Source organism: Podarcis vaucheri, assembly GCF_965113315.1.
Source record: "Podarcis vaucheri genome assembly, chromosome: 7".
Classification (NCBI taxonomy): Eukaryota; Metazoa; Chordata; class Lepidosauria; order Squamata; family Lacertidae; genus Podarcis; species Podarcis vaucheri.
In genome coordinates this window covers 18485937-18604850 of record NC_138765.1, presented here as the reverse complement: position 1 = coordinate 18604850, position 118914 = coordinate 18485937, and the positions used below count along the sequence as shown (strand labels likewise).

Here is a 118914-nt window from a genome sequence, read left to right as displayed (position 1 = left end):
ATGCAAAAGAACAACTTTCATACATAATGGAGGTCCCTTTCTTAGCACCTGAAAGCTGCTGCATGCAGACCATTACTCAGAATGTGAGGCCATTATTCAATCTTGTGTATGGAAACAGAATCTCAAAACCCCCTTCTCCAATGTTGATAATCACCCCAGATTTGAATGGATGAGATTGACTCTCTATGCAATTTTGCAAGGGCGTCCATTCCGCAACGTCCTGCTCTTTCACACCTTAATCTGCTTTGCAGTTTTACTTCCTGTTTGATCAAACCATATGTGATCTTAACTTCATAGTTCTGCCCTTGAGGGCAAGGGTTTCCTCCTTAAGAAATATCTGGGAGGGGAGGACAGCAATCTAGATTAGGACTCTGGTGTGACACTACGTTCACAATTCAAAGTGTTGGTGTGGACCTTTAAAGCCCTAAACGGCCTCGGTCCAGTATACCTGAAGGAGCGTCTCCAACCCCATTGTTCTGCCCAGACACTGAGATTCAGCACCGAGGGCCTTCTGGCTGTTCCCTCACTGCGAGAAGCCAAGTTACAGGGAACCAGGCAGAGGGCCTTCTCGGTAGTGGCACCCACCCTGTGGAACAGCCTCCCATCAGATGTCAAACAGATAAACAACTATCTGACATTTAGAAGACATCCGAAGGCAGCCTTGTTTTAGGGAAGTTTTTAATGACTGATGTTTTAATGTATTTTTAATCTTTGTTGGAAGCCACCCAGAGTGGCTGGGGAAACCCAGTCAGATGGGCAGGGTATAAATAAAGTATTATTATTATTATTATTATTATTATTATTATTATTATTATTAATCATCTAGAGCAGCCTTCCTCAATCTTGGGCCCCCAGATGTTGTTGGACTATGATGCTCATCACCCCCAGCTAGCAGGACAAGTGGTCAGGGATGATGGGAGTTTTAGTCCAAGAACACCCAACAGTCTGTACCTGGGTGAGGAACAGAGAGAAAGGGAGTGGTTATGTTGCTGTATGATATTCTATTGCTCTAGATGTGAGCACAGGTGCCGTTATGCAGGGCCCTGTGTGCCCGGGCACACGAAATATTTAAATGAAGGGGCTTCCCCCCACCCTCCAATTCCACTTGGTAGCGTGTGCATGCCATGGGGCGTACATTTGTCATGTCGGCACGCCCCCCATGGCATGCACACAGGGCAATCCAAATCAACATATAAGAAATACAAATATCCAAATTAGCACATAACATTTAAAAACAATTTGAAGCAACCCCCCCCCACACCCCAAATAAAACAACACCCACCCACCCAAGTATTTCAATGCAATTCCTCGCATTGGTTCACCCAATGCAAATTGCGGGGAGTTTGTAGGGAAGGGCTGTGCTTGAGGGCAGAATTATGCCATGTGCGTCACACGTGGTTTGGTTCTCAGTTCAATAAAAATGAAATGTGTTGTGGCTGTTGAGGTCTTGCAACTCGCTGTAGACATGACTGCATGACCACCACCCTGCTTCCAGTACTTGGAACTCAATAACAGATAACTGCCTGTGCTCTCTCTGATCGTTGCTCCATGCTTTCCCTGCAGGAGGGAAAGGCCATAGCTCAGTGGCAGAGCCTCTGACTTGCATGTATTCAATCCCCAGAATCTGCCTGGAACCCTGCAGAGCCTCTGCCAGTCAGTGTAAACCACGCTGGCCTGGACGAGCCAATGGTCTGGCATGGTATAAGGCACATTCCTTTGTTCCTAAGAGTCTCCTGGGAACTGAGCACTCAGATGTCACAGCTACTGATTTCTCTGCCCCATTTGTTGCATCACTGTCCGGGTTGTGCAAAGGGAGGAACAAACTGTTGTGTACTTCAGTCTTTGTTGCAACCGAGCTTTTGCTGTCTCCCTCCTTGTATTGATATAACTCGCTGGAGAGGCGGCGGCCATTGAATACATCCCTGGCTAAGAACCAGCTTGTCCTGAAGGCATTTGGAATCTGCACATAGAGAGCCAAGGTATGTGCAGGACCTGTGGCCTGTCGTGGGCTTTCTTTTCCTTTTTTTTCAACTTGAAGGCGGGAGGAGAGAGCTGTTGTTGCCCCCGTAATTCATTTCTCCTCCCCTGTGGCTCCTGATCAAGGAGGTGCGGAAGGCTTTTGCAGTCTTTCAGATACCTGAAAAACCTATTTTGCAACCACAGAGGGACCAGGATGGGAGGAATCAATATAAGAAATACAAATATCCAAATTAGCACATAACATTTAAAAACAATTTGAAGCAACCCCCCCCCACACCCCAAATAAAACAACACCCACCCACCCAAGTATTTCAATGCAATTCCTCGCATTGGTTCACCCAATGCAAATTGCGGGGAGTTTGTAGGGAAGGGCTGTGCTTGAGGGCAGAATTATGCCATGTGCGTCACACGTGGTTTGGTTCTCAGTTCAATAAAAATGAAATGTGTTGTGGCTGTTGAGGTCTTGCAACTCGCTGTAGACATGACTGCATGACCACCACCCTGCTTCCAGTACTTGGAACTCAATAACAGATAACTGCCTGTGCTCTCTCTGATCGTTGCTCCATGCTTTCCCTGCAGGAGGGAAAGGCCATAGCTCAGTGGCAGAGCCTCTGACTTGCATGTATTCAATCCCCAGAATCTGCCTGGAACCCTGCAGAGCCTCTGCCAGTCAGTGTAAACCACGCTGGCCTGGACGAGCCAATGGTCTGGCATGGTATAAGGCACATTCCTTTGTTCCTAAGAGTCTCCTGGGAACTGAGCACTCAGATGTCACAGCTACTGATTTCTCTGCCCCATTTGTTGCATCACTGTCCGGGTTGTGCAAAGGGAGGAACAAACTGTTGTGTACTTCAGTCTTTGTTGCAACCGAGCTTTTGCTGTCTCCCTCCTTGTATTGATATAACTCGCTGGAGAGGCGGCGGCCATTGAATACATCCCTGGCTAAGAACCAGCTTGTCCTGAAGGCATTTGGAATCTGCACATAGAGAGCCAAGGTATGTGCAGGACCTGTGGCCTGTCGTGGGCTTTCTTTTCCTTTTTTTTCAACTTGAAGGCGGGAGGAGAGAGCTGTTGTTGCCCCCGTAATTCATTTCTCCTCCCCTGTGGCTCCTGATCAAGGAGGTGCGGAAGGCTTTTGCAGTCTTTCAGATACCTGAAAAACCTATTTTGCAACCACAGAGGGACCAGGATGGGAGGAATCAATATGCTTAAAGTGAGCAACTCTTTTTAAACTGCCTCTTTGTTGGCAGTTGAGCTCCATCGTGGGTTATTTCCCCAAAGGCCTGGCACACTGATAATTAATTATGTGGATCACAGATCCTGATCCTCATTACCTGCTTGTGGGCTTCCCAGAGGCATCTCATCAGCCATTGAGAGACACTGTGTGCTTGACTTGTTAACCCATTTCATCGGTCCAGTTCAGTTCCTCTTAGAGTCTCATTTTCCCAACTGCAGGGGGTTGGACCAGATGACTCGCAGGTGTCCCAGTCACCTGTACAATTCTATGGTTCTGTGAAAACAAGGGTGTGTGGCACCACGCAGGATTGGATCCTCTTGCTTAACAGCTGCTAGACAGGAGGCTCTGGTTCTGTGTAGCGCGGCATCACAAGTGGCTTTTGGGGGGGGGCTGTTTATCAAGCAGCACCCACACCCCACAGAATTGGTGCCTCAACAATTGTTAAGCAGAGGCTTCGAACCTGTCGAGAAGGAAAGAGAGGTCTCTTCTCCTGAGAAGATACAGCCTTTCCGGTCAAGTAGGTCGCAGACTTTCCCACTCAGTTTGCCTGCCCTGTCTGCTTCTCCATCTTGCCTGGTAGCCTGTGCCCTGATAATCACCCTGGGCATAGTTTTAACTTTGGAAAGGTGGTGTGCAAATAAAATGGTTGATTTGCTGACTGAATTTCATCAGAATAATAATAATTAATAATAATAATTTTTTATTCATACCCTCCCAAGGCCAGGCTCAGGACGGCTAACAAGCAATAATAAAAACAAGTTGAATGAATACAACTTAAAAACAAGATTAAAATACAACATTAAAATATTGAAACAGTAAAATATTAAAATGTCAAAATACAGCCTAATCACAGGAGGAGAAAGGAAAAAGAAAGAGGGGGAGGGAATCAAATTGGCTCCAAGCCAAAGGCCAGGCAGAACAACTCTGTCTTACAGGCCCTGCGGAAAGAAATCATATCCCGCAGGGCCCTGGTCTCATGAGTCAGAGCGTTCCACCAGGCCAGAGCCAGTGTTGAAAAGGCCCTGGCTCTGGTTGAAGCCAATCTAACTTCCTTAGGGCCCGGGACCACTAGGGTGTTGCTATTTATGGACCTTAAGGTCCTCCATGGGGCATACCGGGAGAATCTACCTCTCTTTTCAATAATTTTCAAGTGAAATTCCTCCCCGCCCACCCCCATTAATGTATACCTGAAGGAGCATCTCCACCCCATCGCTCCACCTGGACACTGAGGTCCAGCTCTGAGGGCCTTCTGGGGGTTCCATCACCGTGAGAAGTGAGGTTACAGGAAACCAGGCAGAGGGACTCCTCGGTAGTGGCACCCACCCTGTGGAACGCCCTCCCATCAGATGTCAAGGAAATAAACAACTAACCAGTCACAGCATGTAAAATTGTTGTTGTTGTTTAAAAAGAGGGAATGGTCGCAAAACTGCACAAGGCATTTTTGGTTCTGCGCCAACATTGGATGTGTCACCACAAACTTTTACTCAAGGACTCGTTTTGGACCAGCTCCTCTGGCTTTTCAGACGATGGGGGAAGCTGCTGTCTCAGCCCACAAAGGGGAAGTTGTGGTCTCTTCTGAGCTCAGTGTTGTCGCTGTTTTCACAACTTCCAGAATGTGTGATGCTCCAGGCATGGGGTGAAGGAGGGCCTCGGGGGAGCAAGACACAGTCAAGCTTGGCAGCCCAAAGAGAAAATCACATCAAGAAGTTGTTGCAGACGCAGATTGTGATATTGGAAGCGTATAGATAGTTCTGCTTGCATTGTGATTTCATATGAGTAGCCCAGGCATGGTGAGTCCTCACAGATGCTCAGCCTAGAGATTAAACCAGGTTATCACTGCCATATCGAGAGTTATTCCTTAGGCCAGTTGTTAGAAGCTGCGGGATTGGAGAACGCTCTTGTTTTCAGTTCCTGTTTGCTGGTTCCCACAGGCACCTAGTTGACCATTGTGAGAGCAGAATGCTGGACTTCATGGACAATGACAGGCTCATCCAGCAAGCTCATCTTATGTTCTTATACGCGAATGTTCTGACATTCCTCACCCAACATACCTCATTGAATTCAGGAGGACTTACTTATAAGCAGTAGTTCTAAGAAGCAATTAGTATTGTTTCAGCGGTTTGCTTCATTACAGGGTGTGCGCCTTGCATTGTAGAAGTGGGATTGAATGTAGGCCTACAGTTCTCAGGCAAATTCTCCTAACACATTTTCCTACCCCCCCCCCAAAAAAAAAGTGTACGTCAGTCAAAATGACATTAAAAAAATGTGTTTATTAAGAGAAAATTGCACTACAATGCTCGGAAATTGTCATTTTTATAATTGCTGCAGAAATGTGGAGAACCAAATTTAAAACCGGAAAAATAAGAAACAAAAAATGCCAAATTTTGTATATCCTTCCATCCCTAGTCATGCCTAACTTGGGGCTATTCATTTCAATGGGTCTGCTCTGAATAAAACTTAGTTGGATACAACTCTCAGTTGGCACACGTAAAATACAGTGGTACCTCGGTTTTCAAGCATCTCGGAAGTAAACGTTAGGGTTTTCAAGCACCCAAAACCCGGAAGAAATTGATTCTGTTTTCGAATGCGCCTCAGAAGTCGAACGGCTTCCGCTATTTATTTATTTATTTATTCATTCATTCATTCATTCCAATGACTTTGCAGACTGCCCTTTGCGCCTCAATTGTAGAACGTTTCAGAAGTTAAATGGTCTTCTGGAACGGATTACGTTGGACAACCAAGGTACCACTGTGATAGATACTAGATAGATAGATAGATAGATAGATAGATAGATAGATAGATAGATAGATGAGAAAAGCCTAAGAAAGAAATCAAAATCCAAGACCAGCCAATAAAGACTGAAGATGCTCAGTGATCACAGAATGCTGAATGTCTATTGTAGGGAGAGGGGAGCTGGAAGGAGAGGAATGGAATATCTTGAGAGAAGGAATGGCCGGCTGGCTGGAACACTGAACAAGGGCACACACTCCACACAACAACTATTCTTAGAGGTCCCACTCATTCCCACTGATAGCATATTTAAGGGCTCTGCACTAACTGGTACCACAGCAATATGGCGGCCCCCGACAGGTGTTAAGTCAGTATTTTTTAGCGTACTGCCAATAATCCAAGGCGTGAGATTTAGGGCGGGAAGAAAGACACTAAATATGGCCTGTTTCCTTTCTGCAGACATCATGAACTCCTCCTCAGCTGACCAGGTTGACACCACACCGGTGGAAGCCGCCATGCGCCACATCGCCATAGTAACCAACATCATCATTCTGATCCTGGGCGTTAGCGGCAACGGGCTGGTGGTGTGGGCCGTAGCGAAGCGGGAGAAACGCAAAACCTTCACCTCCACCTGCTACCTCAACCTGGCTGTGGCAGACCTCCTCTTCTCGGCCAGCCGTATCCCTGCCCTTGTGCAGGAGATCATGTACTCCAGCTGGCCCTTTGGCCTTGCCTTGTGCAAGCTCCACACTTTTGCCCGCTACCTCACGGTCTTCACCAGCGTCTTCGTCCTCACCGTCATCAGCGTACACCGCTGCCTGTTGATCGCGAGGCCCGTCTGGGCCCGCAACCACCAGGGCCCTCGCTTTCAAGTCCTGGCATGCGCTGGGGCATGGATGCTAGCTCTCGCCTTCAGCATCCCTTATCTGGTGGTGCGCCATGTTGAAATAAAAAATGGATTGCCCTACTGTGTCTATCGGGGAGATCTCAAGAGAGCCACAGACCTGCCCCTAAGGCTGAGCAGGTTCTTTGGAGCGTTCCTGGTGCCCTTCATCATCATCGCTGTGGCCTACTTGGTTCTGATTTGCAAGCTCCGAGGACGGCGCTGGGAGGGCTCCCACCGCACCTTCGCTTTGGTGGCCACCATCGTGGTGCTCTTCTTCGTCTGCTGGCTCCCCCACCACATCTTCGTACTTCTCAGCACCGTGTCAGTAGAAAAGCACATGTGGGGGATTGGGCTCAAGCTGTCGAATGCTCTGGCGTACCTCCACAGTTGTGTCAACCCCATGCTGTATGGCTTCGTGGGGTATGTCCGAAGCAGAGGCCTCCATCGGCGGGCTTCTTTCTTGGGGTTCTTCCGCAAAGCACTGACTGAAGAGGATGAAGTTTCCGCTGGGGCAGAAGCATCACGGAGCCTTAGTCAGAAGGTCTGAGAAGCAGTGAAATGTTGGGACATTCTCACAGGGAAGGCATTGCCATGAAGTCCCCTGGCTACTTTACTTTCAGAAAAGATGGGAGGTTGCAGTGCCTGTAACAAGAGATCTGGTGATCAGGAGAGCTGACATTGATTCTATACCTGTGGATCTAGGCTTTAAGTGTGCTCTTGAGAAGCTCTCTGTGGGCTTCTTGCCTCCACCTAAACACTGCCCATTTTCCTCTGTATCTGGACCTAATTTCAACCACTACCTAGAGCAGTAGGCAAACTAAGGCAGCTGCCTCCAGAGGCAGAATTTGGGTGTTATGAAAACTCTGTTATTTAGTTTAATCACATTGCATTTTTCTGTCAGAGAGGGGTGAGATGATTTTTTATTTTTTGCCTCTGGAGCCAAAGCAACTTGACTAGCCTTGGAAACTTTGCACCTTGATTTAGAACTGAGGAGTGGGGAGCGTCTGCCTTGGGCCACCAAGTGTCCTGGGTCTCCTCTGCTCCAGAAAATAATGGCAAAGATATTTGAAGATGACTATCATATTTCCACCCAGTCTCATCCAGGCTAAACATACCCAACTCCCTCAACCATTCCTCATAAGGCTTGGTTTCCAGACCCTTGATCATCTTGGTCACTCTCCTCTGCACACCTTGCAGCTTGTCAATATCCATCTTAAATTGTGTTGCCCAGACCTGGTCACAGGACTCCAGGTATGGTCTGACCAAAGCAGAATAGAGTGGTGCTATTACTTCCCTTGAATTGGACACTATACTTGATGCAGCCTAGAAGAACATTAGCCTCTTTTCTTTTCTTTTCTTTTTTGCTGATGCATCATGCTGTTGACTCACGTCAAGCTTGTAGTCTACTAAGACCCCTAGATCCTTTTCACATGTACTACTAGCAGGCCAGGTGACCCCATTTTATATTGGTGCAACTGATTATTTCTTTCTAAGTGTAGAACCTTACATTTGTATCTATTAAAATTTGTTTCATTGCTTTTGGCCCAGTTCTCCAATCTGTTAAGGTCGTCTGGCATCCCAATTCTGTCTTCTGTAGCATTAGCTACTGCTTCCAGTTTGGTATCATCTGCAAATTGGTCATAGGACTTCAGTAAATTTTGAAATTGGATTTGAATTAACTCTTGGCTTTAATAGGATGCATTTGATGTGAATTTAACTTTGGCTTGTTTTCTATTTTGATATTTGCTGCATTCTGTTATATTGACTTCCATTCCGATCTGCTAATTGAGTTGTTGTTTTCTGTTTTGCTGTCCTGTGCTATGGGCTTCCCTGGGGAAAGCAAAAATGCAGGATATAAGCAGCGAATAAAATGGAAGAGAAAGGACGTTCTAGAAATTTCAGCTTAGTGTGAACACGTGCAAAATTGCCTTTGAAGAAGTTGTCTGTCCCCATCGCCGCCGCCACCTGGTTTCATTATCCCTCGGCCATCTGTACTCAGGGAGGTGTGTGTTACAGCTTTCTATCCTCTAAAGGTCACTCTCCTATCCTTTCAGGACTACCTCATAAACAATACACAGTCTAGACAGTCTCTTTCCAAAGAACAGATATATTATATTATCCATCAACCTAATTTGTCCTCCTTTTTCTCTGTCTTTCTTAGAAGGTTCAATTATTGCACACATAAAGTTCCTACTCAGCTGCATTCTGTCTCATGGGGCAGTTCCATTCCTTTTGATAAGGCTTGATCCTGACCTGCATTTTCCTGCTGCCTAAGCCCTGGGTCACTGCAGGGCCCATCATGGATGCAAGGATATATCTTTGGAAATGGCAAGGCAATGTGTTTAGCAAGAAATGCTTGCTCAACTGCATTTCTGTCATCTCACCAAATCATCTGGGGCTATACTCTGGAACTTTGGCTGGAGGTTGAGAGTAGATTTAAAAAAAAAAATATCACAGAATTTTAGACTGGGAAGGGACTTTGGGTGGAGGAATCTACCCATTTCAGTTTCTCTCAGTTTCTCATCCCCCCCCCAGTCTTAAATTAAGATCTTCACATTTCCACTTTATCTTGCAATTTTTTAAACACAAGAATGCCCCTGTCAAGGTGGCCAATATTCAGGGGTCATGTAGGGCTGCCATATTTCAAAAAGTAAAAACCAGGAAACCCCAAAAGTTGTTGAGTTGAGCTTTTTTTTTTTAGGAAACCCAAAAAGGTGTTCTACCTTTGAAATCTTGGTAATGACTGGGGAAACCCAGGTGTATGGACAGGGGTGGGCAGGACACTGCACAGTCCAGATGCCCTTCCCTATACCCCAGACTTCCCTAATTCCTCCAGCCCCTTTTGTAAATGTCAAGGTAATCATAACACATCCTCTGAAAATGCCAGCTCAGCAAACGCCCTAATCTCCTCATAATTGCTATTATACAACCTCACCGGCTAGGTACAGAGTGCCTGCTTTCAGACCTGGGTTTATATTGCCACCTAGAGGCAAGAAGAAACATCAAGGAGATATCCCTTCTGCCGGTTCCGTGTCGTTCGTTCAGGTAGAGAAGTCTTTCTGTACAACCACATCGTGAAGTAGAATACACCATATAAACAGTGCGGGAAATCGTTCAAATGACTGGCTAATTAAGCAGTTGCAAAGGTCTGTTGATTAAAGGTATTCAAGATGTGCCCACAAGTCAGTAGTCTGCCAAATCTCTGCTGGAAGAGTCTTCCACAGCAGTGGCGTAGCGTGGGTTGTCAGCACCCGGGGCAAGGCAAGTAATTTGCGCCCCCTAACCTGTGGATTTGCGCCCCCTAACCCGTGGATTTGCGCCCCCTAACCCTAACCCCCAGATGTTGCGCCCAGTGCGGCTGGTCCCCCTGCACCCAGCATTGTGGCCAGTGACACTAAACGCTCACCATCTAGTTAAAGCCAGCCAGGCCTTTGTGACATGGGGAGGGGGGCAACACACACAAACCCTCCAACATTCCTCAAATCAACTTCATGAGTGTAACAGTGTCGATGGTGGGCAATTTACCATTCCTTCTGGTCAACGGTGTAGCCTTACTAATAAAAATGTGCGGAATTCGACTCTTGCAAATCTGGGATCATGACAAAATATCAAATTTCAGTTTTCGCAAATTAAACTGTGCAAGGCCCCTGAATCAGTTTGGGGCCCAGATCCAGGTTAGGCTGCCCTGGACCATGCCATGTCACATCAAGGCCACTCCAAAGCACTGGATCATGCCCTGAATGGACTTGTGGGAGCCAGGCATAGGACATATTGATATTCACTGCCCAATAGGAAAGCTTCTCAGCAGCTGTCTTCCTGTTCTGCTAGTGACAAAGAATTCTGTGTAACTCAAAACCTAGACCAATATAAATTTAATTTCAAGGTCCCTTAGAACTCTTATTTTCCAGCGTCTTTGTTCCAGGTTAGCAAAATCATTCCAAGTGAAGGAAATTGGCACTGCATAATGTAGAACTTCATAACTTTGATAGTGATTTCTACTCCCTGTGCCAGATGCTACCGTGTTTCCTTTGCCAAGGTAGCTCTGACACTTCGATCTCTTCCAGAGCCAATGCCCCACACTTCTTCACCATCAACTCTCTGGGCTCCAACGTTGCCCTTGGCAACTCAGGAGAGGAAGAGAGCTTAACCTGTGAAAAAGAAGGCCCCTACAGGACTCAGATACAAGCTGCTTACAGGTGGAAACTGCTTACAGGTGGCCTTGCAGGAGAAGCAGCAGCTCTTCGGAACATTTGCACAAGCGTTGCCAGAAAAGACGCTTTCTCGCCTGGAATGCATCGCTTATAAACCGTAGGGACTGAGCTGTCCAAAGAACCTAAGAGCATCAAAGGGCTTCTGTTGCTGATCTCCCTGCAGTCAGAGGCTGGCGCGGGCGGGGCAAGGAATCCGCATCCAAAGCCTGCGCCGCTTTGGGATGCTGGAATCAGGACGCAACAGGGCAGGTGTGCGCCCCGCAAACCAACCCAATCGGACTGTTTGGAAGGGCACATAACTACCCTGTTGCATCCTCCTCGCACGACTCTCCCCGAGCGGAAGAGAGGTGCTTAATGGGGCTGCAGTAGCGGAGGAAAGGGCGGCACTGGGGCTGTAGGGCGTCCCAGCTGCCGCCTCCCTCCCAGCCACCCTCCAGCAGGACCAGAGCTGCCCAAAAAATAAATGATAAATAGAAGAGGGGAGAAAGCATGGGTGTAGCCCGCATTTATGTTTGGGCGGGGGACAGAACCTCACTTATTTTTCTTGATTTACTTGATTGAGGGGCAGCCCCCCACCCCGAATCCAGTTCTGCTTGGGACACTGCCTTCCTTCGCTTGTCCTCCCCTTCGAGGAGGATTCAGTGCGGATCAACCTATCAGAGGGACTTCCAGGAAGAGCCCCTGCCTCCGTGGTGCGCGGTGGCCGGGCGGTGCCTGTTCCTCTCGCCTTGCCTCAGCTCCTGCGTTTTGCCCTTGTTGTGGCTGCCTCCCTCCTTCCTTCCTGCTAGCCGCCAGGCCCCAGCTCCGTGCCTCCTCCTCGTGTCGTCGGAGGCTACAGCAGGGGTAGGCAACCTAAGGCCCGTGGGCCAGAATGCGGCCCTATCGCCTTCTCAATCCGGCCCACGGACAGTCCGGGAATCAGTGTGTTTTTACATGAGTAGAATGCGCCCTTTTATTTAAAATGCATTTCTAGGTTATTTGTGGGGCATAGGAATTGGTTCATTCCCCCCAAAAAAATATAGTCCGGCCCACCACATGGTCTGAGGGACGGTGGACCGGCCCATGGCTGACCGGCCCGTGGGCGTGCAGTAACCATCCCGTCACGAGGTCTGTTCCATATGATATAGGAATTGGGCCTTTAGTATGGTGACACCTACCCTGTGGAACTCCCTCCCACTACATATATAACAGACAGGCACCATCTCTGTTGTCTTTCCTGCATCTATTCCAAACTTCCTCTTCCAGGAAGCCTTTTAAGTGGAGACTTTTTATCCCAGTCTGCATCTGCATTGGCACTATTTTAACTTCTTAAAATATATATATGGAACTATATTCAAAGAGTGCCTGTGTGTGTGTGTGTGTGTGTGTGTGTGTGTGTAAAACTGTTTTTTAAAAAATATAGTTTATTTCAGTGTTTTTCAACCACTGTTCCGCGGCACACTAGTGTGCCACGAAATGTTGCCTGGTGTGCCATGGGAAAATTTGAAAAATTCGAAAGATTTAAAAAAAAGTCAAATTTTCGCCCACTAGGCGGGTGCCGGACTGTGTCCACCCTATTTTCCATCCGTCCTGGGTGGGGATCAGATCGGATGGGATCGGATGAGAGCGGACAGACGGTCCGTTCTCATCCGATTCCCCATAGAGAGCAGCAGGGCTCTGACATCTCCCTCTCCGCAGACAGTGGTGATGTGCCTCGTGATTTTTTTCATGAAACAAGTGTGCCTTTGCCCAAAAAAGGTTGAAAAACACTGGTTTATTTTACCCTTTTCTTGTTTCATGGTTATAACTGTTTCATTTGGTTTCTATAATACAGTTTCTATAAACTTTCGGGTTTGGTGGATGTGCATCAGTAAACAAGGGGAATTAAGACTAAGAGAGCTGACTGGGAGGGTGGCCATGTAATCTCACTGTATACAAGTTGTACAAGTGACAATAAAGTATTTCAATTTCAATTACAGTGGTACCTCGGGTTACATACACTTCAGGTTACATATGCTTCAGGTTACAGACTCCGCTAACCCAGAAATAGTACCTTGGGTTAAGAACTTTGCTACAGGATGAGAACAGAAATTGTGCTCCAGCGGTGCGGCAGCAGCAGGAGGACCCATTAACTAAAGTGGTGCTTCAGGTTAAGAACAGTTTCAGGTTAAGTACGGACCTCCAGAATGAATTAAGTACTTAACCCGAGGTACCACTGTATAATTGTATGTTTTATTGTTGTAACCCTCCCTGGGGCCCAAACGGTAAAGGATGGGTAAGGAACCTAATGAAACACAGAAATAATACATACTGCCAGACTCTGCCTGCTTATCACAGAGCTATACTGACAAAAATTGGAAGGAGGAGGGGAGACCACATGCGTTACACATCGTTAAACCGGATGTCACAAGGTGACAATAAATGCACACAGTGCAGTTAGGAACTATCTCAAGCCCAATGCACTGAAAAATATATTTTAAGTTTTGATGAGAGTAATTGGGATAGGATGAAGAGAACACTGTGTTCATTGTCCCTTGGAATTTGAATCCGAGAGGAAGCTGATCTTTTGCTCATTACAGCTGCTTGAAAAGATCTCAGATAGGAGGGTTGAAAAAGAGCAGTCAGAGTAAATGACATGAAGCTACATCAGGGCTGAGGAAACATTGGCCCTCCATATGTTGCTGGACTATCAGTGGCTGCTGGCCAAGTTGACTATGTTCCACCTCCACTGTCAGAGACTGAATAGCAGGTCCTAGGCTGTCACTCTAACCACTACACTTCCGCTGCCTCCGAGGGTACCTGGTCCTTCCCTAAAACATGTGGTGATGGCAAAGGGCAGCTTTCCCCAGAATGCTTATGGGCTTTTTGTACAGAAAAAGGAGGCAAGGGTTCATTTGGAAACTCTGCTTGCAAATCAACAAGGCCAAATTGATTTTTCCAGGGGTGAGAAGGAGTAGCCACTTCAGGTCAACATGGTCACTGGTGGAAAACCAGGCAGCAAACCAAAGAGGTCCACACAGTTTGTACGCCAGGGTGTTCCAGGCCTACGCAGTAGCCTCAGGGCCCAGAGACCTTTTGATCTGTCGGCTTTCGAACCCAGCGGCGCCGTGAATTCAAGCAGCTACGTGCTCCCACTGTTAATCTAAGCAAGGGCAGGTCCATCATTTCACATGAGCTCACCACCTCCTCGGCATGCCAGCATCTTCGCCAAGCCCTCGCAGGCAGCACTCAGAACGCCTGGCTTCCTTTTGTCATCGTCGTCGTTTTTCTGGGAACAATGGCTCGAGAGCGTTTGCTCCCTCTCAGTTGCAGAGACTATTGTGCTCACATTGGCAATCATCTCCTGCCGCTTTTAGCCCTTCTGGAAGCTGAACGCAAATGATGCAGGCGATGGCTCATAGCTAACCCCCTCCTCATCCTCCTCGCCCCCCGCATCCAAGCACCTTTCAGATGGATTTGCAGGGAAATTAAGACTTGCAGAAGCAAAAGGATGGATGTTATACACTGGGATAAGTATGAATGTTATCCAATGGGTACTCTCCATTTCAGCAGCTAATAAAAGGAAGGCAAGAGAAAAACCGGGGGCCGTTTGTCTGAATGCTGAGTCTTGGCCTTCTGTTGTGGGTGCTTTCCTTGTGATTCCTGCATTGCACCTAGTCATACAGTTCTATTGTTCTGTGAGATGTGCAGCGACTGTCTCTGAACAGTTTTGCCCAGAGTGACGAGGAATGCATGTCACCATTGTTTTGAAATCGGTGTGGCAAGTGTAAATGATTAAATCATTAGTGGTAAAGGTGAGTGTTAGAGCAACTGTTCAGCATGCAGAATGTCCCGGGTTCAGTCCCCAGTATCTCCAGGTACAGCTGGCAGGGACCCTAGTCAGTGGCAAAGCTGCATGCTCCGGAGAGCAGGCGGGGGCATAGCTGGCACGCATCCCGGGGGTGTGGCTTGTGTCCTGGGGGCATGGCACGCTGCACGCGGGGGCGTGGTTTGCATCCTGGGGGCGCCGCCCACGAGGCGGGATGCCTGGCACGGGGGTTGTGTGTTTGGCGTGTATCCGGGGAGCAGCTGTGATGGTACCCCCCCTCCCCGATGGTGCCAAGGGCAGTGCACTCACCCCACCTCCCCGTTCCTCCACCAGTGACCCTGGTCTGAAACCCTGGAATGCCCCTGCCAGTATCTGTACCAGTGTAAGGTAAAGGTAAAGGGACCCCTGACCATTAGGTCCAGTCGTGACCGACTCTGGGGTTGCGGTGCTCACCTCACTTTATTGGCCGAGGGAGCCGTCGTACAGCTTCCGGGTCATGTGGCCAGCATGACTAAGCCGCTTCTGGCAAACCATAGCAGCGCATGGAAACGCCGTTTACCTTCCCGCTGGAGCAGTACCTATTTATCTGCTTGCATTTTGACGTGCTTTCGAACTGCTAGGTTGGCAGGAGCAGGGACTGAGCAACTGAAGCTCACCCCATCGCGGGGATTTGAACCACCGACCTTCTGATTGGCAAGTCCTAGGTTCTGTAGTTTAGACAGTACTAAAGCAGATGTGTCAATGGTCTTATTTTGCCTCTCTGTGAAGCAGACAGGGTAGAGCCTCCAGCCATAAGCAATGGGCCAGAGGGTCTGCAAACAAGTGTGCAAACAAGGAAGGTTTGTTATTTAAGCGTGCCTATTTTCATCTGTGAGTTGCTGGGGGTTGGGATGCGAGAGCTACAGGAAACCAAAATAAATTGCAATGGTCTCGTCTCATGGTGTGCCGTTTCAACAGCTGGAGAGAACGAAGGCGCTGATGAGATGGTGAGATGGATAGGCACCAAGCTGTGTCCCAAAATGCTGCTGCTGGCAGAAAGAAGATGCGCCACTCTCAGGGTCCACAGGAGAAGAGATGTGACAAAACCATCATTCAGTACCAAGGAATCTCTTCCAGCTGTGCAGGCATGCAGCCACATCCCTCACCCCCAGCAAACTTCCACAGCCTTCATTTTTTAAAAGAAAAAATTATTTACGATTTTCATTTTCATACATTTCAATCATTTTACAATCTTTTTAACATTTCAAAACTTGACTTCTTCCCCCCTCTTTCTGCGGATCCTTAAGTTTATTTTTACATATTTTCTACATATTCAAATTAACTTAATATGCCTATTTATTCATCTGCTTTCAATATATACGCTTATGAAACTGCAGGTTATTACAATAATCCTGCCAATGTTCTAATCTGTTTACGGTTTGTTTGTAAATATTCAATAAACCATTTCCATTCTTTTATAAAAAGTTTGTTGTCTTGATTTCTCATTTTTCCGGTAAGTTTTGCCATTTCTACATATTCAATAAGTTTTTGTATCCATTCTTCTTTTGCTGGGACTTCTTCTTTACATTTTTGGGCAAGTAACATTCTTGCTGCTGTAGTCGCATACATGAATAAATTTCTATACAGTTTGGGTAGTTATGTCCCTATAATTCCCAAAAGGAAAGCTTCTGGGTTTTGTTTTGTTTTACAAACATTATTTTAAACCTCTTTTTCCATTTGTTATATATCATTTCCCAGCCTTCAAAATGGGGTAGAAGTGTTGGTTGATGGATATCAACATAAATTTGGAAGTTCCGTTATTATTTTCTTATTGCATTTCTTGGTCACTTCTTACACAGCAAAGTTTCCAATCGACGTACAGCATATTTAAAAGCAGGAAAAATCAACAGGAGCAAAAATGCACTGTAATGTGAACACCCTTACACAAAACATATTTACATTTAAAAAATAACAACAACACAAAGCAGTCACCAGCACCATCCAATAACAGCAGCAGAAAGGTTTGGCAGCAAAACTAATAACAAACAACTTCATCATAATCCATCAAAAGCTGGGTGGGCGGGGCAGTGTTTACCTGGCACTGAAAAGATGTCAAGGAGGGCACCAGGCAGACCTGACTGGGAAGAGGGTTTCACAAATCCACTCAACTTCCCAGTGGGGAGGAGTTGCGATAGACCACGTGGCCACCCACTCCCCTCTGGGGCAGGTATCCCCCGGAGGTTCCCAGCCACATCATTCACCTGCCAGCCAATCCGCTGGCTGGGGGACGCGTGGCTGGGCCCCATTTAAACTGAGACGCGAGCCGGAGAGCTTCCTCTTGGCTCACTTCCTCAATCTCCCTCCCTATTTTCAGGTTTTGAATTTGGACTTCCTATGGACCTCGGCTGGTCGCCATTGAAGGGCCTGGTAGGAATTTTTCCACTTGGCAAATTGGCATGTGGCATTTGGTTTTTGCCTACCTCGTAGCAATCATCACAACTGTGTAAGGTTTGGTGGTTAGGCATGGTTTGATCTTATGATGGGGGAGGGGAGGTGTGGCCATCACCTGCCCCTCCAAGCTTAAGGGTATTCCGTTAAAGGAATCCGGGGGTGTGGATCTTGCCCGAAGTCCGGGGTTGGGCTAGGGCCATGACACGACCCTGTCAGGAACCCAGGGGGAGCTTGAGTTGGTTTGCATTGACGGGGCTCCCCCTACTGGTGGTTGACCCTTACTGGACTCCCTGCATGATGGGGAGGAGTCAGATATAGTCGGGTCAATTCCAGTGCCTAAGCCAATACCACTCACATTCTGTAACCAATAAAGTTGTGGCCTAAATTTGCCCAATAACATTAACCTAATATCTGTGTCCTTGTGTCTTATTCATCAACGAGGGGGTGGTCTCGGGGTCTCAACACGCAAACGGAGAGCCACAATGAAAAAGGCCCTCTGTTTATTTTTGTTCTTGTTTTCTCTTGCCCTCTTTTGCCACTCAACAGTTTGCCGGTTATTTGCAATCACACAGAAGAATAGGAAGCTCCCTTATATTGGGTTATATCATTGGTTCATTTAGCTCCCTGCTGACAGAGAAAGCACTTGTTAGCTCAGTTGGTTAGAGTGTGGTGCTGATAATGCCAAGGTTTGATCCCAATATGGGCCATCTGCATATTCCTGCATTTCAGGGGGTTGGACTAGATGACCCTTGAGGTCCCTTCCAACTATGATTCTATGACAGGCAATCAAAATGTGGTATCTGAGTGAGTATGGGTTTCTCATTTTTCCAATCTTTAAGTTCAAGTCCTCCACATTTCCATATCAGTTTGTGATTTTTTTAAAAAAGTACTTATGAAAATGCAGTTTTGTCGATATGTGCGTTTATATGCACACTGTGATGTTTTTTATTTTAAAAAACCTTGTGAAAATTCATCAGCATTTTAGTGTGAATTTCTTCTAAAATGCACTTTTATACCCCCCACCAAAAAAAAATAATTTTTTCATGTTATTTTCACTGGCATGTGCTATCTATATTTGCTTTAACCTAGTAAATGTGTTTTGCGGTAAATTACTTGACTGGAGCCCTGCGTTGCAAAATTTGGAGGCATGTGAATTTCAAAAGATGGCTGTGTTTTGGTTCTTTCAGAAAGTGCAAATTAGGGAGGCTTGCTTAGAAATGCAAACTGAATCAAACTTCTCCCCCACCCCTATGTGGTCACTTGCCTCCAAAGTCCTACCCTGACACCGTCACTCCAGAGAAAACATTTTCCTCAGGGAATGTGCAGGTGACCTTGGAACGGACAGCTCACAGAAGAACCCCGACCAAACCTAAGAGGAGGCGTGTAGTGGTGATAGGGGATTCCCTACTGAGGGGAACAGAAGCAGTGATCTGTGGGCCTGACAAGATGTCTCGGGAAGTGTGCTGTCTCCCCGGGGCTAAGATCCAAGATGTAACTGAACGACTGCAAGGAATCATAAAACCCACTGACAAATACCCCTTCCTCTTGGTTCATGTGGGAACCAATGACACTGCAAGCAATAGCCTCCAGAAGATCAAAAGAGACTACGAGGCTCTCGGCAGGAAATTGAAGCAACTAAATGCACAAATTGTCATCTCGTCTGTCCTCCCAGTTGAACGACGTGGCCCAGGGAGAGAGGGGAAAATAGTGGAAGTGAACAGCTGGCTTCGCAAATGGTGTAAACAGGAACGGTTTGGATTCTTAGATCACGGACTGCAGTTTCTTGAAGATGGACTTCTGGCAAGTGATGGGCTGCACCTCACAACGGTTGGGAGAAATGTTTTTGCCAAAAATCTCAGAAACCTCATCAGGAGGGCTTTAAACTGACTAATGTGGGGGAGGGAGACAGTGCTCCTGAAGGTAGGAGTCTATCAATTGATGAAGATGATCATCCAAATGTCATAGACCAAATGGAGCAAACAGCACGCAGACCTAGTGGTGGGAGGAAAAAATCCTTAAAAAAGGACACGGGGGAATGATTAATGGACTTCAATGTCTGTACACTAATGCACAAAGCATGGGAAATAAACAAGATGAGCTTGAGCTCTTGGTACAGCAAACTAAATATGACATAATAGGCACCACTGAAACCTGGTGGGATAAGTCCCACGACTGGAATGTAATAATGGGGGGATACAATCTATTTCAGAGAAACAGACCAGACAAGAAAGGAGGAGGAGTGGTGTTATATGTCAGGGATGTGTATACCTGTGAAGAGATCCAAGATTTAGAACCTCAAAGCCAAAGTGAGAGCATTTGGGTCAAAATTAAGGGAGAGAAGAATAACAGTGACCTCATTGTGGAAGTTTACTATAGATCCCCAAGCCAAACGGAGGACATAGATGATGCCTTCCTGGAACAGATGGCCAAGCATGCAAAAAGAAGGGAGATAGTAGTAATGGGGGACTTCAATTACCCGTATATTTGTTGGATGTCAAACTCAGCCAAGAGCATAAGGTCAAACAGATTCCTCACTGGCCTTGCAGACAACTTCATTGTCCAGAAAGTGGGAGAAGCAACAAGAGGAACAGCCATTTTAGATCTGGTCCTAACCAATGTTGATGACCTGGTTAGTGGGGTAGAAGTGGAAGGATCATTAGGCGTGAGTGATCATGCTCTTCTGAAGTTTACTATACAGTGGAAAGGAGCAGCCAAGCATACTAGGACTCAATTTCTTGACTTTAAGAAAGCCGACTTCATAAAACTTAGGGAAGTGCTGGGTGAGATCCCGTGGACAGTAATACTAAAAGGAAAGGGAGTTCATGATGGCTGGGAATTTGTTAAGAGGGAGATAGTAAAAGCACAACGTCAGGCAATACCAATGAGACGGAAACATGGAAGGTGCTTAAAGAAGCCAGGGTGGCTATCTAAAGAACTTTTAACTGAGTTAAGATTAAAAAAGGATGTGTACAAAAAATGGAAAAGGGGGGAAACCACCAAAGAGGAATTCAAACAAATAGCCAGCACGTGTAGACACAAAGTCAGAAAAGCTAAAGCACAGAATGAACTCAGGCTTGCTAGAGAGGTTAAAAGCAACAAAAAAGGCTTTTATGGGTATGTTCGTAGCAAAAGGAAGAACAAAAAACAGTGGGGTTACTCAGAGGAGAAGATGGTGAAATGCAAACAGGGGACACAGAAGGGGCTGAACTCCTCAATGCCTTTTTTGCCTCAGTCTTCTCCGATAAAGAAAACAATGCCCGACCTGAAGAATTTGGAGCAAATGATTCAGCAAAGGAAACACAGCCCAGAATAACTAAGGAGATAGTACAAGAATACTTGGCTAGTTTAGATGTATTCAAGTCTCCAGGGCCAGATGAACTGCATCCAAGAGTACTAAAAGAACTGGCAGATGTGATCTCAGAACCACTGGCAGTCATCTTTGAGAATTCCTGGAGAACAGGTGAAGTCCCGGCAGACTGGAGGAGGGCAAATGTTGTCCCTATTTTCAAAAAGGGGAAAAGAGAGGACCCAAATAATTTCCGCCCAGTCAGTCTGACATCAATACCAGGGAAGATTCTGGAGCAGATCATTAAGCAAACAGTCTGGGAGCACCTAGAAAGGAATGCTGTGATCACCAATAGTCAGCATGGATTTCTGAAAAATAAGTCATGTCAGACTAACCTAATTTCATTTTTTGACAGAATTACAAGCCTGGTAGATGAAGGGAACGCAGTGGATGTAGCCTACCTTGATTTCAGCAAGGCATTTGACAAGGTGCCCCATGATATTCTTGTAAAGAAGCTGGTAAAATGCGGTCTTGACTATGCTACCACTCAGTGGATTTGTAACTGGCTGACTGACCGAACCCAAAGGGTGCTCATCAATGGTTCCTCTTCATCCTGGAGAAAAGTGACTAGTTTGGTGCCACAGGGTTCTGTCTTGGGCCCGGTCTTATTCAACATCTTTATCAACGACTTGGATGATGGACTCAAGGGCATCCTGATCAAATTTGCAGATGACACCAAACTGGGAGGGGTGGCTAACACCCCAGAGGACAGAATCACACTTCAAAACGACCTTGACAGATTAGAGAACTGGGCAAAAACAAACAAGATGAATTTTAACAGGGAGAAATGTAAAGTATTGCACTTGGGCAAAAAAAATGAGAGGCACAAATACAAGATGGGTGACACCTGGCTTGAGAGCAGTACATGTGAAAAGGATCTAGGAGTCTTGGTTGACCACAAACTTGATATGAGTCAACAGTGTGACGCGGCAGCTAAAAAAGCCAATGCAATTCTGGGCTCCATCAATAGGAGTATAGCATCTAGATCAAGGGAAGTAATAGTGCCACTGTATTCTGCTTTGGTCAGACCTCACCTGGAGTACTGTGTCCAGTTCTGGGCACCACAGTTCAAGAACGACACTGACAAACTGGAACGTGTCCAGAGGAGGGCAACCAAAATGGTCAAAGGCCTGGAAACGATGCCTTATGAGGAACGGCTAAGGGAGCTGGGCATGTTTAGCCTGGAGAAGAGGAGGTTAAGGGGTGATATGATAGCCATGTTCAAATATATAAAAGGATGTCACATAGAGGAGGGAGAAAGGTTGTTTTCTGCTGCTCCAGAGTAGTGGACACGGAGCAATGGATCCAAACTACAAGAAAGAAGATTCCACCTAAACATTAGGAAGAACTTCCTGACAGTAAGAGCTGTACGACAGTGGAATTTGCTGCCAAGGAGTGTGGTGGAGTCTCCTTCTTTGGGGTCTTTAAGCAGACGCTTGACAACCATATGTCAGGAGTGCTCTGATGGTGTTTCCTGCTTGGCAGGGGGTTGGACTCGATGGCCCTTGTGGTCTCTTCCAACTCTATGATTCTATGATTCTATGTCTGCGTGCCTCTGAGGCCTCCTCTCTACACTGATGGCCCTGATTGTGGTGTCAGATGTTTCAGAAAGATGGCAGAGAAGGAGACAGCTGGTGATGAGCGTGATAAGAAAGACAGTTGGGGACTTGGTGCATTTTGCACGGAGGGGAGAGCAAAAGAGAAGAGGGCTGCTGAAGAAGACTTCAGAAAGCTGGAGAGAACAGCCAACAGTTCAGTAACAAAGACCACCCAATGTCTAAGGTACGAGATCCAAGGTTATGGGAAAGGATGGAAAGGGAGGGAAAGGCCAATGGGAGGTGTCTCAGTACTCCAAATGTGGATGCATAACAGAGGGTAGTAGCTGGATCTAAGCCCAAGCCTGGTTTCCCAGGCCAGATTTAACATAAGAATCTAGTAAATGGGTCAGATAGTGCAGCAATTTGTCACAAGAACAAACCAGATGCCCATGGGAAGCCGGGATGCAGGGCCTGAGTGCAATTCCCAGTGACTGGCATTCAGAAATATGCTGCCTTCATCATGCAGAAGGTTCCAGCTTCAATCCCTGGCTTCTCCAGGTAGTACTGGAAAAGATTCCTTGTCTGAATCCCAGAAAGCTGTTGCCAGTCAGTGTATACTAGTCTGGATGGGACCTCTATAAGTCCCTGTAGAAATGACATGGAATTGTTCCAGGCCATCTGGGCCTCTGTGAATCTCCCTTTTGATTTATAAGTGTGAAATAAATAACTATAACAACCTGTGATTAAAATAAAAAAATTCCTTCCTGTAGCACCTTAAAGACCAACTAAGTTAGTTCTTGGTATAAGCTTTCGTGTGCATGCACACTTCTTCAGATACACTGAAACAGAAGTTGCCAGAAGTTGCTACAGGAAGGAATTTTTTTATTTTGACTATGGCAGACCAACACGGCTACCTATCTGTAACTGGAACCTGTGATTGTAAGTTGCTTTAAACTGTTTTTAACATTGTGTTTTATTGCTGTAACCTGTTCTGGGACCTTAGGACAAAGGATGAAGGCATCTTACTATGATGGTTGTGGGAGAACATAGGAATCATGGCTAGTAGCCACTGATAGTTTTCTCCTCCATGAAATTGTCTAGCCATGGCCATCACAACATCTTCTGGAAGCGTGTGACTCAGGGATCTTGTGTGCCTGTGGCTCCAGGTTTCTTGGGGATGAGACTGTCAACTATCCACCCATCAGTTTAAATCAGTGTTTCCCAAACTTGGGTCTCCAGCTTTTCTTTTATTTCTTTGGACTACAGTTCCCATCACCCTTGACCACTGGTCCTGCAAGCTAGGGATGATGGGAGTTGTAGTCCCAAAACAGCTGGAGACCAAGTTTGGGAAGCACTGGTTTAAAGGAATAATATTGTGGACGACGCTGTACCGAAAATTTCTGTTATGTTCCCCCACCTCCCATCCAACCGTTCTCAGAACTTAACTCAGAAATTAAGTCGGGTGTCAAGTTTCACACCTCAGATTCAAAATATGGTCTTGGGAACTGGGATTTCTCCATGAAAATCTGACACCAGTTTGAAATCTGCACACACACCCTTCCTATTCATTCCAGTTCTGTGATACCGATATGGCATTTGTGTGGGTATTTTGTTTTGTTTCAGGCCAAATAGAGAGAGAGAAAGAGAGAGAAGTGGTAAGTGAACCTGAGAAGGGATGGATCTTCTCCCCTTCTTCCAACCTGACAATGACACAGACTTTCCACCACCCACCAACAGCGATGTGTTTGACTACAACTGGACAGAAGAATGGCTCCTAGCCCCTCCCTCTGATAATGCCCACATTTTGGCAGCAATGAGAATGTTTTCCTTGACAATCTACACCATCACCTTGCTCTTGGGGGCCACAGGCAATGGCCTTGTTATCTTCCTCACCGGTTTCCACATGAAGAAGACCGTTACCACCATCTGGTATCTCAATTTGGCTGTGGCCGATTTCATCTTCGCCCTTTCCCTCTCCACCGAGATAGCTTATGTGTCTCTGGGTTATCGCTGGACTCTGGGGAGGCTGATGTGCAAACTCAACACCGTGGTTCCCCTCTTGAACATGTTTGCCAGCGTCTTCTTCTTAACAGCCATCAGTGCCGACCGCTACGCTGCTGTGGTCCACCCGGTTTGGGCCTTGAACCACCGCAGTCTCCAGCTTGCTTCCCTGGTGGCTGTGTTCGTCTGGGTAGCAGCCTTGGCTCTCAGCATCCCGTACTTCAGCTTCCGTGACACAGAAGAGCTAATGGATGGCACTATACATTGCATCTACAGCTTCCATTTGCAGGATGAGGGCAGCCTAAGGACACACCGTCTCATGGTGCTTGCTGAATTCGCGCTTGGCTTCCTAATCCCCTTCGGCATCATTCTGGCCTGCTACTGCGCCATCATGATCAAGCTAAGGGGGAAGATCTTTGGCCAATTTGGACGATCCTTCAAGATCATAGTAGCAGTGGTCATGGCCTTCTTCTTCTGCTGGTTCCCCCACCACCTCTTCTCCATTCTCGAAACGCTGGAAGACGATAGCCTTCAAATGCAAACCACCCTAGATATTGGCACCCCACTGGCTGAGGGCCTGGTCTGCCTCAACAGCTGCCTCAATCCCATTCTGTATGTCTTTGTCGGGTCTGACTACAAAAAGACCAGCCGCCGATCCCTCTTCCTGGCCTTTAAAGGAGCTGTCAATGACAAGTGGGCCTTCACACCTTCTTTCCCCAGTAACAGAACCTCCAGCTCCACTTCAGGAGTGGAGTCCAGCATGGTTTGAGACTTCCTTTTCACAAGTTTATGTGTAGTCCATATTCCTTACCCACCCACCCACCCACCCACCCACCCAAAAAAACTTCTGCCTGGTTTTGCAAACTAAACAAATTAGGAGAAGGGTTCCTTCCAGAAGACCTGTTTTTTGAGCATTCATCCTGATCTGCTTGCAGGAAGATATGACAACACTGACTACAGAATGAGCATTCATTCTCATTTGTTTGTGGAGAGGTAAAATGATGTTGTGTCAAGGCAAGTGTTACAGGCTGTCTCCCCAGCACTTTCCTTATTACAAAAAGTCTGATATTTTGGGCATAGGGGGTTGTTGATTGCACAAGTTGAAATTGCCAGTTTGTGATGGACTCCATGAGCGTAGCCAAGGGGGACAGGGGGGGCAGTTTCCCCCCCCCCCCCCCGATCAAGTAAAACAATAGCAATACTTAACTAACTGACCAAGCACATCGGTTTTGCCCCCACTAACAAAAGTCCTGCCCCCCCCAACAAAAATCCTCGCTACGCCCATGATTGACTCCCAGAGTGTTGTCATTTTCAGGTGGAAAAGTCCTGTGCAACTTGACAGAGATCTCTGTTAGACTCCAGAAAGAGCCTTTTTGGCAAGTTGTACCCAGATTTGGGAACTCCCTCCCATGGCACCCTCTCAGCCAGCCACCAAACTTTGAGTTCCTGGCAATTCTTCCACCTGTGAGGTTAGCTTGTTTTATTCTGTTTTGACTCTGCTGCAACTGGCTTTTAGTTATCATTTGCTGCCTTTTAAAAACAAATCCTTATTTCCTTCTTGCAATATTCATGTTATATGCCTTTATGTGTGCTTCTGCAGTTGTCAGCCATCTTGAGCATTAAGTGTGGAAAGGCACAATATAAATATTAGTAATTAATCCATGAATGTCTTTTACACATGCTGTTCCCAGTGCCGGATTTACGTATAAGCTAAACAAGCTACAGCTTAGGGCCCCACTCTCTTGGGGGTCCCCAAAAAATTTAAAGGGGAAAAAACTGGATGTACATTTCCAAAATATAAGATAAAAAACAAATAAAATAAAACCTACATACAGCAACAGTGTTTTGTGTTTTGTAGGCTCCTGTGATGTAAGAAATGGGCCCCGTCTGCTAACCTGCTCCCTGAGATATCACTGGTTTGCTCATTTCTATATCAATTACTTTGATAAAATACATATTTTGTTATGTGCAAATGTCTTTAGATACCTATGATTAAATTATTATTAGGTCCATATATTACCATATAGCATATATTCAACACAAAAAACAGCATCAATTTGTTGTTGACAAAGGACAGCTGGACATATAAAGGGCCCCATTACCTTCAGTGGCTTAGGGCCACATAAAACCTAAATCCGGCCCTGGCTGTTCCACTTCTGCTATCTGGGTGAAGCAGCAAAGGGCTACAGCAGCCTGAGGGCCACATTCCCTCTCATGCAACCTCTAGGGCCACATCTCAGTGGTGGGCATAGCAATGAATACAAATGTTGCCTTTGTACAGCACACCATTTCCCACAGACATTCACATGTTCCTCTCCATCCTTCAGCCAAGCAAGAGGCACCATCAGAGTTTAAGGGCACATTCCAGCCAGGCAAAAAAACATTCAAGGAAGTTGGACAGTGAGGCCAAGGAGGAATGTGTCCAGAATGAGTCCCAAGGGCCGGGTAGAGGGGCCTGAGGGCCACATTAGGTCCTGTGGTTTCCTGAGCCCAGTGCTTTTTTTCTTTAAAAAAATGTTCAAAATGTCAAAATGTTTATTCGGCTATTATGCCCATCATAAAGACAACACACAAAACAAATCAAATAAAACAGCGGTCTCGTACAAGCCACAAGTAATATAACACAATTCACAGCTCACAAGGACAAATATTGGCAATTCAAAAGGAAAATTTAAGATTAAGATTAAAAGTTTGGACACTACGCTAAAATCAATATCTGATGTCATTATCGAAAATTCTTATAGCTATCAATAATCAGCTAACATTCCATTCCGTCTCTTGTACGAGAGGACGGCTGTTAGGAATTTAGCAACCTGTAGGGTAATATAAGGATCCACATCTTGAAGAACCCAGGCAAGCTGTAGGTCTACTGGTTTGTCAGCCATAGGCTGGATTATGGAGTTTAGTATACTAGCACGAGCTGAACTGTACATAGGGCAGATAAACATAACATGATGTAGAGATTCAGATGTTTTCATTTCACAAGTACACATTGAAGGAACTTGGCCCTTAGTGAATCTATGTCTCAGCACGTTTGTTGGAAAAACATTGAACCTAGCTCTAATGAAGGCATATCGGTGAGATGCGGCCATAAGCGATGTTAAGTAGGACGGAGCACGGTAGATAGGGGTTATGCCGAGATTTAACGGCGAGCAGGCTCCACCACCAGCTAAGAAATTTTGGTATAGCTCCGCATCATCCAGCCTTTGATTTATACACCTTTTTGCCACGTTTAGATCCAGTTTGAGCAATTCAGTGGGCGAGATCTCATAGGAGAGGAATTTGGCATGGATTTTTCCTGACCACAAATTTGTGAAGTCATCCCGCCACATGCATTGAATGAGATAGTGGTTCGGGAGTTTATGCCATAGGGATATCCAATAAATCAAAACTCTCCTCCATAAAACTAACTCGACTGTGGGGATCTTCATTTCTAAGCGAATAGCCGCATTACTTACGCATGTTGGTAGTTTTAAAAGAAGGCATAAGAATTGGCTTTGAAGCGACTCTAAAGGTGAGAGGTTTACAAAGGCAGCCCATAAAGGTGCAGCATAGGCCATTGTGGCCATCACTTTGATGCTATACACTTTCAAGGCCGCAGGGATGTATAAGGCCCCCTCAGAGTAGAAAAAACGGAGGAGGGAGTGTGTTAGGGCTTTTGTCTTGTTTTGAAGATATTCAACGTGTGCTTTCCACCCTAAATTATATTGAAAATAAATTCCTAAATATTTAAATTTATGTACTTGTTCGATTTTCGTGCCCTCCAATTTCCATGAATATAATTTTCGACTCCTTGAAAATATCAGTACTTTGGACTTGGTGTGGTTGATAGACAGATGATTAGAATGGCAATATGACACAAAAATCTTTAGTGCCCTCCTTAAACCCACTCTGGAGTAAGAGAGTAGTACCGCATCATCTGCGTAGAGAAGTAAAGGACAACGATAATCTGCTATACGGGGTGTGTGGATAAATTTTTGTGATTCGATTAATGGGTTCCTCATATCACTGATAAATAAGTTAAAAAGAAGTGGCGCTAAAATACAACCCTGGCGTACACCCTTATTTACTGGCACTGGGTTAGTTAGGTCTCCAGCAGGGGATATTCTTACCCTCGCCACGGACCCGGCATGAAGTTGGGAGATAAGCCACAGGAGCCTTCTATCTATTCCCCAGCAGGCAAGTTTATCCCATAGTAATTGCCTCGGAATACTATCAAACGCAGCTTTCAAATCTATGAAAGCTGCGCAAAGTTGGCCCCGTCGAGGTGTCGAGTATTTCCGGGCTAAGTGATAAAGAATAATTGCCTGGTCTGTTGTGGATCGGTTTAATCTAAATCCAGCTTGCTCATGCCCAATCAGGTCAGCCTCAGCTGACCACTTCATCAACCTTGCCAGCAAAAAACAGGCATATATTTTCCCAATGGACGATAGCAGACTGATATTCCGGTAATTCCCTGGGTCACTGGGAGGGCCTTTTTTGTAGATAGGAATTATAATGGCCTCCTTCCACGTTCCTGGTATTAAGCCCGTGGCATTTATTGCGTCGAACGTTTTAGCTAAAATCCCTGCCCACCATGCAGAATGTAGCTTTATAGCCTCAACGGGGACCAAATCTGGCCCAGGGGCCTTACCTGTTTTCAGCTCAGCTATCAATTCTAAGATTTCAGCAGGGTCGGTATTGGGCCAGACGGGAAGGGGATTAGAAGGTCTCCAGTGAGTGGCCGGAGCTTCTGCCACTGAGAAATATTTTCTCAGGAACTGCTCCCATGTAGGGGCCGGGATCACCATTAAAGGGTATTTCGTGTTTCTTCCCTTTATTAAGGACCAAAATTTCCGGGAGTTATGAGATTTTGAGGCAGAAATTATAGTCTGCCAGCGATTTAAATGCCATTCCCGTTTGGCTGATTTCTGGGCCTGTTTGTATGCTTTTTTAGCCAGGGAATAAGATGGAGGTAAGGCCAGAGCACCGGAAAGTTTATAGTCATTATATATTGTATGTAGATGGAGTTTGGCTAGTTTACAAGCAGAGTTGAACCAAGGGGCGCCAAATTTAAAATGATCGTTTTTAACTCCATAGGTTGGAGAGGTAAAAAAGCGAGTTAAAACTTCTATCAGGCAAGAATAAAAATTCATACAGGTAATAGGATCACGCGGGACTATTCCTACGTCCGGCTGATCACCAGGAAACTTTTCTCGGATAAAATCCGTATATCTATGGGCGAGGGCAGGGGACCATCTAATCCCCTTTGTTTTAGTGGACGGCTCCACAATCACTGGGATTAGGTGGGAGCGCTCGAGCATCTGCCAGTCAACACATAACTTGGTTGTCAGGGGAAGATGGTCACTAAATTGGGCATTATCAATTTTAAAAGAGGTGACATTAAAAAAATGTTTAGGAGTGCTCTCATTTTCCTGCTCATATTGAAATACTACCCCTCAATGAGGCTAAACTAAGATTCACAAAGTGCTTATGGGTACGTCTACCTCTGCGTCCCCCCAGAAAAAAAGCACTGCCTGACCCTGAGCTGTTGATGACCCCTGAAATCCATCTTCCTGGCAGACAAAAGTTCTAACTTGATTTCCCACTATGCCTCTGTCACCAAATGCCCTGTGTCCCTGTGTCCCTTGTCCTTTGCTCCAGCACCATTGAGCCGCTAGTCAGAGAGATTGAATGGCAGACACATGAAACTGAGATCAGAGCCCAGAATCTTCGAGATGGAGACAACAACATCCATCAATGGACCCTTGGCACGGTGACATCAGTGCTCCGCCACTGTGCTCCCCCTGCTGCATGCTTTTACCTGGGTTAATGGTCATTGAACTTCAATATTCCATCTTGCTTGCCAGGGTGGAGGTTGGAAAGGTCGGTGGGTGTAGAAAAACTTTTGTGTAGCTGAAATGCACGTCCATTGCTCCACCTGATTTTTGCCTCTGGCCCCACCCCCCACTGGCATATGCCCCCTCCCCGAAGGTTGCCAATAGTGGAATTTGGCCCTCAGATTCACAGTGTTTCCCCCTTCCTGGTTTAGACTTTGAGAAGTCCCTATGAACTTATTGCTGCTGCAAACTCAGAGGCAGGAGCCATAAGATGCTGAGTGTAAAATGTCCCAAGGCACTCTTAGAACTTGAAACTGGCAGGTCCTTCCATCCATCTGTACATGCATCCCAATGTGGATGGGGAAATATAGAGGGCACAGTGGGATCCCACTCCTGGATGTCATGCGCTCATGTGAATGCCTACCAGAGCAGTTGGGGGCCCTGGGAAACTAGCCTGCTTTTCCTAAGTTCCCAAAGTCTATGTGCATGCAGTTGTGGGCTGCCAGGCTTTGTTCAGACATTCTGATGAGCAGGTGGAAGTTGGTGTCAGGCTCGTGGGCCTGATCCAACTTTTCCACCTCCATGCACCTGCAATGCAAACATGCTCCAGGGGAGCATGGGAAAGGCTCCAAGGCATTAACACCAGTGGGGGTGGCTTCATGGATTTCTTCACCCTCTTCTTAACCTTCATTCACCTCCCTCTTTCCCTCATCAACTCAATGCCACCTCCTTTCCGCTCAGGGGAATTGATCTTTGAGTTTCAGGGTTCTGGCGATGTTCCTGGACTCCAACTCCCATCAGTCCCAAGGCAGTAAAGCCACTGGTCAAGGATGATGGGCATTGTAGCTCAGTAACATCTGGAAGGTGCTCACTGGAAGGACAGATCCTGAAGCTGAGGCTCCAATACTTTGGCCATCTCGTGAAAAGGGAAGTCTCCCTGGAAAAGACCCTGATGTTGGGAAAGACTGAGGGCACAAAGAGAAGGGGATGACAGAGGACAAGATGGTTGGACAGTGTTCTCGAAGCTACCAGCATGAGTTTGACCAAACTGTGGGAGGCAGTGGAAGACAGGAGTGCCTGGCGTGCTCTGGTCCATGGGGTTACGAAGAGTCAGACACGACTAAACGACTAAACAACAACAACTGGAAGGCCCCAGGTTCCCCATCCCTGCTTTTTTATATCCCCATTTGCTCCAGAGTGGGTTGATAAGGATCCACTGAAGGGGGAATGTTTGAAAACTAGGACCCCCAAGGACATCTGCCTTTCGGGGTGGCAACATACAAAGCAAATTCAAAACCAACAACAACATCAAAGCAAATACTTTTATTTAGATACAGGGATACAAGGTCAATGCAGAGTTAAGACAGTCTTGTTTTGTTAAATGGCTGTCCATAAAGCTTTTACAAAGAGAGTAACATCAATTTTTAAAAAACCCTAGAATAAAAATCCACATAGCATAGCATGAAATATCAGGTCACAAAAGAATGATACATGCAGTTACACTGCTATTTGTCTAGAAAAAGAGGTGCAGGAACTCACCATGAAAGCCTCCCTTGTTCTCTTATAATGGCAATGGCGCCCATCTGAGAGGTGCCAGAACTGAGTTCCAGTGAGTTCCTGCTGGAAGGGGGTGGGGGAATGTATACACATACTGTAGATCTGGTTGCTTCCAGATGATTTAGACTACAACTTCCCCAGCTCCAGCCAGGACTAGATTCTGAATGAACACATTTCACAATCTTGCCCTGGAGGGTGGGGTTTGGAAGCAGAAGGTTTCATACAACCTGGGAGTCTAACTCTACTGAAGATCTGGTCTTGTTGGTCACCAAGCTCTGGCTGCTGTCCTCAGCAAAGGCACTCTCAAATGCAGAGAAGAGTGAGTATCTCAGCCTCTCCTTGAAATCATGCCCCATGAAGGCATACAAGATGGGGTTGAGGCAGCTGTTGACGAAAGCCAAGCTGGTTGTCAGCGGAACGCCGATGATCAACACCAAAACCAGGTCTACATCTTCTCGTGCTTTCAGCTCAATGAAAGAGAAGATATGATAGGGAAGCCAACAGACAAAGAAGGCCACAATCACTGCTGTGATGACCTTGAAGGGCTTGTTTGATTCGGTTAGCTGGTTCCTCCTCAGCTTCAGAACAATCGCCCCGTAGCAAACGATGATGATGCTGAAGGGGATGAAGAAGCCAAAGATGAACCGGCTGGCGACCATTGCATTATGCTGCTGAGGGCTACCATATTTGGTGTAGCAGTTGGTCTTTTTTGGATCATTGTGATGTTGGGCTGTATCCCTGAAATAGAGGTTTGGAGAACACAGCACCAGTGCCAAGATCCAAACACCGAAGGCCACAAAGGAAGCCAGCCTGGGTGTCCGATGATTCTGAGCCCACACAGGCCAGAACACAGAAACGAACCGGTCGATGCTGATGATTGTGAGGAGGTAGACACTGGCATAGAGGTTGAGGAAGGCAAGGGTAGAGTTCAGCTTGCATATTGCCAGGCCAAAGGGCCAGTGAAAGTCCAGGGCTAGGTAGGCAATGCTCACGGGAAGGAAGAAAGTGAAGGCAAAGTCAGCAATGGCCAAGTTGAGGAACCAGACAGTGTTGACTGTCCTCTTCATACGGAAGCCGGTAATGAATATAACCAGCCCATTACCAATGACTCCCAACAGGAAGGCAAAGCTGTAAATTATCATAGCGACAATGTTCAACCTTTTTTGCAAGTTTTTTTCAAACATAAATGCTTCCTCGTCGTATTCATATTCATAGTGAAGATCTGAGGGGTCTGCATAAGAATTATTAATGGGAAGGTTTGTCAGTGCAGTTGTGCTCTCCATTCTTCTTGACTGAGAGTCTTCTTTACTGCCGTCTTCTCCCTTATCTTGGCTGAAACAAAGCAAGAACATGAGGTCCGATGTGTAGGAGAAGGTCCAGCATGCTGTTCACCACAGCAACCCAACCAAATGCCTCTGGAGGCTCACAGGCAGGACAGAGGTGACCTATACAACACCCTTGTCCCCAGCATGTGCTATTCAGAAATATCCTGGCATAGGATACCGCAGAAAGGCAGAATGCAAATAAATGTTGATGACGACCAGTAAATGAGAATTCTCAGGTTTTCTCCCCCATGCCACAAGCCTTTAAAAAAGTCAAGACCAAACACTCACCCTTCAGCTCTCAGCCTGTCCTCTCCCCTCTGAATGTCGATTGCTGCAGCCCTGTGCCTGAAAAGTGGGGAATGAGCTGTTATTATAGAGTGAAGGATGCCAAGGAGATGCTCTGCATTTCATTAGCCCACACAGAGGGGGAAAGGTTGCCTCTGTGTTGCTCTTGGCCCAGGGAAAACAAAAGCAGTAGGACAGTTAAGAAACCTTTGGGGAGCCGGGAGCCATTTGTCCACGATGACAGCAGCTGCCGTGTTTTCTGCCACAGTTCCTCTGCCTCTTAACAGCTCAGGACATGGTTTTTTTTAGAAGAAGAAGAAGAAGAAGAAGAAGAAGAAGAAGAAGAAGAAGAAGGAAGAAGAAGGCGGCTTTCCCCTGCAGGCTTCACTTGTTGAATTTCTACCTGCTGTGCAGCTGTCAAAGGACCAGAGTCCCAGCAGGAAGCAGAAGCGGCTACTGGCAGGTACAGCGGCACCCACAGACAGCATCTTGGTGACCTCTGGACTAGAGGCTCAAAGGAGCCCGAAGGAAATACACACAAACACACACGTTTGCAGCATGCCTCATGCAGCACAATGTACTGGCCTGGGCTCCCTTGCCTCAGGCTCTGCTAAGGTGCCTTACTCCTGGAACATATGAAGTAACAAGACAGAAAAGAGAAAATGTCCCTGATCATGTGAAGAAAACCTGCCCTGCTTCACCACACAGTGAGAAGAGTCCTGCCTCGCCGACCCAGCAAACGAGACAGAGCATCAGTGTGCACGATAAGTCATGCTGTCAAGGGGTGGAGAATGCCCAGGAATTTACTGATATAGCCTCTGGACCACCTACTCAGTCCCCATCCCCTGTCCCCCAAAATATGCGCTTGCTTAGCCAAACAGATGGGAAAGGGAGGAAGGAAGAAACTTCTCCATTCTCCCTTGCTTGTGCGCATGCAGGGTTGGCCAGGGGTTGGCACTGTTGAGCAACGGCCAGGGGCCCCACCACTGCAGCTCCTGCTCCTCATTGCTATCAACCCTCTTTGATCTTGCAAACAGTGATAAGGGCAAGAAAATGGAGCAGTATCTCCATCTGGGCAGTTGTGCAGACTGGGCCAGGATGGAGAGGGCAAGCAGTGTCTTGGGCAGAAGCAAGGCCAGATTAAGACCTTTAGAGACCCTAAGCACTTCAAAGATTTTGTTGCTTCCATAAGTGCCTGATTCAAAATATAAACAATACACCGTAAAATAAAAATTTACCTTTCGAAATGAAACAAACCCTAACATAATGTGGGGTTTTTTGTATATTTCCACTTCATTTCACAACATGAACAGATTAATTACTAGCTTACAGATGAATCTCATGCTTTAGTGCTTTAATTAATAGAGACAGGTTTTTTCTCAGAATTTGTAAACTGAAAAGCGGAGTTGCTGGTCCATAGAAAAACCAACAATGAAAATTTTCATACCCTCCAACATTTCTGTGATGAAAATAGGGACATCCCATTCCATAATGATAATTTTACTATTTATACCCTACACGTCTTACTGGGTTGCCCCAGCCACTCTAGGCAGCTTCCAACATATATAAAAACATAATAAAACATTAAACTTTTTTTTTAAGAATACCTAACTTATACAGGACTGCCTTCAGATGGCTCAGGAGTCAGATAACTCCATACCCTCCAACATTTCTCCAATGAAAATAGGGACATCCTAAGGAAAAGCGGGACATTCCGGGATCAAATCAGAAACTGGGATGGCTTCTCTAAATCAGGGATATCCGTGGAGAATAGGGACGCTTGGAGGGTCTGAAATTTCTGTGGTGGCCCCCTTTCCTTGTTGCCCTAAGCACGCACTTATTTTGCTTAATGGTTAATCTGACTCTGGACAAGAGACCTCAAAGCCCCTTCAAGACCAGGATCCAGCATTGCATAGATTATGCCAGTGGTGGGGCGTGTCAGGCCTTGGAGCCCAAAGTCAACCCTCTTAACCTATCCATCTGTGCCTCAGCCCTCTCCCCGGGCCAGCTCCTAGCGTTTCTGCCCAAATGGAGTTTGTCCTTGAACTCTGATCACACGCCTTGCTCCTCCAGAGTGGAGGATGGAGAGTGGGGTTTGAGTGTGTGAAAAAACTAAAAGTAACATTTGTCAATCTCCCCACGTTTGTCTCCAGACCCACCCCAGTTACTATTCTTATTTAATTTATTAAAAATTAAAAATTACTAATTAAAAAAAACACAGACAACACAACACAACAGCAGATCAGAGCAAAAGTTTCTACATTCTCTCTTCCTCTTTGGAGATCAAGAGCAATTGCAACACTGTGGTAACTTCCTGTCAGCCATGACCCTGTTACCTTGATCTGAGGCAAGACCAACATTTCTCAGGTGAAAATAGGGACATTGTATTCTACATCAGTAAGCTTCTCCCGCCATACACATGTATGTCATATCTGCATGTCATCTACATGTATGTCATACGCATCTGTCACCTTGAGCCAATGGCAACATCTCTGCCAAAGCTGCCTCACGGGATTGTTGTAAAGAAAAGAAAAAGTGTGGTGGAAGGGATCGTGTTTGCCTTCCGCAGATAAATGAAATGAAACAAAATTTTAGCTGCAAGCTGCCTTGAGTCCTTGTCAGAGGGGAAAGGTGAGTGATTAATAATAATAATAATAATAATAATAATAATAATAATAATAGACATTGTGAGAATGATCAAGAACCTACCAGAGAGTAAATACTATTGAACTCAGTGGGATTGCAGTGTAAGGCTGAAAAGTCTTTACCCAGTTACCTGGGAGTAAGCTCCATTCAATACAGTGTGACTTACTACTCGATAGACAGTGCAAGGCTCCATTTACAATGAAGGAACAAATACTCCACGCATTTCCTTTAAACATTGCATTTAAAGAACTGAAAGCGTATTGGCTACGGTTTCCTTCAAAATTATAAGAAGGGGTTCGTATGCCACCTTCACCGCTTCCTTCGTTTGGTGCATGCATTTTATTTTCAGTAAAAACTTAACTCCGTTTTCCACCTGCACACACACAGCAAAGTCTCCTGTTTCCCCCCAAAAAAGGACAGGAGGTTTTTGGGTTTTTCTGGAGGGACGTGTCTGAACTCTACCAAGTTTTATCAAGATGAGGAGGGGAGGAAAAAGGAAAAGTGGGACATTCCAGGATCAAATCAGAAACCAGGATGGCTTCTGTAATTCCGGGGCTGTCCCTGGAAAACCAGGACACTTGGAGGGTATGCAAGCAGGGGCAAACAACTCACCATATAGACCTATTAGCTTTTTCTTCCCAGTACCTTTTAGCTGGCAGCCAGGGCAGTATTCCTCCACCTGGATAGCAATTTTTAAGTGCCCATGTAATTCTGGGAACTGTGGTCTGCTGAGGATGCCGAGAGGTGTCCTCCTCCCACCGCTACCATTATTCCCAGAGTTCCTTGGGGAGAGGGATTGATGGCTAAACCACTGTGGGAACAGCAGTTCTGTGAATATGACCGTGTTATCCTGCTCCGATAATGGTTTTGTACACATGCACAGAGAGAGATTTTCGGTAATGGCACCTGCCCTGTGGAACGCCCTCCCACCAGATGTCAAAGAGAAAAACAACTACCAGACTTTTAGAAGACATTTGAAGGCAGCCTTTTTAATGTTTAATAGACTATAGTATTTTAATATTCTGTTGAAAGCTGCCCAGAGTGGCTGGGGAAACCCAGCCAGATGGGCGGGGTATAAATAATCTATTATTATTATTATTATTATTATTATTATTATTATTATTATTAAAACAGTCTGATACAATATAAGGCAGCTTGTTGTGTTTCTAATTCCAACCTGCAAGAACAGAGGCAGGAAAAAGCAAATTCCAAAAGACAGAAAGCATTTAGGAGAGAGAGAGAGAGAGAGAGAGAGAGAGAGAGAGAGAGAGAGAGAGAGATGATAGATAGATGATAGATAGATAGATGATAGATATAGATAGATAGATAGATAGATAGATAGATAGATAGATAGATAGATAGATAGATAGATAGATAGATGATAGAGATAGATAGATAGATATAGATAGATGGTAGATAGGTGATAGTCTGCCACCACAGGACTGTAAAAGCACAAGGAGGAAAAGTATCTCCTGTTCCTCCCAGTAATCAAGGTGGTGCTTACCTTAAAGAGAAGAAAAATCTTTAGTGCCACTGCTGCCTCCAACACAAGGAGAATTCTCTAAATGCAAAGAAGAAAGCAGAAGTGGGAGGATATGTCGATATGAAAATAGGATGTGTCTTTGCGACACAATCCCCTTTTACTCCGCAAGTGGTTCCTATAGGAGTTGCAGAATGGGGTGGCGGGGAGAGTCTATCCATCCATTCTCCTCCACCTCAACAGCTTAAAGTGGAAGGCTGTGATGGCCACCAACTCGGATGGCTTTAAAAGAGGAGAGGACAAATTCACGGTAGAGAAGGCTATCAGTGGCCAGGAAATGGCAACCGCAGGAGTGGAGAGCATCCTGCTTGCTGTGGCTTTGCAGATAATGGTTCTGTACACATGCACAGAGAGAGATTTTCGGTAGTGGCACCTGCCCTGTGGAATGCCCTCCCACCAGATGTCAAAGAGAAGAACAACTACCAGACTTTTAGAAGACATCTGAAGGCAGCCCTGTTTAGGGAAGCTTTTAATGTTTAATAGACTGTTGTATTTTAATATTCTGTTGGAAGCCGCACAGAGTGGCTTGGGAAACCCAGCCAGATGGGCGGAGTATAAATAATAAATTATTATTATTATTATTATTATTATTATTATTATCCTCACAACAATCCTGCAAAGTAAAGTAGGCTGAACAATAACAATTGCCCCAGGCCTGCCTGGTGAGCCTTGTGTGGCAGAGGGAAACATGAACTCAGATCTCTCTGGTCCTAGGCTAACATTCTGCCCATCGTGACATCCCCCTGCCCGCTTTGTTTTCTCTTCTCTTTCTTTCAAAGCTGCAGTAATCGGTAGGAGGGGTGGGGAGCTCTCTAGCTTAGTGGTAGAGCATCTGCTTTGCATGCAGAAGGTCCCAGGTTCAATCCCCAGCATCTCCAGGTAGCGTTGGGAGTGACTTCTACCTGAACCCATGGAGAGCCACTGCCAGTCTGACAATCTCCTTTCCCCCTTGCTTTTCAACATCTACATGCAGCCGCTAGGAGAGATCATCAGGGGGTTTGGGCTGGGTGTTCATCAGTATGCGGATGACACCCAGCTCTACCTCTCTTTCAAATCAGAACCAGTGAAGGCAGTGAAGATCCTGTATGAGTGTTTGGAGGCAGTTGGAGGATGGATGGCGGCTAACAGATTGAGGCTGAATCCTGACAAGACAGAAGTACTGTTTTGGGGGGACAGGAGGCGAGCGGGTGTGGGGGACTACCTGGTCCTGAATGTGCCCCCTGAAAGACCAGGTGCACAGCCTGGGAGTCATTCTGGACTCACAGTTGTCCATGGAGGCGCAGTTCAATTCTGTGTCCAGGGCAGTTGTTTATCAGCTCTATCTGGTACGCAGGCTGAGACCCTATCTGCCTGTGGACTGTCTCACCAGAGTGGTGCATTCTCTAGTTATCTCTCGCTTGGACTACTGCAGTGCATTCTATGTGGGGCTACCTTTGAAGGTGACCCAGAAACTACAACTAATCCAGAATGTGGCAGCTAGACTGGTGACTGGGAGTGGCTGCCGAGACCACATAACCCTGGTCTTGAAAGACCTACCCTGGCTCCCAGTACGTTTCCGACCACAATTCAAAGTGTTGGTGCTGACCTTTAAAGCCCTAAACAGCCTCGGTCCAGTATACCTGAAGGAGCGTCTCCACCCCCATCATTCTGCCCGGACACTGAGGTCCAGTGCCGAGGGCCTTCTGGCAGTTCCCTTGCTTCAAGAAGCCAAGTTATAGGGAACCAGGCAGAGGGCCTTCTCGGTAGTGGCACCCGCCCTGTGGAACGCCCTCCCAACAGATGTCAAGGAAATAAAAAACTATTTTACTTTTAGAAGACATTTGAAGGCAGCCCTGTTTAGGGAAGCTTTTGATGTTTAATAGACTATTATATTTTAATATTCTGTTGAATGCCGCCCAGAGTGGCTGGGAAAACCCAGCCAGAGGGGCGGGGTATAAATAATCAATTATTATTTTTATTATATAAATGGTCTGATACAATATAAGGCAGTTTGTTGTGTTCCTAATTCCAACCTGCAAGAACAGGGGCAGGAAAAAGCAAATTCCAAAAGACAGAAAGCATTTAGGAGATAGATGATAGATGATAGATAGATAGATAGATAGATAGATAGATAGATAGATAGATGATAGATAGATAGATAGATAGATAGATGATAGATGATAGATAGATAGATAGATAGATAGATAGATAGATGATAGATAGATAGATAGATAGATAGATGATAGATAGAGATAGATAGATAGATAGATAGATAGATAGATAGATAGATAGATAGATAGATAGATAGATAGATAGATATAGATAGATAGATAGATGATAGATAGATAGATGATAGATAGATGATAGATAGATAGATAGATAGATAGATAGATAGATAGATAGATAGATGATAGATGATAGATAGATAGATAGATAGATGATAGATGATAGATAGATGATAGATAGATAGACAGATAGATGATAGATAGATGATAGATAGATAGATAGATAGATAGACAGATAGATAGATGATGATAGATAGATAGATAGATGATAGATAGATAGATAGATAGATAGATGATAGATAGATAGATGATAGATAGATAGATAGATAGATAGATAGATAGATAGATAGATAGATAGATAGATGATAGATAGATAGACAGATGATAGATAGATGATAGATAGATAGATAGATAGATAGATAGATAGATAGATAGATAGATGATAGATAGATAGATAGATAGATAGATAGATAGATAGATAGATAGATATAGATGATAGATAGATGATAAATAGATGATATTCTGCCATAGGAGTGTAAAAAGCACAGAGCTTCTATCAAGGAGGGAAAGCATCTCCTGTTCCTCCCAGTAATCAAGGTGGTGCTTACCTTAAAGAGAAGAAAAATCTTTTGTGCCGCTGCTGCCTCCAACACAAGGAGAATTCTCTAAATGCGAAGAAGAAAGCAGAAGTGGGAGGATATGTCGAGATGAAAAGTAGGATGTGTCTTTGCGACACAATCCCCTTTGACTCCACAAGTGGTTCCTATAGGAGTTGCAGAATGGGGCAACGGGGAGAGTCCATCCATCCATTCTCCTCCACCTCAACAGCTTAAAGTGGAAGGCTGTGATGGCCACCAACTCGGATGGCTTTAAAAGAGGATAGGACAAACTCATGATAGAGAAGGCTATCAGTGGCCAGGAATGCCTGGTTCTGGCAACCACAGGAGTGGAGAGTGCCCTTCTTGCTGTGGCTCTGCAGTAAAGCAGGAGGTATGCATACAGAAGGTCTTAGCACCTTCAGATAGGGCTGTGAATGCCCCTTGCTTGAAACTGTAGCCACCCCCTGCCAGCCCGTGGTATTTCTTAATTCCAGTGGCTCTGTCAATATGCATTGCATACACAGAGAGAATGAGATCAGCCCCTAGCTTGATAAGCTATTAAAAAGAAAGAAGACCTGCGACAAAATGTCACAGAACCGAGTGCATCGTTCTTGCCAGCCATGCCCTCCTCAGGTTACTCCATTCCATCCCATCCCCTTTCCTCTCTCGGTGTTCCGTGGCCACGAAGCACGCTCAGCCTTCTGTGGCTGTTTCGGGAAGGGACTTGGCTTTTTCTTCTTCTTTTCCTAAGAAAGAAAAGAAAAACTTCTGCCAACCTTGTGATTCTCCCCACACGATGATACCTCCCCCTTGTACTTCAGTAGTTTTCCTGCCCAACCTAACCCCTGAGTTTACCATTTCCTTTTTTTAAATAATTAAATCTTCCATAGGATTGCATAACTCCAATCGCATGCGTTGGGTTCTTTGATACACATTTTCTTCTTGACTTCCTGACCCTCTGTCCCTGATGTTTTTCTCTTATTATTATCCCTCATTAATAGCTGCATTAAAATACATCCACATTTATTTTCTAAGCCCTGCAAAGTCCACTCTCTACTTTCTTCCAGTGTTCATATCTCAAATCCTGCACGTGATTTCACATAAGAAAGATAATTCGGTAGACATTCCACCAATGGCTCCCATTCTTTGGCACAGGCAGGGTGATCTCATTCAAATGGTCGGGGGGACCTTTTTATGCTGAGGGCTACTTTTTCTTCTGAGCCATTTTTGTTTTGGTGAGGGAGGGCTGGCACATTGCCAGTAGTGGTTGTGCCTAGAGGCGAACATGGGTAGACCTCCCAATGTGAATTCAGCTTTTGCACAGTAGGCTTGTTTCAACACACTCATACTCCTCTCACTGTGTCCTCTAGCCACACAAGGAAGAGGCATCCATCAGAGTTCAAGGATTCATTCCAGCCAGGCAAAAAAGTTCAAGGAGGATGCAGAGCTCTGCTGCGAAAGGGTCTGGTTTGGGGAAAGCGGGTGTGCCTTAGAGAAAACCCCAAGGGCCAGGCAGAGAAGGCTGCAGGGCCATATTTCTCCCTGAGGTTAGCCTTCCTTGCTGGAGAGGGTTGTCATTCAGGGAAGTGAAAGTGATGTCAATTGTCCACCAAGGCTGGTCTTGCCGATGTCAGCAGGAAAAGAAAAGGAAATTTACAGAAAGCGTTTCATGGGGAAGAGCTGAAGAAACAACAGGCAAAAATAAATAATAAAAATGTTGCAATCTGTTTTATAAGGTTGTCTTACAACAATGATATCACTGCCACATGCAAACTGACTTTCCCCTATATCTCAATATTGTGCAACAGGGATGGGCAGAAAGTAGATTTACTGGTAGAGAATTGGGGGGGTGGCTTTCAGTAGATCAGAAAGGCTTTCTGGCTCACAAGACCCCTCCAGAAGTCCTTTTTATAGCACGCTATGATTATGTGTGCTCATGGTGCTATCAAGGAGGCGACTTTCAATCCTGTTTGTAATACTGTTTGTTCTTGCAAAAGTATTGGGCTGGTCACACTGCTCCACTTCCAAGCAGTGCATATCAATCTGCCCCAGAGGCTGAAGGAATCTGGTAGATTCTTGACTGTTTGGGCAGTCATATTCAGCGGCTATATCCCAGCTTAGTCGCTGAGATCATCTGCAGGAGCATCACTAGTCGTTCCCAAGTTGGTGTGGCTCATTTTACAGCAGCAAGAAACTGAGCCTTTAATATCATTGCCCCAGCCGTCTGGAATACTCTGCCAAAAGAGATTCAGCAGGCACCTTCTGTTTCAAGTTTTTAGCTCCTGCTGAAAACTCTTCTCTTCTGTCAGGCTCATGCAGGCAATTAAGAACACATCTTTCCGCAATAGCTAGCTGATTTCCAATTTTTGAAACTTCCATATGCTTTCTTTCGTGTGTGGTTTAATACGCTGTATGTACTGTTGTAAACCGCTCTGAATTTTTTTTAGATGAATAGTGGCATATAACTTTAAAAAAATAAATATAAATACCCCATAACTTCCTGCTGAAATCCCATAACTTTTTATACCGCAGGTGTCCTGCTTTTCGTTTAGTTCCACTTTTGTTGTGCTATGGCCTGTCCGCACATTGGTAATGTGTTAGCATTGGGGAAGCATTGCTGAACAAACTAAAGCACGAGTTTGCAACCCGTTTTCTGCTGTGGAAAGGGGCAATGCACTCTGCTAAGTAAAGGAACTTCCTAGCACAAGTTAGGAAGGATATTAATAATATATCCTCTCCTGCCACCCTCAACGTTCCCACACATGGGAAGGGGGGGTGGATGAGGAAGGATACGAACCCTCTGATGAACCATCATCTCCAGATCCCTAGCTTCCATTTTTTAAAAAATAAAAAAAAATCCTTCCTGTAGCACCTTAAAGACCAACTAAGTTAGTTCTTGGTATAAGCTTTCGTGTGCATGCACACTTCTTCAGATACACTGAAACAGAAGTTGCCAGATCCTTCTATATAGTGAGAAGGTGGGGAGGGGTATTACTCAGAAGGGTGGTGGGAATGGGAGATTGGCAGATAGCTGAGATGAGCCTGTTGACGACTCTTAACGACTGTAATAGGTCTTACAGGAAAAGACAAGGGGTGAGAAGGTGAGAAATGGCTTAGTCATGTATAATGAGATAAGAATCCAATGTCTCTGTTCAGACCAGGTCTCTCTGTGGTTTTAAGTTTGGTAATGAGTTGCAATTCAGCAGCTTCTCTTTCCAGTCTATTTCTGAAATTCCTTTGTAGTAAAACAGCTACTTTGAGATCTTGTATAGAATGTCCTGGGAGATTGAAGTGTTCTCCTACTGGTTTCTCCTACTGGTTTTGTGATTCTTGATGTCAGATTTATGTCCGTTTATTCTTTGGCGTAAGGTTTGGCCTGTTTGTCCAATATAGAGAGCTGAAGGACATTTTTTTTAAAGGCATGTAAGTTTCTGGGATATGTAGAACCTAGGGCAAAATGTACAAACACGTTTCTTCTCATTTGTGAGAAAAAGAGCGCTCGATAAATTTGCCTGTCTCAGGCATGGCTTTAGGGTAGCTCAACCAGGGCAGCTGCACTTACTTGGTGCTGTGCTGTAGGGGGCACCACAGCAATGCTGTAGAAAGGAGTGTGAGAGGCAGAGGGTGCTGAATTCTAGTGTAGCACAAGCGGCCATTGAAATTTGGCGACCCAAAGTCCACCACGGCCAGCTCCCGCTTTCAGTATTTTACTTTCCCTGCCCAGGTGGCGGGGTGGGGAATCATGCAGGTGTCCTTCTAACTTCCTCCTGCCTTGAATTACCTCGCAGAAACTTGGAGCGAGACCTTTTGTGTGGTTGCCCCTGTTTTGTGAAATAGCACTCCTGTTGAGATACAGTATGACAAGGGCAGTGGCGTAGCGTGGGTTGTCAGCACCCGGGGCAAGGCAAGTAATTTGCGCCCCCTAACCTGTGGATTTGCACCCCCTAACCCGTGGATTTGCGCCCCCTAACCCTAACCCCCAGATGTTGCGCCCGGTGCGGCCGGCCCCCCCTGCACCCCCCCACGCTACGCCACTGGACAAGGGTCCACTATCTGCGCTTTCCAGAAACAACTGAAGACGGTTTTTGTTCCGACAGGCTTTCCCAACTGGGTAAATGGACCCTTACCACAAGTTTCCGTTTGTTAGGGTTTTTAATTTAGTTTTAAATTCACCAGTTGTTTTTGTGTGTTTTAAACTGTTTTAAATGATCTCCTGCGTAAATTGCCCCAAGGCGGTGGTTGAGAAGGCGATTAACAAATCAACAATAACGCTAATAAGATAAGAATGTTATACTGTGGAAATGTAGAAAGCAATGAGGGGAGGGGTTTTGTGTGTGAAAGGACTGTGAGCTTCATTCAGTTCTGAAACTCAAAAAGAAACCACAAATTCCCATTTTCTGCCTTTGAATGTGCATCTCATGCACCTGGCTTGATAGATCTTAGGGTTCTAGTAGTGGGGGGGGGAGTGGGTCACAGAAGTCTGAGTTTGCCCACCCCTGCTGTGCAAAACAGCACCAGGCTTATACTTCAACAGCTCGTTTTGGAGAGAAATGGCCAAATCATTGATTTCTCCACCCTTTTGAAGCCATACAATACAGAGAGAGATGAGAGAGCAAGGCCTTGCCTGAAAGTGCTAGGTCATTTATTTTATCTCTCGTGTTTTCCCCCCGCTCTTCATCTGTAAAAGACTCTCAGGGCGTTTTGCCAAGATCAATAAGTAAGACAGTCTCTGCCTTCAGGATGACAATCGAAAAGACAGGCTAAGCAAATAGAAAGGGAATATGAGGGAGCAGGGAGAAAACTGTGTACACATTTAAAGCACATCGCTCCCCCCAAAGACTCCTGGGAACTGTAGCTTGTTACAGGTATACCTGAAGGAGCATCTCCACCCCCATCGTTCAGCCCGGACACTGAGGTCCAGCTCCGAGAGCCTTCTGGTGGTTCCCTCACTGTGAGGTAACAGGGAACCAGGCAGAGGGCCTTTTCGGTTGTGGCGCCTGCCCTGTGGAACGCCCTCCCATTAGATGTCAAGGAAATAAACAACTACCTGACTTTTAGAAGACATCTGAAGGCAGCCCTGTATTGGGAAGTTTTTAATGTTTGATGTTTTATCACATTTTTAATATTTTGTTGGTAGCCGCCCAGAGTGGCTGGGCAAACCTAGCCAGATTGATGAGGTATAAATAAATTATTATTATTATTATTATTATTATTATTATTATTACAGGTGCTGGGAATTGTAGCTCTGTTTATTTCATTAAAAATATACACTGCTGCATAGAAAAAGCTGAAATGCTAAAACAGGTTAAAATTCACACCAACTTTCCAAGCATCCAGGTAGCCTCGCCTATGCAATAATATTTTTTATCAGGCACCAAAAAGAATACAGTGAAGGCACCTGCGTGGTACGAATAAGCAGTGAGTTCCAAAGTTGCTGCCAACACTAAACGATCAAGTTCTCACAAATACAAAACAGGTATTATGTGCCCCCCCCTTTAATGGTGCCAATTCCACTGATCCAAGTGGTTGAGAGGGAACATGTGGGGTAAGGCGATTTTGTAGGCAAACTGGTCCTAAATTGTTAAGGGCTTTATATACTAACACCTTGAACTAGGCCCGGTAGTTCTGTGGGGTAAACGACAGTTCTCAGGATTCTTTGGGGGAAGCGTATGTTTTAAAAGGATGGGGCGTGAGCAGCTACAAAGTTCTTTATAATGACCTCTTAAGAATGGAAGCAGTTCACGAAGTGGCTAGAAGCCAGTGGTCTCTTGGCAGGGTCAAGGGAGTGGTCCTGCTTCCCTTGTTCTGCTATAGCCCAGTGGACAAAGATCAGGTTCGACAGGGCTGGTATTCCTTTTTTTTTGGTAAGTAATTTTTATTTGATTTTACAAGTGTAAAATTATAACAGTATCAAATACATACTCAAATTTAGAGTTTCCTCTGATTCTCAAGACTTCCCTCCATCCTCTCCATGGGTCCTATTGTCATCTTTTTCCATTGCATCTTATTTCATCATCCACATTTAAAGTCTCTCCATATTATCCAACATATTTGTTAAATCAGAAGTGTTGTTAAAATCCTGCTAATGTTTTCATTTGCTTACAGTGGTCTCTTAAATACAGTGGTACCTCTAGTTGTGAACGGGATCCATTCTGGAGCCCCGTTCGCAACATGAGCGTTTGCACGTACGCGGGTCGTGATTCACCGCTTCAGCGCATACGCGTGATGTCATTTTGAGCGTCTGAGCGTATGCGCAAGTGGCAAAACCCGGAAGTGACCCATTCCGTTATTTCCAGGTTGCCGCGGGACGTATCCTGAAAAAACGTAACCTGAACCGAATGTAACAAGAGATAGGACTGTACATTATAAATCTTTCCCACTCTTTCTTAAAAGTTCTGTCTTCTTCTTGGTTCCTGAACCTTCCGGTCAGTTTTGCCTTTTCGGCATAATCCAACAGGTTAGTTTGCCATTCTTCTCTGGTAGTGACTTTATCTTCTTTCCATCTCTGAGCTAGTAGCATCCGTGTGGCTGTCATTGCATACATGAAAAGTATTTCCCTCTCCTTTGGAATTTCTGTACTTACAATTGCTAATAAAAAAAACTTCTGGTTTCTTTATAGAAGTTATTTGAAACTCTTTCTTTCATTTCATTATATATCATTTCCCAGAATTCTTTTCTTACCTTACATTTCCACCACATATGATAAAAGGTACCTGACAAAGCTGGTCTTCCAACAGACCTGGTGGTGCCCCTGCAAAAATTCTGCCCACAAAAGCCAAGACGTAATGTGTTTCCTGCATTGCATTTGAAACTCAACTGTGTTTAAATGATTTTTTTAAAAATGCAAATAGGTCACATCCTAGTTGGATTGCAGCCAATTAAGTTCTACTCACAGAAGACCCATGAATTCCAATAATAGCTAACACCAAATACAATCCCATACATTTAAAGCACTCTTACACCACTGTCAGTGAAGAATCCTGGGAACTGTAGTTTGTCAAGGATCTCCTGTCACCCCTCAGCACCCTTTTAAAAAAAACTACAGTTCCCATGATTCTTTGGGATAAACTGTGGCTGTATAACATTATAGAATAATGCTTTGAATTATTGCCTTTTGTTAGAACAGCAAGAAATAAAACAGCAGATATTAAGGAAGGTATCTCGGCAAGAGAACTTTTGCATCTCCCTGAATGCAAAAGGCAAATTCCAACTTCGTGACAAGGGAGAAGTTTGGTTTTGCTGTTTAGGCTGAGAGGCCACAAGAAATGACAGGAAAAACTGCAAAATTGGGCAACGGTAGACGCAGATCAAGGAGGGGAAATGAAGTCTTTCTTCACACAAGTGTGTAATGGAATTTGCCACATGAGACGCAGCTTTTTCAAAGTTTAGTGTTCAATTCCTCCTCATTCAGGCCACCGACAGTTTAGAGAACTGTTAGTCAGCTTTTAACGGCTTTGCAGATTACAGCTGTGTACACAATATATAATTAAAGCACATTCAGAGAACATTCTTTCTCCTCAAAGAATTCTGGGCACTGTAGTTAGTAAGAGTTGCTGGGAATGGTAACTCAGTGGGGAGTAAACTACAGTGCCCAGAAGTCTGTGCAGGGAAGGATGTGTTTTGAATATGCTTTAAAGGTACAGTCACAGAACTGTGCAGTTGTAAGAGACTCCAGGGGTTATCCAGTCCAAACCCCTTGCAATGCAGGAATCACAGCTAAAGAATCCATGACAGACGGCCATCCAACCTCTGCTTTAAAACCTCTAAAGAATGAGAGTCCGCCACCTTCCAAGGGAGTCCTTCCCACTGTCCAATACCTCTTACTATCAGAAAGCTCTTCCTAATGTTTAGTTGGAATCTCCTTTCTTGTACAGTGGATGAGAGGTTGATACTGTCATCGTTTATTGCATTCGCCTGCTGCTTTATACAGAAGGAAAAGTCCCAAAGTGACTTGAAAGTCTCGAAGCGACAATATGAAATGCAACAAATAAAAGCAATTCAAAACCAGAACATTGAATACAAAATATACTGATCCAATAACATATTAGTAAGTGCAAGTCTTATCCACTTTGCTAAAAGGTGAGCAGCAACATAAGAAGCTAATGTGATTACCAAGGGCCTGAGTGAATAAAAAGGTGCCAGGTGTGTCTCCTTGGGGGAGAGCATTCAACAGACAGCGGAGCCACCACTGAGAAGACCTATTTTCATTCACCTTCTGCACCTTCCTCAGGTGGGGCCTACAGAGAAGGCCTCTGATGAAGATGGCAGGGTCTGGTCTGGATAAAATTTCGGACAATCTTATCTGCATTGATTTTTTTCTGATCGTCATCTCGCTCCTTGATCTCGATGAGGTTGGGAGTTTCAGTAAAAAACACAAACACTTCTCACATACTCTAACTACTATGGATAATTATTTATATATGTGTGTGTGTGTGTGTGTGTGTGTGTGTGTGTGTAGTTACACACATTCTATGCATTAATACTCATAAAGTTACCAGTACAGAAACAGAAACGTACAATACATAGAACAGTAAAAAATAAGCCTTTAAAATGTACAAACTTGGGATCCAAATGCACCATAGCTTTAAAGCAAGATCATGCCACTTTAAACAGTCATGGCTTCCCCCAAAGAATCCTGGGAAGTGTAGTCTTTCAGGGCGCTGAGAGTTTTAGGAGACCCCTTACTCCCCTCACTGAGTTACAATTCCCAGAGGTCCCTAGGAAATGGTTTTGGTTGTTAAACCACTCTGGGAATTGTAGCTCTCTAGGGGGAATAGGGGTGAACTGCCAACTCTCAGCACCCTTAACAAACTACAGTTCCCAGGATTCTTTGGGGGAAGCCATGATTCTTTGACTGTTTAAAGTGGCATGGTACTGCCTTAAAGGTGTAATGCAGTTGGGTGGGGTCTTGGTTTGTCCCTCTGGGGCAGGGGTTCTCAACCTGTGGATCCTCAGATGTCGTTGGACTACAACTCCCATCATCCCTGACTCTGGCCTTGCTAGCTAGGGGTGTTGGGAGTTGTAGTTCAACAATATCTAGAGACCCACAGGTTGAGAAAGGCTGCTCTGGGATTTCCATAGAGCCAGCAAACAAGCACAAGAAATCTCCAACTGTAACTAGATAATTAAGATTGTCCCTTTTACCAGCTGCCTAAATTCTGTGTTTCTGCAATACTACACTCTGCAGGATAGTTCTAGAGTAAATAATATTAGCTTCACATATCTTAAAGGTAAGATTTGTACTTTGATATGCAGGCCATCCCAGCGTACAGCTTACAAAACAGCATAGACCTTGGTTGCCTCCAAGTGCCGAGCCACCATTTTGCTTCAGGTTATTCCCAACCCGCCATCCCAAAACCACTGTTTTGTACTTGGCTGTGAATGTGGGGTGGGGAGGGAAGACTCAAGGATCAGGGCGGAGAAAAGACTAAAGCAGGGTTTCGCAAACTTGTGTCTTCAGCTGCTGTTGAACTACAACTCCCATCATCCCTAGCTAGCCGGACCAGTGGTTAGGGATCATGGGAACTGTAGTCCAACAACAGCTGGAGACACAAGTTTGTGAAACCCTGACCTACAGTTTCCCCCTTCTGCTCTAGACAAGGTGACACTCTATCTCCAAACTGGATTTGCTCTTGGTTAACACCTGCGCTGAGGTCTCGCTGAAGGCATTCTCAAACGCGGCAAGGACCGATGTCCTCAGCTTCTCCCTGAAGTCGTGCCCTACGAAGACATACAGGAAAGGGTTCAGGCAGCTGTTGACGTAGGCCAGACCTGAGGCCAAAGGTACCCCCACCACCAGAACGGTCTGCAGCCAGGGCGTTACTGTGGTGACCGACATCTCCAGGAAGGAGAAGACGTGATAGGGGAACCAGCAAATGAAGAAGGCCAAGACAACTGCCACCATGATCTTGAAGGGTCTGCCTGAGCGTGTGAGGCGGCTGCCCTTCAGCCTGGCCGTGATGATGCCGTAACAGAACAAGATGATGGTGAACGGCACCAGGAACCCAACCACGAAGCGGGTCATCACCATGGTTCGGTGACGATCCTCTCCCAGCTTGCCAACCTCCTCCGAGTCCAGGTCATCCGACAAGGCAAAGTTGTTGTAGCAGTGGGTGGTATTCTCCTCGCCGGAAGAGCTCCCGGTGTCCCGGAAGAAAAAGTATGGGGAGCTGAGAGCCATGGCTGCTAACCAGATGCCCAACGCCACCATAGAAGCCAGCCGGGGCGTGCGGTAGTTCTGGGCCCAGACGGGACAAGCCACAGAGACGCAGCGGTCCATGCTGATGACAGTGAGTAGGAAGACGCTGGCAAACATGTTGAGGAAGGCCACGGTGGTGTTGAGCTTGCACAGAGCCTTCCCGAAGGGCCAATGGAAGCCGAGGGCCATGTAGGCCACACTCAGCGGGAGGAAGAAAGTGAAGACAAAGTCGGCCAAGGCCAAGTTGAGGAACCAGACAGTGTTGACAGTCCTCTTCATGCGGAAGCCAGTGACGAAGATAACCAGGCCGTTCCCTATCACCCCCAGCAGGAAGGCCACACTGTAGAGCACCATGGAGAGTAGATGCATGGAGTCGCGGAGGCCGCTGTTGTCGTCAAAGTCAGGATAGTCCTCATAGTCTCCATAAAGGCTTTCTTGTGAGGTGGCATTGTCGGCCATTTTGGAGAAAGAGAACTTGAGCGAAATTGGGGTGAAGGGTGACCTGTGGGAAAAGGAACTATGGTTTGAAAGGCATGGAGTAACATTATACACATACTGTTTGTTGAATGAGTTGGGTTAAGGAAAAAAATGGCCAGGGCATAAGGGCTTAAAACAAGGCTGGAGAATCTGTGGCCCTCTAGGTCCAGTTGGACATGGATGCCCATCAGCCCCACCCACCAAGCAAGGCACAGATTCCACACTCTTGACCTGAAATGATTTACTCAGGCTTGTAAATGCTAGCTGCTGACGGGGTTGTTTATAATGACCGACAATTACTTCCAGAGACTTGCACAAGGAAAATCCTTTCACCCCACCCTGTTAAGTCATTGATGACTCGTGTTGGCATATTTGTTTTACCCACAACACCATTTTCTGAGCCACTGCTATGGACTGCCGCCATATTTCTAGACTTTTTCAGCAGCCCTGAGGACTGGCAACTTGGGGGTTGCTTTTAAAAAGCCTACTGGCATCCTCAAGAAGCCAATTTTTCAATCAAGCATTAGACCATGTCCACATTTCCCCAGAATCCTGTAGGATATGCATACTGCTTTATTACCTAACTTCTGAACAGGGGTTGAAAATAAGGACAGAAGCTATATACGGCAGACATGTGCAATTGGTCCTCAATGGGTTTTTATCTGCTTCTGCTTCTTTCTTTTTTTACAAAAGGCAGCCTCAGTGGAAGGACAGATGCTGTAAGTGGCACCCCTCCCTGGACCTGCCCATTTCATTACTACTGCCCATTTATTTCACATCTCCTTTTAGGCAAAGCAAGTGGAAGCTAAGAAGGAAGAGAGGCGTTCAATTTTACCTAATTTGTGGTTCTCAATATGATACACCAGCAGCAGCCAGCAGCCTGCCCTCCAGATATTGTTGGATGACAACTCTCATTTAGCCACAATCACCATGGTCACTTGTCAGTGATGACGGGCTTCGTATTACATTCAAAAATGTATTACAGTTGGGGAAATTGCTTGCAAAAACATGCATATTAGTCAAAATGTGTGAGTTTAGGACAAATCCACATGAAAACGCTGTTGAATTTTCATGAGGATTCTTTTTAAAAACCCAGAAATTGCTGCAGAAGAATGGTGAACTGAATTTAAGATTGGAAAAACGAGAGACTGAGTAACCTAAAAGGACAGGTCTGCCCTATCTCTAGGGGAGGCTGTTTCCCCTTCTATCACAGCTTCATGCTAAGAGGGGCACAGTCAACATGTCTCTACAGCAAGGCGGTGCAAGTCCTAGGGGCTCCAGGAGTTGGCAGCAACCCACTTCCTCGAGTATAAGCCGTGTTGGGTACCCAAGAATCCTGACCCTGGACCAGAGCTGTCAAGCGTCCCTTATTTGGTGGGACAGTCCCTTATCCCAGCGCCATGTCCCGCTGCTGTCCCTTATTGATGAGGCTTCATTTGGCTGCTGACTGGGCTTTCTGCCTTTGGCTCGGAGGGGCTCAGAAGTTGAACATACCTGTGCCCAGAAAATCCCTTATTTTGGCTGCTGGTCCCTTATTTTCAAATCTGTAAGTTGACAGCTATGCCCTGGACACTTGCTCTTCCCCAGAGGCTACAAACTCAAAATGGAAATCCTGTATCGGGTGGGGGGAGTGCTTTTAAACTCTTTCCACAGATGCCATTTTCCATTTTTTTAAAAGCTCCCCAAAAATATGTTTTTGGCCCTGCAAGGAAAAGCTACAGGTTCCTAACACACTTAACATTTTCAGAACTGCTTTTTTCTATCTGCTCTTCCCAGTGTTTGGGATTTATCCAAAAGCTAGAGGATTCAGTGCAGATCCCAGAGAAGGAAGATGAAAAATGCCACAAGCAGCTATACACCGTCTAGCCACTAAGTGGAAGTAAAGATTTAAACTAGCAGCAAGTTTCTCTCCAACTTCTGCGACCCACGAGTGCTGTGCACCTTCCTAGCATCTGCCTTGCGCTTTCCAACAAAGCTGGATATCGTGACGGAACCAGTTTCACTTTCAGGAGAAAGATCCATAGGGAGCTATTATTTTGTAACGGTGCTGGCATTTTTTTTCTCCAGAGTCTTAACCTTACAAGTCCTTGGGACTGAAATGAGATCGAAAGCAAGGCTCGTTTGTAATTGGATACACTCCTTTCACCTAAAGCTATGCTTTCTGACTGAACTCTTCCTCTAACCCATAGGTAGGCAAACTAAGGCCGAGGGGCCAGATCTGGCCCAATCGCCTTCTCAATCCAGCCCGCAGACAGTCTGGGAATCAGCATGTTTTTACATGAGTAGAATGTGCCCTTTTATTTAAAATGCATCTCTGGGTTATTTGTGGGGCCTGCCTGGTATTTTTACATGGGTAGAATGTGCCCTTTTATTTAAACTGTATCTCTGGGTTATTTGTGGGGCATAGGAATTCGTTCATTCCCCCCCCCTCAAAATATAGTCCGGCCCCCCACAAGGTCTGAAGGACAGTGGACTGCCCCCCTGCTGAAAAAGTTTGCTAACCCCTGCTGGATGGGGTAATGTGGGACTTACAGCCCCCATCAGCCCCAGCCAAAGTGGCAAAACAGGACGGGGCTCCTGTTCCTTTAATACTTGTGTCGATGGGGGAGCTTCAGCAAGTGTATCTCTGTAAGCACAGCTCTTAAAGGGGCAGGAGCTGTGTCCCATTCATTTATTTCAGCTAAGGTTGGGCAAATTGATCAATTTCAGGTTTTTTGTTGTTTCCCAAATTCTGTTCTCCACATTTCACGAATTAACATTTTCGAGATGAAGGGGAACCCTCAAGAAAATTTGCCAACATTTAATGCAAATTTCTCCTAATACACACATTTGTATGCAATTTTGACTAATGCACGATTTTTTGCAAAGCAATTTCCACCCCCATCCCCCCCCCAATATAATGGCAGTACACTTTATCCCAATAGATGCATTTTTGCACACATTACTTGGCTGAATAACTGCACTGCAAAATTCAGAAAAGTACACATTTAGTCACTTCCGTGCTTTTTCTTTTTAGAGCTTTGGCAGGCACATGTGCTGCCCGCATGTAACTTTTTTGTTGCCGCAGCCACCCTTAGGTTGGTCTGGTTGCTATGAGTCTGGCTCTCAATCCAAAGCCCTTCCTTAAACAGGCTGACTGAGAAGTCAGTGATGGTGAAGCTGAAGTGGGGGGTGGAATACAAAGGCTACCTCGTCTCCGTTGATGGCTACATGAACATGCAGCTTGCAAATACAGAAGGATATATTGATGGTGCATTCTCTGGACACCTTGGTGAAGTTCTGATAAGGTGCAATAATGTCCTTTAAATAAGGGAAGAAGAAGAAGAAGAAGAAGAAGAAGAAGAAGAAGAAGAAGAAGAAGAAGAAGAAGAAGAAGAAGAAGAAGAAGAAGAAATGAGAGAATAACTATTTTGGGGGGAAAGTTGTTGTTTTTTAACTGTAATAAGAAATTTAGTTGTCCAGTTTTGTTGGTTTGCTTTTCAAAGGTTTTGTCAATTAAAATTTTTTTTATGGCCAAAAAATAAACATTGTCACTGAAGAAAAATTACCACTATGGAAGAAAAATAAACATATTATTTCTGACAGTTAAAAGAAAAGAAAAGAAAAGAAAAAGGCAGGCAGGCAGAAAGGAAGGAAGGAAGGAAGGAAGGAAGGAAGGAAGGAAGAAAGAAAGAAAGAAAAGTACACATTTCAAAGGATGGCTGTGTTTCAGTTTGCTTATTGTTTCAGAAAGTGCTAATTAGGTGGGTACACCTTTACATTTCAACTGAATCAAATCTCTCCTCCACCCCTAGTTTCAACAGGGCTTGCTGAAAACTTCAATGTGCATAGATTTTCCTCTGGAAAAAAGGACAAGAACAGCAGAGGAACCCTCAGTTCAGAGCCACAGCCCCAAAAATATCATCTTTAGCCGCAGCAAAAGGATTTGTTTTGCACATGTCTTGCAGGACTACGCATTTCTTTTTCTTTCTTTCTTTCTTTTGGTCTGTTAGTGCACCAGATGCCATGCAATTTGAAACTTTCCTTTGGCCAAGTCCAAAACTGCAGTGCATCTGCCGTGGTTGGGGTGTTCTAGGGATTGCATAGTCCAAGTGATCATTTTGCAAGGTTCTCGCCAAATTTATTTTATTCATATGTTTATTTAAAATATTTTTAGGATGCCTTTCTGGGCAAAAGCCTGCCCAAAGTGGCTTAAAGACAAAAGCAACAACTGAGGAATAGAGTAATAAAAACACAAAAAGATGCCCTAGTGTTGGAAGGTTTGAAGAATTGGTGGGTCAGAGAAAGAGGAGAGGGAAAAGAGGGCAGGGCAACATCTGAAGATGATCATGTAAGGGTTGTAAACATGGTGCCCACTGTAGAATCATAGAACTGCATAGTTGGAAGGGACCACCAGGGACATCTAGTCCAACCCCTGCAATGCAGAAATATTTTGCCCAACATGGGGCTCGAACCCATAACCCTGAGATTAAGAGTCTCATGCTTTACCAACTGAGCTATCCCATATACTGGGGTCGGGTAGAGTAGGGCTGATGTCACGGACTCCAACTTCCATCATCCCTGGCCATTGACTGGGCAGGTTGGGGCTGATGGGAGTCACAACCCAGAATCTTTGGAGGGTACTGGCAACCCCTGCTGTTATCCATCTATGTCCCTGGAAGAATGCTCATAACTACAGGGTTGCACCATCAAGAAAAAGAAAGAAGCCAGCAAGTGTGGTTTGCCCTGCCCTGCCCTACAGAAACAAACGGAATTATAGCAGAGGCAGACAGAGTTAGGATGATCGGATATCCTACTTTACCAACGACAGTCCTCTGTTGAAACCAGGCCAAGTCTGGTTCAAAGATACAGCACTGGGTTGTCCCCAACTAAGTTCTAAGCAGAGGAGACCCCATGGAATGAATGGGCCTAAGTTCTTGCTTTTTTGTGGAGGGGGAGAAAGGAGGGGGGGCCTTAATGAAATCTGCAATGTCCTACTGCCGACTTCTTCCAATTTCAGCCAAACCGCATACCCGTTTGCCTTCTAATAAGAGTTGCAAAGTGGGCAGGAACCACGGAACCTAAGGTGGGTTGATTTGCCCTGCTACCTCCCTCTCACCCACCCACCTACCCCATGTTACAACACCAATTGAATCCTCCTTCTCAGTCCTTTATTTGACCCAGAGCTATATGGGTAGCCTGAGCAAGATAAGGACGATGATTTCAAATGATTATCGATAGACTAACAGGAAGGATCTGGAACCGACGTGATCAAAGATTTACAGAAGATTGGATGAAATTTATTGAATATATGCAAAAATTAAGTGATAATCAGATAACGTTTGTAAGTTTTAAGGAACCTCTGTGAAGAGAAAAGGTAGGAATATTGTTAGATTGTAAAAAATTAATTAATAATATGGTGGTGTAATTTAAATTTAAGAAATGTGGAAAAAGTAAGTACTAGGAAGGTTTTTCAGCCGGGAGGAGGGAAGTCAATAAGGAGGAATTTGGATGTAAAAAAGATGTTTTGGATGTATAACTTGTTATGGAAAAAGAATAAAAAATATATTTTAAAAAATATATAAAGATTTCAAATGATTATCACCTTTCACCCTACAAGTCCAGAATGGATTGGAACAATTCTTAAATACAAATAAACTCACAACTGATGGACATTTTACTCGCACGCATTCAGCTTTACACTCTTGGCAAAAAAAAAAATCAAACCATTAAAAAGGGGGTGGAAAGGGGCTGAATGTTCAGAGGGGCTTCTGCAAAGAATGCCCCATCGTGAGCCATCATCCCTTGAACTTCTGAGGTCAGTGGAATGTGAGCACCTTAAATTGGGCCCAGAAGCAAACTGGCAAGCAAGGCACCTGTTTTGAAACAGCAGTTAGTCACTGCATTTTGGGCCACTTGAAGTTTCCAAGTAATCTTCAAGGGCAGCCCACATAGAGATTTGAGGCACTCCAAGCCCGAGCAGCTTGAATAAGGGACTCTGGGACTTCAAGACTCTCATGCAGCACTGGGGTGAATAAGAAACTGGGAACGAGGAGCCAATACTAGCCTCACGGGGCAAAATGAGGGGGACGTGCAAAGCGGTTTGGCAATCACAATTCGATTATGGTGATTGTGCCACATTATGGCACTCAAAATTGGGAGGCATGTCAATAACGCTAAGTGCATCTGTTACACTTTAATTTCCCCCCACAGTTTTTTTTATTATTATTTTTAGGGTAGATTTAAAAAAAAATGCATTCTGCTTCCACAAAGCAAACCTACATTTATTTTGCATTCAGAAAAATTACAGGCAAACAGCCCCAATAATAGACTTCCAATTTATGTAATTGTGCCAGCCCCCAGAGCAGAGATGGGGAAGCTGTGCCACCATCCCCCAGACCTTTTTGGACTGCATCCCCCAACATCCCTGACCACACTGGCTGCAACTGATTGGAGTCCAATAACACATGAAAGAAGAAGAAGAGTTTGGATTTGATATCCCGCCTTACACTCCCTTTAAGGAGTCTCAAAGCGGCTACCATTCTCCTTTCCCTTCCTCCCCCACAACAAACACTCTGTGAGGTGAGTGGGGCTGAGAGACTTCAAAGAAGTGTGACTAGCCCAAGGTCACCCAGCAGCTGCATGTGGAGAAGCAGAGACGCGAACCCAGTTCCCCAGATTACGAGACTACCGCTCTTAACCACTACACCACACTGGCTCTCACACTGGGTCACAGCTTCCCCACTCCTGCCCTAGAATCTCAGGCTATGGCCAGGAAGACCTGGGTTTAGGATTGCATGAATCTCACTGGGGGACCCTGACTTGGTCAACTTGCACTTTCAGCCAAATCTCCCTCGCAGGGTTGTTGTGAAGGTAATAAGGGAGGGAGCTATGTGCTGCCAACTTTCAGTGCCCCACAGACTGCTCTCAAGTCAGATCCCACTTCCCTGCCTTCTTAGGTAAAGGTAAAGGGACCCCTGACCATTAGGTCCAGTTGCGGACGACTCTGGGGTTGCAGGACTCATCTCACTTTATTGGCCAAGGGTGCCGGCGTACAACTTCCGAGTCATGTGGCCAGCATGACTAAGCCGCTTCTGGCGAACCAGAGCAGCGCACGGAAACGCCGTTTACCTTCCCGCCGGAGCGGTACCTATTTGTCTACTTGCACTTGGACATGCTTTTAAACTGCTAAGTTGGCAGGAGCAGGGACCGAGCAACAGGAGCTCATCCCGTTACGGGGATTCGAACCGCCGACCTTCTGATCGGCAAGCCCTAGGCTCTGTGGTTTAGACCACGGCGCCACCCGCGTCCCTGCCTTCTTATCTACACCCAATCCAGGGGGTGGCATTGCCAGCCAGCTTCCTCCCCCTTAGCCTCAGTGTTGTCCAGTGTTTTGCACCTCAGCATGGAAGAGGATGGAGATGACAAGTAGAATTAATTGGCTCCACCAGCCATTAGCTCTGGCTCCACCTACTGTTAGGCTTCTGTTTCGGCCCTACCATTCTCCAGTACACACCACCCACCACTGCATGCTGCAATGAGAAGGAACAAGCAAGCAAACAAACGAACGAAGTAGGTGCAATAACAATCTATAAACTTCCTGAATGGGTGTTCAAACCCTACATACCACCCCACCAACGATGCTACCGAAGGGAAATTATATCAGCCTTACCTTTGAGCCCTTATCTCCCTAAATCTTTCTGCTTTTCTCACCTTCCTGGCCTACGTACCTCTGGTTCTGGGGCTCTTCGGGGACCTTCTGTCTGTCTCTGAGCTCTCTGAGAAACGCTGGTCCCTTGCAGGCTAGAGAGACTCACAGGTTGGGTGTGTGCATTCCTAGGGAGATGGAGAGTCCGGACGTGTGGCTTGAGGGATCGTCCATTACCCGCAAACCATTGCTCAATCACATTACTTTGGCAGCCTGCAGAGAGCTGGCACTGGGATTGCAGCAGGGGCAGGCTTAACCCTTTAACCCCTGGGCTAAACAACGGCTCGGCGCAGCACTGATGTTCCTCACAGCCCACCTCAAACATACCACGCCGGTATTGGCAAAGTCTCGGCACCCCAGAACAGGAGCTAGTATGATATCAATCATCCAGCCCAGTTAATTGCTTCCAGAGGGTGAGGTGAGCTAGAGGTCATAGCCCATACCTAGCATAAAGATCCCTTCCCAAACGATCACCTTTCAGGCAGAGGTCCCAGAGTAAAAATCAGACTTGTTTGGTTGGGAGAGCTCCGTTCTCAACTTCAGCTTGCAAAAACAGAGTAAATTTCAAAAGTAAAAAAAAAAAAGCAGTGTTAGGGTTATTGAATGGATTTTCAAATGTACTGGATTGATCTCAAGGAGTTTGCTTGTGCATGTTAGGACTTCCTCTGTGTCAAAGTTTGGCATGGCTTAGTTTCAACTTAAAAAAAGGTATGTGTTATATACTAAGATTGGATCCTAGAACAATAGGCAAGTAGGATCCTAGAATGCAACAACTGATTGGCTTGCAGGAAAACACCAATCAGGCTCCAGGAGGAAGTTAATCAGCCTATTAGGCTGGTAGGATCGTAGAATGCAACAACTGATTGGCCTGCAGGAAAAGACTAATCAGGCTCCAGGAGGGAAGCAGAATCAGCCAATCAGAAGGGACTCATTGTGTAAATAATGTATATAAAAGCCTGAGGTGTGGGGGGCAATTCAATCACTGTTTTACAAGCTGCAATAAAGAGCATGAAATCACTACAGGACTCCAAGTATATTTCAGTATGTGTCCCACCGAAGGAGGGAGGTAGACCAGGGCAACAGACAGTTCTTGTGTTTCTAGAGATGATGAATCATGCTTCTTCCTCCCAGAAGGTCCTGGCACAAACTGATCCCGCACATCACCTAACAGAATGCCTGCTATCCATTCCCACATTCTGCCTTGAAGGCACTTACCAGTTACAGGCTCAGGCGTTATCATCAGCCTTGTTTCTTCTCTCTATTTTCCCTCCATTGTTGACCATCTAGCTTAGCAGTGGGGAGTCTCCAACCCACAGTCTGAATTAGGCCCACGGGGCCATTTGCCCCAAATGACACTCGCCTGCCCCATACCTAGGAATGGGGGTGAAGTTCAGTTCGCATTTAAAGTCAATGCTACCTAATTCACACTTTCTGAAATGCCAACCCAAACCCAACCATCCTTCAGAAGTCGCCCTTCTCTGAATTTTGCAATGCAGTTCTCCAGCCAGGAAACAGGTGCAAAAGAAGAAGGAGGAGGAGAAGCATATACTGGGGTAAAGAGTGCATAAAAGTGCAAATATTGGTGAAAATAACCAAAGAAATGCATTGTATTAGGGGAAGCTGCTTTGTAAAGATGTGTCCATTAGGGGAAATGCACACCAAAATGCTGGTGAATATTTATTTTAAAAAATATGTATTTAAAAATGCCAACAGATTTGGAAAAATGCAGAGAAATCAAGTTAAAATTGGAAGAATGAGAAACTAAAATTGATAGGCCTGCCTATCACTACCCACAACCAATCTCAAAGGGAGCCTTCAAATGTACCAATCCCTGCCCAAAGTGAGATAGATAGATAGATGATAGATAGATAGATAGATAGATAGATAGATAGATAGATGATAGATAGATAGATAGATGATAGATAGATATATAGATATATATAGATGATATATAGATATATATCAGCAGGTTGGTGCTAAATACAACCCCTGCTGGAATCAAGACCCCCCTGAGTGCAGCCAGACCCTGTAGAAAGTGGGAAACGCAATCAGTGCCAATCAGTTGAACAGCACTTGACTGCAGCTCCCATTGTGATGGACTGCAGGGATCGTCCTTTGAAGCTCCACATGAGTTCAAGCTGGTCTGCAAAGAAAGGAATCGGGAGCACACTTGGAATATTCTCCCAACTCTTTCCTTCGAAGCCGGTCCTCCTGACGTTACGGTGGCCCACGAGGGTGGGGCTGCTCAGAATCTACCCTGCCAGTTGGATCTTTTCCTTCGCCCCTGACGCAGAACTCTCCTGGAGAAGCCCAAAAAGCGCACTCTGTCTTTTTGACTGTATTTTGGCTGGCCTAATAGAAGTATTGCTCTAATATGGGTTTTGGAATTTTACTTGCGGCCCAACGCAAACAGATGGTTGAATAATAATCAGTCTTATTACGCTTCCATTTCAGTTTTGCATGTGTCAGTTTCCACCCTGTTTTTGCATTAACCTGCCATTAAAAAAACCAACATATCAATACAAAGCTTCACATTTAAATGCAGCCATGATTGTTTAAAGGGGAATGATACTGCTTTAAATGTATAGTGCAGATGAGTAGTAGTAATAATAATAATAATAATAATAATAATAATAATAATAATAATAATAATAATAATTTATTTATACCCCACCCATCTGGCTGGGTTTCCCGAGCCACTCTGGGAAGCTTCCAACAAAATATTAAAATACAATAGTCTGTCAAACATTAAAAGCTTCCCTAAACAGGGCATCCCTCCTAATATGCACATTTTTAATGCACTTTTTCCTAATGTTCACCTTTTTTGCAAGCTATTTCCCCTAATGGAAATGGTTTTGATGTATAAATTTATTTTAATTGCTTTAATTACAAGATTGTTTTACACATGTTTTACCCTTGGCATTTTTACAGCTAAATCACTTCGGGATGTTTCATAGGAAGTGATTCACAAATGGAATGCAATGATATAATGCTTTTGTGGATGTTTCCTTTACTGATAAATGCATTTCCATGCATAATTGACCCTAACCTGCTCATTCTTATGCACATTCTCTTGCTTAGAGATCTGCGTCACAAAAGTACGAATTTTGCAGGGCATTAAAATTCAAGCCAAACTGAATTCCTTCCCTATCCCTAGTATGTTCCCAGCTGAAACAAAATTGCTTATGCTAGTGGCCAAATGATGGACATAACACCTGCAGTGGAGACACCTAGGCAATTGCAATAGATACTTTTGTAATGAAGCAGGCAATCCTATAGACAAGAAGCTGGTGTAAGTTAAGCAGGCATAAAGTACATCAGATCATAACTCCATTCACTGATGGGTGAGTCCCCCTAAGCCTGGCAGAGGGAAAACAATCCTTTAAAATAGTGTTATAGTTACACCACCTTTTCACTGGCTTAGCAGGTCATGTGACTGAGCTAAACAGGTTCAGGATCCAGCCTAAGTCCCTCCTCTCTGGTCCCAAAATGCCATGCCCCTGCAACGCCCCCTTTTAAGAGCTTACACAGTGGTGCCTCGCAAGACGAAATTAATTCGTTCCACGAGTTTTGTCGCCTTGCGATTTTTTTCGTCTTGCGAAGCACGGTGTCGGGAAAGTTTTGGAAAAGCTTCAAAAATCACCAAAGTTTTTACAAACCTCAAAAAAGGCTACCACACCGCGTTCTAGGAGTTGCTCCTCGAAGTCAAGTCGCAACTGTATTAACGGTGTTAAGAAAAAGGAAACAAACTTGCAAGACGTTTCCGTCTTGCGAAGCAAGCCCATACGGAAAATCGTCTTGCGAAGCAACTCAAAAAACAAAAAACCCTTTCGTCTAGCGAGTTTTTTGTCTTGCGAGGCATTCGTCTTGCGAGGTACCACTGTACTTCCATAGGATGGGGAATATATGTTGGTGCATCTCCAGTCAAGCTGAGGGTGGGGCATTAATGCTAGCATAGCCCAGCTGCACAGGAAGATCCCAGCTCCACTGGAGATCCATGGGACCCTCACCCCACTCATCCCAGTGAATCTTGCTGTAAGATTGGTGCATGCTCCAGTTATCTCCCACTTGGACTACTACTGCAATGCGCTCTACATGGGGCTACCTTTGAAGGTGACCTGGAAACTGCAACTAATGCAGAATGCAGCAGCTAGACTGGTGACTGGGAGTGGCCACCGAGACCATATAACACTGGTCCTAAAAGATCTTCACTGGTTCCCAGTATGTTTTTGAGCACAATTCAAAGTGTTGGTGTTGACCTTTAAAGCCCTAAATGGCCTTGGTCCAGTATACCTGAAAGAAGCATCTCCAGCCCCATCATTCAGCCCGGACACTGAGGTCCAGCTATGAGGGCCTTCTAGCAGTACCCTCAGTGCGAGAAGTGAGGTTACAGGCAACCAGGCAGAGGGCCTTCTTGGTAGTGGCACCCATCTTGTGGAACGCCCTCCCATCAGATGTTAAGGAAATAAACTACTACAGTGGTACCTTAGGTTAAGAACTTAATTTGTTCCAGAGGTCCGTTCTTAACCTGAAACTGTTCTTAACTTGAGGTACCACTTTGGCTAGTGGGGCCTCCTGCTTCTGCCGCGCCGCTGGCGCACGATTTCTGTTCTTATCCTGAAGCAAAGTTCTTAACCCAAGGTACTACTTCCGGGTTAGCAGAGTCTGTAACCTGAAGCGTCTGTAACCCAAGGTACCACTGTATCTGACTTTTAGAACAGTGTTTTTCAACCTTTTTTGGGCAAAGGCACACTTGTTTCATGAAAAAAATCACGAGGCACACCACCACTGTGTGCGGAGAGGGAGATGTCAGAGCCGCGCTGCTCTCTATGGGGAATCGGATGAGAGCGGACCACCTGTCCGCTCTCATCCGATCCCATCCAATCTGATCCCCACCCAGGATGGATGGAAAACAGGGTGGACACAGTCCAGCGCCCGCCTAGTGGGCGAAAATTTGACTTTTTTATTAAAAAAATCTTTCGAATTTTTCGATTTTTCCCACGGCACACCAGGCAACATCTCGCGGCACACTAGTGTGCCGCGGAACAGTGGTTGAAAAACACTGTTTTAGAAGACACCTGAAGGCAGCCCTGTTTAGGAAAGTTTTTAATGTTTGATGTTTTATTGTGCTTTTAATATTCTGTTGGGAGCTGCCCAGAGTGGGTGGAGAGGCCCAGCCAGATGGGTGGGGTATAAGTATTATTATTATTATTATTATTATTATTATTATTATTATCAAGATTGCTCCCTTGGGGGGGGAATCACAAGATTTCTTTTTCTAGAAACAGGTGTACATGTCCTCTCCTCCTTCAAATATGGTAATTTCAGCATCAACTTCCCGAAAATGCCATGCACGATCCTTGGGCTCTTATCCCCAGGCCCAGGAAGACAGCAACGCCTGGCAGCTAGAGCTGGGGCTGGTTGCCAGGACACGGGCCCACTCACAAACAAGGCAAACAGAGCGGCCGCAAACTCAGAGCATTTCTGACCACAAGCCACAGCTGTGACAAAGCCAGGCGTCCCATGGGCAAAGTGGCAAGCAACACCCATTTGAGGCTCCGTGGCCAGAATGGCTCAAGCATTACGATCAGTTGTGGGGTTGCTGGGTTTTTTTGTTTTGTTTTGTTTAAGTGGGGAAAAATCCATCATTAAGAAAATAAAGCCCAGACATATATAACCTCCCACAATTTGCTGTGCCCAAGGAAGTTCCCGGACGTTCAGAATCAGCCCTGCGCTCTAGGATAAACAGTGAAGCCACCAGCTACTTACTGAGTTCTCATCCCCAAGTCCAGACAGATGGATTTTCACTAGGGAATCAGAGGGTGGCAGATGGGTAACAGAGAGTCATCCCAAACTAATATTGTTCTAACCCAGTTTATCGGGGATGTTGTGGGACCTCAAGGAATGGAAAGGGGAGGGAGCTGGGAGATGAGCAGAGGAGAACAATAGCTGAGGGTGGGAAAGGACAAGAGAGCTACCCTTCAAAGACAGTGTGGAGTAGTGGTTAGAGTGCTGGGCTAAGATCTGGGAGATCAGGGTTCATATCCCCACTCAGCCCCAAAGCGCGCTGGGTGGCTTTCAGACGGTCACTGTCTCTCAGTGCCTCACAAGGTTGTGAAGATAGAATGGAAAGGAGGAAAAACCAAATTTGCCTCGTTGAGAAAAGGGGGGCGGGGATATAAATGTAATGATTTATTTTTTTAAGGCATTTTGACGTTCTCTGCAAGTCTGAAAAAGCTGCTATCCCATAACAATTATTAGGTCAGTCGGCCATAATTATAATACATGATGACGTCACTGAAAGCATTCCATTGATTAATTCATATTGGGATGCCTGCTAATTGCTTCTTAGCCCCTCCATGTCTTATATTCTGTATTGCACAGCACCGTCCCAGTGTAATACTTTCCTTACTTCCTGTCTCGTTTAAAATAAATTTTTAGACGTTTATTTATTTACTTGTTGAAAAGCCTAAAAGGACAAAGAGCCGTCTTTGAGCATCGAAAAACTTCCCAGAGGGGTCGCCCAGAAGCACATCTCACTCGCCATAGGTGAGCTGCTGCTGACATACCTGTTTTAAAGGCATCGCAGACAGGTGCAGACTGGGCTTGCATTGCAGGCTTCAGGGGGAAATTGAAGCAGTGGTTGGAGAAAGCAAGCATTTGCCCAGATTCCAGGGATTAATCTGGGTGAGTCTGTTAAGCAAAATAACAAATACAAAGGAGTCCCCTAGCACATTAAGAGATTAACGAAAGCATTTCAGCCAAAAACTTTATGTGGACCGTTGCCCACTTCACCAGATGTATCAAGTGTGACTCTCGGTTGATGCACACACAGAAGAAGGTTATTACGCAGCGAGACCAGATGGCCCAGCGGAGTAAGAGAGCAGACCTTTAACTCTTCTCACTGGACCGCCTTTTCATTTGTGTGCCGTGTAGGGATGTGACTTTTGCATCCTCTCTTTCTGGCCTCGCTTCGCAATAACGTCTGCCTGTTTGGCCACGTCTGCCAAACCTGATGCCATAATAAATTTGTCGGCTTTCAAACATTTTCCAACTTCAGGTGGGCCTTCATGGGAGGAGTAGCATTGCCAGGTCCTTACCTGAAGGCCATCCTATAATTCTTTTCCAGGAGGGATGACAACTACGTATTCTTTTTGCAAACAGCTTTGAGTTGTTTTTTATGATCAAGCAGTACAGACCCTCCAATTGTCCCTATTTTCCAGGGACGTCCCTGATTTAGAGAAGCCGTCCTGGTTTCTGATTTGACCCTGGAATATCCTGCTTTTCCTTAGCACGTCTCTACTTTCATTGGAGAAATGTTGGAGGGTATGGAGTTATCCAACCCCCGAACTGTCTGAAGGCAATTCTGTATAGGGAATATTTTTTAAAAAAAAAATGTTTCATGTTTTATTAGGTTTTTATATGTACTGGAAGCTGCCCAGAGTTGCTGGGGCAACCCAGTAAGATGTGTGAGGTATAAATATTAAAATTATCCTCGTGGAATGGGAGAAATGTTGGAGGGTATGGCAGCATATAAATAAATAAATAAATAAATACCTTATTTGCCGAGTGAGGCCATAGGGTACCCCACCATCACCACAACGACCACCACTTCCTGAATACCTGGTCTGGACTCCACAAAAGTTGTTTTTGCTGCTGCAGTGAGAAAACCAAAGTCTCTATGCTGCCATTACTGGCACAAACCATAATTAGAGGGCTTTAGTGCTGAGAAGGCAGAAGGCAGGGAAACAAAAACATGAAAATAAACCAGTCCTCCCCCTTCGCTGCTGACAACCCCAAATGCAAGCCTCTTGCAAGCACCGCTTCCTCAGACAGTGTCCCTGTGTTCTAGCGGGCCTGATCCCCAGGTAGGCATTACTTAGGTATTCAGCCTGCTGCTGCAGTCCTGTACCCACTTACCTGAAAGCAAACTCTGGAGAAATCAATGGGTCTTCCTTCTGAGAAGACACGCATAAGATTGCATGGTTAGTGTGCTATATTCCAACAAGTCTCAGGGAGGCGACAGCCCAGACAGCAGCATAAATGCCAACCTCCCTTAGCTCAGCTGTACAGCGATGGTTATTTATATGACTGTTTTTCCAGATTTCTGCAAGCTGCAGTTGGCTCCCTCCCTGCAAATTAAAACTGAAGGCACACTTCGGTCTTACACCGGTAACAGTTTTCATTGCCCAGGGGGTTGAACAATGAACCCCACCTGCTTGCAGGGGACACCTGCCCCCCATATTGCTGCATGACTCATTGGAACGGGTGTGTCTCCTCTGAGGTTTAAACTACGTATTACAGAGAGTTCTGTGATTCTTTACTTCTTTCTTTAACCCGCAACAGGCCAGGGCAGACTGTGTCTGAGTTGAAGGATGGAGAGACATGGAACAGAGAAAGCTCATAGCTTGGGAATTATTTCAGTTAGGCAATTTATGGTGCAGCAAAGTGTTTGGCAATGGTCTGCAATCACTATGCCCTGAAGACAGGCCGTTCTCTAGTACCTGCTAACAAGAGGCAAGACCTGATCCTGACTCAGCCTGCTGGCTCAGGTGCCTTCATTGTGAAGTTGGTGTATTCCCTGGCATGGTATATATTCTCTGTAATGCTGATAGTGTAGCACCCTGCTTGTGGTTAACGCTTAGCTGGAATGAAATATTCAACGCAGCAATAGAGAAATTAAAATAATTATTTATTTGTCAGACAAATAAATGAGAGGCACAGTGGTATATGGTTACCAAGCTCTGGCCTGGCTCCTGCCATTATGGCCAGCCCTTATATTCCCTTAATCCAGCCCCCTTTGCTCCTCCTGTGGCTGCCTCTGTCCAATCAGCCTAGTTGGATTTCCTATTGGCTGATTGCTATACCCAATCCTAAAAGATACACCCACATCCTCCTGTCCTTATATGGAACACAAACAGCTATATATTGTTACATCTATAAATGACAAATAAGTAGTAATATATCTTACATGTGTCTCAACAAGGAATCTTAATTACCAGCTCACCTCTTGCCCTCCTTGCCCTTTTGCCTTCTAAAACAAATGGTTAATCTTAAATTTTTATCTTAAACATATGTCAAGGATCTTGAGTTTCACATCAACATTGAAAGATCTCCTTCATTTGAAGGTTTCTAAACAAATGTTTGACAACTAATAAATCAGGACTGCTCAGGACGGCGTCTCTTGTCTAGCAAGGGGGGGCAAGACTGGTGGCTGACTTAATTTCAAAATACAACTCTTAGAACTATATGAAATCTAGCATTTCTTAAATCCTTTGCATAATTACATTTAAGACAATATATTTAATACATAACATAGGTAGCCTTTTAAAAGGAATAAGGCCTTTGTAAAGTAAAAAGGAACTCAGTAAAAAAACAGCTTCAAAAGAAGCCTCTCCAGTTTACAACCCCTCCTTCAGCCAGCTGCTTTTCCCATTAGACAAAAAGACTTGCTAGCTAGATGCTTCCCCATTTGGTCTTGGCCTTTTAACCTTAGAAAGAAGATCTGGGTCATTTACTGGGAGGCACATTGATATTATTTTACTATTTACCAACTATTAATTATGTTTATCTCTGCCTTTTTTATCTTCTGTAACATGTAGGGTCAGTTTCCTGTAATTTCAGCTTTTACGACTTTGAGAATTGTTTTCTGCTATCAATCAAAGGGGCCCTTGTCTAGAAGAATAAACATTACCAAGGTTGTAAACTGCTGGTCTTCTGGCTTGAAACTTTTGAAAATCTTTAAGCTCTCTTTAATATACAAGTCCTGATCAAACATTAATAAAATGCAGGCTTATGCCTGATGCCTCATTCCCCCCTTTCAAGCTCAAGGACCTTCGTCCCAAGTGTCCTTGATAGCTTGACCTTCATCATATTCCTGAGGTAAAGCTCTGTATAGGGCCATGATATGAGGTAGAGTTTCATTTGAAACCATCTTGCTAATTGTACTTCTAAAACATGAAATGATACATGGCATCATACATAAAACCATTACCACTACTGTCAAGAAAAACAAGCAAGACAATAGTATCCCTTTGAGTCCTGTGACATTAGGTAACCAATTGGTGAGCCATCCCATATCCCATCCTTCCCATGTTTGTACTGGGACATGTGCTATATTCTCCATCTTTGTGGCCAACACACGGATTGCCTCACCATTATCTGAAATGTTAAAGCAACAGGCATTCCCTGTCAAGTTCAAGACTCCACATAGGCCTCCCTGCTTGGCAAGTACATAATCCATTCCCATTTTCAGCTGCAAAATGGCGGCTCTACTTTCATCCAACTGTTGTGCAATAAGTCTCAAACTCCGGGCCGTTGCATTGGTTACAAGTTCCACTACTGCTTGCAATCGAATTATTCTGTTTAGATTATAAATAGGATCCCGTGCCCCTTGTATGAGCTCACCAGGATTCCAGGAGGCAGGATCATAATAGGCTATAATGCGCTCTGGTGGCCAATCATCAGTACCGCTCCAACTTTGGGTACTTCCTCCTGCTATATGAGAAATATCAGCGTTTCTTCGTGTTCGCTTGGCCAAATTAGTGGGCATAATCCACATTGGTGGCAATACCCATCCCAGGAAACAAGTCCCACTCCATTTGGAGGGGAGTTTCTTGTATGCCCATTCTCCACATATCCACCACAACCATCGTGTCTGAGGTCTTTGGTACGTGGAGTACAGAAGGCGAAATAGCAAAAGAGGTAGAGAGTTCACAGTGCAGTATGTTAGATTGCCTTTTTCTGTCACAGTTATGTTCCATACCACTTTCCATGCATGAATAAAAGGAGGTGCACAGGGCAAGGCATCCCGAGTTCGATAGGTAGTATCGTGTGCCCAGGTATTCTTAATATTATCCCAAGTATAGTGACAATGAGAAGAGCCTATCATGGTAGAATCAGCTGCATCTGATGATTTATGTACACAGAATTCCCCTTGTACAGGTATAACTCGTAATGGTTTAGTTGAGTTCCATCCGGGGAAATTCTGTACTTCTGTTTGGTGTGGTATTTCGCTTACCATACCAATGGCATCTAATGGTATCGGTAATAAGGGCATACCTCCCTCTGAATCATCTGGCCCGAGAGAGCAAACAAGGCAATTGGTCCTATTTGCAACATTGGCTACCATTTCAGCTAAACCTACCCACATATTGTGGTCATGGTGGAATCCATATTTAGTCAATTTGGCCAGATTCAAGGACCCTTCCCCTTCCCAAGGGATCAGGATTAATAATAGAATCATGTTGATGTCTAGCATATGCATTCCTTCCACAAAAGATTACCTTATAGTGATAGCAAATAAATATTAGTCCCAATATAATTCCCCCAGTGACAGGAATGGGGAACCACCAAGACCAAAACATATATCCCGAGGATCCCCAATGAGTAATATCTCTGATAATTGTTCCACAAGGGGGGGGCAGTCAATCAATTGTATAAGAGAATCTTTCCTTTCACAATCGCTGGTTCAGATGCTCCTCAAGCTTCAGGCGTGCGCAGGTCAGCCAGCTTCCAGGTTGTGGCTGCAGCAGGCCGGTCGTCTAATGTTGCCCGTGACCTAGCCCGTTCCCGGTAGGGCTAGATACAGGGGTTTTTGGAGAGAGTCAGTTTAAGAGGATTAGAGGGGTCACCTTTGCACGTCCAACTGCCTTCGGACTTCTTCAAACGGGAGTGATGAATCCAGGGGGTCACCTCAGCTACCTTCACCGCTGTTGGAGTAGAGAGCAAGACGGTGTAAGGTCCACGCCACTTAGGTGCAAGTGGATCACGTTTCCACTCTTTCACCCATACGCTATCGCCAGCCTGGAACTGATGAATCGGCTCGGCAATGCTGCACGGCGTGCGCTCGAGGGCCCACCTGTTAAGAGAAACAAAAACACGGGAGAGAGATTGCACTTGTCCCTGTGTCACATGGTCTCCTATTTGTTTAAGGTCAACTGAAATATCCTGAACAAAGGAGGGCGGTCTCCCATACAGGAGCTCAAAAGGTGACAACTTAAGTCTTTTTGTGGGTGCACACCGAACACGAAACAGTGTTATGGGTAACACATCTACCCATCCCAATCCCGTTTCCTGGGTTAATTTTGCCAATTGGGTTTTCAAAGTCCGATTCATTCTTTCAGTTTTCCCTGAACTCTGAGGTCTATAGGCTGCATGCAGTCTCCATTTCACTTGTAGGACTCGACATACTTCTTGTACTACTTGATCAATGAACGCTGGCCCATTGTCACTTCCAATGCATCTAGGTAACCCAAATCTCGGGATCAATTCAATGAGGAGTCTCTTAGTTACCTCTCGTGCCTTTTCAGTTCGGGTGGGAAAAGCTTCAACCCATCCGGTAAGAGTATCCACAAACACAAGGAGATACTTGAATCCCTTAGAAGGGACCAGCTCTGTGAAGTCCACAATTAGGCTTTCCATGGGGACATATCCCACATGTTGGATTCCAGGAGGTTGTACCGGTCCCTGCCTGGGATTGTTTTTAGCACAAAGAACACATTTCTGTGAAATGCAAGTTGCTAATTGTGATAGATTAATAATATACAACTTCCGACTGAGACTCTCTCTGGTTGCAGTACCGCCAAGGTGAGTAGATTCATGATAATTTCTTACAATTGTGCCTGCTAGGTGATGAGGTACATAAATCCTATTGTCCGGCAGGATCATCCAACCGTCCTTCACAACCGCTCCTTCCTGTTCAGCCCACTTCCTCTCTTCTGGGGTATAGTGAGGTTTAACTTCTTCTGGAACTACCTCTGGTATGAGGGCTGCTATAAATCCTCCCACAGGCTTTTGGGCTGCCTCTCGGGCTGCTTTGTCAGCAGCATGATTTCCTCTGGTTATTGGATCCCTTCCTCGTCCATGACCTTTGCAGTGCATTACAGCAATCTGTTCTGGAGCCCATACTGCTTCTAACAGGATTTCTACTTCAGGTCCATATTTCAAGGCCTTCCCGTGGGCTCCTATTAGACCTCTTTCTTTCCATAGAGCACCATGTGCATGCAGGGTTAAGAAGGCATATTTAGAATCAGTATAGATGTTTGCCTTACATCCGGCTGCCAATTGCAGAGCTCTAGTTAAACCTATAAGTTCAGCTTTTTGTGCCGAGGTGCCAGCAGGCAAAGCTTCAGCTTCCACAACTTCCTCATTGGTGACCACAGCATATCCTGCTCGTCTGGCACCTTCATGCAGGTAACTGCTACCATCAGTATAATATACAACATCTGGATTTTTCAATGGTTCATCTTTCAGATCAGGTCTACTGGAATAAACTTCATCCATTATTTGGAGACAATCATGTGATTCTTCATCATCTACCTCTGGTAGGGGCAGCAAAGTCGCTGGATTGAGCATATTCACTACTCGTAGATGAATCCTGGGATTTTCACACAATAGGCCTTGGTACCTAGCCATCCTTGGGTTCGTTAGCCAATAACTACCCTTATATTCCATGAGTGTCAGAACAGCATGAGGTACATTCACATACATCGTCTGGCCGAAGGTAAATTTATCAGCTTCTTTGACAAGGCTGGCAGTGGCCGCTACTGCCCTTAGGCATGGAGGCCATCCTTTTGCTACTGAGTCCAATTGTTTTGACAAATAAGCTACTGGACGGTTCCAACTTCCTAATCTCTGGGTCAGGACTGCCGCTGCAATCCCATTCTGTTCATGTACATACAGCTGAAAGGGTTTTTCTGAATTAGGCAGTCCAAGGGCTGGGGCCTCCATAAGTCGTTGTTTGATAACTAAAAAAGCTTGTTGCTGCTCAGGTCCCCATACGAATGGGTCCTTTTCTGCACCTCGAGTGCTTTCATGTAAGGGCTTGGCCAGACTGCTGAAATCAGGTATCCATAGTCTACAAAACCCTGCTGTTCCCAAGAATCCTCTGAGTTGTTTCCTTGTGGTAGGTTCCTTGATAAGGCAAATAGCTTCTTTCCTCTCTGGTCTCAGTGCTCGTTGTTGGTGTGAGATGTCAAAGCCCAAATATTTGACCTTTTCTAAACATAACTGTGCCTTTTTCTGGGAAACTCGATAGCCAGCTTGCCAGAGCAAGTGGAGCAGTTCCTCTGTACCTTCTTTACAGGTATCAAAATCCTTTGCTGCTAGTATAAGGTCATCTACATATTGCAGAACCACCTTTTCTCCAGGTATTGAGGGGTAACTTGTTAGATCCTTCGCCAAGGCAGTGCCAAATAAAGTTGGGGAATTTTTGAATCCCTGGGGCAATCTCGTCCAGGTTAGCTGGCCTTTTGTTCCTGTCAAAGGGTCTTCCCACTGGAAGGCAAATATAGGTTGGCTCTGTGGTGCCAGCCGGCAACAGAAGAATGCATCTTTCAAGTCCAATACAGTAAAAAATGTTGCTTCTGGTGGGATCAAACTCAGCAGGGTGTATGGGTTTGGTACATTTGGGTGCAAGGTCTCGATAGCCTGGTTTACGAGCCTCAAGTCCTGCACTGGCCTGTATTCATCTGTCCCAGGTTTTCGAACAGGCAAAAGGGGTGTGTTCCATTCTGATTGGCAGGGTTTAAGCAGACCATATTTTAATAGGCGGTCCAAATGTTTTTGGATGCCCTCTGCTGCTCGCCGGGGTAAAGGATATTGCTTTACAGATACAGGGGTAGCCATAGGTTTTAAGGTTACTACAATTGGAGCTATATTCTTGGCCATTCCTGGTGGGCTATTTTCGGCCCATACTCCTGGTGGCACCTGTAGGGTTCGGAGGAGCTTGTTTAACTCTGTTTCCAATGTGGGTTGGACTTGCAGGGCTGACATTAGGCGCCATGATTGTTCCTTAGGTACTGAGAGGGAAATTATTCCTGCTGCCTTTGATGGCAGTTTCATTTCTGGACCTCGAGGAGTGAAGGTGATTTGGGCCTGCAATTTGGACAGCATATCTCTACCTAAGAGAGGTATTGGACACTCAGGTATATACAAAAACTGATGGGTTAAACGATGCCCCCCAATCTGGCATTCCAAAGGTTGGAGGAAAGACCTCTTAGCTGACTGACCAGTGGCACTTTTAATGACTACACTTTTGGATGCCTTTTTCTGCAATAGTTCTGGGAGTACTGAGTATTCAGCCCCAGTATCAATCATAAAGTCTATTAAATGGCTTCCTAATTGAATCGTGACCGTGGGCTCCTGGAAGCCTAACTTTATGGAGTCCGGTCGTTCCTAGTCTTGGGTAAAATCCTCCTCTGCCAGTCCAATGAAATTGTCTCTACTCTGTCCTTGTCCAGGTCTCTGATATCTTCCATCTCGGATCATTCCCCGTCCCCGTCCCTGGTTTCTTGGGCCGGAGCCTGGGCCTGGGCCTGGGCCTGGGCGTACTTCTTCCAACCTCAGGGGTTCAGGACACTCCCGCTTCCAATGACCCTCCTTCTTGCAATTTGCACATTGATTCCTTCCCAGTGGTGGATTCCTTCCCCGCCCTCTTCCTCCATTTAAGGGGCGGTAGTCTTGCTTCACTGCTGTGGCCAGCATTACCATCTTTTCCTTCTGCCACTTCTTCTTCTCTTGCTTCTCAGCCTCATCCCTATTCCGATAAACTCGGCGTGCAATGGCCATAATTTGGCTCATCAGCATCCCTTCCCATCCTTCTGATTTCTGAATTTTCTTACGAATGTCGGAAGCGCACTGGGCCACAAATGTAGCAGTAATCATTCTGCTGTTTTCAGGGGCTTCAGGGTCAAAAGGAGTCCATATACGATAGGCTTCCTGCAGCCTCTCTAAAAAGTCTCCTGGACTCTCATTTGATTTCTGTTCTACTTCTGAGACTTTAGACATATTAGTGGGCTTCTGGCATGCCCTGCGGATACCTTGCACAAGCGTCTGGCGGTAGGTGGTAAGCCTGGCCAGATGAATTGCATTGTTTGGATCCCAATTAGGATCTTCCAAGGGAAAGTTGTCTTGGAGATGACGGTCAATATTAAAAACATTTCCCACTCTGGCCTGCTCACGCAAATATATCTGTGCCTTTTCAATTATGTCTCTCCTTTCCTCAGTGGTGAACAGAGTATTCAGGAGCTGGCGGCAATCTGTCCAAGTAGGACTATGAGTATTTATTATTGAAGTCACCAAGTCCATCATAGCCTGAGGTTTTTCTGCGAAAGATGGGGTGTGTGTTTTCCAATTCATCAGATCCGTAGTTGTGAATGGAATGTACTGAAGGGTCGAAGTTCGAGGTGGCCGTCGTCCGGGTTGCCCGTTAACCAGCACAGGCTCCTCAAGTGCATCAAATACTCTTCTGAGAGGGGCTAGTACGTGATCTTTCTCTTCGCTTTGCTCTAGGGGCCTCAAATCATAGGGGATGGTATTTGTCCCAAGGCGTTCTTTTAGCAGCCTTATACGCCTGGCTGTATTGCTTGCTGACCGATTAAGGTCTCCCTGTAACTTCTGTAATAATTCTCTAGGACTTGGATGTACAGGGGTTTGGGGTAGGCAATCAGTTGTTCCACTAAAAGAGACTGTAGATGGAGTTCTACTGGGACTCACAGATGGAATAACCACTTCTGCTTGGGCTTTATTATAGGCCTCCAATGCCTCCTGAAGATATTTATCATAATCTATCAAGGAATCAAGTTCTGTGGCTCCAGCCCCATTATTCATTCCACTTTCTTGCCTTGGGGTTACAACTGGTGGAGTGTTTGGATTAGGCTCCCTTCGATGTGGAGCATAGGGTGGAGGTGGAAGCAGCTCTTCCTCTGGTCCCTCAAAAATGGGTTTGAGTTTATTTGGCAAGATTCCTTTCCTGGCTTCGGCTTTTACAGCCAATAATTTGCATCGTTGGACTTTGCATTCCCTTATCCATGGAGGATTTTTATTTAATGTGCTCAGCCAGGAATCTATATATGAAAATTGTTCTGGGCATCCTCCAGTTTCTTTGGCGATGTTAGACCAAAGTTTGCTTACTAAATTTATATCAAAGGTTCCTTGAGATGGCCATTCAGTATTTTGCTTCGGCCACTCTAATTCACATAACGTTCTCAGGCGCTCTGGCGTCATTTTGACTCCATATGCCCCTGAGAAGGCTTTCTTAAAATTACTTAACATGCATTCAAGAGGTGTATTTCCCCCCTTTGAACCCCCAACTCCCATTGTATGGCCCTGTGAAGTATCCACTCAGTCACTCACACACACACTTCGTGAGTTTCCTTGCTCAGTGAAGTCGCCTTACTGAGAACCGAAGTACTACCCACTCCACACTCAGGTCAGCTACAGATTGCTCTGTACTTTCTCACACATACAATGCGCTAGATACTTCACCACACACTACCTCCCATTCTTCCCTTTTCCCCCACCAGACCACCATCTGATATACCCAACCACCTAGCGTACTCAGTTCCCACTTACTGAGACGCAGAAGTTTGATCAAGACTTCTCTTCCTCCCAATTAATTGGAGGGCCAAAAATCCCTTTGTGCACTTACCCTTGGTTGGTTCCGTTTCCCCCCGGTCCGTCGCCGCCAGTGAGCAGGGTATCAGACAGATGAGACTTCTGCGTTCCCCTGGAAAAAAACTTTCCAGTGCGCGCTGGGTAAGCAGTTTAGAGATCCTCTCTCTTGTACCCTGCCCAGTAGGGCGAAGGGGCTGCGTTCCAGCAGACCACTTATCCGAGTCGCAGGCACCATAAAATGTAGCACCCTGCTTGTGGTTAACGCTTAGCTGGAATGAAATATTCAACGCAGCAATAGAGAAATTAAAATAATTATTTATTTGTCAGACAAATAAATGAGAGGCACAGTGGTATATGGTTACCAAGCTCTGGCCTGGCTCCTGCCATTATGGCCAGCCCTTATATTCCCTTAATCCAGCCCCCTTTGCTCCTCCTGTGGCTGCCTCTGTCCAATCAGCCTAGTTGGATTTCCTATTGGCTGATTGCTATACCCAATCCTAAAAGATACACCCACATCCTCCTGTCCTTATATGGAACACAAACAGCTATATATTGTTACATCTATAAATGACAAATAAGTAGTAATATATCTTACATGTGTCTCAACAAGGAATCTTAATTACCAGCTCACCTCTTGCCCTCCTTGCCCTTTTGCCTTCTAAAACAAATGGTTAATCTTAAATTTTTATCTTAAACATATGTCAAGGATCTTGAGTTTCACATCAACATTGAAAGATCTCCTTCATTTGAAGGTTTCTAAACAAATGTTTGACAACTAATAAATCAGGACTGCTCAGGACGGCGTCTCTTGTCTAGCAAGGGGGGGCAAGACTGGTGGCTGACTTAATTTCAAAATACAACTCTTAGAACTATATGAAATCTAGCATTTCTTAAATCCTTTGCATAATTACATTTAAGACAATATATTTAATACATAACATAGGTAGCCTTTTAAAAGGAATAAGGCCTTTGTAAAGTAAAAAGGAACTCAGTAAAAAAACAGCTTCAAAAGAAGCCTCTCCAGTTTACAACCCCTCCTTCAGCCAGCTGCTTTTCCCATTAGACAAAAAGACTTGCTAGCTAGATGCTTCCCCATTTGGTCTTGGCCTTTTAACCTTAGAAAGAAGATCTGGGTCATTTACTGGGAGGCACATTGATATTATTTTACTATTTACCAACTATTAATTATGTTTATCTCTGCCTTTTTTATCTTCTGTAACATGTAGGGTCAGTTTCCTGTAATTTCAGCTTTTACGACTTTGAGAATTGTTTTCTGCTATCAATCAAAGGGGCCCTTGTCTAGAAGAATAAACATTACCAAGGTTGTAAACTGCTGGTCTTCTGGCTTGAAACTTTTGAAAATCTTTAAGCTCTCTTTAATATACAAGTCCTGATCAAACATTAATAAAATGCAGGCTTATGCCTGATGCCTCATTAGCTGTATTTACTAGTTCAGCCCAGATACTAAGGTCCAGCTCCGAGGGCTTTCTGGCAGTTTCCTACCTGCGAGAAGTGAGGTTACAGGGAACTAGGCAGAGGGCCTTCTTGGTAGTGGCACCCACCCTGTGGAATGCCCTCCCATCAGATGTCAATGAAATAAACAACTATCTGACTAACAAAGCCATCTGAAGGCAGCCCTGTTTAGGGAGTTTTTTAATGTTTTAAGTTTTATTCTGTTTTTAGTCCTTTGTTGGGAGCCGCCCAAAGTGGCTCAGGAAACCCAGCCAGGTGGGCGGATTGTTGTTGTTGTTGTTGTTGTTGTTGTTGTTGTTGTTATATTTTGATAATAATGATGATGATGATGATGATGATGATGAATTGCCAGTGACTTTGTTTGTTTATGGGGCGGGATGGAGGAGATTTTTTTGAGTTTGCGGATTTCATCAGCATGCTCTTCTAAAATATATGTGCTGTTTTATGCAAGTCGCTTCCGGGTGCACTTGTTTCTGTTGATCAAGCAATCAATTTTGTTAAATAAAATAAACAAATAATAGAGAAGAGGGTGGAACTTTGGAAGGAAACCTTGGGATGAGAATAGCGGTGCTGCAAAGCCTGCCCATATTTTCATTTGTGGAACATCAGAGGCATGCCTTAGGGCCGGATGACACATTTCCTGAGCTGCAGCAACAAGTCCTCACAGCCTAAGAGGAGGGGAGGATGTGGTTGACCCCAAACTGGCTATGGCTGAACATCAAGGGCCTGAGGAGTTCCAGCAGGGCTCACCCTGGATCCAGCTCAGCTTGCAGAGATGCTGCTGTGTCTCAGCCTCTTCCTCCCTCGCTCCCTCTCTCACACGCTTGCCAATACTAACCGCTAAGTCTTACTAACCTGAACTTGCTGCCTGGAAGCAGAAATTTAGTCCAAGCAGATTCAGGACCGTGGCCACATTCACACCATGCATTTAGAAGACTATGATACCACTTCAAAGAGCGATGGCTTCCCGCAAAGAATTCTGGGAGCTGTGCTTAAGAGTCGTTGAAAGACTTCATCTGCCATTCTTCTCTGGTCGGAACTTTATCTTCTTTCCAGATGAAGTTAATAGACTATGCTAAAATGGCTAAAATGACCGGAAGAGTCAGAAATCAGGAAGACCACAATTTTAACAAGGATTGGGGAAATTTTATAACTTACCTTCAGTTGAAATCCTTAGTAGGATTGGAGTATCACTTGTAGTTTAAGGGTCGGTTTTGGACACAATGGAGATGTAAAAGATTTGGATCATCATAAAAGATGTGGGAGGATATGATTAAAAATAGGACCCACAAAGGGGAAGATGGAAGTCCAGGAGATTCTTTGGAATCTTGTTTTTACGATTTATGTTTGATATATCTCTGTAAAATTTTCATTTGAAAATTTCATTTGAAAATATATATATATATAGACACACACACATATATATATACATACACACACACACACACACACACACACACACACACGTTGTTGGGAGATGCCTATTTATCCTAAAATGCACATTTTAATATGAGTTTTGGAACACAGGTTTTTTGCTTTTGAATTTTTTAAGTCGAGAACTTCTATCAAAAAATTCGCACTAGTACAAAATCCAAAGGATAAATACATTGCAATCCGCATATTATTCCTAGAAATGTGGATCAGATCATCTCACATCAGAATTCCCAGAAATCAAATTCCTCCAGCGTCCTTACTTCCAGATAAACATGGATGAGATCCGGTCAGATACAACTCACTCTGTGTTGAATGTTGCTATCACGGGATAGAAAAATACAAGTGCTCAGGGATTCTTTTGGCTGGGGTGAGGGATCCCCTGTGGACAGGAGATAGGGCACACACCCAGGAGCCCTTTGCCAGATGACTAAATGCCTTATTCCTTGGGGAAATGTTGCTTAATTATCAGTGCTGGGACGTTACAGAGGCAGAGCCATGATTAGGATCTCAGCGTGGACACACACAATTACAGCAGAGATGAGGAGAGCAATTTAAACTTTTTCCCAGTGAAAATCACACCACACCACAGCTTCTATTTGCCACAATGACAAAGCCAACACAGGGCAAATAGTAGCTGCGGGAGGAGGGCATTTTCATAAAGAAAATGAAAATGAGATAAGTGCCCTTTTCTAACATGGTGGTCCTGATTGAAATCACTACCCCAGCCCTAATGTTAACTGTAGTGTTTGGGGGGGGGGGGTTAGTGGGAGATCCTATTCATTAATTGTTAGCTTCATGTCCAAAGAATAGTTCTGTTCTGCTCCATCTTGTTTTGCATCTGCTCATCCTATCCACAAATGAGGAGTTCCTTAGCACTGATTTTTAATATGCAATCCTGGGCTAGGATACAACTGTGCCGCACAGTCATTGCGTGACCTCAGAAGACTTCTTCTCTCTCCTCCACTGTTTTCTCCAGACGTTTGTTTCTACACTCCTTCCTTTCTTCCTTTCTTCCCCTTGGCCTTTCCCCCCACCCCACAAATCTCTTCAAATAACTCTCCTCTGAAAGCGGCTGCACCTCACAGGGTTACACCTGATTGCTGTGTTCTGCTGCCAGCTGAAAACACCAAAGCAGTAAAGTTTCCTGCAGCATAATATTACATTTGTACTATACAGAACGAAAACCCTGAAAATTGAATTTTTGTAAATGGCCGTCAGGTGGCAGTCAAAGCTTAAACTGGACAAGTTTTCTGCGCTGTTCTGACTACTGAATTCATAGCCCCGAGGCAAGGGGTGAAGAATTGAGGCTGGGGAGGGAGTCGAAGAGTCAGGACTCCTGGGTCCTGAGATTCCTGGCTGTTCAAAAGAAACAGGATTCGAGCCTTGCAGGGAAGGAAAGTAGCCTGAGGTCCTTTGGCAGTGGTTCAACACCAGGTTTCCATGGCAACTGAAGACCGTGGCAGGTCTCAGATATTTCAGACCCTGCCTCATTTTGACTTCATTTCTAAGTAAGGCAGCAACCTGTTTCTGGGTCTCGAGTCTGCACTGAGCACTCCAGATTCATCGGGGACAGCCATTAGACCGCAAAACACATAGATTTGTCAAACATTAGGTCCCAAGAGAAGACAATTTGGAAAATAAAAGCCATGCAGATACATTCTTTTCTTGCTTTCTCCAGGATTCAAACAAGGTGGTTTATTACGAGCCACAGACGGTGCTTTTTTTCTTTAAAAATGTTTAGAGGTACTCTCATTTTCTTACTCATATTGAAATACTGCCCCTCAATGAGGCCAAACTTAGATTCACAAAATATTTTGGGGTATGCGTACCCCAAGAAAAGAAGCACTGGCCATAGAGCACTGTCAGAGTTGTAGGACACCACAGGGCAAAAGGGACTGATACTAATTATACTATCAGCTCATAGTTAGAGGCCTGGATTGCATGGCATGGTAAACTAAACTATTACTTACTGGGACTGCACAAATTGTTTGTTTGCTTGCTTGCTTGCTTGCTTGTTGTTACCCGTTCTTCACCCTAAGGTCCCAGCATGGGTAACAACAATTTTAAATTCAACATTAAAAACAGTTTTAAAACTTGCACTTGCAAAAAAAAAACCCCACCCCACAACAAAAAAGTAACATCTAATAAAAATAACAAAAGCCTCTAATAAAAAGTAACAAACATATATGCAACTGTTTATATTAGATTTCTGATCTTTTGCATTATAAATTTTAAAGGCTGTTTTCTAAACAAAAACCAAAAAAACAGATTATTTAATATTTCTCTATTTGATTTGGGGAAGGTGTACACTATCTGAGGACTGGCTTATAGTTTTGCTATCATCCTATATACACTGGGGGGTTTTGTTTTGTTTTTACTTTAGCTTTTAAGGTTTTTGAGCCGCTCTTCAGGGCACTGATTGCTGCTTCATTGTAGGCATCTATTTTCTCATTAGTGGTCATTTTCCTGCTTTCACTCAACATATCTTCGAAAAACAGATCTTGTAAGGCCTGGGAGACATTGCTGCTCTTTGCCAGTTTTTTTTCTAGAAGAGGGGAACTTGATATGATATTGATCTTATACTCTGAGAGGGCATCATTGCTGCTGTTGTGAATACTGACAGACCACACAGCAGCTCCAGCTACAATTATGTGACGCTTTGGAGAATGTGCAGGCTTCAAAGAGAAACTTGCAGCCACTTTGCTCTTTCCCTGTTCTTTTGCCGCTTAGTGTGTCACTTAGTATAGCTTAGTGCGTTGTCCAAATCCATAGTTAAATTCTCTCCTCTCGATACACCAGCTGGTACCTTCTTCAATCAGTTCCTGACACAATAATAACCATGTGCAAGTAGTGGATTTATTCTGCTTTAGCTCATTCTGTGATGCTTCCCCAGTGCCACCACATTATTGCTGCCTGGAGGGGCTATACTGCAACAAACGTGGAACAAAAAGATAAACCAGAAAATCTGCAGTATAAAAAGCTACGGGATTTCGGCAGGAAGTTGTGGGTTATGCACTCACTGGAAACGAAGCAGCATGGCCTCCTCAAAACCTCTGTAGGTTCAGTGAGCATCAAAAGCAAGATCATGTCTGACCTCTCTGATAGCATCATGAGCACAAATCATGAATGTGCAATAAAAAAAAAAAAGTTTGAGGGGTCCTTATTTTTCAGCCTTTGAAATAAGGTTAAATAACTGGAGGGGGGGACACCTTGGCCATCTTGTGTATTTAAGATAAGAGGAGAGGAGATTGACTACAAAGGCACAATGTGGACAGCATGAGGAGAGGCCAGAAAGCCTCTGGTCCAGGACCTTGCAGGATGTTTGCTTGTGACACCTTAAAGACAGATTTATAGTGGTATAAATCAGGGATGGGGAGCCAGTGGCCATCCAGATGTTGCCAGACTCCAACTTCCCTCATCCTCAGCCAGCAGGGCCAGTGGTCAGGGACAATGGGAGTTCAGCAATGCCTGGCAAGCTGCAAGTTACCCATCGCCAGCAAAAGCTTTTGATAAACTTCTATGGACCGAAGTCCACTTAATCAGTTGTCTAAAGCTGGCAGGTACGTGTATACATATTAAGAGTAAGGAGAAAAGGAAAATAAGCAGCAAGGTCAGAGGAAATAAAATGCAAATACAGTTTATTATACCTTGGCATGAGGTGTGGATCTCTAATCCTGTCAAATCAGTCTCAGCGTCTTCAAGAGAAAAGTGACTAAACTTTAGCATTAGGTGAGATAGAACACAGCGCAACCTTTTCATCTCACATCAGAAATACAGTGGTACCTCGGGTTACATACGCTTCAGGTTACAGACTCCGCTAACCCAGAAATAGTACCTCATGTTAAGAACTTTGCTTCAGGGTGAGAACAGAAATCGTGCAGCAGCGGTGTGGCAGCAGCGGGAGGCCCCATTAGCTAAAGTGGTGCTTCAGGGTAAGAATAGTTTCAGGTTAAGAACGGACCTCTAGAACGGATTAAGTTCTTAACCTGAGGTACCACTGTATCACCAGGGTGTTGGAGCCAATGTAAGAATGGGATGTACTCCCACCTGTGGCAGAACTGCCCGTGGGTGGTTATTTTGGGTGCTAGGAGATCTCTTGTAAACTGAGAGAATAAGTTCAGTTCGTATTCCAGTTAATGTCACTCTGGATATTCAATGGGCATAATGAATATGTTCAATCTAAGGAGTCACTTACCTTTTTGGCCACAGAAGCAAGACTGTTGATTATTCAAACTTGGAAAACACTCCAGGCATATTACAACTCAAAAATGTTGTTGTTGTTGTTGTTGTTGCAATTTCTATACTGCCCTTCCTCCAAAGATCTTTATAATACGAAAGTACAAAAAGAATAAGAAAAGCAATAACCTCACACACATGCTTTAAAAGGCCATATTGGGAGGTTTTTAATGATTGATGTTTTTATCATGTTTTTAGATATGCTGTAAGCCGACTGGTGAAACTCAGCCAGATGGAAGAAGAAGAAGAAGAAGAAGAAGAAGAAGAAGAAGAAGAAGAAGAGGAGGAGGAGGAGGAGGAGGAGGAGGAGGAGGAGGAGGAAGAAGAAGAAAGAAGAAGGGCCTGGGAGAAGAGGCATGTTTCTGCATGACCTCTAAAGAGATGTAATGAAGGCGGCAGGTGAACATTCCTGTACAGTGGTACCTTGGGTTACATACGCTTCAGGTTACAGACTCCGCTAACCCAGAAATGGTGCTTCAGGTTAAGAACTTTGCTTCAGGATGAGAGCAGAAATTAGGCTCTGGCGGCGCGGCGGCAGCAGGAGGCCCCATTAGCTAAAGTGGTGCTTCAGGTTAAGAGCAGTTTCAGGTTAAGAATGGACCTCCGGAACGAATTAAGTACTTAACCTGAGGTACCACTGTAGAACTAGGAAAGTGCAGAAGAGGGCAAGCACAATAAACAGAGGGTTGAGTCGCCTTCCTAACAAGGGACAGCAGCTTTGGGGGATTTTGAACTTAGGGATGAGAGGGAGATAACCAAGGGAGACATGATAGAAGTTTATAAAATTCTGCTTGGAAATTTCGGTTGCTAGCCTTGCAACGGCCCTTAAGAAAACTATGTTTCCCAGGAGCTATTTGTGAGCTGGCACATTACAAGGCAGCACACAAGGAGCTAGGGAGGATGAGGATAGAGATTTCCCTTCCTTTCCTCCACTGGTGCCATTTCGTTGATCCAGTAAGTGGGGTGCCAAGGAATGAGGACTGAGAAAGGGAGGAGGGGAAATATTGTCCTTCTTGAATTAAAATTCAAGCTGGAGAAGAATTCAGTCTGAGCCCCTGAAACTTAGTCTCTACAAAGACAGAGGTTAAGGTCAAGGATTTAATAGCCATGGCAAGTTTCTAAATAACACTAAGGTTCCTAAGAACACAGTTCAAAAACCACAAAACCACAGCTGAAATTAAACGTGCTGGTGAAACACCCGTTCCTCCCATCAGTGGTTTATGAAGCATTGTTTTATTCGTCTTATTGTTAGCCCATCTTATATTCAAAGTTTCTTGATCTCCCTTCATAAATAAATCACATCGTAAGTATTACAACTGTCAAAATTTTATGGATGTTTTGCTTTCTTAGAATCTTTTGGAGTTAACATAATCTCATTGCCCCTTGGCTCACATAGCTTTTTTATCATGCAGTGGGTCGACTTTGTACTGTTTTTAAAATTCATTTCCTGTTATTTTTCTGTGTTGTTGTTTTTTACTGTTTTGTTTAAGCTAAATTTTGTATATTGCCTTCAGTCATATATGTGGAGAGATAATAATAATGATGATGATGATGATGATGATGATGATGTCTAACAGTAGAAGAACAAACCCATAACTCCAGGAGCAGTAAAAATAAGGAAACTCCAAAATTAAATTTTGACCCAACAAAAAAACTAAACCACACCCCCACAGCAACAGTCTCTGGCCATTCTGAGCAGAAAGTCAGGAGGGGGGAACTTGAGACAGATAAATCCCTAAAATTCCTTGGATTCTCCCTGTCCTTCGACGGCTCCCTTGTATCAGCAGAACAGCACTCCCACCCACCTCCCACCCCCATGCTGAATCACTGAACCACTCGCTTTCCAAGATTGCACAATGCCTAGGCTCTGGTTGAGATCAAGTGGTCCAAGGCTGACTCACTCTCTTATGCCAGACCACCACCCCCTGCCCCTGTTGACCAGACTGGAGAAGTCTATTCTCCAGCGTTATTCCTAAGCATTGCTGCTGAGTGTGTGTGTGTGTGTGTGTGTGTGTGTGTGTGTGTGTCTGACTGCCTGTCTTGAGTCCTAAAGCGAAATTGTGGAGGGGCTGGTCAGGCCAGGTCAGGGGGTAACGGGAATTTGGAAGAGCTTTCCATTGATGTTCCTGAGGTGGAACCTAGTGGGTTGTGACAGGCTGCCTCAGGGCCTCGAGAGACATCCTGGGAGAGAGACGCAGATGAGGAGTCAGAGCCCTGCGAGGGTCCCAGGGGTGCAGCCTCCCAGCGTGCCACTCTGCCCTCCCTTAAATCACCCAGATGCGCTGCTCCAATTTCACTCCCAGCTCCTGTGCCAGTGTCGCCTCCAGCAACCCCTCCAGCGCTGCTGGAGCCTGCCCCTAGCCCAGGCATGTCCAAAGTCCATTTCCAGGGCCTAATCCGACTCACCAGTCAGATTAATCTGGCCCCTGTGGCAGTTTATTTCCTGGGGTAAAATCCTTAAAAAAGCTCTCAACAACTTCAATCCTGGTTTTAACCTTTAAAGCCCTATACGGCCTAGGACCCTCATACCTACGGGACTGCCTCTCCTGGTATGTCCCACGGAGGACCTTACGGTCTTCAAACAAAAACACCTTGGAGGTCCCAGGCCACAGGGAGGTTAGGCTGGCCTCTACCAGAGCCAGGGCTTTTTCGGCTGTGGCTCCGATCTGGTGGAACACTCTGTCACAAGAGACTAGGGCCCTGCGGGACTTGACATCTTTCCGCAGGGCCTGCAAGACGGAGCTGTTCCACCAGGCCTCTGGCCCAGTGGCGTAGCGTGGGGGGTGCAGGGGGGCTGGCCGCACAGGGCGCAACATCTGGGGGTTAGGGTTAGGGGGTGCAAATCCACGGGTTAGGGGGCGCAAATTACTTGCCTTGCCCCGGGTGCTGGCAACCCACGCTACGCCACTGCTCTGGCCAGGGCACGGCCTGACCCCCTCCTTTGGCAATCCTCACAGAACTCTAGCCCAATGGTTGCCATTAATCTGATTTGAACTGATTTTATAATGAAATGATTTTAGAATGTTGTATCATTTTACTGTTGTTAGCCGCTCTGAGCCCGGCTTTGGCTGGGGAGGGCGGGATATAAATAAAATATTATTATTATTATTATTATTATTATTATTATTATTAATCCTTTAAAAAGGTCAACAACTTTGGTCGGCCCTTTGGTTGGCCCTCACGGCCCTTGACTTCATCAAATCTGGCCCCCTTTGAAAAATGTTTGGACACCACTGCCCTAGCCCATCCTCTCAGGAGGAGTCAGGTGCCGAGTTTGGCTTGGAGCCCCTATTGCTGCTGCCTCCACCACCTAGGTCACGGGGACACCAGTGCAGGCATGAACAGACAGCTCAGGTCCAGACCTCCAGAATGTGTTCCTGCTTGCTTTCCTGTTTCTGTGTGCGTCCCCATTCCCATATAATGGGGAACCCAAGAGGGTATATTGGGTCAACATCTTAGCTTGCATAGCTATGCAGAGCACCTGGTCTGAACACTATTTGCCTGTGCACCCCACTGAATTGAGCACCCAAGATTTGGGCAGAAACCAGACTCCGAGTTCAAGTTCTTCATCCAGTGAGAGCCAGGATACTGCCTGCATTTCTGCAGAAACCTGGAGACTCATGCACCAGGCATATGCAAAAGGCTCCTCCTTTGACCGCACTTCTCTGAATTTTGCCATGCAGTTCTCCACCCACCAAAAGTGTACAATTAAAAAAAAATGCTTATACAAAGGTGAAGTACACATTTTAAAAGAATTCTATTATTATTATTATTATATTATTATTATTATTATTATTATTATTATTATTATTATTATTAAAAAAAACACATACAGAAGTGCATTATTTATGTGGAAATTGTATGTGCTAGGAAAAATCTGCATTAAAATGCTGGTGGATTTTCATGAGGGCTTTTTTTAAAAATTGCAAACTGATGTGGAAATATGGGGAACAGAGGAACAGCCTGGAAAAAATGAGGAACGGGGAGAAACTAAAATTGACAGATTGGCCCATCCCTAGGCATGATAAAGGGCAGGGTAGCCCCTGTGCCAGGATCAAAGCCACAGCTCACTTGACTTGGGATGGGCTTGTCCTCCTTTTTCTCCCTCCTACACAGTTTCCCGGCACTGCGGCTCTGAGACAGATAAGGCAAAGCTGGGTGCTCCTCCCAGCAGCTTTGTCCTTTTCTTTCAAGTACTCAGATTGCAACTCAAGAGGCATCTCAAAGGTTAGTTCTGATTAGCTTCCCTCACCACCTTGCAACAGCCAGGATTTTTTGAGCTTTCGGCTCCCAGAGGAAATCTGTTGGATGTCAGGTATTAGGGGGAGATGATAGATAGATAGATGATAGATAGATAGATAATCAAGATGATAGATAGATTCTCTATCTATGGGAGCAGGCATCTTGTCAAGGGAAACAAACTATTTTGGGCAGGAAGGAGGGGACGAATTATTTCCCTCTTTCTTTATTCTGTTGGGACTCACGTCCTGACTTCCTGAACTGCCCGATCAAGGCATGCGCCACTCCCAGTCAGAACAACAACAGCCTGGCATTCCTCAGTGACCACATTGGCAATCCTACCTGCAGAAGAGTTTCCATAGAGAATCCTCTTACTTGGTCACGCCAAGGTTTGACGAGAGGACGTCATGCTGGCACAGAAACCACACATACTATAATCCTCTTACTTGGTCATGCCAGAGTTTGGCAAAGAGACACAATACGGGCATAGGGAGAACACATATTGCAACTCCTGTACTTGGTCATACTTGAATTTGACAAAGAAACAAATTACTGGCATATATAAATGCATTAAATGCCAGGTCTGGTTTGGGTGCTTTTCCAGTCGGGCCAGAATGAAGCCCAGGTCAAGGAAGCATTGCGGGAGGCATGCTCAGTCCCAATACAGGGTACAGTGGTGCCTCGAAAGATGAAAAGAATTCGTTCCGCGAGTCTTTTCGTCTTGCGATGTTTTTCGTCTTGCGAAGCACGGTCCGTCGCAACTGCGCCTCTTCAAGTGGCTTTAAAAAAAAAGCACAAGATATTTTCGTCTTGCGAGGCAAGCCCATAGGGAAATTCGTCTAGCGAAGCAACGCAAAACCGAAAAACCCTTTCGTCTAGCAAGTTTTTCGTCTTGCGAGGCATTCGTCTTGCGGGGCACCACTGTATTGTCAGCTAGGACTATACGCTATGCTGTCACCAAAAACCCATCAGTTTTGATGGGTGGTCAAAGGGAAGTGTTAGGGTATCTCAGTCTTTTCACCTTCCTTCCCTCTATCATTGGACAGAGAGGACAGGGCTCATGGGCTAGAAGAAGAAACGTGCTACGAAGAAGAAGAAGAAGAAGAAGAAGAAGAAGAAGAAGAAGAAGAAGAAGAGGAGGAGGAGGAGGAGGAGGAGGAGGAGGAGGAGGAGGAGGAGGAGGAGGAGGAGTTTGGATTTGATATTCCGCTTTATCACTACCCAAAGGAGTCTCAAAGCGGCTAACATTCTCCTTTCCCTTCCTCCCCCACAACAAACACTCTGTGAGGTGAGTGGGGCTGAGAGACTTCAAAGAAGTGTGACTGGCCCAAGGTCACCCAGCAGCTGCATGTGGAGGAGCGGAGACGCGAACCCAGTTCCCCAGATTACGAATCTATCGCTCTTAACCACTACACCACACTGGATGGAAGGCATGCTTTGCAAATCCACACCATGATCAACTCCCTCCTGGAAACCAATGTCCCCACTGTGGAAGGACATGTGTATCCAGAATTAGCCTCCATGGTCACTTATGGACTCGTTGTTAAAACCGTGTTTATGGAAGACAATCTTCCTCGGCTACGAGTGATCGCCAAAAAAGAAAAAGAAGAAGGGGTAGAAGAGAAGATTTCAGCAGGTGTCACACTATAGCCCTGAGAAGTAAATGAAGACTTCTGAAGAACCGTCTAGCCTTGAGGGGATCAGAGAAGAGAAACAGGCTGAGTTACAACCATTGCGCTCACAGTGCTGGCTTCTCCCTCCCTCAAGGCTACTACAGGCACTTCTAAGAATTCGAGAAGAGACTGTGTGCTGGATCAGGCCAAAGGCCAACTGATCACTTGAAGAACCACCTTACCTTAAAAACCATTGTAAACAATTAAAATTATTAGTAGGGCTGGAATGACACTTGTAGTTTAACGTTGAATTTTGTGTATAATGGAGATTTAAAAGATTTGGATTAATAGATTTGGATTAATAGGAGGAAAAGGTTAATATAAGGACCCACAAAGGGGAGGAGGGAAGTTCAAGAGATTCTTCGGAATTCTCTTTTTATGTTGGTTTTTGGATAATTGTTTCTAAAAAATGTAAATCTGAATTAAATTAAATCTGAAAAATAAAAAGCCCACATGCAGAATGAAACACAGCACTAGTGATTCCTAGGAACTGGCATTACGCAGTTGACTGCTCATAAAAGTCCTTTTTTTGTTTGCCCTGCATCTCCCACCATTCAGCTGCTGGTCAACTCCAGATTCTACTATTACGAGAAAAGGAGGGAAGCTCCCAGTCCACTTTCTCTTTCTGAACTGTGCTAACATATGACGGAATGTCGGGAGAGTTTGACTAAATGCTGAGAAATGTGTTCTACATTATCTCCATTGAAGTCTTTTTGAGGGCCCTCCCTGCAGGCTGCCTCTCAAAATACTTAACCACAATATTTTTAATGCAATTTTCCACTTGCCTAATTTAATTACCGCTGGAAGATCCAGCAGCAATTCCAGGCATCCCGGAAAAAAAGGCTTAGACAGGTTTGAGATCTTCTAAAAGTCCTGTGATAAATATTAGCCTGGTTAAGGAAACAAGTTTTAGGAGGGGGGAATGATCTAGCTCAGTAGCAGAACATTTGCTTGGCCTACAGAAGTTCCTGGGTTCAACCTATGGCATCTCCAGTTAGGACTCAGGTTGGCCCTTTGTCTGGAGAGCCACTAAAAATCAGTGTAGGCAATAATGCACTAGATACACCAATGGTCTTCTTGACTCAATAGAAGGCAGCTTCCTAAGTTCCCAAGAGAGGCATCTCAAGCTTCTAGAACTTGGAAAATGGAAATCTGCCTGCCTGGGATTAGTCCTTGAACTCAGTTGATGCCTCTTGCTTCCCTGGGTGGAGGTTAGAGAGAGTGTGTGTATCACCCTGTCCTGTTGTGTCCTTCTCACCACCCCCCTCCAGCTGCTATGAGAAGAATGGAACAGCTCACGATGTTCTGCCAGCCCCACAAGCTGGCAAGGCATCATGAGGAATAGGACCCCCAAAAATACTGTGCCCGGGGTGATGGCCCCCCCAGCCCCACCCACGCTACGCCTCTGATTGGAGCTGAAGTCCAGCAGCATCTTCTATCATCATCATCCATCATCATCATCATTGAACTGTAGGTGGGTTCCCACGAGGCAAGACACAGTGATAACAGCAAGAACCTTTATTGAACTAACAGAACTGGACAACTGGGAGAAAGCAACTGCTTGTATACATTTCTGAAGGCCTTTGGCCACTCCCACTCCCAACATGATTGGCTGTCTAAACTTTCAAGCTGCAAATCATGACTCAGAGTTTAAGGGCCAATGGCAGAGGCCCAAATCCTGAAATGTTCTGTGATTGGCTATCATGTATTGAATCAGAACACAGTGGCTCAGAATCCTTAGTCCAGACCCAAGCTCAGGCAAACACAGACCACTGAATACACAACAATTATCATCATCATTATCATTATCATCATCCTTATTAATTTATATTCCACTCTTCACCCAAAGGTCACAGGGTCACAGGTTCCCCATTCCTGCTCCAAGGCAGAGGCAAGTAGAAGGAATCTGATATGGCAAAGAGATCTTCTGATAGATCTTGGAGGTTTGCAGCAGATCTGCAAAGGCTTCTGATTCTGAAGAGTCTAGGAAGAAAGCCTGGGAGTGGGGGGGATGTTTTGGCAGGCATTTATTCATGACTGGTCTCTCAGCCTCAATTTCCTCGCCTATAAATATAAGAATTAATCTGTTGCCTTTGAACAGGTCTTAATGCATGTTATCTGGCCAGCTTTCGACTTCAAATACCAGTTTCTGGAAACCGCAGGAGGGGAAAGTGGTCTTGTACTTGGGTCCTGTTTGCAGGCCTGTGGTTGGCCACTGTGAGAACAGAATGCTGGACTAGATAGGCAAGTTCTTTTTGTTCTTATTTAATCATGTCTGAATCCCAGTAGTAACCCGAAAGTAGATTTGTACTTGTATATGCAACTTACCTTATTCTATGGCTTACAGGCTAGAGTACGCACTGCTATGCCACCCATAGCCATCATTTTTACTTGATACTCCAATCCCCCCAAAAGCAATACATATTGCTCTAGTTTAAAAACCTCAAGGTTCCAGGAGGGGAAAACAAAATAGATCCCACAAGCCTGAAGTCTGTCCAGCCCTGTTTATGAAACATTTAAATCCCACCCAAACTGACAACTTTCCATTCCCTCACAGAAGTGAGCTTGCAAACCATGTTGTTCCTCAGGCAACCAAACATTCCATGCCATCACGCCAGCTCAGCCAATCAGGGTTAAGTGATTGACCAGCACCAGCTCAACACATTTGTTTCTTTTGGAAAAAGTGAATGCCGTTAAACGCTGCCCGCAAAAGTTCTTCTTCCAAATCATTACAACAGCGTAAGTAGTGCCCTGCTGAGTCAGACCCTCAGTTCATTTAGCTTAGCAGTTCTGCCTTCCGGCAATGCCCAACCAAATACCAAGAGGAAGTTCATAAGCAAGGCATCTGCTCTGCTGCAATAGCCTTTTGGAAGAAGGAGGCTCATAGTTCCAAAATAGAGATCTGCCAGGATTCAGGTCTGTTGGTGCCTTCTCGACCAGAAGCCCTACACCAGGAAAGGGGGACCTGTGGCCCTCCAAATGTTGCTGGACCAGCTTCCACCAACTCCAGGAAGCACCGTCAATGATCAGGGATAATGGGCACTACTGAACAGGCCACCCTCTGCAACTCTCCTGGGCGTGGCACCTCAGAAGGCTCATCCTTGGTGCACCCAGGCTTCAGAGCCCCGGGAGACCTGGCTGGTTCCATCACTGTTGGTCTTATGAAAAGGGTCCTATTTCGCCTGGCTTTTTTTGGCCCAGAGACCTGAGTTTTGCTCCTCTCTGGAAATAAGCAAATTTTCAGAAACTGATTCTTCATAAAGTTACATAATAAACAGTGGTAAAAGCAGTAGTTTCTGATGAAGGCTCTGGAAGGACGGGGATGGAAAACGTCTGCTCCACAACTTTTGGATGTTCCTGCTGCTTTAGTCCCTGAAACATGTGTAAGCAGGCATAAAAACAAGAGAGTTTAATTGCACTTGTTAAAATATTTACACCCTACACTTCTGTCTCAAGGATGAGAGCTCCATAGTGGCCAATGCAATTCTGTGCAACAAAAGCAACTTGCAGTGCAAAGGCATGAAGAGCCAACTGATCACTTGAAGAACCACCTTGCCCCTTGATCAGATGACTAGATCCCTGCGATCGTCAGGGTGAAGCCCTCCTGACCACCCCACTGTTTATTTCACATTTGTTTAGTTTCCATGCAAACCAAGGCTTTTAGCGCAGTGCCCCCAGCAATTTGGAACACAGCCCCCATTGAAATTGGGTGGGCCCTTGTGACTCTGATATTTCCTCAGCTGCGTAAATATTTCACCAAGGAGTATTCTTGAGAATTGATTTAATTCAAGGTTATTCATATCTGTGCTGCACCTTATTATCTTATCATTTTATGAGGTCTTGATGAGTTTTGTGGATTGTGATGCTAGTATTTCTTTTACGTGTTGGCACTTTGCATATGGTATTATGAATTAAATTAATAAGGAAATGGCTTTCCCCCCCCCCGCCTGTACATTTTCCCCTTTTGTATCACATCTGTTTGACTGTACCTTAACAGGAAAGGGTTGTCTTGCTTTATCCATAGTTATACAGGACTAAGAAACGTTTGGACTCTATACAAGTAATAAATGGGACCTCCAACAAAATTTTGCAGCACAGAAAGCTACTGTTCTCTGTTTCAGCCAGCCATGCACCTGGTACCCCTCTCCCACCTGGTTTTCCATTCCCCATCCTGCAGTAAGCATCCTGAGACCGCAAGAAGCAGACCTGAGCTCAAGGAAGGGCATTCCACAAGAGCCCAGCTTTACAGAGTATGGCCCTCTGCCTCAGGTATCCTCAACTTTTACAGACCCACTTTTAACCTAAACATGCATTGGGGAAGTCATTTCTTTATCTTTCCCCCAAGGCATTTTTGCATCTCAGGCAAACCGCAAAATGCTTTCCCTGCCCCGCCGCTAGGGAAGAAGGGGTGAGTGAAGATCTGCATAAGGAACGAAGGGGAGGGATAAAAATCTACACTGGGAACAAGAAGCAGCACCTCCTGTTCAACAAGAGGCCACCGTAGAGGCAGCAGGGGGTGGGCTGCTGAGGAGGCAACATATCCAATCTCCAGATCTGCTGGCCCTTGTGCATCTTGCCGCCAGAGGCGGTCTCCTCACCTTGCCTCATGGGTGGGCCGGCCCTGATTTACATGGTGGTAGTGCTCCTGCCGTGACCCATTTTGGATCAGGACATGGCCCATTTGTGGGTTCCAGCCCACCAGTTGAACATACAGTGGTACCTTTGGTTAAGAACTGAATTCATTCTGGAGGTCCGTTCGTAACCTGAAACTGCTCTTAACCTGAGGTACCACTTTAGCTAATGGGGCCTCCCACTGCCGCCACGCCGCTGCCACATGATTTCTGTTCTCATCCTGAAGCAAAGTACCTGAGGTACTATTTCTGGGTTAGTGGAGTCTGTAACCTGAAGTGTCTGTAACCTGAAGTGTCTGTAGCCCGAGGTACCACTGTAATGCTCTTTCTGAAGGTATCCTCTTGTTTTAAGGGACTGCCTGGCCGAAGGCCAGTTCAAAGAACCCTGTAATTTCCACTGCAAGATTCTACTTTATCCTGTTATAGCAATTGCTTCTAAATTGGTGGCCATGCATATGCAATGGCCCGTTCTGTCCAAATAGGGGCCTTCGCTTGTCCCCTTTCTTTGCTGATGCATGTTGCTGCAGTCACCTTCTCCCATCCCACCTTCGGTCTGCAAAATTTCATGGTGACAGTGGAGAAAGGGCAGTCTAACTCTCTCTCCTGAGAATCACCATGGTTTAATGGTTTAATGGCAGACCACCCACTTTGCAGTCAGAAAATCCCAGGTCCTCTAACATCTTCAGGGAGAGTTTCCTGCCTCGAAGCCCAAGTCAAGGTGTTTGCATCACGTATCCAGTCCCAAGAGAGGCATAACTTACAACAGAAAAACATGACTCACTATATAGCACGTGGCTAGTCACTATCAACAATACTAAACAACAACAGCCCATTCAAAGTAGCTAAGCAATAAAAGACGGCAATAAATACATGTGTTTCCAATGTTAATCATGCTCAGAGGAGACGCCTTGAAATTAATGACTAATATGGGTTGATTAAATGTACATATGAAAATGCAAATTAGGGTTGTTTCGTTTGCAATCTCCAGAAAGAATTGCTGTTATTGAAACTGGCCATTAAGGAATTTTGGAATCACATCTATAATGAATTTAAACAATTATTTAAGTTCTCGTTTAAGAAAAAACCTGAAACCTTCCTCCTAGGTACGGTATAATGTCACCAGAAATCAAAAATAGAAATTAGACCACTTTTCATGTATACAACAGCAGCAGCCACAATCTTAATTGCAAGTAACTGGAAAAGTGACAAAACACCTACGATATATGAGTGGTAGGTCCAAATGATAGAATATCTGCAAATGGCCATGATGACAGGGAGAGTTAGAGGTTACCCAAAACAAAATGTACAGAAAGAATGGAAAATCTTTAAAGAATATCTGGAAAAGTATTATAATAATAAACATCTCCTGGCAGAAATAGAATGATCCTTGAAAAACAAGAAATATAATGTTTTTTGGTATCTGAGGAAAACAAAGAAAGTAATACAACAATTTGGACTGTGTATGAAAAAATAGTAGACATAATAACACAATGAGTCTAATCGGAAGTCAAATGTGTTTATTTTCTTTTGCTTTGTTTTCTTTTTCTTTTTTCTTTCTATTTTTTTCTTTGATTTCCCCCCTTTCTCTCTCTCTCTCTCTCTCTCTCTCTCTCTCTCTCTCTCTCTTTCTTTCTCTCTTTGTACCTCTTTCTTTCCTCTTTTTCCTTTTGACCTGCTAAGAAAGAGATAAAGAGATAAAAGTTAAATATGAAAACTCGACTAAGTTAAAGTGATGTTCTGTAATTTTTCAATTATTTTTTCAATTATTGTTAAAGATGGTCAATTGTAATGAACTGATGTAGTAGTTACTGTGGTTTTATTTTGTTATTGTTGAACTCTAAATAAAGTATTTTAAAAAAAGAAACTGGGAGTGCTGATAGTGTTTAATTTTAACTCAGTTGGATTGTCTTTCTTTATTTTTGTATGCTTTTGTATGTCTTGGGGCAATCTGGAATGGGATGCAAATGAAGTGAAGAACTCACATGGGTTGATATGGATGGGAAATGAATCAGCTTGCCATTGGCGAAAGTTTTAATTTAAATTTGAAACTATACATAAAAATTTGCACGTGCAAAATTGTGGGGGCCTCAGACCCTGAGTTTTTTAATACAAACATAGCAACACTCCTACTCCAGGAAGAGAAGGAACTGTAGAAGGAACTGAAACTGGCAGAGTTCATGCCTGCAGAAGGCAGCCTTCAGATCAGCAATGTCCTCAGAGATGATGTTGACATAGGCCAAGAGTTTGCCCACAAGCTCAGTCTAGTCGCTAGGGTGGCTCATTGGATTCCATGACGGCAATGCAGCCTCGCCATCACAGGGACAGTTTCCAAAGCCCAGAGAGAAGTCTGGGATGAACTGACCGGTCATGAGGAAGACACAGTGCTTAAAAAACAACAACACAGAACTCCAGCAGTAACAACACTAGCCTGAGCCTCGTCTCGAATCACAGCACCACAAAGCACCACCATCTAGTTGAATTTTCATGAGGACTTTTTTTATTTTTACAAAATAAATGAGAAACAGAGAGAAACCAAAACTGACTGTTTAGTCCATTCCCAGCCAGGTGGTTCAAGATCAGCTTGAAGGAGAGTCTGACCAGTTCCCAAGTTGGACAAACCTCATATTGTGATTGTGGACAAACCTCCGGAAGGCCAAACCTGATTCTGATAAAGGGAGAGAGAGAGAGAGAGAGAGAGAGAGAGAGAGAGAGAGAGAGAGAGCGAGCATCTGATGTGTTTTGCATCTCCCCTCAATTCTATATTTATCCATCAGGTGCACAGAGAATACATTTAAGTATCTGAACGGACCACCTCCTAGTCTCTCCCTTAACATTTCAGCAATTACCACCCATTCATCACACTGTCACCAAGACATTTCCTAATCAGTGGTCAACACCCAGATACCACAGTCTACACAAACAGAATCCTTCACAGAGAACTAATATATATATATTTAAAAGGACTCCTGGTGACAGGCCTTAAATCTCTTTCTGTGCTAAAGAGAACTGAAACCCGGCACCCGGGCCATAATACTCTGCACTAAGAGAAGCAACATCTTGCAATCTGTATATAACAATCAGCAAATCAGTACACATTTCTTTGCTTTGCATGATTTATTGCACCATATATATATATAATTGCCATTAGAGTTTTGCTGAGTTACAAGATGGGACAATGAAGTATGTATTCCAAGGAATTTCACCTCCTCCCAAGACAAACCACTGGAAATTTTGCTCAGCCACTGTGGCTAAATTTGGAGATTTCAGGAGGTATCACATAGCTTTCCCTCCCGAATAATAAGGGCATAGAAATGCTTTTTGTGTGTTTTTTAAAAAGTCCTTGGGAAATGGAATTATGTGCCCACATTCTAAGCAATATCTACCACAGGGCTGCCCCAAGATATTCTTCTGCCAGAAGCAAATGTCACCCCTGCCACACTTGCATACAGGAATCAACCAGACACTTTAAACCATCGTGGCTGCCGCCCATCCCTGTTGCCACCACCCTCCCTCCAGTGGGTTTGTGCAGCGGCAAAGACTCTCCTCCCTGGAAGAGAGGGGAGTGGTTGTGGACGGGAGCCCGAGCACCGCCCCTAGCAGGGGGCGTAGCCCCCTGCCTCCACCTCACCTGGCTGGCGCCCACGCCCCTCAGGAGGCAGCCAACCAGGTGCCTCGGAGGGGGCGTGTTCAGCAGCCTTTTGCTGCGGTGCCAGCCTCTCCCTGGCCTCATTCTTCGCCATCGTCTCGTTTCGAGTCACCCACCCTCCACTCCCTTTTGGTTAGGGCTTAGGTCATTGGCCTTGCTATGGACCTTAGGTTGGTCGCCCTGGTTGGCTGGGGGGCCTGGTAGGAGTTTTTCCATTTGGCATTAGACTTTTTGGTTTTTTCGCCTACCTCGTAGCAATCGTCACAACTTTTGTGGTATTGGTGGGTAGGTTAGGCATTGGAATAATGTGTTGTGGTGTGTCGAAAGGCTAGGTGTGGCCATCGCCTATGCCTTCAATTTTTGGGTATTCCGTTAAAGGAATCTGGCGGTCGTGTGTTCTGTCCGATGCCTGCTTGGCGGGAGGCCATAACACGACCCTCGGTGACATCAGGGGGGAGTCTATAGTTGGATTAGCATCAACAGGCTCCACCTACTCATGAATAAACCCACTTGCTTTAGAGATCCAATGCCTAAGCCAATACCTTTTCCACTGCTGTAATCAATAAAGTTGTGGCCTTTCCATGCCCATTAACCTTATGTCATGTGTCCTTGTGTATTCATTCCGCATCGCGGGGGTCGGGTCCTCGAACCACAACTTCTGGATTCTGGCAAGATCTCATGAGAGCTCTGCAAGATTGCGTGGAAGCTGCCACAGCTGTACCTCCTCACTTCTCCCGCTGCGGGGAGGATCCCACCACCTGAGGCAGCTTCCTCAGTCTGCCTCATGGATGGGCCGGCCCTATAGGTGAGATAGCCAGCTACCCCAAGCCAGAAATAAGAAAGCTTTGCTACCTCTCTGGGGAAGCAGCTCAGGAGGGGTGGGAACAGCTGTAGGATGTTTAAGGGGGGACAGGTGAGACAGCTGCTGCTGCCACCAACCACAACATCCGTCACTTCAGGCAGGCTGCGTGGTGAGTTCCCGCCCCCCCCAGTGGAAATAAAGACACATGACACAAATATTAAGGTTAATGGGCTACATAAGACCACAACTTTATTGGTTACAGGTGATGAGCAGTATTGGCTTAGGCATTGGTCCTAACCGACTATATCCAACTTGAAATCCAGGAAGGGTTAACCACCAGTAGGGGGAGTCCTGCTGATGCACATCAACTAGAAACTCCCCCGGGGTCACTACTCGGGGGCGTGCCTTAGGCCCACACCTCCATAGGCCTCGGACAGGGCCACACACCCCAGAATCCTTTATCAGAGTACCCTTCAATATGCAGGGCAGGTGATGGGGCTACCTCCCCTCTTCCATCTATAGAAAAATACCAATTCCTAACCGCCAGTACCCAGAAAGTTGTGACGATTTTGCTACGAGGTAGGCGAAAACCAAGTGGCTGGTGCCAATTTGCCAAGTGGAAAAATTCCTACCAGGCCCTTCAACAGTGACCAACCAAGGTCCATAGCAAGGTCAAAGAATAAAAACCTATAGGACGGGAGGGTGGGAAAAGCAGGAACAGCTGGCAGGCAGCAAAGAGGGAGATCCCCAGCCACGTCCTGCCTTAAATAGGGGCAGGCCACACCCCCAGAACCAGCCGATTGGCTGGCCAGGGGATGACACGGACGGGAATCCCCCCAATCGCGCCAGGACTGGGCTCCAGCCGCTGCACACGTGGTGAGGCTATGCAGCCCGCAACCCCACCTCCTCTATAGGGCGGAAGTGGCTCTGCCTCACCGCCTAATGGTAGGGCCTGCCCTGCACAAGCCCTGTTTTTTGGTCCCAGGACATAGTCTGAAAGGGCTGTGATGGAGAGCAGGGGTGAGGAATCCCAATCAGCATGAAGGCTGCATTCCCTTCTGTAGAACCTTCCAGGGACCGCATGTCAATGGTGGGCAGGACCCAATGAACAAATGTGGGTGGGGAAATGTTACATTCCAGCCACACAAAAGTCGAAGGTTTCTACACACACACAAACCTGCATCCAGCCATGCCATAGGCATCATCACTGTTTGCGAGTGCATGAGAGCCAGGCAAAAGCAATTGAGAAGGGCACAGAGCAGGGCAGATAGAGGTGTGGGCTTGGGAGTGTCCTGGGGGCCAGATGTTGTTGTTGTTGTTGTTTTATACCCTGCCCATCTGGCTGGGTTGCCTCAGCCATTCTGGGCAGCTTCCAACACATATAAAAACATAATAAAACATCAAACATTAAAATCTTCCCAATACAGGGCTGCCTTCAGATGTCTTCTAAACATTGTGTAGTTCTTTATCTCCTTGACATCTGCTGGGAGGGTGTTCCACAGGGTTGCATTCAGCACACAGTTCTGAACTTCCCCCACTCCTGTGATGTACACACTTCGGATCTGGACAGTGGTTGGATTATACAGCGCCTTGAGTCTCACAATGGAGGAAAGGTCACATCTAAAGGCAATGCATAAGCCTTCAGGGTCCCTGCTGAATCTGCTCTCAATAACCAACTTTCAAACTACTTCTTCCCCATAACCAGGAGTTAAATCTTCCCAGGCAATGCAGACACAAAGTTAATGAGAGAACTGGCTTCCCAGTTCTAGGGATGAGGGAGAAATTTGATTCAGCTCTCATTTAAAGGTGAAATTGTTGGATTCATACTGAATTCTTGCAGAATTGGCACTTACCTGAATTTTGCAATGCAGTTATCCAATCATTAAAAAAAACTTATATCACAGTGAAGTGTGTGTAAAAATTAATGAGTGGGGTTCAAGTAATGAGTCCTGTCAGAAGAAGCCCATGCAAAGACTTACACTTGCGCACTAGGGCTTCCCCCTCTCATCCCCTTGTGCCCCCCTCCGAATGGCTTTGGGTTTTGGGAGAACACCCCCCCTGAATTAGGGATGCCAACTTGAATAAAATATGGGGGCAGGTAAGTCCCCCCCCCCGCATAATCGCTCACATGCACACCATTTGAATAGCAATGTCCATTACCTTTGGGGAGCCTACCCCCCCCCCAGATATTTGATTGGGGGGGGAGCAAAGACCCTTTGGCCCTTATGCCCCAAATAGTGATGGGAGGATGCGGATGGAAGGGAGCATTCTGTCTGGCAAGTGAAAATGTTTGCCCTTGGTGGAATGATCAACTTTGCATGATGTTTAATTCCTCCCAATATATTAGTGGAAATAACTTACAAAAAATGGATGGTTACATATGGGGAAATTGCTTGCAAAAATGTGTACATTGGTTGGAACTGCGTACAGTGGTACTTCAGGTTAAGAACTTAATTCGTTCTGGAGGTCCATTCTTAACCTGAAACTGTTCTTAACCTGAGGTACCACTTTAGCTAATGGGGCCTCCCGCTGCTGCCACCGCGCCGCCACCATGCAATTTCTGTTCTCATCCTGAAGCAAAGTTCTTAACCCAAGGTACTATTTCTGGGTTAGCGTCTGTAACCTGAAGCGTCTGTAACCCAAGGTACCACTGTACAAAAATGTGTTTATTGGGAGAAACTCACACTAAGACGCTGGTGGATTTTTCACGAGGATTAAAAAAATAAAGAGATTCGTAAATTGTTGCAGAAATGTGCAGAACTGAATTTAAGATTGGAAAATATAAGGAACCGAGGAAGATGATTCTGTCCCTGCCTAATGCAGATCCCCCACCGTGGTTTAAGAAGCATCGCTGCTTCTTTTCCCACCAGCACTTTGGAACTGCAGCAGTCCGTCAGTTCCCAGAAGACCAAATGTTTGGTTTGTCAAGAGTGAGCAGATAAAAAAATTCTGAGCCTGCATAACTGAGGCAAAAGCTAGGCATTCCTAGCCTGAAAGAGGAGGTGTGTTCAGAATGCTCCGCATTACATGCTCCCATTGGCTTCTGGCCAGAAGAACGTGTCAAGAACAGCCAGAGGTGGTGGGAATTGTGGGCAGGCACTGAAAGAGGTAAAGAGTGGGCAGGAAACATTTTTGCACAGAGAGAGACCCGGAGAGGATTAGAGCCAATTGGAACATTGGAAGCTGCCTGATATACAAGCTCATACGTCCATCTTCTAGCCAGATATTACCTACCACTCTCACTGGTTTAGTTGGCTTCAAGGCCCTGCCCAATGCTCTGATCCACTCCCCGCAACCTCCATGGGGCAGGCAGCAAACTTGAAGGGTCCTCCAAGAATGGGAAAGGCTATTTCCAAGCAGATTTCTCAATCTGTTTGGAAGCGGGAAGGGGATTGAGCAATACACTCATTCGAGAAAGATGCAGGATTTAAGAAACGGAGTTAACGGAAATTCCCGAAACCACAGGAATGGGGCTGCTTCTAGCGTTGACTCACCGGTTCTCAATTGCCAGGTATAATTTCTGAATGTCGCCAGCAGTCACAGTCTCCTCCCCCCCAACCACCACCTCATTCAGTTATGGAGAGGGGGCACAAACAGTGACTAAGCCTATTGCTGTTTCTTCCAGCAGGAGCAGGGGTCCCAGCTGCATGCTTTATACTTGAGCCCTAGGTGGAAATTCAGCGGGTGCAGCTTTGCCTATCACATAAGTGCAGGAAAGGCTTCACCGGGTGAACTTCTGCTTGTTAAAAGACACAGGAATCCTGCCTGGGTGGAGAGGGCTGGGAGGAGCAAAAGGTGAGGAATGTGATGCAAAACGTATCCTTTCCCATATCACAGATTAGTAACAGAGACGCACATGTAAGGCAATTATATTTGCATACCTGGAATTACTTCCCTGTCTTTGGACAGGGTCATGGCTCAGTTGCAGAGGAGAGTAGCTGCAGATTTGTCTGCAGATCAATGGGAGATGCTAAGCAGGGAAGAACATATACTCTAGGAGTGTAGCCTTGGCGATTTGGGCTTTGTTGCGTGTCAAGACACTGCAACCACCCCCTCGTAAAGAATAAGACACCAGGACACAGATATTATATTAATGTTATTGGGCAAATTTTGGCCACAACTTTATTGATTACAGACTGTGAGCGGTATTGGCTTAGGCACTGAATGGACCCGACTGTATCTGACTCCTGCCCGTTGCGCAGGAAGTCCGGTAAGGGTAAACCACCAGAATGGGGAGCCCTGTCGATGCAGACCAACTCGAGCTCCCCCTGGGTTCCCCATGGGGTCGTGTCATGGCCCTAGCCCTGCCAAAGGCTTCGGACAAGATGCACACCCCCAGATTCCTTTAACGGAATGCCCTTAAGCTTGGAGGGGCAGGTGATGGCCACACCTCCCCTCCGCCATCATAAGGTCAACCAATGCCTAACAGCAAAACCTTACAAAGTTGTGACAATTGCTACGAGGTAGGCGAAAACCCAATGGCCCATGCCAATTTGCCACGTGGAAAAATTCCTACCAGGCCCCTCAATGGTGACCAACCGAGATCCATAGCAAGACCAATGAAAAAGAAACCTGTAAAATAGGGAGGGAGTTTGAAGATGCGAGCCAAGAGGAAGCCCTCCAGCTCGCACCACAGCTTAAACGGTCCTGGCCACTCCCCCCAGCCACCGGATCGGCTGGCTGGCAATGATGTGGCCGGGATCCCCCCGGACAACACGGGACTTTGTCCCCCACCCCCGGAGAAGCGGGGGTGGCCACGTGGTCTACCGCAATCCCTCCCCACCAGGAAGTGGAGCGGACTTCACAGCCCTATTTACTCTGCACCCAGCGTGTGCCCTCCACACACAACATTAGCCTTGAGAACATCAGAAAAGTCTGCTGAATCAAGCCAATGGCTCGCTTTGTCCACCATCCTGCTGCCACGGAGGCAACCCAGAAGACTGTGGGAGATCCCCCAGCAGAACACAAGAACACTTTCCCCTCCTGTGTTTTCCAGCAAGTGGCATTCAGAAGCATTATTGCATCTGGCTGCGGAGACAGCGCATAGCCAACATAGCTGATAGCCTTCTTGAGAGCAGTACATGTGAAAAGGATCTAGGAGTCTTGGTTGACCACAAACTTGACATGAGCCAACAGTGTGACGCGGCAGCTAAAAAAGCCAATGCAATTCTGGGCTCCATCAATAGGAGTATAGCATCTAGATCAAGGGAAGTAATAGTGCCACTGTATTCTGCTCTGGTCAGACCTCACCTTTAGTACTGTGTCCAGTTCTGGGCACCACAGTTCAAGAAGGACACTGACAAACTGGAACGTGTCCAGAGGAGGGCAACCAAAATGGTCAAAGGCCTGGAAACGATGCCTTATGAGGAACGGCTAAGGGAGCTGGGCATGTTTAGCCTGGAGAAGAGGAGGTTAAGGGGTGATATGATAGCCATGTTCAAATATATAAAAGGATGTCACATGGAGGAGGGAGAAAGGTTGTTTTCTGCTGCTCCAGAGAAGCGGACACGGAGCAATGGATCCAAACTACAAGAAAGAAGATTCCACCTAAACATTAGGAAGAACTTCCTGACAGTAAGAGCTGTTCGACAGTGGAATTTGCTGCCAAGGAGTGTGGTGGAGTCTCCTACTTTGGAGGTCTTTAAGCAGAGGCTTGACAACCATATGTCAGGAGTGCTCTGATGGTGTTTCCTGCTTGGCAGGGGGTTGGACTCGATGGCCCTTGTGGTCTCTTCCAACTCTATGATTCTATGATTCTATGATTCTCTTCCATGAATGTGTTAATTTAAAGCCATCTAAGTATGTGGCAGTCACTGCCTTCTGTGGCAATGAGTTCCATAGTTTAACAATGCACAGTGTGAAGAAGTTCTTTTATCTCTGTTGAATCTCCCTGCATTCAGCCTCATTGGAGCTCCATGACTTCTAGTGTTATGAGAGAGGGAGAATAACCTTTCTCCATCCACTTTCTCCTTGCCATGCATAAATGTTCTGTCGTGTCACCTCTTCCTACCTTTCCACAAAACCAAAAGCCCCAGATGCTCCAATCTTTCGTCATAGGAATCCATAACTACTCTGTATCTATCCTGTTGTTTCTCATGAAATCCTGTGTTCTGGTGCAGTTCCCTGCAAATCAGCTTCAACCCAGGATGAGAAAAAGAATGGCCCAGCTATGTTTTAGGGATGCGGGTGGCGCTGTCGGTTAAACCACAGAGCCTAGGACTTGCCGATCAGAAGGTCAGTGGTAAAAATCCCCGCAACAGGGTGAGCTCCCGTTGCTCGGTCCAAGCTCCTGCCAACCTAGCAGTTTGAAAGCACGTCATGGTGCAAGTAGATAAATAGGTATCGCTCTGGCGGGAAGGTAAACGGTGTTTCCGTGCGCTGCTCTGGTTCACCAGAAGCGGCCTAGTCATGCTGACCACATGACCCGGAAGCTGTACGCCGGCTCCCTCAGCCAATAAAGCAATATGAGCGCCCCAACCCCAGAGTCAGTCACGACTGGACCTAATGGTCAGGGTCCCTTTACCTTTAGCTATGTTTTAAGCCAGTAACTTGTACACATCCTTAAACCCTGGATGGCCTGGGGCTGGGGAATAGCTGAAACCTGAAGGTGACATTTAGCTATACACAGAAGCAACATTTTTTAAAAGGCAACATCTGAAAAAGTGAACACTGGAAGGCAAATTCAGGAAAGTAAGTAACCCAGAACGGATCGTTGAGCTGAAAGAAGATAAGATTCATGCACCTGCAACAGAGTAGATATTTTAGTCCAATTTTGGATACAGGTATATTTGCTTGTGTTCATTCACCGAAATGCAAGAACGTATCTGGTGCCTTCCATTGATTAGCACCGAGGCATAATTCCCACCCATTGAGCAGCTGGAGAAAGAGTACCAAGGAGTGTGAGCTAAGAGACCACAAATTCAAACAGGATGTTGAATTTGGGAAGGACTCAGAGAGGAGTTACAAAGAAGATTAAAGGATGCGTTGGCTGAATGCGAGGGGGAGAAAAGTGCCTTTGGTTATTCGGTACTTAAATAGATTTCAACAAGGAAACAATTGTTCATACTGTTCATAGTAGAGAGGCAAGGATGCATTGGTTTGTAAGTAGCAGGGAAGCGGATTTAGATTAAATGTTAGTCACCCATGAAACAAGCTACTTACAAAGGTTGAGGAATCTAGAGGGTGAGGTGGGAGGGGTGGAGTTGGCCAGGCATCTCTTGGGGATATTTGAGGTCTGTGATGGCTTGTCTCCAGGAGGAGATGATTCAAAGCCATATAATGGATGAGTTTAAAAGCAGCCAGATGATATTCTGGAGAAGGTAGCAGAGTATATTTTTGAGGTGGGGGAAACTGCAGCTGCCCAGCTGTTTCCCCAGAGCTTCGGAAAAAACTTTTTTGTCTGAGCCACACTTTCGGAATAAAAATCTGCTCATGCCACACCAATTTTTTAATTGATAAGACATACATTGGAAAACACAACCAGGCTTGTCCTGGATATCGCCTGACGCTCTTGCTCTCGTTTTGAAAAGATATCTATCCATATTCTGCATGCATATATATATATGAGATACTATACTGCCCTGAAATGTTTAAATATTTCTTTGATTCTTGTTGAATCTTCCCAACACACTTGTGCCATGTCACACCCTTTGAGAACCACTCCTCCAGATGAACCTATGAGTCATGACTGTCCAGCATTTGACGTTTAATGGTTGGCTGGGGTCCTTCCCTTGGGAGCCCTATAAATCAAGGCGCTCAATATTAAATCAACGGTCAGTGCTGGCTAGGTTTTCTCCACCACCAGAAATCACTAGGAGTCCTGATTTCTTCCATCCCTTAAAATCTTGGGGACAGGGAGGGAGGGCAAAGGTGTCCAGCATCAGGCAGTTCCAGTCATCAAAGGAGATTCTTGTGGCTATCCCATAGATAACAGGAAAGGACAGTTCAATCAGTGGGAAAGAAAAGAAATGGAAAAGTTATCCAGGTCTCCCCCTTACCTAAGACCAGTTAATTTGTAGCCAGGCTGACTCCAGCTACAGGTGATGGGTCTAGTTTGGAATGCCGAGTGAGGACCCTTTTGAGATTTTAAATGGCTCTCATAACGGTTAGTACGCCTTCTGAGCCCCAAATCTTGATACGCACATTTAATTCCTTTGCTACCTATTTACTACACCGTCAGCTGTTCCTTGGTGCTTAATCTACCCTTATTTGAAGCCTTTGTTCTTTTCCTAGTCTCCTGATGTTGCTTATCTCCTGCACAGCGCCCCTCACTCCCTTTTCATCTGGGTCAACACCGGCCTTGTTCCTTAGCTTGCAGTTTCCTTCTAGCTAAGCGATTTAACCATTTCATTTCCTACGTATCTGTGAGTAACCTGGCCTCAAGCCTCCATTTCAATTGTTGAAATAGGATAGGGCAAATTCATAGGGGGATGAGGCTATCCGGGGTTACTGGTCACCGTGGCTGTGCTTTGACTCCATGGTCAGAGGCAGCTAAGCTTCTGAATACCAGTCGCTGGAAGCCATGGGAGGAGAAAGTGCTCTTGCAGTTTTCTCTGCGAGAACAGGATTCTGGACTAGACAGGCCATTGGTCTAATGCAGTAGGCTATTCCTATGTTTCCATAAGTCAGCCTGGATAGCTCAGTTGGTTAGAGTGCAGTGCTGATAATTCCAAGGCTTCAAGTTTGATCCCTGAATGGATCAGCTACATATTCCTGGGTATAGGTTTCTAGCTGCTGTTGGACTACAACTCCCATCATCCCTAGCTAGCAGGACCAGTGGTCAGGGATGATGGGAACTGTAGTCCAAAAACAGCTGGAGACCCAAGTTTGGACTAAAAGATGATCCTCAGGGTCCCTTCCAACTCTGTGATCTATGATTAGCTAAATGCTCTCACCCAGACATTTTCTTCTGCCATTGCTCTAGTTTTGTTTTGTCTCTCGAGTGGTAGCCTTTATGTGCAAAAATAATAATAAAAAAAATGCATGCAGTGGTACCTCGGGTTACATACACTTCAGGTTACAGACTCCGCTAACCCAGAAATAGTACCTCAGGTTAAGAACTTTGCTTCAGGATGAGAACAGAAATCGTGCTCCAGCGGCGTGGCAGCAGCAGGAGGCCCCATTAGTTAAAGTGGTGCTTCAGGTTAAGAACAGTTTCAGGTTAAGAACAGATCTCCGGAACGAATTAAGTACTTAACCCGAGGTACCACTGTATTTGTTCCTCTTTTAATCCCTGCCCAAATCTTTCTCCTCTTCCTTGGTTGTGTCCAATTTTAGACTGGCAAAGCCCTTGGCATACAGAGACCGCCTCCTTTGCACTCTGCAAAGTGCCAAGAAAACTGATGGGGTTCTATAAAAAGTGACGGTTAACAAGCCTGACGCAATGAAAGCTTGTGTGGAAATGAATTCCAGGTGCACTCAATGGAACAGTGCTTTCAAATGAGTGTGACCAGGATTGCAACCATAGCAGAACACAGTAGGACTTGCCTCTGTGCAAACAGTTGTCAGGTCAGTCTGGCTGAACGCCTTGTAAAGAAGGGGTACTCGACTTCTAATCTTAAATCTTAACGTCACTTACATTTTCGTGCAGTTTTATGTGGATAGTTACTATTTACAGATCTCTGTTTTGTTTGCAGCACTATGTATAGAAGGGGTTTCTTTCCTTGTTTGTTTTTCCACAGTGTCAGGGCTTGAGGCGTTTCTTGGGCCTGAAGCAGAAATTCAAAATGGCGACACACACACACACACACACACACACACACCTTTTCTGTTGGAACCGTGCTCTGTTTCAATGATTTCAGTGAGTGGAGACAGGAAAGGGACACTCCCCTTAGAAGCAAATTGTGTGTTTTAAAAGCACAAACTTTACACAGAACTAGTAACTGCATTTTAAATGTTGAATGAATGGAAACAGCGGGCATAATAATAATAATATATTTATACCCCCGCCCATCTGGCTGGGTTTCCCCAGCCACTCTGGGCGGCTTCCAACAAAAGAATAAAAATACATTAAAACCTCAGTCCTTAAAAACTTCCCTAAACAGGGCTGCCTTCAGATGTCTTCTAAACGTCAGATAGTTGTTTATTTCTTTGACATCTGATGGGAGGGCGTTCCACAGAAGGTCCTCTGCCTGGTTCCTCTGCCTATAACTTCACTTCTCACAGTGAGGGAACCACCAGAAGGCCCTCAGAGCTGGACCTCAGTGTCCGGGTTGAACGATGGGGGTGGAGACACTCATTCATGTTCCCATTTTTGATCACCCTCATTTTAGGGATCAGGACCACCTCTTTCCATATGAATCTACCCGGACCCTGAGATCATCTTCTGAGTCCCTCCTTTGTGTGCCTCCTCCTCGAGAGGTCCAGAGAGTGGCAACATGAGAACGGGGCCTTCTCTGCAGTGGCTCCCTGTCTGTGGAATGCTCTCTCTAGGGAGGTTCGCCTGGTGGCATCATTATACATCTTTAGGCACCAGGCAAGAATGTTCCTCTTTAACCAGGCCTTTGGTTGATTGGCATCCAATGCCCTTTTAAAATATATTGCGGTGAGGGGGATTATTGGTGTTATGTACTAAGCTTGGATCCTAGAACAATAGACAGGTAGGATCCTAAAATGCAACAACAGATTGACCTGCAGTAGCAGCCCAGTCAGGCTCCAGGAGGGAAGCAGAATCAGCCAATCAGACGGGACCCATTGTGTAAATAATGTATATAAAGCCTGAGGTTTGGAGGGGGGAATCATCCACTCTGAGGTTTTGGGGGGGTGGAATCATCGACTCTGAGTATATTTCAATTTTATTATGCATTATGTATTTTTATGTTGTAACTGCCCTGAGACCTGTAGGTATAGGCCAGTATACAAATTTAAGAACAAATTTAACAACAGGAGAAGGAGGAGAAGGAGAAGGAGAAGGAGAAGGAGGAGAAGGAGAAGGAGAAGGAGAAGGAGAAGGAGAAGGAGAAGGAGAAGGAGAAGGAGAAGGAGAAGGAGAAGGAGAAGGAGAAGGAGAAGGAGAAGGAGAAATAGGAAAACTTTCATACTTGGTGTGGGTGGAAGGCGACTGTGAGCAGCAACTTCAAGACCCCTGCTCTCCCTTATTTATGTTTCATCTTTAAAGCAAGCATATCTAGATAGCCTGTCAAATAGAGAACTGTCCTGTGGAGAGTTAGGGGTGAGCAGGGAGGTAGTGACACCATATTGCTCAGAGTGGTGAAACTGAGTGAACAGGCATTCAAATGGCAAATGCAGTTCAGTGTAAAGATGGGGGAAGTGGTTCACATTCAGGGGAAAAAACTAACTTCACATACACATGACTGATATTTGACATAGCCGTAACTGACCTGGAGAAAGATTGTGGGGTCATGGCGGATAGCTCAATGGAAATGTCAACTCAACCCATGGCGAGTGGCTGTGAAAAGCCCTTTTCACAGCCACTCGCCATGGGTTGAGTTAGGGGCCTTGAAAGAAGACAGACAGACAGACAGACTGGTTGATTGATAAATAAATAGGCAATGATATAGCTGTACAAATCTATAGTTTGGCTGCATTTGGAATCCAGTGTATACTTCTGGCCCTCAAAGAGGTTATTATAGATCTGGGAAAGGTACCAAAATAGGGAATGAAATTTTCAAGGGACTGGATGGAACTTCTCCCTTGTGAGGAAAGATTACACACTTGGGGCTTCTTAGCACAGAAGAAGGTATCTAAGGTGGAATAAGACAGAGGTATCTAAAATTATGCATGTATTGGGGAAAGTGATTGAGACATTTTCTTCTTCCTCCATCCTTTCTATCTCTAGAGCCCAAGGTCACCCAATATAGCTGAACTTTAGAAGATTCGGGAGAATGCAAAAGGAAGTGTTTCTTCACATTGTGCATCGTTAGACATGTGGCGTTTGCTGCCACAAGAAGCAGCAAAGGCCACCAATTGGATGTCTTCATACTTTCTTTAAGACACAGGAGCACTTTGCTTTTCAAACTACAGGCACCCCCCCACACACACACACCCCTTACGGGTAATTGACCCATGTGCAAGCGCATATATGTGTGGTGCTGGGAAACAAATAAATAGATTCTAAATAGAGTACTTGTGGCTTGCGAGGAGATCCTCCCCGACAGGGACGTCTTACCCATAGATGTTAGTGGTGCAGGGCACCAGGGCATCCGATTTTGGAGGGCGCCACAGGCCAAGTGTCCAGGAAGGAGGGTCAGGGCGCGCTCCCTTCCCAGCTCTGGGGCAGCCCTCTCCTCTCCTCTCATCCACCTATCAGAGCACACTGCGTCTGGCTCAGGGAAGCCCCTTCGCATCCCCTCCAGCCAGGGCTGCCTGGATGCCTGACGGGTGTGATCGGGGGCAGGCGCAGGGCACCCCCTCTGGCCACATCACTGCCTGTGCGCCTCCCTGAGAAGTCTGCAAGCAGAGCAGGGAAGTGCCCTGTGCGATCCTGGCACCGAGCGAGGATGGCACAGCCGGCAAGCCACCCTATCTGCTTGTTGGCCCTCCTGTGGCGCAGACTTCCCTGGATGGGGGCAGGTAAGGGGCACCAGGCGTTTAGAGGGAGGCTTCGCAGGAGGCCATCTGGGCTGTGATCCGGGCGCCTCTTACTTACATGCAGCACCGAGCACGCGCCGGACCGCGCAATGTAAATGAGCCAGACCAAAGTGTCTCCCCCCCTTATAAAAGGTTGAGAATTCTGGGAAAGGGGGAGGTGCCGGAGAGATATTTGCACCACGGAGCCGGATATGCTTAAGACAGCCCTGCTCCCCAGAGCCCAAAGAGGACTTTGGTGTGGGTGGAGGAAGCCCCAAAGAGACCGGAGGCTTTGTTTAGGATGCTCAGCCTCCCCACCTAACAGCTGACGCACGTGGTAGCACAGCAGCAGCTTTTCCACGCAGCCTTCAGCCAGTCCCAGCATTGTAGATACACCATACATTTAAAGAATCCTGGAAACTTGTAGTTTGATAAGGGTGCTGGGAATTGTAGCTGGGGGGGTAAACTACAGCTTCCATGATTATTTTGGGGGACATCCCACTAAATGGGAAACCCAGGCAGATGGGTGGGGTATAAACATTATTATTTGCTTTAAATGTACAGAGGGTATGCAGCCTGTGTACCTTGTATATGTGCACGTGCAGATTTTAAGCAAATCTGCGTCCTCTTTTACCGGCCTTGGCAATGCATAAGAGACGGTGCTCTTGCTAACATCGGGGAGATTCTGTTTCTATTGCCTGAGGCACTAAAACGTAGGACTGTTTCTAAACTCTGGTAAGGTCCCAGCTCACGGCTCCCTGGAACTCTGTTCAGAAGCCAGTTTTGCAGGTGAAATGCCCTGGCAGACAGCCATTCGGTTTCGAAAGGCATTTTTTTATTTTTAAAATGGAGTGCAGCTGCAGGTCAGCAATGCTGTCCTCGCGCAACACATAGGTTCAGGAAGAAGTGTCAAAACCGATACAAGTGTCCTTTGTCAAAATGCCTGTGGCGTATGCTGCAACCATCCCCATTTGCGAGGGACAGTCCCTGTTTTCTGGAACCTCTCCCTACTGAGTCTGCGTTTGTGGGGAGAAGTGGAGCTCACTGAGCTCAATTAGTATGCAGTGAGACAAAAACAAAAAAATCACTCTTCTCCACACAACAACCAATCAGATGCCTCTGAGAATCCCACAAGAACAAGCTGGAGGCAACAGACCTTTCCCTTAAATTTACCCCTCAGCTGTTATTCAAAGGTAGACTGCCTCTGAATCTGCAATTTACAAATAGCTACTGATAGACCCAGGGACGCGGGTGGCGCTGTGGGTAAAACCTCAGTGCCTAGGGCTTGCCGATCACATGGTCAGTGGTTCGAATCCCTGCGGCGGGGTGAGCTCCCGTCTTTCGGTCCCAGCTCCTGCCCACCTAGCAGTTCGAAAGCACCCCTAAGTGCAAGTAGATAAATAGGTACCGCTTTATAGCAGGAAGGTAAACGGTGTTTCCGTGTGCTGCGCTGGTGCCGGCTCGCCAGAGCAGCTTCGTCACACTGGCCACGTGACCCGGAAGTGTGTCCGGACAGCGCTGGCCCCCGGCCTCTTAAGTGAGATGGGCGCACAACCCTAGAGTCAGACATGACTGGCCTGTACGGGTAGGGGTACCTTTACCTTTTACTGATAGATCCACCCTCCATGAATTGACTAAAGTCAATGAAGGCCTAGTGGTGACAGTTCGATCTTCTGGTAGCAGGTTCCACAAATGAATTCTGTGTTGCACAGGCTGCATAATCTGCCTTTCCTACTTTCTGCTTCTGTGTCACATAACTCCTAACTCTAACTCTCTAAGATCTTTGAGGGGGGAGGGGCCCCATTCCTGCCTTGCAGGGGTTTGGACCAGATTACCCCTGGGGTCCCTTCCAGCTCTTCAATTCCATGATTCTATGATTCATTCATTTGCCATCTCAAACAGAGTCCATTGATCCTTTGTTCTTAATGGCCCATCCCTAAGCTATCACCTCCTGAGGAAGTTAGCCTTGCTTAATTAGCTTTTAGCACTTGCTGATTTACAGGGGATTAGCATTGTCTAGCACACAGCTTAATACACACGGATCTGGCTTAATACACTTGAGACTGGCTATTTCCCAGGTTTAACACTCCTAGCATTGATTAAATTCTAACACTAGCTTGGTCCAGAGATTATAGTGGTCTAGCACCCACAAACTCATAGCACTATAATGGTCTCTTCTAAATCACTGCCTTCCCACAGTTTAATCATACCTTCTCCTTTTCAGAGAATCCCTGGCATGGGAAAATCCAGATTGAAGGAATGTTTGGAAAGCCAGTGATTTGGAGGCTATCTTACAGACACTAAAGAATGGATGGAATGACAGGAGCTTACTATCCACATTGAACGGCAGTATGGATGAGTGCTTTTATCACTGGAGGCAATATATAGCCATCATGAGCCTCCCAACCCTTGGATGAAAGAGAGATGAGAGATCTTCCTTGTGTTACCTGTGGCTGGGCTCCTGTGCACACTGGCTTCTGAGTAAGACTGCAAGAGCTCAGGCTGCAACCATTCATTCTGTTTCTCATTATTAATATCTATAAGGTGACTTGTGCACAGAGCTTTCAAGTCTTCAGAGCAGTTCTCTGGCTTGCAGTCCTTATGACGACCCCGTAAGGCAAGTCAGTATTATCATCTCACCTGCCCCTATTCTGCAGATCAGGGGCGCCGTCTTGTTCCCTGGAACGTGGGTGCCCATCGCTGCAGTGCAGACATACTGGCGTGTGACGTCGCACGTCTGTGGTTGCAGGGGCCGGCAGCAACTCCTCTTCCTCCTCCTATCCGCAGCCAGCGAGGCACCCTTCTCCTTGGGGTGGGGCTCGGACTCAAAGGCAGATAGACTCTGCCTCCACACCAAGCTCCACCTCCCCGGAAAAGGGGTGTCTCACTCACTGGCTGCAGAGGGCAGAGCTGAACTGCTTCTCTTTTGGGGGCAGTGTCACTGCCACCTGTCAGCTTTTTCCATTGGCTTTGTGGGTGCCCAGCCCCCACAATCTTACAAGGTGTGACCGGAAAGTTCAGTGAATGGCCACAGAAATTGGACAGCGAGAAATATTCGAACATGCAATCAGCATCGGAAACCCACAATTGTGTACGGAGATGAAGCTGTAACTCGAAAGACAGTGTGTGAGTGGTTTAAGCGTTTCCATGAAGGACGGCAAGCCATTGAAGATGACCCTTGGTCTGACAGACCATTGATGAGCAGAACAATGGCAAATGTCAACAGAGTTCGTGAGTTACTGATGTAGGATCAGCATTTGTCCATCCGAATGCTGGTGGAAGAATTGCATATTCCGTATGAAATCATAACTGAGTTGCCCCACCATCCATATTCTCCTGATCTGGCCCCACCAGATTTCTTTCTTTTTCCAAAACCGAAATCTGCCCTGAAAGGGCACAGATTTTGCAACATTTCACACATCCAAGCTGCTGTGACGAGGGAACTGAAAGCAGTATGAAAAGAGGACTTCTCCAGAAGTTTACAACAGTTCTACGAATGTTGTCAACGGTGCATTGTATCAGAGGGGGCCTACTTTGAAGGCCTGTAAGGTATGTAAGGGCGAGTGGCGCTGTGGTCTAAACCACAGAGCCTAGGGCTTGCCGATCAGAAGGTCGGCAGTTCGAATCCCCGCAACGGGGTGAGCTCCCGTTGTTGGGTCCCAGCTCCTGCCCACCTAGCAGTTCGAAAACACACCAAGTTCAAGTAGATAAATAGGTACCGCTCCGGCAGGAAGTTAAACGACATTTCTGTGTGCTTCTCTGGTTCGCCAGAAGCGACTTAGTCATGCTGGCCACATGACCCGTAAGCTGTCTGCGGACAAACGCCAGCCCCCTTGGCCTATAGAGCGAGCTGAGCACACAACCCCAGAGTCAGACCTAATGGTCAGGGGTACCTTTCCCTTTACGGTATGTATGTTTGAATATTTCTTCTTTTTTTAAAAAAATGGTGTTTATTGAGAATTTTAAAATTACAAAAAAAAACCAAAGAAAAAAGAGGGGGGGAAACAAAAAAAAGAAATAACAAAAGTCAGAATCAAAAAGCAAAAACAAAACACATAGCACATCAAAATCAGAAAGCAAAAATAAACCACAAAGATTTAAAAACAGATCCAATATTCCCAAATCCTTAACTGTCATTACAGTGGTGCCTCGCAAGACAAAAAGAATCCGTTCTGTGATTCTCTTCGTCTAGCGTTTTTTTTGTCTTGCGAAGCAAGCCCATTGACGGATTAGCAGATTAGCGCTATTAGCGCTTTTAGCGGCTTTTAGCGGCTTTTAGCGGCTCATCTGCTGATCGGATCAGCTGATAAGCGGCTTAGCGGCTTAGAAAAAGGGGGGGAGGAAAAAAACCAGCAGGAACTCACAAGACATTGTTGTCTTGCGAAGCAAGCCCATAGGAAATTCGTTTTGCGAAGCACCTCCAAAACGGAAAACTCTTTCGACTTCCGGAGGCGGCGCGAAACAAGTAATGGCGGTCCTCTTCGCGCTGCGAAGAGGGGCTCCGCAGAAAAGGGTCGTTCGCTGCGGCAAAGCGACGACCCACTAAGAAAAACCACGAGCAGAGTGAGCTCGTGGCCGTGAGATCCGGCGGGCACCTAGAGCAACCCCCAAAACGAAGAAGGGACCCCGTAAGGGGCTCCGGAAGCGCGGAGGGGAAGCGGTGCTGTGGATTCATCGCTCTTTCTGCGGGAGTGAAGCCGCGCGGCTGTTACGGATGAGCGCCGACCTTTCTTCCTTCTACATTGGATTATAAACCAACTACTCGTGAGTAAGATTCACCTGAGATTGGATTACAAAATTTATGAATTTGGCTGAAAGCGGGAGACGAGAAAAAGCAAGTCCGTCTCCCGATGGTGCTTAGTGATCAAAGGCAAAGGATTTGACAGGCTGGAAGCAGCACAGAAGGGCTTTAAAACAAGAGAAATCATACGCTTAGAGAAGCTGGAAACTGAAAGGCAAGTTACTTTTATTTCTTTGGGACTGGCTCTATCTTTCTTTATGGGGACTTTCTCCTCTGCTAAACTTACTAAAAAATTTTAAAGACTTTAAAAACCCAAGCCCCGGACTTGCAGCGGGACAAAAGGCTGTTTTGCAGATACACTTACAAATCTGAAATGGATATTTAGAGGCATCACTGTTGGATACAATTTAACAACTGTACTTTGCACCTTTTAAGAGACTTGTGGTAACATTGTGAGAGCTCTGCTTGAGGGAAAAGGTCTTCTCCAAAGACTATTGTTAATTTACTTAATTGCAGGAACTTTAATGGCGACTGAAACTTTGTTTCTTCCTCCCTGAACTGTAACATTACTCCCTCTAGTGGAGTTTGGGATTTACAATTTCCTGAGAACCAACTTTGCTTTGTCTCTCTGTGGTTTGGTTGTTTACTCCAAGGCCTGCCTTTCCCATGAAATTTTTGACAGCTTGACCTTGAATCCATAGACAGGTGGGGAATGAGCGACAGAGTAAAAACAAGAGCTGCGTCGAAGGCAGGGAAAGGCAAACTGACACAAACAACCCTATTTTCTCAGGGACGCAGATCTTCAGTCCCTGCCGTCTTGCAGACTGCACCCTCGCCAACAACTCTAGCTGAAGAAGCTGAACAATTAACAGGTGAGGATATGGCATCTGGAGGGTCTAACACTTTGTTAGAGGAAATGCTACAACAATTTGCAATTTTGAACAAAAAAGTGGATGACCAAACTGCAAAAATTGATTTAGCCACATCCTCAATTACCAAACTTTCAGAACAGGTGGCTAAGCACACACAAGACATTGGAAATCTAAACGACGTAACATCTGAAAATCGAAAATTGGCGGAGGCTGCGAACCAAAAAGCAGAGGCCGCAGCAAAAGGAGTGGAGGAACTGAAAGGAGAGGTAAGACCGCTCCACAAACATATTACCGACCAGCAGGCCTACCTGTCTTTGGTGGAACTGCGAAACAAGGAAAATAATCTGAGATTACGCTCTATCCCAGAGATTGAGAAAGAGGACTTGATAGGTTTTCTAACAGCAGAATTCTCTAAATTCTGGGGTATTAATGAAGACACAGATTTTAAAATAACAACTGCATTTAGATTGGGAAGAACCGTTGGAAAAGACAGGCCTAGAGACTGTTTGATCATCCTAAGGACTAAACAGGAGAGAGACAAGCTACTTGACCTACATTTTAACAAAGCACTTGTGATACAGGACAGAAGAGCACAAATCTACAAGGACATCCCTAAGCAACTACTGGATCTCAGATCTAACTATACTGACCTAGCTGGACTTTTGAGAGGTAACGGAATACCATACAGGTGGGAGTTTCCACAAGGCCTTTCATTCAAATACAAAGGAAAGAAGATAAAAATCAAAACGAAAGAGGACAGCCAGAAGTTCCTACACGACAACGGAGAAGACTTGCAGAAAGGAGCAGCAGCTATTTGGCCACCACCAGAGTCTGGGAAAGAGCCACCACCTTCGGACTCGGACAAAAAAGAAGACACCCAATAAAGAGTAACAACAGATCGATACAGGATGTCTCTGCAGCTGTATAGTTGGAACATTAATGGCGCGAATTCCCCAGAAAAATGCAAAAGGATCTTCCATATTCTAAAGAAAGAGAATTTGGACATAATTTGTTTGCAAGAAACTCATGTGACCAGGTTACACAAGAAGGTGTTAATAAATAAAAGATTAGGCCAAGAATTTATTTCATCAGACAGAGTTAAAAAGAGAGGCGTGGTGATCTACGCCAAGGAGAACCTTTCACCAAAATTCTTGTTTAAAGATGAACAAGGAAGAATCCTGGCTATTGAAATATCGACCCAAGGTGAGAAAATTTTGATATTAGGAATCTACGCACCAAATGAGGGGAAATCAGAATTTTACAAGAAGCTGCATGAGACATTACTGGACTATCTGGACTATTCTAACATCATTATGATGGGAGATATGAATGGGGTTGTCTCTACTTTTATGGATAAGTCACAGAACCAGAATTTGACCAAAGATGGAAGATTACCAAAAACCTTTTTTGAATTAACTGACAATATGGATTTAATTGATTTATGGAGGACGAGAAACCCCCTTGGTAAAGAAGGAACTTTCTTTTCTGAGGCCCATCTGTCATGGACAAGAATCGACCAAATTTGGACAACTAGAGGGCTGGCACCTAAGACTATAAAAATAGAAATCTGCCCAAAGACATGCTCCGACCATAACGCTTTGAAAATGGAAATGAGACTTACTACTGCCGATTCCTTCAGATGGAAAATGAATGACAACCTGTTAAGAGATCAAGAGATTGTAAAGAAGGCCCAAAAAGCTTTAAAGGACTACTTTGAAATTAACTTGAATACCTCGGTGGAAAAAAGAATAATCTGGGACGCGAGTAAAGCTGTTATGAGAGGGTTCCTGATACAACAGAATACGATCAAGAAAAAGTTCTGGAATGGTAAAAAGGATAAGATATTGGAGAAGATAAGAGATGGTGAGAAAAAATTAAGATTAAACCCAAAATCAAAGGAGACTTTAAGAGAAATTAAATTCCACCAGTCACAATATGCGAAATTGATTAATCAAGAAGTGGAATGGAAGATTAAACAAATGAAACAAAGATCTTTTGAGTCGGCGAATAAATGTGGGAAACTGCTAGCTTGGCAGTTGAAAAAGAGACAAAAATTAAATTATGTTACCAATCTAGAAGTTGAAGGAAAGAACATTCAGAAACCGGGAGAAATTAGAAAGTGTTTCCAGAAATATTTTAAAAAACTGTATACACAAGGATCCGAGGATGCGACTGAGATAGAACAATTTTTGAAAGAAAACGGCCTTCCAGAATTATCACAAGAAAAGAGATCAATCTTGAACTGTAAAATAACACAACAGGAAATTGAGGATGCCATTCAGAATATGCAGCCAGGCAAATCTCCAGGTCCTGATGGACTCACCTCCAAATACTATAAGACCTTAAAAGACTACTTGACACAACCATTAATGGAGGTTTGTAACCAGATTATGGGGGGAGGGAGGGCACCAGATACGTGGAAAGAAGCATTCATCACACTGATACCTAAAGTGGAAACTGAAAAGACTCAACTTAAGAACTACCGACCCATCTCACTCCTAAACGTGGATTACAAAATATTTGCGGATGTTTTAGCTAATAGATTTAAAAAAGTACTAAATGAAGTAATTCATAAGGACCAAGCAGGCTTTCTCCCAGGTAGACATTTGTTTGACAACACCAGGAACATTATCGATATTCTGGAACTTTTACAAACAAATATTAACACCAAAGCAGTGTTAATTTTTATTGATGCGGAG

General features: G+C 45.4%; 2 protein-coding genes, 1 long non-coding RNA gene and 3 pseudogenes across 11 annotated transcripts; 4 read left to right on the top strand and 2 right to left on the bottom strand.

Moving 5' to 3' along the window:
* The first annotated feature begins 2761 nt into the window (after positions 1-2761).
* Positions 2762-7522, top strand: LOC309537668 (chemerin-like receptor 1). The gene is made up of 2 exons (XM_082232561.1): positions 2762-2975; positions 6407-7522. Exon 2 carries the CDS (start codon positions 6412-6414, stop codon positions 7378-7380), a length of 969 nt encoding a protein of 322 aa, XP_082088687.1. The 5' UTR covers positions 2762-2975; positions 6407-6411; the 3' UTR covers positions 7381-7522.
* A 10-nt stretch (positions 7523-7532) lies between these two features.
* LOC309537669 lies at positions 7533-8719 on the top strand. The gene is made up of 2 exons (XR_014221964.1): positions 7533-7856; positions 7895-8719. It is a non-coding gene; the product is annotated as an uncharacterized lncRNA (long non-coding RNA).
* Positions 8720-22294: 13575 nt separating this feature from the next.
* On the top strand, positions 22295-24945 carry LOC309535937 (C3a anaphylatoxin chemotactic receptor pseudogene; annotated as a pseudogene). The gene is made up of 2 exons (XR_014224744.1): positions 22295-22389; positions 23769-24945. The product of XR_014224744.1 is annotated as a C3a anaphylatoxin chemotactic receptor pseudogene (transcript).
* Positions 24946-31271: 6326 nt separating this feature from the next.
* On the bottom strand, positions 31272-40485 carry LOC309538241 (chemerin-like receptor 1 pseudogene; annotated as a pseudogene). Of its 4 annotated transcripts, XR_014224740.1 has the most exons (4): positions 40191-40485; positions 37283-37339; positions 33132-33192; positions 31272-32849 (listed from the first exon to the last, which is right to left on the bottom strand). The product of XR_014224740.1 is annotated as a chemerin-like receptor 1 pseudogene (transcript). The 4 variants fall into 4 exon arrangements; XR_014224741.1 differs by lacking the exon at positions 37283-37339; XR_014224742.1 differs by lacking the exon at positions 37283-37339 and having other exon boundaries at positions 31272-32854; positions 33136-33192.
* An 8161-nt stretch (positions 40486-48646) lies between these two features.
* Positions 48647-78032, bottom strand: LOC309537181 (chemerin-like receptor 1). Of its 3 annotated transcripts, XM_082231811.1 has the most exons (3): positions 77963-78032; positions 66101-66199; positions 48647-50881 (listed from the first exon to the last, which is right to left on the bottom strand). In XM_082231811.1, the coding sequence occupies exons 1-3, from the start codon at positions 77998-78000 to the stop codon at positions 49774-49776; spliced, it is 1245 nt and encodes a 414-aa protein (XP_082087937.1). In that variant the 5' UTR covers positions 78001-78032; the 3' UTR covers positions 48647-49773. The 3 variants fall into 3 exon arrangements, with proteins under 3 accessions (XP_082087937.1, XP_082087939.1, XP_082087938.1); XM_082231813.1 differs by lacking the exons at positions 66101-66199; positions 77963-78032 and adding an exon at positions 65113-65183; XM_082231812.1 differs by lacking the exons at positions 66101-66199; positions 77963-78032 and adding an exon at positions 58508-58619.
* On the top strand, positions 53849-54264 carry LOC309537908 (small nuclear ribonucleoprotein F pseudogene; annotated as a pseudogene). Its single transcript has one exon. The product of its transcript is annotated as a small nuclear ribonucleoprotein F pseudogene (transcript).
* Positions 78033-118914: the final 40882 nt, after the last annotated feature.

Bases quoted from the DNA above. Each gene is read 5' to 3' on its own strand.
- LOC309537668 (XM_082232561.1), top strand. From the start codon at position 6,412: ATGAACTCCTCCTCAGCTGACCAGGTTGACACCACACCGGTGGAAGCC.
- LOC309537181 (XM_082231811.1), bottom strand. From the start codon at position 78,000: ATGGGCAGGCTTTGCAGCACCGCTATTCTCATCCCAAG. The intron at 66,200-77,962 runs GTTTCCTTCCAA...TTCTCACTGCAG, and splicing joins ACCGCTATTCTCATCCCAAG to CAGCAAAAACAACTTTTGTG. The intron at 50,882-66,100 runs GTATTTATTTAT...CTTTTCCCACAG, and splicing joins GGCCTCACTCGGCAAATAAG to GTCACCCTTCACCCCAATTT.